Source organism: Oncorhynchus mykiss, chromosome 8 (genome assembly GCF_013265735.2).
Source record: "Oncorhynchus mykiss isolate Arlee chromosome 8, USDA_OmykA_1.1, whole genome shotgun sequence".
In the NCBI taxonomy this organism is placed as follows: domain Eukaryota; kingdom Metazoa; phylum Chordata; class Actinopteri; order Salmoniformes; family Salmonidae; genus Oncorhynchus; species Oncorhynchus mykiss.
Genome location: NC_048572.1, coordinates 56,437,228 through 56,579,611, shown reverse-complemented (window position 1 = coordinate 56,579,611; position 142,384 = coordinate 56,437,228). Strand labels below are relative to the sequence as shown.

Sequence of the window (142,384 nt, the reverse complement as noted above, 5' to 3'; positions counted from 1 at the left end):
ACGATGCATGGAGGAAGAAACCATTTGAAGAAGGAAAGAAGAGGACCAGAGGACCAGAGGAGATATATCCGATGCTTTACTAAAGAATAGTAGATCATGCTGTGTCAGTGTAGGTCTCCTTGTACTGCTTCTGACCACCACCATCACCTCTGCCGTTGACTCAAAATGCAGGTAACTCAAACTTCTTATTTTGTTTCCCTTTTTCAAGACAAATTCACCAGCATACAGTAATCATATATACTTGAAATGTATCATCTACAGTATTGATCTTAATGTCATACAATAATGTTAAAATGACCTTTTGTATTTACTGTAGCCTACTGTATAGGACTTCCTTATTTCACTTTATAACTAGAGCTTACATGGTAATGATAGATAACCAGCTGTGACTAGGAGATAACTGTCCCTGTGGATACTGCTCGGGACCTCTGAGACGATCCTACCGTTTGCTACTGATGGACACATGCTAGACTTCCTTGTCCAAACTGGAGACATCAGGGAGAGAGACACACTGCATGCCACCTGGTATCACCGTGCCAACAAGTCAGAGATGAACAAAGCACTCCAAAGTATTGTATTTTGGTAAAATATGAATTGTTCTCTGAATTCTATGCAACTTTACCAGTATAGTACAGAAAGTGTCAACATCAAGTATACATTTGACAGTATACAGAGGGGATTTGCAGTAGTAAAAGCCTGGGTAGTGTTCATTAGGACACAACTTAGCAAAACGTTTAGCAAAGGGAGGGACTACCTGAATGTGTTTCTTATTGGACACATTCAGGTAGCCCCTCCTGGATGCAGTGCTCCAGTCAAAGAAAGGTATCAAATCTATCAATACAACTTTAAATATCAGTTAGGGCCTTAGCTTCTTCTGGTCCTTTAGTACAAATCAATAATGTCGATCAATTACCTAAAAGGATCAGCTGCACAACATAATATAGCACATTTAATCAACTGTTATATGTTGCGAAACCAGCTAGCTAGACTAATGATATTGATTCACTCGCTAAGGCTAGGGGTTCTAAGCCTAGCTGCAATTGGCCCAGCGTTGTCCGGGTTAGGGGAGGGTTTGGCCGGCCGGGATGTCCTTATCCCAATCCGCTCTAGCGACTCCTTGTGGCGGGCCGGGCTCATGCATGCTGACTTCGCCTCTCCCGAGTCCGTACGGGGGTTGCTTCAACAGGACAAGACTGTAACTACCAAATGGATGTCACGAAATTGGGGAGAAAAAGGGGTACAAAAAAGATGCACAATGCAGAAATCGCTTTCCCATTTCCTGGTTGCTAAAGTTCTAATAGTTCGCCTAATTTCAGTTTGTGTCAAAACAAGCAGTCATTGTGTAGAGAATCATTGTACCATCTAAACTGTCTATCTATATATATTTTCAGCTTTTTAAAGCTGGTGTACTCAATCGAAAGTAAAAGATACAAAAATGAAACTTAAGAACGGGAAGCATAGAAATAGCGCACATAGAATAGATCTACCGCTTCTTAGACTTGCTTTCAATGAAAATGACAGATCTATAACCTAAAATCCTATGTGAATTTGGTCATTTTATTGTTGCTTTAAATTACATGTAGCTTTAACAAGACTCCCTGGCAAAGCACAGCACTTGACTGGGTGCTGCTGCCACCTGGGGATGGAGTGTGGAAGTGGTAGTGTAGTGTCTAAATATGCTCCTAAGAACTAACCTACCTAACGCATACAACAGGTATATGATACTATTGTATTTGGACTCCTTCAGGCATAAAGCTGAACTTCAAAAGCATTCAGGCGGCGACTCCCTCCCTAGACTTCCTGAGCATGACAAACCAGACTAAAGGGATGAATCGACCAGTGTGGCTGAATACTGACATCCTCCCTGGGTCCAACGTCGCGGCCTTCTGACCTGTCATTAACGGATGTGAGTGAGTAGCCAGGAAAGAGCAATCCTATTCGCCAGATGTACGCCATCATCGAAAATGCCCCACAGAAAGTCACCTTTCCCCTCCACGCTGTAATGGCCAGAAATGGACGGCCTCTCAACAGCTGGCTGCTCAGTCAATCGCCAAGGTAACTGGAACTGCTCCTAAATACAGTAATTGATCTAGTTAGGACTTTCAAATCGTTCAATCACACTGGGAGGAGGTAACGAAAATATCTCAGGTTTGACTCGTTCACACTCACTAGTTATCACATTGGACAGCAACAAAGGATCTCCACTTTTGGTTAGACTGTTCTGAACTAGGAGCTTGAAACGTTTCTCGCAAAAAAACAATAGTGTGAACGACCTGCTGTTCGTCAGGGACAAACCCAACCTTGAACGGGTCTACTACCTGTCCCAGTTCAAAGAAGCTGCCAGTAAGAAAACCTGTGGAACTCCTAAATCCGTTGTATGAGGTAATTTACAGTAACTAACGTATGTCGTCATACAAATCATCATTAGCCTATTTGTTATTATTACCATTCCCCTTTCCGGTCTTGAAAATGTAATTACTTCACAATAAGGTATTTTCAACAACTAGTAAAACCAAATGGTATTTCCAACCAGTCCATCCTGATGTTAGGACTAAGTTGTATGTGTTTGTGTGATTGCAGAGCAGAGATCGGCCGAAAAAGTTATACCCTGGAGGAGACCTGATTTGACTAATTTCAGCCAAAATATTGAGATTGCCACTACATCCAGTGGAACAGTCACAGACCGAGCCTCACTGCTGTCAGGTAGATCTGGAGGGATTATGATGGGGTGCAACCTAAATGCCACCCATTGACAATTGCAACGATGGGTTATATACAGATGGGGGGGGGGGGGGGGGGGGGGGTTCATCACAATATGAGTCCAGTGACATTCATACTTTCTCAAATTGACAATTGAATACAGAGGTCAAATCTCCTGATTGCTTCATAACCTTACACAATGCCAGTGGGATGCTCATCATTCCAGTGGGATCTGGTTCTACCCAGCGGTGGACAGCTCCCTTCCAGAGTTCCCTCTCCAGGACTGCCTGGACCTGGTTCTGGCCTCCCCGAAGCCCTGGGGTACCTACCTGAAGATCCAGTCCCAGAGCTAGCTGGAGCCCTCTCTCCACTTCCTCAGCTCAGCCTACCACTGGGACCTCCTGTATGGCCCCGTCTCGGTCAACATGGCCCTGTTCCATGGTGCCTCCCAGACCCAGGGCTACATCTCCGGGAGGGGAGTTCCTCCACAGTCAACCAGGTCTTCTATATCACTCTGGCCCCTTGAAGCCCTGGGGGAGGGGTATACCGGGGCCATGGTGGAAGACATGGAGGAGGTACTGAGGGGGCCCTGGCAAGGAGTGTCACTGCAGGTGAGGGCCGAGCCACTAGGTAGGTCTGTGAAGGGGCAGAGGAGGCTTCAGGAGGGGCAGCCACGATACTCACTGACAATGGAGCACGGCATAGAAAGTGGGATCAGGAGGATGGACTACAGGCGATCATGGCCAACCTCTGAGAGTGAAGACAGAAGCTTGTTTTGTATATCTCTGAGAACTACCCCACTGGGTAAAAACTGGTTGAATCAACATTGTTTCCACATTATTTCAACCCCCCCCAAAAAAAATCGATGTGATGACTGAAAACGGATAGGATTTGCAAAAAGTAATCAAACAAGTGCATTCTTTTTTTCACCCAACTTTTTACCTAAATCCAATGACATGATGACCTTTTTTGTTGGTTTCACATTGAATTCATGTTAGTTGACAACTCAACCAAATGTAAATCAAAACTAGACATTGAATTGACTTCTGTGCCCAGTGGGACAGGTCTAAGATGTGAAGACATGATCGCCTTAAACGTCAGTTTGCTACATTTATTTGTTTTGTTGGATTTGAAGTTATAAAAAATAAAATCATGTCTTCAATTTCATCGTAAAATATTGATTGTACAATTATTAGCAATAATTGTCTACTCTTTTGTAATTTCTATTCAATATATCCCCCCTTTTTTAAATCGCCTTAGTTTAAGATAAAAATATCTTATCTAAGATACAATATTGTGTGTGAAAGGTGAAACATTTAATAGCCTCGTCATAAAAAACTAATTAATAATACATATCCGACATATCAAATGCAATTCTGACCCTTTATTGTCAAATAAAGTGCCCTTCTCAGAAAAAAAAGACATCTGGTTAGTATTCTTTCTCTGGAAAAGTTCAAACACTTTTAAAATGATTTTAAACATCATATTTTTCACAAGTTATGATTGGGAACATTGTTCAAAAACATATAGTTTTCCACACTAATAATCCTTGCTGTCAACATGGCTCAGCTTAGTGTGTGAAGAGGCCAGAGTGCTCTGGGCAGGCTTGAGCCAGGTCACAGGGGGTTGGGTGTCAATCTAATGAACACAGGTGGGGAGAATAGGGAGACTAAGTGCTTTAAGGGACAATCGTAATTACTCACAGCCACAAAAAAACATTCCTGGTCCCAGATCTGTTTTGCTAACTCCTACATTCATGGTCATTGTCAATGACCATAGGAGTTGGCAAGACTGCACAAACAAATCTGGGAATTAGGCTCCTTTCATAAACCATTCTAATAAAATAAACAGTTGAAGATAATCGGATCCTCTAAATGGCAGTGTGTTCAATCGATCAGTACAATGGTCATCAAGGGTGAGGGGGTCAGGGTGGTGAAGGATAAAGGGTTAGAGTTGTGTACGTTTTAGTATAGAGGAGGGTGGTTGGGACTGTGGGGTGGAGGCATGGTCAACCCTGTTCTCCTGGAGGAAGGTGTTACAGGTGCAGAAGATGCCGTAGAAGCTGGAGGAGAGCCCGGCGATGTCTGTGGAGATGTAGGGCAGGACCTCGGGAGACGCCTGGTTGAAGTAGGAGATCTAGGAGAGCCAGCACAAGGATAGGAGTGAACATCATCAATAACGGTGCAATCTGTCATGTTCATTTTCCCAGTGGAAATCCAAGGTACTTCAAGGCAAAAGGCAAACAATGACTTTTGCCAAGACCCACCGCTTTGGTTTAAAAACAAGTGCAGTGGGAGAACTTATGAGCAGACCTACAAAATGACAGTTTACACACTTTCTTACCTTGGAGATATCTTTGGAGACCTCCAGGATGCTGAAGCCGGCACACAGCACCTCTCCCCTGTTGTAGCCCTCTGTAGGAGGGTGTGTGGGTAGAGTGACCGAACGCAGAGCAATAACATAAGGGTCCCTTGGAAAGGCACAGAAAAACATTGTCACTCAATCGCTCTCACTCGCATGGTCTCCTTTCTTTTTTTCTGCCTGCCTGTGTCTGTCAGTCTGCCACTCACCCGCTGTCACACGGTGGTCTCCTGGAGGCCAGGAGGATGAAGTCCTGGACCTTCCCTCCCTGATTGGCTGAAGGGCTGTTACTGGCCCCATCCTGGCCTATGGAAGGAGTCACCACGCGGTACAGAAAGTCATCATCGTTCACCCTAAGAATCAGCTCACACCTCCTGCACAGGGAACGTCATGAAATCAGGAGAAGCCAGTGTGACACATTACACTGTAAATGTGGGGGAGGCCGCTGTGTACACTCTTGAGGCCTTATACGCCACCTGAGAGAGTCCAGAGTGTGCGTGCATACAGATACCCACTCGTAGTTTGGGTCCCACTCCACTCTCTTGCTTAAGTCAGAGAGCAACATAAAGGCCCTCTCAGCTGGGATGTCTATCTCCGTCTCGACCTTAAAACTCAACACCTGCTTCTGCTCCAGGGTGTACAGGCTCACCTGGTGGACAGAGGAGGATTACATAAACCAGGATTATAGCCCTTAGTTTAACATGGGCCCCGAGTTTTTCCTAGTTCGGTCATGTGATCAGGAAAAATTCAGGGCCCCCTTGGCCATAACCTGTGGTCCACTCTGCCTTGTGGTTAACCTAAAAGAGAGTCTCAAGAAAGCTCACCTTGTTTTTCTCAGAGTTTAACAACCAGTTGTTTCTGGCGGCCAGCATCTTCAGAGCAGACACGTTGTTGTAGCTGAGGTACACCTGCAGCCGTTCACGATACAGTCAAAGTCAGTTGTTACTACTATCACAGACTACTATCATATTACTACTGTATGTGAATAGGAATTGTTCCACTTTTCATATTTTACACTAATTTAGCTTCAAACACGGTAAGTGCAATGTTTTCATTGGGACAGTTAGACATGACATAGCACTTTTGCAATCACGTTATCACCCCGGCGATATGGTTTATATCTGATTTCACGGCTAACGTGATTGGACAGTCCATAAAACCCGGCACACGTATGAACTTTGTTTTTTACTGGTGACTGAGACATGCTTATTATTCTTCATCTTTCTTGACCAGCATTTCAACTCCTGTCGGTACTGTTTACCTCTCACGTCTAAGTTGTATCAACTGTTATGTTAAGAGAGAACCCGAGTGAGAACCAAAGCTTGTAGTCAGTGAGTACATTGAGACATTTGGGGCCCCCCTTCTCCTCCTTTACCTGGTTGCTGAGGTCCCACGGTACAGATAAGGGCACCTCTGTCTGCTTGCAGGATATTATGTACTTCCTGAATAAACACATAAACATATATTGGCACCTCCGTTTTGTGCCTTAATTCTAATTATGATCTAGATTTTGCAGTAATGTTAACAAATGGGCTCATCTGTTCACCTGTCGAGTCTGATCTTGTTTCTAGCGATGGCCTCCTGGTAACGTCTCATTCCCTCCTGTCAGTGAGATTCAGATCAGACAACAGGACAATATTGTGAAAATGGTTTAAAATAGGGCCCTTAGTTACTGTTTCTAACATTTTTAGTTAAAATGTGAACATTTATCTAATCTTGATCAGTTGTGAATGAGAATCAGGTGACTGACCAGCGGTTCGGGTCGTATCCTTGGCAACGTGCATGGCTTGCCTTCCTGGTCGCGGATTTCGAAGGTCATGAAGGCGCTGTTGATGTGTCTCAGAGGCTCCTCCCCCTGATAAGCCTCCGCACACACGCCCGCCTCCATGCTGCGACATCACGGGGACACTCACGTTACCATCTCAGGTCAGCAGGTCAGATCCAATGAAAGTTAATGAGTGAAACTTGAACTTATTAGAGATTGATCAATCCATTACCGGTAACACTTTAGAATAAGGTTACATTTGTAAAGGGTTTATAAAGGGTTTGTAATTACACTTTTTTTTTTATTCCGGGAATTAAGGCCTCATCTGAAGATCTCAAGTCATATTTTTGGTGTGGTTCGGAGAAATCCCTGACTTTGTGAGATCTGCCCATCTGTGAAACGCGATTGAAATAAAGACGACCCTGGAACGTGCACAGAATTCTGTGTTGACACTGACATCATGTGACAGTGCGTCAATTTCTATTCTGACTTGTAATGTTAAAGGGGATCCCTCAGGAGAATGGCCAGAAGGTTTCCACTTTCTTTTAAGCTATAAATATTGGTAGGCCTAACTCAATGCATGATCCGTAGGTTTTCACTTTCCTTAGAAAGGTATCTTTTCAGCAGTTATAAATGTTGGTAATTAATTTGTTAATGGGCAGTGGATTGTCACTTTAAAATAAGGTATACATTTTGCAGTTCTACATGTGGGTAAAACATCTATAGATTATTTGAGAGTTCACTCAGAGCTTAGACATACACGACATGACCAAAAGTATGTGAACACCTGCTCGCCGAACATCTCATTCCAAAATCATGGGCATTAACATGGAGTTGGTCTCCCCTTTGCTGCTATAACAGCCTCCACTCTTCTGGGAAGGTGTTCCACTAGATGTTGGAATATTACGAACAGTTCTTGTGCTGACACTGCTTCCAGAGGCAGTTTGGAACTCAGTAGTGAGTGTTACAACCGAGGACAGACGATTTTTATGCGCTGTACGCTTCAGCAATCGGCAGTCCCATTCTGTGAGCTTGTGTGGCTTACGACTTTGCGGCTGAGCCGTTGTTTCTCCTAGACGTTTCCACTTCACAATAAAATGACTTAGAGTTGACCGGGGCAGATATAGCAGGGCAGAAATTTGACTGACTTCTTGGAAAGGTGGCATCCTATGACGGTACCACTGAGCTCTGCAGTAAGGCCATTCTCCTGCCATGGAGGGTGCATGGCTGTCTATGGAGATGGCATAGCTGTGTGCTCTATTTTATACACCTTCCAGCAACCGGTGTGGCTGAAATAGCCAAATCCACTCATTTGAAAGGGTGTCCACATACTTTTGTATATATAGTGTACTTATAGGCAGTATTGGGTACTCATCACTACATACATGAGAAGATTCAACACTTTGTTAAATATGTCCAGTCAATGAATGCTGGGTATGAAGACCAAAACATTCCACGTTGTGAGAGGATACCTCCACTGTTTCACCAACCGAAGGTAATACGGTTACCATTTCACACCAGAGCATTCACCATTCTGTCAAAGAAAAGTGTGTTGACATCATCTGGGGTAACATGTTAAGAATGATGATTGAATAATGTCCTGGAAGTAAATTTGGCCAGGGCATCAAGGTTTCAAAGGTGGGTCCAGACACCATGAAAACCAACCTCTTCTGTTTCTGGGACAAAGCACCAATGCATCAAACCCAAAAGTAAGAAAATAAACTCTTGTTCAACTGTGCAACTATTGAAAATAAGGTTGCATGATGATACATAAGGATCTCTTTATAAATGGTTAATAACTGGAGGTAAATACTGGCTCAGTATTTGGCAAACACTGACCTGTTATTGCACTATTTTGACCAATGCGATACAACAATTTATTAATGGTTTATAATGCATTCACAAATGATCAAATAAATTGTTAATAACTTTATTATAACCCCTTTACAAATAGAGCCTTATCGTAAAATGTTCCCCCGATGACTCACCCAATAACATGAGCACAAGTACTCCCCCATTGATTTGAAAGACTCAAATACAACAACAACAAAAATCACTGTCAAACCAATTTATGATTTTGCTTTATACAGTAAATGATCTAAAGCTCACCTGTTCTTGAATGCATTGTTGACTATGGCTTTGAGGACCAGCCGGTCGCCCACGTGTGAGGGACCCCTGAAATGGAACATGTCTATGCTCTGCAGGGTGGGGTGAGCGTTACACAGACGACTGGAGAGGAGGAGGAGGATGACACAGAGGAGTAAAAAAAACAAACATTTAAATGTCATACGTTTTGTTTTATCTGGAATCAATGTGTAATAACATTACTACACTCGGGCTAGTGTCAAAATACAACCAATCTAGCTATGCAAAAATGTGATAGGTGCCCAGTCCAAAAAAGGGTTTATGAGCGCAATCCTATCACATCTTTGCGTATTTAAGAGAATTACAGATGGTGTGCATCTGGTGTGGGTGTTATACCTTGCAGCGATGGTAGCCACGTTCTCCATCCAGGCCATGATCTGTCCTCCGAACGTGTTGACCTGGTGGTTGGCATGAGTGGGAAGAACCAACTCAACACTCTCCACCCGTGTCCTCTCTGCTGGCACCGCCTTCTCAGCCTCCTGGACCTCCACTAAAACACACACACACACACACAGGTTATTACAGAACGTGTCAGCATACACAAATTCAATATTACTCAGCATGACGAGTCATACCCCATTACAGTTCCTGTAGTGGTGTTAGTCCTCCCGCAAAGGTCAATGCCACAGTAACTGACCTTGTTGGAAGGCCCTGTTAGCGAGCAGGTCCTTCATGATATCAGCGTGGACGAGCCTCATCCTCCTCCTCTCAGCTGCTAGACTGTGCTCCACCTGCTCCGCCTGTGTACAGGGGACCAACGGACGCAGCTGCACCTGTAGAGTGGATACCCGCAAAGTCAAGTTAATTGCCGATTACAGCAGAGAGCAGACACACACTCAACATTACTCAGCAGCAACACTTAAACGTCAACCCAGCATCTTTATAAAGGCACTCTCTCATCCAGTACCACCTTCCCTCCCGTGGTGCGCTGGCTGACAAACGTGGCAACCGCCCGACACACACTCCAGTGGGTATCACTGAACAGGTCTTCACAGCTCACCACAATGCCAACCTTTAGACACACACAAAGCATCAAAATATCAAAATCACCGGAATTTAACTATTGCGCAGTTGGAAATCAATCCGTTTGGATTTGGACTGGGTATATGTCATAGGGTTTGAATGTGGCCTGACCTCCATGCTGGTGTTGAAAGCTCGATTGACTTTGGCCTTGATGTTGACCACCTGTCCAACCCTGAAGAAACATACACACACACACACACATCCTTAAGTAAGCCATACTTTATCAGCAGTAGTTGTCATTAAGAGAGAATGCACACAACAAAAGAAGGCGACCTAACAACCCAGACACCTACCCAATAGTGTGTTCAAAGTGGATGTCGTCGACCGAGACAGTGACACAGGGACACCCAGCATGCCTTTCAGCTGTAGTGAGTAAATAAATAATGAGGTTGTACTTCCTGTCTAGAGAGTGCAGATTACAGTTAAGAACGGACTACTGTTCAACATACTATACATAGTGTGCCAAGCATAGGGCTCTCGTGAGTGCAAGAGTCACTTTCGTTTTGTCACAGCAGCACATCAGTAGGAAAAGTGTGACCCTTCAGTCCCGGGATACTGTCCATTAGCCTAACCTGACTATGTTTTCTCCCCCTAAACAAAAGTGACAAATTGTTATGCCAGAGTCAAAGAGTCTACAAAGTATATTTCATCTGTTGTTATAAGCATAGCCTATTATTCCAGATGGTCAGTAACCGTGGAGTACTCAGACGTCAAGTAGCAGTGGAGTACTCAGACGTCAAGTAACAATTGAGTACTCAGACGTCAAGTAACAATTGAGTACTCAGACGTCAAGTAGCAGTGGAGTACTCAGACGTCAAGTAGCAGTGGAGTACTCAGACGTCAAGTAACAACTGAGTACTTAGACGTCAAGTAACAACTGAGTACTCAGACGTCAAGTAACAACTGAGTACTTAGACGTCAAGTAACAACTAAGTACTCAGACGTCAAGTAACAGTGCAGTACTCAGACGTCAAGTAACAGTGGAGTACTCAGACGTCAAGTAACAGTGGAGTACTCAGACGTCAAGTAACAGTGGAGTACTCAGACGTCAAGTAACAGTGGAGTACTCAGACGTCAAGTAACAGTGGAGTACTCAGACGTCAAGTAACAGTGGAGTACTGACGTCAAGTAACAGTGGAGTACTCAGACGTCAAGTAACAGTGGAGTACTCAGACGTCAAGTAACAGTGCAGTACTCAGACGTCAAGTAACAGTGGAGTACTCAGACGTCAAGTAACAGTGGAGTACTCAGACGTCAAGTAACAGTGGAGTACTCAGACGTCAAGTAACAGTGGAGTACTCAAGACGTCCTAGAAACATCACCGCTGGTTTTACCTGTGAAGATAACGCTGGTCAGTGTCACCAAATATTACAGTGTTACAATGTGTTGACATTTCATAGTGAAAAACTATGCCATCATTATATACGCAAAGGGCTTCCTGAGCATGATGTGGACGTGTACGCGATATTATGACTCAATCATGTCTTAGTAAAAGTTTCTTAGGTTTCATAGCAATGCAACCTAATCATGTCTTACTAAGGAACTTCAGTCCCATTGCCCTTTAGTGTTCTTAGTTTAAACCTGCGTTGCTGTTCTTCTCCATTTGTGTTTTGTCTGGACCCCAGGAAGAATAGCATCTGTTTCTTCAACAGCTAATGGGGATCCGAATAAAAATCCTTAAAATGATCATCCAAAATGGACCAATAAGCATATTCCCACAAGCCTACTGTGAGCAAGAGAACACACACCTGACAGACAGGCTGTAGAGTCCATCCATTTGAGCAGCTCTCCCACGCTGAGCTCCTGGCGGTGGTTGGCATGGCAGGGCATCACTATCTGGCTCTTCTTCACCTCTGTTGGGTTCCTGTACTCCTCCCCATTTTGGTGTCTGCTCATTTTAGGGGTCCCGGAGATGCTTTCTCTAGGAAAAGACATATGTTAGTTAATGCGTTTCATTTGGGTGACCTACAATGACCAACATGTTACACATAAAAATAGGCTTTAGCCAGCAAATACAGAAATACCTACCATCTAAAATGAAATATAGAATATGCTTTATAATTCCTGGGTTTTATAATCCCTGGGTCTTCAAAGGGTTAAATAGAAAGAGCAGTAGCAAAGTTAACTGGCAGTAGAGCTCGCCTGCTCCATGACTCACCTGAACTCAAATATACACAGTAGGTGTGACAGATTCTTGCGCAGTGCCAGTGATTGCAAAATCTTGTTCTGCTATAGGAGCTTCCCTTAGACAGCTAAGTAGCAGCAATGCTAGTTCATTCTATTCGACAGCTGCAAGTACCGTCGTAAAAAACGTAGCAGCACATTAACTAAATTAAATCTGAGCTACCAGCATGAATGGACACTGCACTAGTGATCGCAAAGGTAGCTAACTGCAGAGAAAAGTTCACTCCAAAGTACAAACATGAAATCAAAATGCCCACGCAGCAGTGGAATCAGGATACGACGAAGATAATTTGATTTTGTTTATTCATTTACCTCAAAAGGTATAACACGCACGGAATATTTCGAGATTGGGTTTTTCCAGATCGCGTACTCTGCCCATGTAGTGTCGACAACCTCCGACGCGCTTCAGGTGGTTATGATATTGTGATCGGACCGTTTTAGTGACTGTGGGTAGGACGTGACGCTAACACCCTCCACATTTTAAGGTGGAATGGATCATTTCACCGGCATATTTCAATGTATCTTGAGTACGACATTTAGTCCATTTTAATTGTGTGACATCTGTAACCACTCAATAAGTTATGGAAACATTTTTTTAAAAATTTTATAATGTGTTTATCATAATTACATAGAAATATAGACGCAACATGTGAAGTGTTGGTCCCATGTTTCATGAGCTGAAATAAAAGATCCAAGAAATGTTCTATTTGCACAAAAAGTTTTTCTCAAATTTTGTGCACAAATTTGTTTACATTCCTGTTAGTGAGTATTTCTCCTTTGCCAAGATTATCCATTTAAAATGACAGGTCTGGCATATCAAGAATTTGATTAAACAGCATGATCATTACACAGGTGCACCTTGTGCTGGGGACAATAAAAGGCCACTAAAATGTGCAGTTTTGTCACACAACACAATGCCACAGACGTTTCATGTTTTGTGGGAGACTAAAATTGGCATGCTGGTCTGCAGGAATGACCACCAGAGCTGTTGCCAGATCATTTAATGTTAATTTCTCTACCATAAGCCACCCCCAACGTCCTTTTAAAGAATTTGGCATTACGTCCAACCGGCCTCACAACCGCAGGCCACGTGTAACCACGCCAGCCCAGAACCTCCACATCCGACTTCTTCACCTACGGAATTGTCTGAGACCAGCCACCCGGACAGCTGATGAAAATGTGGGTTTGCACAACTGAATAATTCCTGCACAAACTATTAGAACCCATCTAATCTGCATGCTTGTTGTCTTCACCGGGGTCTTGACCTGATTGCAGTTTGTCGTCGTAACCGACTTCAGTGGGCAAATGCTCACCTTCGATGGCCACCTGCATGCTGGAGAAGTGTGCTCTTCATGGATGAAGAGCACACAACTGTACAGCGTTGTGTGGGCAAGCAGTGTGGGCAAGCAGTTGGCAAGCAGTTTGCTGATTCCAAAGTTGTGAACAGAGTGCCCCATGGTGGTGGTCTGGTTATGGTATGGGCAGGCATAAGCTACAGACAACAAACACAATTGCATTTTATCAATGGCAATTTAAATGCATAGAGATACTGTGACAAGATCACCAGACATGTCACCCATTTAGCATATTTGGGATGTTCTGGATCGACAGCGTGTTCTAGTCCCCACCAATATCCAGCAACTTCGCACGGCCATTGAAGAGGTGTGGGGCAACATTCCACAGACCACAATCAACAGCCTGATCAACTCTATGTGAAGGAGACGGGTCACACTACACGAGGCAGATGATCACACCAGATACTGTTCTCTGATCTACACCCCTACCTTCTTTTTTTTTAAGGTACAGTATCTGTGACTAACAAATGCGTATCTGTGTTCCCAGTCATGTGAAATCTGTAGATTAGGGCATAATTCATGTATTTCAATTGACTGATTTCCTTATATGAACTGTAACTTAGTAAAAATCTTTGAAATTGTTGGATGTTGCGTTTTTTGTTGAGTGTAATTCAAAACCACAACAGTCCGAGGGTAGAGAAACACAATCAAACGTTTGACTATGATGAGATAGATTATCTAGGGTTTCTGTATTTTCAGATATGACAGTATTGACAGTAGAAATGGGAAGGTTATTGTTGTTGTTCAGGCGCTGATTTTTGCAGCTCACACAGCTCCGTTCAGATAAAGGGACAGGAACCTCTGGAATGTTTTATACTTGTACCCCGACAGACCTGGAGGAATCTGAAGAGGCAACCCAGAGAGAAGAAGAAAAACCTGGTCATATGTTTTCAAATAGCTTTTGTATAAAAATCTAAGTTACTAAGTAAAAATGGATTCACTGTTACTATCCATTTCTGTTTATAACAAATGTGTGACAATTGTGGGACCGGTAAAACTGCACAGCTGTACAGTGTATTTTGTAACTGTTAGATTATGTCCAAAATGAAATCTAGAATCGGCTTCCTATTTCGCAAACAAAGCATCCTTCACTCGTGCTGCCAAACATACCGTTGTAAAACTGACTATCCTACCGATCCTTGACTTTGGCGATGTCACATTTACAAAATAGCATCCAACACTCTACTCTGCAAATTGGATGCAGTCTATCACAGTTTTGTCACCAAAGCCCCATATACTACCCACCACTGCGACCTGTATGCTCTCGTTGGCTGGCCCTCGCTTCATATTCGTCGCCAAATCCACTGGCTCCAGGTCATCTATAAGTCTTTGCTAGGTAAAGCCCTACCTTAGCTCACTGGTCACCATAGCAACACCCACCCGTAGCACGCGCTCCAGCAGGTATATCTCACTGGTCACCCCCAAAGCCAATTCCTCATTTGGCCGCCTTTCCTTCCAGTTCTCTGCTGCCAATGACTGGAACGAACTGCAAAAATCACTGAAGCTGGAGACTCATATCTCCCTCACTAACTTTAAGCACCAGCTGTCAGAGCAGCTCACAGATCACTGCACCTGTACATAGCCCATCTGTAAATATTCCATCCAACTACCTCATCCCCCATACTGTTATTTATTTGATTTATTTTGCTCCTTTGCACCCCAGTATCTCTACTTGCACTCATCTTCTGCACACCTATCACTCCAGTGTCTAATTGCTATATTGTAATTATTTCACCACTATGGCCTATTTATTGCCTTACCTCCCGTATCCTACCTCATTTGCACAACCTATATATAGACCTTTTCTATTGTATTATTGACTGCATGTTTGTTTATTCCATGTGTAACTGTTGTTGTTTGTGTTGTACTGCTTTGCTTTATCTTGGCCAGGTCTCAGTTGTAAATGAGAACTTGTTCTCAACTAGCCTACCTGGTTAAATAAAGGTGAAATAAATAAAAACACGTCAGTCAAATCCTATGTATCTGTAGGTGTATTGACTGGTTTTGCTGAGAGATAAACAGTAGTATTACCTTTATGGTTCTGCTCCTGGTAGACCTGGACACTCTGCAGGTCGATGGTGGGAGAGATGGGATAGAACGTCTCAAGGACGTGGTCTGCTGTGCTTTTGACCTCCTCCTTACCAGCAAGCATTGGGAGAGGGGCCATGCTCTTGAGCAGTAGCCCGTTCTGTTCTCACACGTGGAACAAGTCTTCACCTGGGAGGGAAAAGGGGACCAATAACAGGTGCAATATAACGGCTAAGCTATTGATCAATGTATGTAGTAATCTATGGCTGGCAGTTTACAAACTTTTATTTTTATTTTGTGTGAGCATTTACCCACTTTTAGCAGGAAAATGCATTCAAAGTAAAGGGAATGTTTCTTTACTTACCGCGAACGGCGATCAGCGTTTACCCAACTATTTGTTTTACCACTACATCGCTGATGGCTGGGATTCAATGCAAGTTGCGTTATAGTGCAGCGCAATAAACAGCAAACAACGCGCCTTTAAAAAGGCATTTTTCCCCTGACGTTCGCGGACACTGCATTAATGGTTAGCGCTACACATGTCGGCTGAAGCGTAAATTACTATTAGAAGTTTGTTATATTGTGCTATAACACCTTGTATTGAATCCGGGCCTATACTCCCCTACATATTTATCTGGACAGTGAAGCTAAACTTTAAATTTGTCTTTACACTAAATTTCGCTCTAACTTTAAATACCGGCTCTATACTTATTTGCGGGTATTTTCATACATGTCTTTTTAACGTTTAGAAAATACTTGATGTCAAAGTCAAGTGTTCACATGGGTGTATAAGCACATGTTTATGTGAGAAAAGTCATAAGCATGTAGCCACGTGTGAGTCACCAGAAATTCCGGGTACACCATATGCTGGGGGCGGCAGGTAGCCTCACGGTTAGAGCGTTGGGTCAGTAACCGACAGGTTGCTAGATCGAATTCCCGAACTGACAAGGTGAAAGGTGATATGTTGTTCTGCCCCTGAACAAGGCAGTTAACCCACTGTTCCTATGCCGTCATTGTAAATAACAATTTGTTCTTAACTGATTTGCCTAGATAAATAAAAGGTTAAATTAAACAATGGATCACAAAATGGTTGTACTGAATGATGTCAATATGTTTGTCTTTTTATTAAGTTATTAATCTACAGGTTTTTGTAGGGTAAGGGTGTTTTATGTCAAAAACTTTTTTTTATCAAGCAGCTAATACTGAAAATACTAACCATTCTATCTATATTAATTGAGGGTCAATTTGCAGATGCATTTATCGTCAGGATACAGATTACTGCTAACTCAATTGCAAATTAGCCACAGAAACCCAGTGGTTCTACTTTGGGGGGTGTTATATAAATATTCATACACATAGCTCATATAAACAAAGACATTCCGTCGTAAGAACACATACACCCAGCCATAAGACTGACCCCCTCTTCCTTACATAAACACACATCTCATCTCCCTCTAACTGGCCGGTCCCAAGAGCAAAGGACTTTTGCTGTGCACCAATGGGGCCCGCTCTGGCTAGAGCAAGGCCCGCCTCCAACCCTCCGACCAGTCAAGAAGACCGAAACGACAAGACTCCACCTACTTTATTCTATGTATAAAAATGAATGTAACCGTAGTATAAAGCCTCTTTTTCACCTGGCTCCTTGCCGAGTTATGTGAACTAGGTCCGTGCACGTAAAACTGCGGGACAAGATATCTCTGACTCATTAAAACTGTCTTTTGTTACAACTGAAATCCACTCTGTCCAGCGTCCGTGATTTGGTCTCAACTCTCCAGTATTTAATCACTAACAGGGGTGTCAATGTAACAGTATAACTTTAGTCCGTCCCCTCGCCGGGCTCGAACCAGGGACCCTCTGCTCACATCAACAACTGACACCCACGAAGGATCGTTACCCATCGCTCCACAAAAGCCACGGCCATTTCACATCGGTTACATAGACGGCAGTCTACGATCGGAGGGAAGCCAGTCCTACGCCACCATATCTGACTCGCTTAGACATGATGAGAGAGCAGTATGGGCTCACCTGGAGTCTGTCCTAAGAGATGTCAAGAACAAGAATCCACAAATCATGACACTCCACATGATGAGCTACGGTCCCATCACCCAATACAGAAACAAGAAGGACATGTATCTACTTCGCACTCTGCCACATAGTTACGGATTCAAACAAATCACCTGGAACCTTTCTGAAAAAGGCCCACGGGAAGGGGGCATCAGATGGCATGGGTTCACCACACCTTCCCCCTCGGATACTTTGTTGGATCGAACAACAGAAATGGAAGTGAATGAGGACATACAGCTCACTCAGCTTACACTTTCTACCAATCTTCTTTAACAAACCATCTCCCTTTTCCCCCAACATTTTTAAGTCATTCGAAATGAGGGGTCATCCAATGAAAAAACAAATATATTTATTATACTGTAACTTAGTATAATATAACTTATCCTTAATGTTGAATATTTGAGACCACACATTTATTCATGTTTTTTTGCTTGAAATAATGGTCCGAAAACCTTAATGATTTGTCTATTTCAGGCACACCCGTTGCTGACAGGTGTATAAAATCGAGCACACAGCCATGCAATCTCCAAAGACAAACATTGGCAGTAGAATGGCCTTACTGAAGAGCTCAGTGACTTCCCATGTGGCACCGTCATAGGATGCCACCGTTCCAAAAAGTCAGTTCGTTCAATTTTTGCCCTGCTAAAGCTACCCTGGTCAACTGAGGACTGGCCACCCCACATAGCCTGGTTCCTCTCTAGGTTTCTTCCTAGGTTTTGGCCTTTCTAGGGAGTTTTTCCTAGCCACCGTGCTTCTACACCTGCATTGCTTGCTGTTTGGGGTTTTAGGCTGGGTTTCTGTACAGCACTTTGAGATATCAGCTGATGTACGAAGGGCTATATATATAAATAAATTTGATTTGATTTTGAACTGTAAGTGCTGTTATTGTGAAGTGGAAACATACATCTAAAAGCAACAACGGCTCAGCCGCGAAGTGGTACAAGCTCACAGAACGGGACTGCCGAGTGCTGAAGCGCGTAAAAAATGGTCTGTCCTGGGTTGCAACACTCACTACCGAGTTCCAAACTGCCTCTGGAAGCAGGCAGAGAGAAGCAAACGCTGCCTTCTCCGATGGGCCCAGAGAGCAAATCAAATGCACTATAGGCCTACTGCTCAGATGACTGTCTGCAGCACTCTGGCTGGGCCTGCCGGGAAGGCAGAGTTTACACCTTCAGACACATGAAATGGTTCAAAATAGCAAAGAGATGCTGTTTTTATGAGTGAATTCATGTTTCAGTCCATACTCAGCACTGTCAACACGTTGTATTCAACACTTTTTATAAGCCATAAAATGTGAGTTCTTCCTACTTCCACTCAGCGCCTCAACTAGCACAGCAGCAGTAATGAATGAGTAGGAAAGTGTTGTATTCGCGAACGTGACAAATAAACTGATTTGATGCGCTCGTTTTGAGATCAGAGCGAGAGCTGCATGTAGCCACGTGTGCACATTTTGTTCATGGACAAACTATTTTTACTATTTTATCTGTGGATTAATTGTCGGAGTAGATGACCTTGTACATTTAAGGTAAAATAACCCAATGTTTATATCCCTGGACAAATTAGTTAGCAACAGCTAGCTAAATTGCCATAAATGTGTAATGATTTTCGACCTGTCCCCAAATCAATATAGTTTGTTTTGATATTTCAACCAACGTGACCTGATCGCGTCTGGTGTGGATGGACGAAAATCAACATGCGTCAGTGTTCACAATTAACGCGAGTTGGAAGTTGCACATGACGTTAAAGTTTGCTCAGAAAACCTGAAATTTGCACCAGAAAAAAATGGAGGGAACTTTGTGTGAGACAGACACATGGCTATTTTTTTCGATTGGCTTAAGGCATGAGTATGCGGAATTGATGAATACACAAATACTCAGACAAACAGTGATATAGCGTACTGTAGCGCCCTCGACAGGGATATTCTGTAACAATCAATCAGACGGATAGCTACCAAATATATTTGTTTCCCTCGCATCTAGCTGCCTGATACAGCTGGCCAGTTGATCGTAAAGTAGGGTGAATTATACAGCTAGTTAAAGGTAGCTGCAAGTCCAGTGGCTAGCCAGGAGTTCGTATGAAATGTATAGGCTACTCTCCGGTGAACAACACTGTGCACTTTGTCCACTGCCAGTCTTATCAACAGCTTACTGAACACGGTTGTTTGAATACATTCCATAAAGTACATTGCTTGGTGTATGTTTTTAAGCATACGAAAACATCCCCATTGCCAGTCAAACATTTTAAGCACAATTGTTTCAGTGGTTTAAACGACGGGATGAACACTAAGATTCGTAATAGCGGTGTTGAAAACATCCTCACTCACATCTATCACGTTTACTGCTCACGGGGTCTCCACCCGGATCATAAACACGGTGAAATTAGCGAAAGGGAGGGGTTTGGCCGAGAGCGACTTCGCTTCCTTTACTTCTTCTTCGATGAGGTTTAACGGCGGTTGGCATCCAAACACTTTTGCATTACCGCCACATACTAGACTGGAGTATAACTCCCTTATACTTAGCTTGAAAATTCAAATAAATCAACAAAAATACCTTACACTCAAACGCACCACCCTACTCCACTAGTCCTACCTCAGGCCAACAGCTTGAAAGGACAAGACACTCAACACACCCTGTAACTCTTCTGACAAGTCTTGTACACCCAAATACCTCTCTGCAGCTGCCACCACAACCTCATTTTTCAGCGACTTTTGTTCCATCCCTCCAGTACAGTTGATAACCATTTCTATAAACACTAAAAATCTAATCTTACTCAAGCATATATCACTTGTTGACCTATCTCTCTGTACTTGTACAGATATACTACTCACACCACTCCTTTCAGGATCCCTCCCACCCCAACCCATCTTCCTCTACTTTCTTCACTGCCTCAGCATATGACAACTTCTGCACTACTCTAATCCCGGAAACCTCAACCTGCCTCTCTCGCAACTGACATTTCTGATCCCCAGCCCTATGGGCACCCTTCCAATTAACACATACCATTACTTTCCCCAATGCTACTCATTCCTTTGTCTCATGCCCTTCTGCACACTTCTCACACTTAAGAACCTCCTTCGTACACACTGCTGCCACATGCCCATAAGCTTGACACCTGTAACAACGTAATGTATTAGTATCAGAGAACTTCACCACACCTACCCCCTCCGATACTTCGCCCTCGTTCACTTCCATTTCTCTTGTCTTCGATCCGATGTACAGCTCACTCTGCTTACACTTTCTACCAATCTTCTTTAACAAACCATCTCTATTTTCCTGCCATTTTTAAACGATTCAAGCTCACCCTCTTCCTACCCCTCTCTCTCTTCAACCTCCTCTGCCTCTCTTTTTCCCTCATTCCTCCTTCATATTCCAAGTATGTCTCCTTATGATAATACTGCACTTCTCCTGACATCTTATTATTGCCCTCTCAAGGGATGCCATTTTCCTTATCTCCAGCGCGTCCAGTCCAGACACAACAACGCGTCCCTCTGCACAATGAATGGACCAAAATTAAATTATTTGTTTCGCACTTCAGCAGCAGCAGGCATCAGTGAACCACTAATAATAATACTATTTAAAAACCATATCTGCTAGTAATCAAAAGAGGCCAGTTCTGTAAATCAATGGGCTTCACGTGAGGAAATTCTAATTTCCTTAACACAACGGAAATCACAATTTCACAACACATTCCCCCCAGAAGTGAAAGAGGAAGTGACAACTTTGAGAATTTTACTTCTGGGTAAACAAGATAAGTAGTACGCTATTTCATATTGATGAGCCTAGTTTTATACCCTTTACAAATATACAATATCAGTTAATCAGGGAAAGAATTGCTGCTTTAGAATCATATTTTCAAGACAAACGATTTAACACTGTCATCACTAAAAGGGTTTGGATTATGACAATGGTATGAATGATAGAATGGAATGACATCATAAATAAGGAGTACTCAAGAAGAGACACAGCTGTGTTGTCTTCTTCAGATCACCTCCATATATCCCTGTTTTGTGCCAACAAGACATGCAGGAGGCAGAGATGGCAAGGAGGCAACAGGAGAAGGAAACAAAGGAGAGACAGGAAGAGATAGAGAATTTCAGGGTACAAGAGGATAAGACAAAGGCAGAAAAATATGAAAGAAAAACAGGACAGAAGACATGGGGGAACACAGATATGGAGAGTGTGAAACAGGACAAAGAGAGGGTCCAGAGAAAGCTGGAGCCTGCTGTCCCTGTGCTAAAAGCAAGGGTCATTGAGTGCAAGCCCAGGCCGAAACCAGACCTGATACCTGAGTATGGACTCAAGCCCAAGGCTGACCCAGCACCCAGGCCCAGGGCTGAGAAGGCAGACATGGAGCTGCTGGACATTGAGGATGAGGAGTGTGAGGATGAAGAGTTGGCTCTCATGGGCAACAAAAAGATTATGCGTTCCTCAGATCTGGAAGAAGCCCAGCATGAGCTTCAAAGGGGGGCTAAGGAGGCCAGGCGTAGAGGCCAGGCCGAAGCCATCGAGAAATGTTACAGACACATCGGCTCTAGTAATATTAGTAAAGAAGACAGCGCACCACCTATGAATGTTGCCAATAGTAAGACTAATGGAGATATGGAGGGAGGAACCTATTCCTCAAACAGTAATGAGGCAGACGAGAGAACTACCAAAGTGGACAGCGTGACTGGGAAAGTGATTGGCTGGGTGAACAGAAAAGTCAAAGAGAGAAATGAGAGAAAGATTGCAAGAACATACTGGAGGGAGGAGACTCAAAGTGATCAGTTGTACATAAACGGTGTAGTGGTTTGCAGCCGTGCCCAGCGGGAGAGAGAAAAGAGGGCAAAACTCCTCAAAGGTGAGCAAACCAGACGGAGGCTGGAAAGACGCTGGCAGGAGTGGGAGAAGAGGTACAGAAGAAAGAACACACTGAAGAGGGTACAGAGAAATGGGCTCTGGTACAGGGAGTTGGAGGACAAGAACAGCAGCCAGGGTAGTCATGAGGACAACTCACTGCCTGATGGAGCAGATGAGGCTGACGGTGATGAAGAGGTGGAATACCTTTTAATGTATGGGCCCTGCGACTGTGAACTCTGCAGGGACGGATACACATGTCTCTGGTACAGTTATGACAAGGAGGATACAGACCCCAAGGAGGCTAGGAGCAAGCGGAGGAGGATAATCAATTGGATCAATACAAGAGTCAAAGAAGATTATCGCAAGAGAATCAACACAACCTTTAACATCCAGAGTTTAGTATGCAATGATTATGCCATTTACGGAAACGCCATCCTTCGCCAATGGGACCTACAGAAGATCATACGGCGGGAACTCGTAAAAAAGGAGGAAAGAAGACAAAGGCTGGAGAAGCGCTGGAAGGAGTGGGAGAAAGCGAGGGCTCAGAAGATAAAAACAATTCTTCAGGAGAAGAAGGCAAAGGAACAGGTCAGGCTCAATAGGCTGATAGACCTGAATCTAGAGGCAGACCAGAAGATCAAGGAGTTCATTGCTGCCAATCCAGGAATCCAGTCCCAGTACCCTGGAGGTCATACCAGGATGGAGATGATGGGACGTTGGGACATGGGCTACCAGAGGGAGGAGACTCAGGGCCAGGAGGGCAGAGTAGGGCCTGCTACTGTACAAAAGTCCACTGCACCTCTGCGGACCAAGAAAATAAGCAAATGGCAGAAGTTGCAAAAATGGTAAAGAATAGAGCTAGAGGGGAGCTGAATATGAGCTGTACTACTGGTGACAACAGTAATTTATGTGAATTCCTGAATAGCAAAAATGTAATGGTGGAATAATGTTCACATTACCAAGATGCTAATTTATCTCATCATTTTTGCAGGTTTTACACGATCCAACTGTGAAAAGTCCAGCCCCAGAATGATCATATGAAAGTTATTTCCTAATAAATATTTTGGAAGTAAAATGAAAATCCAAACGGAATCAATTATATACGGATCCTATCAGATACTATTCCCTCATAATATGGTACATTGTTATTTCAAAACCAGACACTTAAAAACAAAGACATAGTTCATTTTGTTGCATATATTTCAAAATGTAATTTAATGAAACAAAATGAAAAGAATGTTATAGATTTTTTGTGAATTAATACTGGTAACCAAAGCAGGCAAGCTGAGAAGTGTCCAAAATGTACATCCCAAGGCATATCGGTGAACAATATTTTCAGAATTATGAGAAAAAAGTACAAAAAATACTAAATACAAAGTTGCTAATTTTAAAAGAATTGCAAAATGATTCCGTCAAGGGCAATAGAGTATTCGTCCTAACAAAGATGTCTACATATGTTTCAGGATGTTGTGTATTCCTGGAAATGGTCTTCATGTAAACATTACAGTTTTGAAAACATAGCTTCTTTCTCCCCAAAAAGTAGTATCTTGGCACCAGTTACCATGGGTATTTCTGTACTGAATGAAATATTACCACTACCTTTTTAAAAACATGTATATCTTTATTTCCCAAACACAATTCAACAATCACTTTGTATTTTAATTATTTTAGGCATATTTTAAACATACAGTGCCTTGCGAAAGTATTCGGCCCCCTTGAACTTTGCGACCTTTTGCCACATTTCAGGCTTCAAACATAAAGATATAAAACTGTATTTTTTTGTGAAGAATCAACAACAAGTGGGAGACAATCATGAAGTGGAACGACATTTATTGGATATTTCAAACTTTTTTAACAAATCAAAAACTGAAAAATTGGGCGTGCAAAATTATTCAGCCCCCTTAAGTTAATACTTTGTAGCGCCACCTTTTGCTGCGATTACAGCTGTAAGTCGCTTGGGGTATGTCTCTATCAGTTTTGCATATCGAGAGACTGACATTTTTTCCCATTCCTCCTTGCAAAACAGCTTGAGCTCAGTGAGGTTGGATGGAGAGCATTTGTGAACAGCAGTTTTCAGTTCTTTCCACAGATTCTCGATTGGATTCAGGTCTGGACTTTGACTTGGCCATTCTAACACCTGGATATGTTAATTTTTGAACCATTCCATTGTAGATTTTGCTTTATGTTTTGGATCATTGTCTTGTTGGAAGACAAATCTCCGTCCCAGTCTCAGGTCTCTTGCAGACTCCATCAGGTTTTCTTCCAGAATGGTCCTGTATTTGGCTCCATCCGTCTTCCCATCAATTTTAACCATCTTCCCTGTCCCTGCTGAAGAAAAGAAGGCCCAAACCATGATGCTGCCACCACCTTGTTTGACAGTGGGGATGGTGTGTTCAGCTGTGTTGCTTTTACGCCAAACATAACGTTTTGCATTGTTGCCAAAAAGTTCAATTTTGGTTTCATCTGACCAGAGCACCTTCTTCCACACGTTTGGTGTGTCTCCCAGGTGGCTTGTGGCAAACTTTAATCAACACTTTTTATGGATATCTTTAAGAAATGGCTTTCTTCTTGCCACTCTTCCATAAAGGCCAGATTTGTGCAATATACGACTGATTGTTGTCCTATGGACAGAGTCTCCCACCTCAGCTGTAGATCTCTGCAGTTCATCCAGAGTGATCATAGGCCTCTTGGCTGCATCTCTGATCAGTCTTCTCCTTGTATGAGCTGAAAGTTTAGAGGGACGGCCAGGTCTTGGTAGATTTGCAGTGGTCTGATACTCCTTCCATTTCAATATTATCGCTTGCACAGTGCTCCTTGGGATGTTTAAAGCTTGGGAAATCTTTTTGTATCCAAATCCGGCTTTAAACTTCTTCACAACAGTATCTCGGACCTGCCTGGTGTGTTCCTTGTTCTTCATGATGCTCTCTGCGCTTTTAACGGACCTCTGAGACTATCACAGTGCAGGTGCATTTATACGGAGACTTGATTACACACAGGTGGATTGTATTTATCATCATTAGTCATTTAGGTCAACATTGGATCATTCAGAGATCCTCACTGAACTTCTGGAGAGAGTTTGCTGCACTGAAAGTAAAGGGGCTGAATAATTTTGCACGCCCAATTTTTCAGTTTTTGATTTGTTAAAAAAGTTTGAAATATCCAATAAATGTCCTTCCACTTCATGATTGTGTCCCACTTGATGTTGATTCTTCACAAAAAAATACAGTTTTATATCTTTATGTTTGAAGCCTGAAATGTGGCAAAAGGTCGCAAAGTTCAAGGGGGCCGAATACTTTCGCAAGGCACTGTAGGCTTATTACCTAACAAACACTTAGTACTTAAAAAAAAAAAAAACTTTTAACATAGGCCAGGTCCTGTTGTTACCTCATATCCCAGCGATAATGCCTTGCATTACTACGCCTGGGATGAAAACACTTACATTTGCTCAACTGGTCATCCCTACTGCCTCTGATTTGGTGGACTTACTAAACACAAATGCTTTGTTTGTAAATTCTGTCTGAGTGCTGGAGTGTGCCCCTGGCTACCCGTAAATAAATAAAAATAACAAGAAAATTGTGCCGTCTGGTTTGCTGAATATAAGGAAGTTGAAATGATTTATACTTTTACTTTTGATACTTAAATACAATTTAGAAATTCCGTTTACTTTTGATACTTAAGTATGTTTAAAACCAAATACTTTTAGACTTTTACTCAAGTAGTATTTTACTGGGTGACTTTTACTTTTACTTGAGTCAATTTCTATTAAGGTATCTTTACTTTTACTCTAGTATGACAATTTAGAACTTTTTCCACCACTGGTATAATGCAGAGTGCCACATGGCTGGACTCACACTGCCAAATCGTATTTTTCATGAACAAAAGATAGACCCTCCTGCCCTCACTAGCTTTATCCCTTGTCTCAACAGTGATGGGATCATTCGTGAGCACAGGACAGAACCCTTTTCTGCCTCCTCTTCTTCTTCACCCTGCTTTCCCACTCACTGTTTACTCTGTTGTTCATCCTGCTCCTCCCCCCTCTCCTCTTGAATATCCCCTTTCAGTGCAATGTCAGAACATGGTGACTGGTCATACGTCCATCTACTTGGAGAACAGCTCCCCGTCACAAAGCCAACGGATGGTTCCTCTCTTTGCTCTGGGAGGCATGCTGTTCTCTTGGATGCCAGAGAGGCCCACACGGTTTTCACATGCTCCCAGTTTCTTCTTGTACAGGTCACTGAAGAGAGTTGCGCCGGTGAAATAGTTATCAAAGGTAAATGTGGTACCCTGTGCCCAAGTAAGGGACATTCAACAGGATCATGAAAGCATCATAGCACTCCCCTTTTCCTGAAGCAGATGGGTTCTTGCCCACAAATACATTGAAGTCGCACATGTAACCATTTCGTGAATCAGCTAAAACACTAGACCTTGAATCCATGCCTGTAGGGCTTGGATTTCATGTATTGTTTGAGGCATTGGTGGGCCTTGGAGCGCACCATGCGCTCATCAATGGAAAGGTTCTGGAATTGGGAGACGTCCCTGCATGCATCCAATAACTGGTCTTTAAAAGGTTTGATTCTCATGAGCCGATTGTACCCCGCAGTACCCTTCTTCTTGTCGTTTTCCTCACCCTCTGCTGGGTCACTCAAGTGCAGTGAATAGGGGATTGGCCCAAAATCTTGTCATGGCCATGACTGTACGGCAAAAAGGATTACCATACAACCTGTTCGGGACCCAGTAGTCTGATACAGTGTGCACATTCAGCAGACCCATATAGATTACAATGCTGAGGTATTTGTACATTTCCTCCATGGATACAGATCTCCATGGTTCTTTAAATCCCTGTTCCTGTCTTCTCTTGGCATTCTTGTTTGTATTTGAGCAGAGAGTATCAACAACGTCATTACTGAAGAACAGCTGGAAGAGCTCAAGTGGGGTGTAGTACTTTGAAGTGTTTAGCTGGTGTCCTGGAGTCCTGGCAGGTTTGAGGGGGAACAGTTTAGGCTCTTGGTCTGGTTCATCCTCACTCCTCCTCGCTGACCCACTGTTAAGAGATGTGGCTAGATTAGCGTTTTTTTCTGGATTTGGCAGGGCTGGGTGTCCAGGGGGGAGAGGATGGAGAGAGGCATACACATACACATACACTTTAAAATCAGTTTTTCACAATTCCTGACATTTAATCCTAGTCAAAAGTCCATGTCTTAGGTCAGTTAGGATCACCACTTTATTTTAAGAATGTGAAATGTCAGAATATTAGTAGAGAATTATTTATTTCAGCTTTTATTTCTTTCATCACATTCCCAGTGGGTCAGAAGTTTACATACACTCAATTAGTATTTGGCAGCATTGCCTTTAAATTGTTTAACTTGGGTCAAACATTTTGGGTAGCCTTCCACAAGCTTCCCACAATAAGTTGGGTGAATTTTGGCCCATTCCTCCTGACAGAGCTGGTGTAACTGAGTCAGGTTTCTAGGCCTCCTTGCTCGCACATGCTTTTTCAGTTCTGCGCACACATTTTCTATAGGATTGAGGTCAGGGCTTTGTGATGGCCACTCCAATACCTTGACTTTGTTGTCCTTAAGACATTTTGCCACAACTTTGGAAGTATGCTTGGGGTCATTGTCCATTTGGAAGACCCATTTGCAACCAAGCTTTAAGTTCTTGACTGATGTCTTGAGATGTTGCTTCAATATATCCACATAATTTTCCTGCCTCGTGATGCCATCTATTTTGTGAAGTGCACCTGTCCCTCCTGCAGCAAAGCACCCCCACAACATGATGCTGCCACCCCCGTGCTTCACGGTTGGGATGGTGTTCTTTAGCTTGCAAGCCCCCCCTCAGACACACACACACACACACGAGGGAAAAACAAAGTAGAATAATTTTATTACACAGTTAATAGTTTTTCTATTTCCGAGTTCATAAATACAGATAGACTTGAAATGGAAATTAAAATAGACTACACACTCATTATATTGGAGTTTAGGAACCAGAAATGCAAGCCCATATTGTTTATCAGAGCTGGCCTGGTAAACTTTAGTATAGTGTCTACTGTCTTGCTTAGTCAGACTATGGCTATCTTGCTTAATCAGGCTAGCTAATTTACCAGTATGGAAAGAAAAGGCTAAACGATGCCCTCCATGTCTCAGTCAGTGGGAGCCATTCAATAATCCAGTTTTCTATTTGGTTAGCTACTATAGTTGGCTAGCTAGCTAAACACATTCACTGCTTACTTATCTTACATGTACAAGGTATAACTATTAAAAGTAAAACCATAATGTTTTCTTTTAGAACAAAACCAATGTTGAACGAAACTGGCGCACAAGTGAGTGTGCGGCTTCGGCAAAACGTGTTATCACGTACTGTACTGTCTTTGACGTTATGGCTATGTATGACATCATGTAATGTGATACCGAATTTTCCCACAAGGCAGCAGGGTGATAGTATAAATACCAACGTCACCCCTTCATAAAATCCTCTTCCGCGCTTAACTCAACAGTGAATGGTGTACAGGTCATACTGTACGGGCCACAAAATGGTAACTATTACATTTGTATTTGCTTTGGAAGATAATGTAACGTTAAAAGAACTGGACTCTTATGCGTACTACTCAAAATGTGTATTTTGTGTGTCTTACGTAGCTATTTGGCTTTTTGTATTGCATGATGGTGTATTTTCATGTGTGGCCTTGAACCAGTAACGTTTTCAGTGCGTTGTGGTTTCAAACTTCCATTCACCGCCAGCTCTGCTAATATTAATGTAAAAATACTTTCGTTGAACAGAGTTCCGTTGAGTAATTATTTTCATTTACATCCGGTATGTACTTCTCGCCGCGAATGTATTGAGCTGTTGATTGCCGAATACGCATTTTCGGTCGCTTCTAAATGAATTTACAATATTTGAGGGGGAAGTGCATACTGGCCGTAACGGGAGTAAATGAAGCTAGTTGCTCAACGCAACTGCATATTTGATCTACGAGCATATTTTGACATTATTTTATTGCAACAATATAATACTACAACAATAGAGGGACACAACGCGTAAATAGTAGTTTATTTTGAATTTCCTGAACATTGGAGGTCTAACACACTGGTTCAGTTTGGCCTGAACCGCCACGTGCTAATTGTTAGCACCAGCTCAAATATACTAACGAGACTAAAGTTACAAATTTTTGGATTCATTAGACATTTACATAGCCAGTGTTAATTTAGTTTATGACAAAATTCATGTTAGGGACTTTTGATGAAACGCCGACTTTACTGACCAGACAGGGATTTGCGCTTTTAACTGTTCATTCCACTTAACTTTGCCAGGTATCTTATCATACATACTCTTCTAACCTTTCAGATGAAGTACAACCTAACGTTACTTGATCCTGATGAATGACTCAGCGAAAATGGTTTACGATCAGGTATGGCACACATTCCCATCAAACAGATTTTTATATCAAGCCCACATTCGTTTGAATAAGAGTTGCTGGTGTGCAAGTGATTCTTGTCAAGTTAGCTTTGGGAATTAGCTTCATGTTTAGCTACCTGGTTATGTCTGGTAGTTTTCTGGTAGAATTTCATCTATGTCTGATATGATGAGAAACATGTTGGTAGGGACATCTGAAATAAATGAAGAAACGCCAACTTTACTGACCAGACATGGATTTGCGCTTTTAACTGTTTGTTTCATTTAAACTGTTGCCCATTATTTTATCATGCTCTTCTAACCTTTCAGATTATGAGGATCAATCTGCTCGATCCTGGATGACAATGGTGTACGATCAGGTATGGCATGGCTTCACATCCAACTCATTGTACTTAATATCAAACCTATGTGATGAATATTTGAATAAGAGTAGTGGACAGAAGTGATTTCTGACACATTTTCAAACTGATGGATATCCATTTGGCAGCGTTATATAATTGTTTTGACTGGAAAAATTGACAGAGCGACTGTTTCCTTAGGTTAAAACCACCTTTAAGCCGACCTTGTTAGGGAAACCAGGATATCCCAAACTCCTGGTAAGTGCTCTGCATTGAATCCTTAGTTTTGGACCATATGCATTGTTGACTATGCCGTTGATGATGTTTAAAGTATCATTGGGAATCTCTCTGAGACTATGTGAAAGAATTTTGATAACTGAAACGGTCTCCAGTATAATTTTTAAAGGACCCTGCCCCTCTACGTGCAGCTGAAATTAACTAGCTTTATTTGTTCCTCAGTTGTGCCTCAAGTTGTTGGATGGTTGGAACCTCTAGTCGGACTCATCAATACAGTTGCCTGTAAGTTGTTTACTGCAGCTGGAACACTTGACCATTGCCGATACAATGATGACAGCATAGTTCAGCAGATTAACCATGAAGAACACTCAGCATTGTCTTTCGCTCCTATCTGATGTATTGGCGATTACACGGAAATATAAATTCAACGTGTAACAATTTCAATGGTTTTACTTAGTTCATATTTCACGTCAATTGAAATAAACCCATTATGCCCAAATCTATGGATTTCACACAGCTGGGCAGTGGTGCCAGGCCCAGCCAACCAGAATGAGCCCCCCCCCCCCGAAAGGGCTTTAATTTATAGAAATCCCCCAGTTTAATCAGCTGTCTGGGTGGCGTGTCTCAGAATTCACAATTTTTACCTGGCAACAGCTCTTGTGGACGTTCCTATAGTCCGCATGCCAATTGTACTCATTGAATGTCTGGCTTTGTGGAAACAGCACAGTTTAGTTTCCTGTTATTGGCCCCAGCCCAATGTGTCTAATGGTCATGCTGTTTATTGATATGCCACACCTGTAAAGTGGATGGAGTATCTTAGCAAAGAAAATGCTCACTAACAGGGATGGAAATGCATTGTGCACATTTTCAGTAGCATTTTGTGTGCAGGGGAAAGTTCAGCTCATGGGACCAACAGTTTACATGTTGCATTTATATTTTTGTTCTGTGTATATATGGGATTTTGAAGATGGCTTCCCTCTGTTCTTCTTGACACCATTTTTATCTTTCAGACATGGAAATTTGGCTGATCTTGCTGTTTTGGGGTTACATTGCAAAATGAACCACAGGCCAAGGTAAGCGCTTGGGCTACATTGACTTTACATTTCAGCAGCCTGTGATGAAAAGATTCTGCCATATGAGTACACTGATTATACTCCTACCGTTCCATTTATTTCTGAGGCTAAAGTGAAGCTCATTGACTCATCAGTTCATGCTATGTGCTGCACTAACTTTTTCCTTTCCACTTTAGGTTCCTGGAGGCTGTCAGACCAGTTGCGTTTGTAATGAATGTCCTTGACGCCTCAAACTGAGCAGGTATGTTTCATGTATACAGAGGATGTGGTTTAAGTCTGTCACTGCCATTGTTTCAGTGACCTGGTCCATGTTTTTATGTGGGGGTGAGCAAATGATGATTCAGTTCTTGAACTCTCTCCCTGAGATCTTGATGACTACAAGAATACTGATCTTGCCCCATTGACATCCTAATGGTTGACTGTAACTTCATTTGGTTAACTTGTCTTCCTCTTCCCACAGGGTTTGGTCATGAAAGTGCAAATACAATTACCACTGACCTGCAATGTTCACTATTTTGGTGTGCTGTCAAAATATACTTAAACTGTAAATGTAGTGTGAACTATAGATTGGTCAATAAAGAATACTCCAAGCATTGGTTTCACTTGATGTTGTCCATAACAATAATGTTATATGTAAAGTGTTGGTCCCAGAGAATGTAATGTTAATTTGGCAGTGCCCAGAAGACCTCACTGCGTGGATTGCTTATGTCAATTTTGAACAGTCACGTGGTGGTTGACGTACGTGCAGGCTATTTAAATGTGCAGAGACCGTGGTGAGTGAGGCCCATTGTCCTGGCACTCATCTGCAGCCATAGCCTCATTTCAACATAGTGCACAGTCGTAAGGATCTACACATAATTCACGTGACATGGCCTGCATATTCACCAGACATGTTACTCCACGTGGGGTACTTGTTACCTTTTGAATAGTGATACAGAACCACATTGTACTGTGATACTCAACCCCCAGTCTTTCCCGGGAGTTTTGTCAGTCTTGAGGTTCGCGGGTAATTGTCCTTGAGGTTTTGTTCGGGTGTGTACCGTGTAAAGTTATTATACAACTTCATTACTGCGTTGGCAAGTATAGTTATAAAAGCATGCCGTAACTTGGCGTTGTTTAGACCCTGATTTTCATAGTCTCCGAGATGGCTAGTGAGGATTCGGTGTTATGCACTATAGCCCGTTACTATGTGATTGCATGTTCTCTGCTGTTGGCTTGTGGCTGTATATGTTATGCAACACAGCTGACTAGACACATTGTCAACAGTTTCAGGGCCATGGGCCTTTCTCATGATGTAAAAATACAGAACATGAACTGTGCAATGAGTTGTGGGGGCACATTCAGAACGTAGTGTTGCGAGAACAAACGGTCTTATGTTAACAGGAGCCAAGTGTGTAACTGTATTGAGCATGGGCGCATAGATATTCTACACAACGACTGACCGCTGAAGCGCCTAGGGGGCTGGGACCAGCTCGGGCGCCAACGATAGGCTGAGTGAGTTTAAACCACGCCCAGTCTCATAACTGTCAGGAACAAATCAGTTCTATTTGCTCTGCGAGGTGTGACAGCGAGCCTGTATATACGAAAATTGCATGTACCCTTTATTGCTTAGCTAATAACAAGTACATAGTATACAATCGGTGACTCATTTTCATATTTATCCTGATACCAGATTCGATTGATGCAACCCTTAACACTAGTACCACCAAAATGTTAGCTAGCTATCCTCATCACCTAGCTACCTATAATTTCTTTGTTCCCACTCAATGATGGCGTCTCCCATCAACCAAGGTTCCGTGGCCTGAACATGGCTGTTAGACCACTGTTCATAGGCCGTCATTGGAAATAACCATTTGTTCTTAACTGACTTGCCTAGTTAAAAGTAAACATAAGGTATGTTCAATTCCCTTCAATGTTTGTCTCAAGAATAAACAAGTGAAATAATTAGTCAGATTAGCTAGCTACTTGTCTTTAGGCTTTTAAAGGGGGAATCAGCAGTTGATACATCTTTGGATTTAATGATATGTACCCATTGATTCTTGAAGATATTACTTATAAATGCCCTATGAGCTTAGTTTGTCATACCCCACCAGAACCCCAAATAAAAGCTAGTTTTACTCCAATGTTTTTTAACAAAGTAAATGTAACCACTGTAGCCTCAAGCTATATCAAGGAAGGTCAGTCCTTGCATCTATAGCTCTGGCTATGAATTTGAGTGGTAACATTTCTCCAGCCCAGTCCCAAGAAGACGGAAGATGCTTTATTGTTTCTACTGCTGATTGCTGCTTTAAGTGCTTTTCATTTGCTTCATATTGTAACCTGCAGTAGGCTCTATGTGAATGCGGTATAATGAAAAGACTGGCTCCTACAATAACCAAGGGCTTTTGGTCTTGCTGGCAATGGCTAATTACCTTTCAGTTTGACCAAAAGGCCTGAAGTCTCTTGTTCATAGACAAGGAAACACTTACATACCCCCATGTTATACTTTAAAATGTAATATATTAATTTTGTAGTAAGAAACATAACGGCTAACAGGGGCACCCTTGTGTTTTATCATGAACGGGGTATGAAAGGAGGGCCTCGTCCCTGGTGACGGAGGCTGCTGCAGCTACAGGACTACCCTTGTCTGTTAAGGTATGACATTTTGGGAAAGGGTGAGAGGGAGGTGGAATTAGGGATCTGTGACTACATGGTTGGTGTATTTTGAGGGGTTAGTGGAAAGAGGGATTGGGGGGGGCAAATTGATTTCGGGGAAAGAAATAGGCTGTGTTCTGATACCCAGCATCCAGAAGTGTTCACACTTTCATTTCACCTCATGCATTTAAAAAGCATTGGAATGGTGCAACCAAAATGGGGAGACATTCCACCGCAGCACAAGACCACTGAACGACCCCAGGCCAAGTGTTATCTTTCCCTAACCCCCTGTATTATTAGAATATTGTGAATTAAAGAATAAACAACCCACCACTAAAACACTGCGGATTAGGCAGGATCAGGCAACAGAGTAAAATCATGTTTAATTACTGTACTGTAAACAGTACTTTATCAACACAGAAGTTATACAGTGTTATGCCTGAATGTTTTTAGTTGAGTTACATTTAACGACAATGCTTTCCTTTCAAATTACAGAACCGGATTGGTAACTATGGGCGTTCACTTAATACCTCCTGCAAGACCCGGTGCCACAAAGCTGCTGGTTATAAGAGCAGTGTGTCTGCCTATTACTTGTTTTGTTCAGAGGTCCTGAAGGGGAAATGTATGTATTCTCATATGAATGTTTATTCCAACATAAAAAATATTGTCCTGCATTCTGATGCCAAATGTTGAGAATCACTTTCACCTCTCCATTCAATGATGCGTCTTTCCACAGGAATCCTTTTTTAGTCAGAAAATATGATATATTTCTCAATTCAAATGACTGATCCTGTTGGATTATTTTTTAAGGCGGGCTTTAAAGTAAGATTATTATTTAAATAATGATATTAACTGGCGAATTACAGTGCCTTGCGAAAGTATTCGGCCCCCTTGAACTTTGCGACCTTTTGCCACATTTCAGGCTTCAAACATAAAGATATAAAACTGTATTTTTTTGTGAAGAATCAACAACAAGTGGGACACAATCATGAAGTGGAACGACATTTATTGGATATTTCAAACTTTTTTAACAAATCAAAAACTGAAAAATTGGGCGTGCAAAATTATTCAGCCCCTTTACTTTCAGTGCAGCAAACTCTCTCCAGAAGTTCAGTGAGGATCTCTGAATGATCCAATGTTGACCTAAATGACTAATGATGATAAATACAATCCACCTGTGTGTAATCAAGTCTCCGTATAAATGCACCTGCACTGTGATAGTCTCGGAGGTCCGTTAAAAGCGCAGAGAGCATCATGAAGAACAAGGAACACACCAGGCAGGTCCGAGATACTGTTGTGAAGAAGTTTAAAGCCGGATTTGGATACAAAAAGATTTCCCAAGCTTTAAACATCCCAAGGAGCACTGTGCAAGCGATAATATTGAAATGGAAGGAGTATCAGACCACTGCAAATCTACCAAGACCTGGCCGTCCCTCTAAACTTTCAGTTCATACAAGGAGAAGACTGATCAGAGAAGCAGCCAAGAGGCCCATGATCACTCTGGATGAACTGCAGAGATCTACAGCTGAGGTGGGAGACTCTGTCCATAGGACAACAATCAGTCGTATATTGCACAAATCTGGCCTTTATGGAAGAGTGGCAAGAAGAAAGCAATTTCTTAAAGATATCCATAAAAAGTGTTGTTTAAAGTTTGCCACAAGCCACCTGGGAGACACACCAAACGTAGAAGAAGGTGCTCTGGTCAGATGAAACCAAAATTGAACTTTTTGGCAACAATGCAAAACGTTATGTTTGGCGTAAAAGCAACACAGCTGAACACACCATCCCCACTGTCAAACATGGTGGTGGCAGCATCATGGTTTGGGCCTGCTTTTCTTCAGCAGGGACAGGGAAGATGGTTAAAATTGATGGGAAGATGGATGGAGCCAAATACAGGACCATTCTGGAAGAACCTGATGGATTCTGCAAAAGACCTGAGACCTTTGGCCAAGTCAAAGTCCAGACCTGAATCCAATCGAGAATCTGTGGAAAGAACTGAAAACTGCTGTTCACAAATGCTCTCCATCCAACCTCACTGAGCTCGAGCTGTTTTGCAAGGAGGAATGGGAAGAAATGTCAGTCTCTCGATGTGCAAAACTGATAGAGACATACCCCAAGCGACTTACAGCTGTAATCGCAGCAAAAGGTGGCGCTACAAAGTATTAACTTAAGGGGGCTGAATAATTTTGCACGCCCAATTTTTCAGTTTTTGATTTGTTAAAAAAGTTTGAAATATCCAATAAATGTCGTTCCACTTCATGATTGTGTCCCACTTGTTGTTGATTCTTCACAAAAAAATACAGTTTTATATCTTTATGTTTGAAGCCTGAAAAGTGGCAAAAGGTCGCAAAGTTCAAGGGGGCCGAATACTTTCGCAAGGCACTGTACATATTTTTTGGGGGTGTTTTTTCCCCCGATTTACTACTACTACTACTAATTTGGTGGACGCTTTCAGGACACTCAAGGACATCTTACATTAAATGTAGGCCTACATAAAATGAAGTGCAGTACATAAAGTCATAAAATCAAGTGCATCAATCAACAGCAATATAAAATCTAAGCAATATAAAATCAAAGGACCAGACAAAATGGTACAGATAAAAAGAGGAGGGAGGGGTTGGGAAGAGGATACAAACCCGGTTTAGGGTGTGGGTTTGGTTTAAGGGGGTAGGGTTGGTTTAGGGTACGGTTTTAGTTTAGTGGGGTAGAGTTGGTTTATGGTACGGGTTTGGTTTAAGGTGGTAGGGTTGGTTTAGGGTAATGGTTTGGTTTAAGGGGGTAGTGTTGGTTTAAGGTAAGGGTTTGGTTTAAGAGGGTTGGTTTAGGGTAAGGGTTTGGTTTAAGGGGGTAGGTTTGGTTTAGAGTAAGGGTTTTGTTTAAGGGGATAGGGTTGGTTTAGGGTAAGGGTTTGGTTTAATGGGGTAGGGTTGGTTTAGAGTAAGGGTTTGGTTTAAGGGGGTAGGGTTGGTTTAGGGTAAGGGTTTGGTTTAAGGGGGTAGGGTTGGGAATAGTAGCTAAAGGCCTGGGCACCCATGGTGCAAAGGTGGAATGGGGGCGAGATGAGACCAGCAGAGGAGGAGCGGGAGAGGGCATACACTGGGAGAAGATCAGAGAGGTAGGTGGGTACCAGGTTGTGGAGGACTTTGTGGGTGAGGAGGAGTATTTTAGAGTTAATACAAGATTGCACAGGGAGCCAGTATTGGTTTGATGTGTTCAGTTGATCTGGTGCTAGTGTGGATTCTGGCAGCAGAGTTCAGAACCAGCTGGAATCTATTGATGAGATTGGTGGGCATCTGGTGACGTAGAGTGTTACAGTAGTCTAGTCAGGAAGTAACTAAGGCATGGATAGGGTTTTCGGTGCTGGAGTGTGACAGCGAGGGGTGGAGCCTGGAGATTTTGCGGAGGTGGAAGAATGCTGTCCGGTTGCTGGTTTTTATGTGGGTTCGAAAGAGAGGGAACTATCCAGGGAGACACCAATGCTTTTGACTTGTGTTTACAGAGGGACAGGGAAACCATCTGTGGTGATACTTGTAGAGAGTGGATTTAGAGCTGATGAGCATGACCTCTGTCTTGTTGCGTTTGGGGATGTTCATGCTCATCCAGCTCTGGATGTCCTGAAGGCAGTTGACGAGGGAGGGGTAGAGCTGGGTGTCATCAGCATAGCAGTGGAAGTGAACTTTGTGATGTTGCCTGATCTCACCGAGGGGTAGGAGGAATATGGATTCTACTGACAATAACCATTCATGGTTGAAGAAGGATTTTGCACATTAATGATTGATTTACAGAAATGCGGTCCATGGTTTGGGGGGGGTCAAAATCAAAACAACAGTCAGTATCTGGTGTGCCCACCAGCTGCATTAAGTACTGCAGTGCATCTCCTTCCCATGAACTGCACCAGATTTGCCAGTTCTTGCTGTGAGATGTTACCCCACTCTTCCACCAAGGCACCTGCAAGTTCCCAGACATTTCTGGGGGGGAATGTCCCTAGCCCTCACCCTCCGATCCAACAGGCCCCAGATGTGCTCAATGGGATTGAGATCCGGGCTCTTCGCTGGCCATGGCGAGGGCCAGCCGGGCCCCAGTCAACCTCCAGCCCCTCCAAGAAGTGGCGAGGGCCAGCCGGGAACCAGTGGACCTCCAGTGCCCCTCAGACATGGTGAGGAACGGTTTGGCCTCAGCGGACCTCTGGGGCCCCCCAGACCCCATGTTGCATCCTCACCTGATCAGCCGGTGGGTCTACATTCTCTCCAATCATTTCATGGGCATTTTCAAAAGTCTGCCAAAATATGCTTCTCTGCAACCACATTGCAACTAGCGAAGACCCTAATGCAACAACAAAAGCAGGGTTGTTGAAACCAAAATGTTCAGTTGAGACCAATCATATTTCAGCTACATTAAAGTGGCTGAGCTACAAAGTAGTATCGCCTACCTGTTTGTGAATTCAGGGGAAAGGCTATGGGCCATATAACTGTGATGATGTATAATTAGCAATTTCACCTTATTTGTTTCAGACCTTTGTGGTTTCTTCTGGGTATCCTGCCTTGGAGACATTTCTGGTGGGTCCACTTCTCTTCACTGCAAGGATATATATTTCCTCATCATCCTTTCTGGTTTAGCTATGTTGTCCTTTACGACATCTTTCAGCAGTTTATATTTATTTTACCAAGCAAGTTGACTGGGAACACAAACTGCATTACAACAACAAACTGGGGATAATTTGCATGCATGGGAAGGTGAGGGGTAGAATGGGCCAAAATGAAGTGTACAAAAATCAAGATGTATTCTCTTGTGTTTTTTGTGGGGTAGAGTCTGCCTGTCTTGCCTGGACCCCCCGGGTCCCCAGGTCCTGCAGTTGCTGTGTCAGTGCGACCCATAACAGACACTCTTACCCACGCCATGCTGGTGTTAGATGTGAGTCGTAAGAATGTGGTTGTTTGCTTTGTTTTCAATGGTGGGAATTTAGTCACAAAAATATGTTGAAATTAAGTGTCCAGTATATTGAAATGAAATGCGTCCATCTTATCTACCTGCTGTTTTTGTGAGACAGAAAGATGAATGAAAGTCAAATGAATAGTTTTGTTTGTGTTATGCCTGTGATAGTATTTAACTGCATGGCAGTACATTTGTGTTATAGATAACCCCAGACACCCTGGTGACATTGGACATCTCCCAACTTTAGGAACATTTCAAATAGAACAAATCTTCCTATTTGTATTTTGTTATTTTGGTGGTTAATATAGGGCAGACAGACATGTTCTCTACTTTCTCCCCTTTTCACTTGCCTCCTTTTTTTTGCAGTAATGCTGCATTCACTTGGTTGCGTGTATGTATACATCCTATTCAGAATATTGTTCATATTTAAAAAAAATGTCATTACTTGAAGGGCTGTGAAAACAATGAAAATGTCATAATATATTTAGGGATGCAAAACCCAGATTCGAATCATGTGTTGATCTATTGCCATGGACGTAGCATCTTCCTTTCCCAATCCATTGGAAAATGACTTTAAACTGCATGTTTCTCATTTGATGATTTAGGACAGGGTTCCTCAACTGACTGTGGTTTTATTTTACACCTCAAGTTTTCTGAGCATCAAAATTATATACAGTGCCTTGCGAAAATATTCGGCCCCCTTGAACTTTGCGACCTTTTGCCACATTTCAGGCTTCAAACATAAAGATATAAAACTGTATTTTTTTGTGAAGAATCAACAACAAGTGGGACACAATCATGAAGTGGAACGACATTTATTGGATATTTCAAACTTTTTTAACAAATCAAAAACTGAAAAATTGGGCGTGCAAAATTATTCAGCCCCTTTACTTTCAGTGCAGCAAACTCTCTCCAGAAGTTCAGTGAGGATCTCTGACTGATCCAATGTTGACCTAAATGACTAATGATGATAAATACAATCCACCTGTGTGTAATCAAGTCCCCGTATAAATGCACCTGCACTGTGATAGTCTCAGAGGTCCGTTAAAAGCGCAGAGAGCATCATGAAGAACAAGGAACACACCAGGCAGGTCCGAGATACTGTTGTGAAGAAGTTTAAAGCCGGATTTGGATACAAAAAGATTTCCCAAGCTTTAAACATCCCAAGGAGCACTGTGCAAGCGATAATATTGAAATGGAAGGAGTATCAGACCACTGCAAATCTACCAAGACCTGGCCGTCCCTCTAAACTTTCAGTTCATACAAGGAGAAGACTGATCAGAGATGCAGCCAAGAGGCCCATGATCACTCTGGATGAACTGCAGAGATCTACAGCTGAGGTGGGAGACTCTGTCCATAGGACAACAATCAGTTGTATATTGCACAAATCTGGCCTTTATGGAAGAGTGGCAAGAAGAAAGCCATTTCTTAAAGATATTCATAAAAAGTGTTGTTTAAAGTTTGCCACAAGCCACCTGGGAGACACACCAAACATGTGGAAGAAGGTGCTCTGGTCAGATGAAACCAAAATTGAACTTTTTGGCAACAATGCAAATGTTATGTTTGGCGTAAAAGCAACACCCTGAACACACCATCCCCACTGTCAAACATGGTGGTGGCAGCATCATGGTTTGGGCCTGCTTTTCTTCAGCAGGGACAGGGAAGATGGTTCAAATTGATGGGAAGATGGATGGAGCCAAATACAGGACCATTCTGGAAGAAAACCTGATGGAGTCTGCAAAAGACCTGAGACTGGGACGGAGATTTGTCTTCCAACAAGACAATGATCCAAAACATAAAGCAAAATCTACAATGGAATGGTTCAAAAATAAACATATCCAGGTGTTAGAATGGCCAAGTCAAAGTCCAGGCCTGAATCCAATCGAGAATCTGTGGAAAGAACTGAAAACTGCTGTTCACAAATGCTCTCCATCCAACCTCACTGAGCTCGAGCTGTTTTGCAAGGAGGAATGGGAAGAAATGTCAGTCTCTCGATGTGCAAAACTGATAGAGACATACCCCAAGCAACTTACAGCTGTAATCGCAGCAAAAGGTGGCGCTACAAAGTATTCACTTAAGGGTCTGAATAATTTTGCACGCCCAATTTTTCAGTTTTTGATTTGTTAAAAAAGTTTTAAATATCCAATAAATGTCGTTCCACTTCATGATTGTGTCCCACTTGTTGTTGATTCTTCACAAAAAAATACAGTTTTATATCTTTATGTTTGAAGCCTGAAATGTGGCAAAAGGTCGCAAAGTTCAAGGGGGCCGAATACTTTCACAAGGCACTGTGTGTATATATATATATATATATATATATATATATATATATATATACATACATATATATATGTTTTTTTTAAATATGCTGTTAAGCCTCATAGTCTACTTGAGCCAGTTAAGTTATTTTATATAGGCCTAGGCGCGGGAGAAATAGACTCCAATTAAGCCCTCATGTTATTTGTAAAGTCACATTAAAATGAAGGTTATTGTTGAAAAGAATTACTCGACTGGTGTAGGTTTTCTCCATCTGTTGCTGTGCAACACTTGCGTAGCAAGTTAGCTATATGTTCAGCACCATGCACTGGTCACCTCCTATTGATTGCGCTGCTGTTGCAGCTTTACCTTTCAGCACCAAAAAATGGTCCGCTGTCTGCTTTAATAGTCTCCTGTATTCTCTCTCATGAATGAAGTAAAATGTAATTTTTGCATTATTAAGGTAGGGTAACATTGTAGGTACGCTACACCACAATTTTGAATATAGTAGGTATTCTTTCCATTTGTCCTGTTGAAACACACAAGCTACAGTATTTAGCCTAAAGCAGCATATGGTTTTACAGTAGACTATAGATGTAGGCTATGGCACGGTGTTAAAATTGTAGAGCAGCACATTGGTCTGAACAACATATAGCCTCTTAGTGAATGTCTCTTAATGAGAAACAATCATCAAAATGTATGAGAATATTGCATTTTGAAATGCAAATACGATCGAATCTGTAGGCAAATTGAAATAATGATTCCGACATCAGCGGACCTGCGTGAGGGGTGCGTTAGGTCAATTAGGGCGTTTTGGAGGGGCTAAATGTTGCACCACCTAGGCCTAGGCTAAAGCCGGGAGCCTCCCGTGGGCCTACTTTCTCCTGATGAATTTGCATGGGTATGACGGACAGACAGGAAGTCTGAGAAATATACAGTAAGTAAGCAAGCAACGTCAAAAAAGGGTGATGAAGACAAATTATCGGCCTAACATCCAAAACATGCAGCTGCATTACAGTATGAACCACTGGTAGTCCACTCCATTGTATTATCCTACTGGAGAAACTGTAGTCTACTTAAGCCTAGCTAAAAACCTACATACCTATTTATTAAAAATACAGTTAACCGCTGTTAGAGTCCTGAATTGTTGTGAGAACATTGTGTAATATGTTTAAGGGGTGTGTCATGACTGTGATTCCAAAACAAAAACGTTGCAGTGCTTATAAACTGTAATCGTTCGAAAACACCTGCGCTTTCTGTGAAGAACTACAACTTCCGGTTTCACGTTGCATCGCGTCCAGTGGCGGTGACCGGAAATGGCGCAAAATTGTAGTTCTAACCCTTGTGGTTTGTTTAGAATAATTATTTATTAAATGTGCTAGTTCGACCACACCATGGCCTCGAGTCTCCCCTCTCCAGCAAAGTCAATTCATCAGAAATTAAGAGTCTACAAGGCTTGATATCTAAATTGGTTTCTCTGTAGGCTACATGCGTAACACTTAAAGCTAGAATCCTTAGTTGCTAAACCCATTTTTGGACCGTTAAAACGTTGCGGGAGCCAGGCAGGATCAGGTGCAGAAGTTATTTTATTTAAAGATGACAATGGTGATCTAGATATTCAAATGACAATATTTACAAAGGGCAGGAATACAAGGACAAATTAAAACAGAATGGACACCGCACCCTCATTAATCTTTCCTCCATCAATATCACCATCATCATCGTCACCATAATGGTCATCATCCTCGATATCCTCCACTTCAAAGTTTCTGCCACTGCCCTCAATAAAAGCCCCTCTGAACGATTCACATTGTCCTTCTGCATGCTGGAGCTCTTCAAGCTTTCCAGCAAGGACAGCTCTTGCCCCAAGACAAAATCGATCTTGCTCTGTGTAATGTTGTAAGGCCTCCACAATCAGTTCCTGCTCATGTGAGTAGAACGTCTTGGCAGTGAAGACATCATCCTCAATGTACTGCTTCTCTTCACATGCCCTCTCTCTGAGGGAATGGAGCACAAAGAGCCTTTGCTTGAGGTGAAACTCCCCATCATCCTCTGCTCCTCCTGCTCTCCAGGACCAAACAGTGCTGTCCACCTGCACTGCATCCTCATACACCAGGGCCTGTGGGAGCTGTAAGGACAAATCTTGTCTCCTCAGGTTGTAGTCCTTCACATTTTATTTAATGCTACTACCGACCGTGGCAAGCCTTTTGGACAGGCGGTTGGCAATACCTTGACCATTTATTGGTAACAGATTTTTTTTTAAATTATTAAATGTAATCCAATCTAAACAAATAAACATAAAAAAACGATAATCTGCTATACAATTACTCATACCATCCAACAATAGATCATTAGCAACAGAAACCAAGTTCAGAAACAGCTAAAAAAATAAAAAAGAATTGTGTTTGCCCACCCAGAAATGTCATCAACAGATATGAATTGATATACACTGCTCAAAAAAACAAAGGGAACACTAAAATAACACATCCTAGATCTGAATGAATGAAATATTCTTATTAAATACTTTTTTCTTTACATAGTTGAATGTGCTGACAACAAAATCACACAAAAATGATCAATGGAAATCAAATTTATCAGCCCATGGAGGTCTGGATTTGGAGTCACACTCAAAATTAAAGTGAAAAACCACACTACAGGCTGATCCAACTTTGATGTAATGTCCTTAAAACAAGTCAAAATGAGGCTCAGTAGTGTGTGTGGCCTCCACGTGCCTGTATGACCTCCCTACAACGCCTGGGCATGCTCCTGATGAGGTGGCGGATGGTCTCCTGAGGGATCTCCTCCCAGACCTGGACTAAAGCATCCGCCAACTCCTGGACAGTCTGTGGTGCAACGTGGCGGATGGTGGATGGAGCGAGACATGATGTCCCAGATGTGCTCAATTGGATTCAGGTCTGGGGAACGGGCGGGCCAGTCCATAGCATCAATGCCTTCCTCTTGCAGGAACTGCTGACTCACTCCAGCCACATGAGGTCTAGCATTGTCTTGCATTAGGAGGAACCCAGGGCCAACCGCACCAGCATATGGTCTGAGGATCTCATCTCGGTACCTACTGGCAGTCAGGCTACCTCTGGCGAGCACATGGAGGGCTGTGCGGCCCCCCAAAGAAATGCCACCCCACACCATGACTGACCCACCGCCAAACCGGTCATGCTGGAGGATGTTGCAGGCAGCAGAACGTTCTCCACGGCTTCTCCAGACTCTGTCACGTCTGTCACGTGCTGAGTGTGAACCTGCTTTCATCTGTGAAGAGCACAGGGCGCCAGTGGCGAATTTGCCAATCTTGGTGTTCTCTGGCAAATGCCAAACGATCTGTAAGGGCTGTAAGCACAACCCCCACCTGTGGACGTCGGGCCCTCATACCACCTTCATGGTGTCTGTTTCTGACCGTTTGAGCAGACACATGCACATTTGTGGCCTGCTGGAGGTCATTTTGCAAGGCTCTGGCAGTGCTCCTCCTGCTCCTCCTTGCACAAAGGCGGAGGTAGCGGTCCTGCTGCTGGGTTGTTGCCCTCCTACGGCCTCCTCCACGTCTCCTGATGTACTGGCCTGTCTCCTGGTAGCGCCTCCATGCTCTGGACACTACGCTGACAGACACAGCAAACCTTCTTGCCACAGCTCGCATTGATGTGCCATCCTGGATGAGCTGCACTACCTGAGCCACTTGTGTGGGTTGTAGACTCCATCTCATGCTACCACTAGAGTGAAAGCACCGCCAGCATTCAAAAGTGACCAAAACATCAGACAAGAAGCATAGGAACTGAGAAGTGGTCTGTGGTCACCACCTGCAGAACCACTCCTTTATTGGGGGTGTCTTGCTAATTGCTTATAATTTCCACCTGTTGTCTATTCCATTTGCACAACAGCATGTGAAATGTATTGTCATTCAGTGTTGCTTCCTAAGTGGACAGTTTTAATTTCACAGAAGTGTGATTGACTTGGAGTTACATTGTGTTGTTTAAGTGTTCCCTTTATTTTTTTGAGCAGTGTATATATCCTGCATATTTTGTCATCAGGCCACAGAGGAACTGCTGTTCTAGCTGCAGACTGAAGGTTTCCTCCAGATTGGTTCTCAATCTGTTTCTCTGCAGTCTGGAGTGCAGTCTGGAAGCGACTGCTGGTGGGGGACCATCAATCTGTTACTCTGCAGTCTGGAGTGCAGTCTGGAAGCGACTGCTGGTGGGGGACCATCAATCTGTTTCTCTGCAGTCTGTGGAGTGTAGTCTGGAAGCGACTGCTGGTGGGGGACCATCAATCTGTTACTCTGCAGTCTGTGGAGTGCAGTCTGGAAGCGACTGCTGGTGGGGGACCATCAATCTGTTTCTCTGCAGTCTGTGGAGTGCAGTCTGGAAGCGACTGCTGGTGGGGGACCATCAATGGAGGATGCTGTTCTTCCTCTCCATCATCTTGAGTTTTCTGTAATCAAATCAGGTTCTAAATACTTTGACCAGGGAGATCAATTATATTCATTGATCTAAAAATGTCACTGTTAAAAACGGAGGAAGTAGCTCTCGATCTGCACAAGTTGAAAAAACAGCTGTTCCATCTTCACTTTCCTGCTGTGCCCTGAAAATTAAAAAAATGGATTAGAGAGGGCATCGCATGTTTAGTCATTTGAAATGAATTACATAGATTGAAATTGTATGTTGCTGGAGCATTGCAACATATTGCTCCTCCCAGCACAGAGCAGGTTTTTGCCACTCAAAGGTGACACTGACATTCCTGCCCCAATTCCTAATGGTGTCCAGTGTTGTTCCTAAAACATAACAACAGTGACAGATGTGACATTTCTAATCAATACTGAAATTCTATGCTTAGATTATTGATACAATGATTTACCTGGAAGAGACTGTGCAATTTCTGCCATTTCGCTTTCTGCCCCTGTTGCAACTTCTGTTGCTCGGGAAAACCTCTGTGGCAGAGAGTCCACTAATTAAAAAAAAACAGGAAATGTTAGGAACATCACCTAGAGTCAACTAGCATTAAATCAATTAATAAGAACAATTCCAAGTGTACCAACGTTGCCTCTGGCGTATCTTTTTCCCATGGTGAAGTGCATCAGTCAGGAGGTCAATACGATGGGACGGCGTCATCTCTTTGGTGACCTTCCCAAAGCACCTCAAATAGGACCACAGCCTCTACATCTGCTCCCTATCTGCCAGTCCAGCACCTTCGACATATCGGGTGTTGAATTTCATCTAGAAATATAAAATCATGTCATACCATGGTAAAAGGGTTATAAAATATGAATAAATACCTACTGACAATATTAATGATCTTGTTCAAGTACCTGACATGGCAAGTCATGTATAACTGGCACAACCAATTTGGTCTCATGCTTCAATTCAGAAAAGTTTCTTTAAAAAGTTATGGACAAAATGTTCATGTGAAAACACTTTTTGGAGAAAACTGCTATTCAAATGTTAAAGTAACCGAAGGTTGCAAGTTCAAACCCCCGAGCTGGCAAGGTACAAATCTGTCGTTCTGCCCCTGAACAGGCAGTTAACCCACTGTTCCTAGGCCGTCATTGAAAATAAGAATTTGTTCTTAACTGACTTGCCTAGTTAAATAAAGGTAAAAAAAAAAAAAAAAAAGTCAATTAAATATTGAATAAAAAAATGTTAATTACTCGCACATGTGGCTGCATCTTGCATGCAATGTCACACATGAAGATGAGATTGATGTTCTTGCCTCTCATCCCCACCATCTCTCGCAGCAGGTACACTGCATTTGACAAACTACAGGAGATACATCATTATTTGCAAACTAAATTAATCAAATACTACCCCAAAAAATACTGAAAAAAAAAAAAAAAAACTCATTACTGCATCCCACCTTTCACCCTCATTACTGCATCCCACAGGAAACGCCCAACACGCCTGTCTCGTCCAATTTCGTTGTTTTGGGTTTGGACCTGACGGCATTGCCTGCTTGAAATCCATGGCAAGCCAACATTTAAAAAAATAATACTAATATAAAGTACAGTACAGGTATAATGGAATGAGCTGTTGCCTGAAGCAGATCACACACAGTGGTGCCAGGTTAACATACACAATACAAACATACCGTCTCCTACCATAAGACCACTGAGTCAAACAAATGAAGTGGAGGGACAACTGCATCATTTAAATATGAATTAGTGGCGAGGTTTGATATCATGAGTTCAAATAATTCTAGATTTTGTTCACATTCCCTTCCAGTGGTGAATAAGGTAACAATGGAAGGTATCCTTAAAATGCAGCGCATATTACATTCAGGCATTACCCCAGTTGGTGATATGGGTTCACAAATGAATCGATCCACATCAGCCTGGTTTGCAAAGTACTTTTCCCCATGTTTTGGTGGCTCATAACTTGATCCAGACTACTTTTTTCTAGGCAAACCAAAAAGGGCATCCGCTGCTACCATTGTCCTGTAAAGAGATGTCAAATATAATTGGATACAACTTTATCGTTTTTGGACCCCAGGAAGAGTAGCTGCTGCTTAAAATTAAAGACTAGAAGTCTATTCGTTTTTATTTTACCAGGTAAGTTGTCTGAGAACACATTGTCATTTACAGCAATGACATGGGGAATAGTTACAGGGGAGATGAATGAGCCAATTGTAAACTGGGGATGATTAGGTGACCGTGATGGTATGAGGGCCAGATTTTGAATTTAGCCAGGACACCAGGGTTAACACCCCAACTCTTACGATAAGTGCCATGGGATCTTTAGTAAACACAGAGTCAGGACACCCGTTTAACATCCCATCCGAAAGACAGCACCCTTCGCAGGGCAATCACTGCCCTGGGGGATTTGGGATATTTTTTTTTAGACCAGATGAAAGAGTGCCTTCTACTGGTCCTCCAACACCACTTCCAGCAGCATCAGGTCTCCCATCTAGGGACCGACCAGAACCAACCCTGCTTAACTTCAGAAGCAAATCAGCAGTGGGATGCAGGGTGGTATGCTGCTGTCTGTACAATTGTTTGACAAAAAAAATTGAACAGATGTTTCTAATAGATGATTTATGTTTATAAAAGAGGGCGAGATCACAATTGGTATTTTATGCTCTGATGTGTTTTTTGGGGGTGATAAAACATTGAATAGGCCTAAAAAAATACAACAAACCTTGGGACAGAGCGGGCACTGGGTTCCATCGGCAGCTTCTGGGGCCAGACGGAACCATGTCGGAACTCCTCATAGGCCTCATTTGTCAGGGCAGTATACAAGTCTCTTCCCTGAAATGAATGAACAGAGTCACTTAGAGGCACTCTGATTCATTACTGCATTCCATCAGAGTCGGCCATCAACACAGACAGCAAAGGCATATTCACATACAAGCAGCACATGGTTTCTGTGACACATACGTTTATCAAAACAGGAATTTGGTTATGAACTTTTGCAGACAAAGTAGACATGGTAATAGAGTCAGATTATAAAAGAGATGACTTACTGTCCTATGAGGAGAACGTAATGACAGGCATATGGCCCTGAGTGTAACACCACTCTCAAGCTGCAGGCTGGTTATCTGCTTGAGTAGTGAGCAGACCACTGCAGTCTGAGGCTGGCGGGGTGTGCAAGGCCAGAGCATGCACCTGACCAATGAACCTGCTTGTGGCTCATGTACCTGACCAATGACACTGCTTCTGGCTCATGTACCTGACCAATGACACTGCTTCCGGCTCACACTGGCAGATCTCTACTCGCACATCATGCACTCTGCCTGAAAGAAAAACAAGAGTTAGTCGTGAAAAGCTCCATTAAAAAGAATGGAGCAAAAACTACACATTTCCAATGCAAATATAAAATAGTTTTCCTTGACATATCTGTGATGCGTAACGGCACGATCCACAGTCAGGAATTCAGTTTCACCATCATTCGGGGGTCAACAACGTAGTACACTTTGCATTTCACACAGTAAACACAACCAACAAGCTTAAGAAATTCAGGTTTGGTGAAAAATGTATGCAAAATAACATTACCTCTGGATGCACTATATTTAGCCTTGTCCCAGAAATGACAGCCGATAGGACAGAAGCTTATCTCCTGTTTCAGTAGTGCGAGGCTACTTGATATACAAGTATACCCCTTGGAGAGGATGCTTGTCTATCACAATGCCTTACCCCAAATCCATCTACTTAATGCGAAATGCCAAACAGAGATGCAGTCGGTGACACTTTTTAGAGTCTTATGACTGAACTGGGGTTCGAACCCAACCTTCCCATCTCAGGGCCGACACTAGCCCCAAGGCCACTGAGTTGATGGGTGCACTCTGCATTAAAATAAACATCCGCTGCAGATTGTCAGCTGCTGTAACTCAAAACTGAGGTTTTAGGTTCTCCTTCAATGATTTGAGGGCAATAACTTACCGAAACTGTCTTGTTCACTTTTATCTGCACAACCCATGTCCTCCAAGTTGTAAAGGGGTTTAATTAGTTATACGTCTCCCATGACAACAACTATCCCATTGGCTATATCCAGTAATAGTTTCTTATTGTTTTATTGATGATATCATAACACATTTACGCTACAACAATTAAGCACAAGCCATAATCAAGGGGTATTCACTGAGTAAACCAAACATTAGGAACAAGTGACATCAACAAAGGGATCATATATTTCACCGGGATTCACCCGGTCAGTCTATGTCATGGAAAGAGCAGGTATTAATGTTTCATATACTCAGTATATATAATTTGAAAATGCAAACACAATTGCCTTGACCTACTCGCCTAATAACATTTTCAAAAAAACTTTAAAAAAAGGTTATGTAGAGATGAAGTTGAAAATGTTTTGTTTACTGTATAATATATTACAACAAAAAACTGCTTTATTACTTACCAAAGTCATGAAATACCCTCAGAAGTTTACTGTGGTAGAGTGAGCACTTATGGCCATCTCTCTGCTTCCAGTGCCATTCAAAAGCAAATGGTGGGTCCTTTTAAATGGACCATCCTTAAGAGGAAGAGTATTGGTTAAGAGTTTGGGCTGGGTTTCAATGATTTGGCCATGGCAGAAAAACATGACCTGGTGAAAATAAGTAAGTTGTGGGTGGAAATATGTATCAGATAGAGACAGAGAGCAAGTACATTTAGTTGATCAGTTTAAGTGCCACTGCAAATAGTACAAATGCTTGTTTTTAATGTGATGACTGTGATCCTTCGTGGGATAAACCTCTGTGAAGGCCTCAGACACTGACCATTTCACTTAACTTATGTTTGAGAAATTTGTTTCTTTGTCAATTGGACACATAATGAAACATTATCGATGAGAATTACCTGCCAGATCTCCAGGTGGTGCACAATGTGTTTGTCTTTATGGGTGGCCACCACACAGTCAGAGCAAAATATTCTCAGCCCCACAGTCAGTGCACCGCCATATTATCTCTGGCTGAATCCCACACATGGACGGCAGGTGGCCTAGTGGTTAGAGTATTGGACTAGTAACCGAAAGGTTGCAAGATCGAATCCACGAGCTGACAAGGTAAAAATATGTTGTTCCTAGGCTGTCATTGCAAATAAGACTTTGTTCTTAACTGACCTGCCTATGTAAAAAAAAACAAAGCAGATGAATTTTACATGTTCTCCACAAGAATGTTGTGCAGCTGCATTTCTCTCCATGCAGCCACTGTTTCCCCTTTCCTCCTCTGAGCACTGGTAGTCTGGGTATTACTTGTAGCTGGACTATGGTCCTACCGCTGCTCCTCTCTTTGGGCCTGAGGAGGTTCCGAGCCGGAGGTGCAGCACTGAGGGACAATGTGCCTCTTTGGTCTCAGAGCCTTGCCTCTCAATGGAATTTCCTTGCCCAGGATAAAGATTTTTGTTTTCCCAAATTTGGGCATCGTTGCACAATTCTGAAACAAAGACAGTTATGAAGAATCAGATAAAATGCATATAATTGATCAAACTCAAGGAAGGCAAGAAACCAGTAAATCCCTGTCCACTTTCAAAAGGTATTCACCATATCTCTGATGTTTCACAAATAATTTGACAAGGATTGTGCAACATTTAGGACAAGGATCATCAACTAGATTCAGCCGTGGGCCAATTTTTTCTTGAGCAGACAGTGGGCCAGAACATAATATAAATATTTGTAGATTGCAAATTGACTTCAAGAAGCCTAAACATATATAATATTTGACAAAAAAAAAAAGAATAATTTCAAACCTTGATTACATTTGGTAACATTGTCCTGCATAGGGTGCCGTCTTTCGGATGGGATGTTAAAACAGGTGTCCTGACTCTCTGTGGTCTTTCAAAATCCATGGCGCTTATTGTAAGAGTAGGGGTGTTCACCCCTGTGTCATGGCTAAATTCCCAACCTGGTCACATTCTGTCATGGCCACCTAATCATCCACCTCATTCCTAATTGGCATATATCACTCCTCACCTCTCCACCTGATGTATGGCGAGCGTTCTGGCACAAAAATGGTCGGGTACTACACATTGATGGTGGATGAGGTGAGTTTCCCCCTACTATGTAATGCGCTTTGAGTGTCTCAGTTGATAGAAAAGTGCTACATAAATCCAGTCAATTATGATTTATTATTTGTACACGATCACGTGTCTATTATGCTTGGGAATATTTTGGAACAGTTTTCCACAATTAAAATCAATTGGGAGCTGACTTCCTGGTGTTTTTAGTCTTATGTCCAACAAGATTGTTTTATATATAAAAAAATAAAAAAAAATAAATATATATATATATATATATATATATATATATATATATATATATTTTTTTTTTTTTTTCAGAAAACTTGGGGGGCCAAATAAAACCACCTGCCGGGAAAATTGAAGAAGCCTGATTAGGGCAGCAACACACATTTTGGGTTAGAGTCCGCCGTAACACCCCACCAGTACGTGAATCTGTGCAATAGAAACTCTCGTTTTCGTTGCAAAAAATTAACCTATAATAAACACATACCAACCCCTTACCCATGTCGCCAAGAGAGCAAATGGAAGCTTAGTAATGCCAGTTGCTGGGGCAGCTAACACGCTTGCTCTACGCTGCTACTGGTGAGAAAGGACAATTTACCGAACAATTAATAGTCTTAGTTGAAAATGTCCAAAATCACCTTTGAAAGAGTCGCGTGTCACACAGTTCAATGTATGGTTCTGAATCACTATTCAAAGGTAACGCGTACCACATTGGTTGGTGGCTAATCGGGTGCACCTCCTTAACTGTGAATTGTTGCGTTTATATTTTTGTTCAGTGTATAGTTTGCTGCTGATCATGATTTGACTCAGGAGCGGTGGGTGCAGAATTTTGTTCTCGATTAGCAGTAACACTTAACCTATGTGCAATATTTGTTCAGCAATTCTTTAATCGTTGGCAGTAGTTTTCTTGGAATGTAACATCTCCAATGTGGTTCATCCTTTCTGAGGTTTACGGTAAAAGCGGCCACAGTACCAGATGTACCACAGCATCCAAGGTCGTTTATTTCCCTGTCAGCCAATGAAATAAGGACATTTGTTCCGAGTAGACGGGGATTGGTCGGACAGACTGGGGGAACCTGTGCATGTTTCGGGGAGCAGGGTGGTCAGATCTTTCATTTGATATTGTTTTGCTAAATCCAAATAATTAGCAAACTACAACATGCTAGTGTCGGTGCTATTGATGATTGCACTAGCCAGTGCTGAACCATCGGTGTATTTTCGAGAGCAGTTTGAAGACGGCAAGTTCCATTCATTTCATGCGGGCTGCAGCTATTGCCAACTAACCTAATAGCTAGCTGACCTAACATTTTACAGCTAGCATCTTAATATCAGTGAGCTATCTAACCACGAAACAATAATAGCTAGCTATGCTTTGTGAGACGCGATAATGCACGTATATTTAGCCTCACTGACTGCAAAAAAATGATAGCCGGCTAACTATCATGGTAGCCAGTTATCTAGCTAAACAAATTGATAGCTAACGGATCAAGCGAACCCTAAATCTTGTATGAACCGTTCGCTAAATTGGTTTTATTCAACCATGCCAATATACATGGTTGACTTAGCTGCTAATATTTGCTTCTAACAATGTATTTTTTTCTTCTGTCAGATGCTTGGAATACCCGTTGGGTTGAATCCACCCATAGGTCGGACTATGGGAAATTTGTCCTGACTGCTGGGAAATTTTATGGAGACGCAGAGAAAGACAAAGGTAGATGTCACGGACCTTAGACTTCATGCAGTAGAATAAAGAACCTTGAATGTATTTTCTCTTACACGCTAGAGGCTTATTTTATCCCTCTGAGGTTATGACTCTCCGTGTGATGAAATATCTGGTTTTATGACCCCAGCATTGTTTTGAGAATGTCAGTCCTACACATGTCTGCTCTCTGTGTGGAGCAGGGGACAACTTCAAGTCCAAAACATATCTTATTTCCCCCAGGTCTCCAGACCAGCCAGGATGCCCACTTCTACTCTTCTTCTGCTCGCTTTGAGCCCTTCAGCAACCAGGGCAAGACCCTGGTGATCCAGTTCACTGTCAAGCACGAGCAGAACATTGACTGCGGGGGAGGCTACATCAAGCTATTCCCCGCTGACCTCGACCAGGCAGACATGCATGGAGACTCTAACTACAACATCATGTTCGGTAAAGTTCATCAGGAACAATGAGATTTGATTGAGAATCAGTTCCTCCCTTGTCACACATTCAACATTCAGAGAAATTGTTCAGGTCTTATATTTATTTTGTATTGCTAATCATAGTGTTTTTCTCCAGGTCCAGACATCTGTGGCCCAGCCACGAAGAAAGTTCATGTCATTGTCAACTACAAGGGCAAGAATCACCTCATCAGAAAGGATATCAGATGCAAGGTACAGTAAGCCTATATCCCAAATCAGGCTTTTTCAATATTTTATATCCTCATTGGGAGGAATCCAAATCAATCGTCTTTGTTTTGCAGGATGATGAGTACACCCATTTGTACACTCTGATCCTGAACCCTGACAACATGTATGAGGTGAAGATTGACAACAAGAAGGTGGAGTCTGGAAGTCTGGAGGAGGACTGGGACATTCTGCCCCCTAAAAAGATCAAGGACCCCGAGGCTGTGAAACCAGACGACTGGGATGAGAGGGAGAGGATGGAGGACCCAGATGATAAGAAACCAGAGGTGGGTAAGATGGACACCTAGCCCACCTGGACCCATGGCTGTTTCTGCATTCAACAATGCTACGCTAGCTAGCCACATTATTGTGCGGGCAGGACAACGGCAGAAACCGACTGGCAGACCAGGCATCTAGCCAGCTATTCTGATTCAAAAGCAATCCATCTAGTCAATATTTTATGAGTAATATGTCTTTCATGAATGTAGTTTTATTAATGATTAGTTCATGATTCTGTTATTTGTCAGGACTGGGATAGGCCCGAGAACATTGCTGACCCTGACGCTAAGCAGCCGGAGGATTGGGATGATGAGATGGACGGTGAATGGGAGCCACCCATGGTCGCCAACCCTGACTATAAGGCAAGCAGTCAAACACTTCATAACTGGGGTGTTTTCCTGGCTCTACACATATGGCAGGAGCACATTTTATTACTCATAATATTAGACAAGGACACAGACAATGTGACAGTAGCTTTCCCTGTGCTTTGGATTACTGCTTCAATTATATGAGCAGCTGTTTGATTGATTTGTTTGCTTTCTCAGGGTGAATGGAAACCCCGCAGGATCGATAACCCTGACTACAAGGGCAAATGGTTGCATCCTGAGATTGACAATCCAGACTACAGTGCAGACTCTGAGATCTACAGATTTGACAGCATAGGAGTCATTGGCCTGGATCTGTGGCAGGTACTGTGGAGGCCCTTATTCAGTCTTTTTAATACTTTAGTTATTGATAATGAATAATAAAGAGTGGAATCGAATTGAAAAGGATTCCGTTTGGGAATCATTCTTTTTAAAAGCCCTCTATATTTTAATTTAATTGAAAAGAGAAAAGGAAACGCATCCCTGAGTCTTTTTGCCCTGAAATGTTTGAAGTAATTCAGACTTATTCATTGCCGTCACAGGTGAAATCTGGGACCATCTTCGATAACTTCCTGATCACAGATGATGCTACGCTGGCAGAAGAAGTCGGCAATGAGACCTGGGGTCAGACTAAGGTCAGTGGCACTCACCTCTCAGGTTCACACTTACATATTCACACTGGTGTCTCTCTCTCGAGTCGCCTCCCCCCCCCCCCCCCACAACCCGTTCCCTTGCAATTTGTTCCAGGATGCTTTGTCTGAAAAAATCTACTAGTTTGCTTTCAGATCCTTAACGAAGACATATTTGTAACGTTGCCTACCAGCACACTACAAACTGTAAAAATGCTAATTCCTGCGGTTTGTTAAAAAGGCTGCTTCTGTTTCATGTTCTGTAGGATCCAGAGAAAAAGATGAAGGAGTCCCAGGAGGAGAAGGAGAGGAAGAAACTGGAGGCAGAAGAGATGGCGAGGAAAGAGGAGACAAAAGATGAGCCTGGAGAAGAGGAGGAGGAAGAAGAGGAGACTGGAGCACAGGACGAAGAGGAGGCAACAGATTCTATAAAGGATGAACTTTAGAGGACTTTGACTTTCTCATAGGGGTGACTTCGTTCTTTGAGCCTGGGGAGAGATTATTCATCATTTCACTTTACCAGCCAGTCAGTCCTCAAAGTAATAATGTTGAGAGAAGGGGAGGTGAAGGAGTCATTTACTGCAAAATCTGTGCCATTTTTTTAATTTCATTTTTTTAATATTAATTTATTGGATTTTAACTTGCTAGTTTATCCCCTAATGAATAAAAAACGGACACTTTTTGTTATTCTATCAAATAATAATTCAGATTTGGTAATCTACTGGCAAATGTTTTTACTGTGATTTTTCTTACAGGCTCGACTTAATATAACCTATTTCTTGTAAGTATGCTTTTATAGTCTGTTGTTCCACCAAATATTACAGATGAAGTCTAATTCAATGGTGCTTGTTTGTTTTGTATACTTAATTCACATTGGGTGGTTGTGTACACAATGTGAATTCTACTTGTTATTCACATGCATAGCGATAGTTTCCCATTTGTTCCATTTCCATTTGCTTTCTAAATTCAGTCACACACTGGAATACATAATATTAGGTAGAATTTAGAAGTAGCATCTGTAACCTCACCTAGACAAATGCAGTCATCAACCTCTTAAATTCCACTGGCATTCAGCCAAGGACTACTGTAGCCAAATCATAAAATTTTTGTCTCTCAAACACTAACCTCATACTTCCAAATGTAGCATAGTGCATTTGTTCTCCCCTTAATTGTTTTTGTAGATATTTGTTACCTTATTTGGGAAATTATGATTACAGAGATTGTTGTGCAAAAATACTGTACAGTAATAAAAAAAGAGAGCTGTTTGGATTTGACATGTGTATTGTGTGCCTTTGTTAAAAATCACCATCACACTATATTATTCATATTTACGTGGCAATTAGAAGTCAAACAAATTAAATAGCACCATATGGATGCTACTAGGCATTTTTCTACAGAGCAGAATTAATCACAAACACTGACAGTCTTTCATAACATCTCTAGAAAATAGTTCTAGTTATTGTCTTGCTATTTAGAGTAGAAAGTGACAAGTACGCAGTTTAATTTCCTATTGCAGCTACGGTCTCTCCAAAGTGAATATTTTTTTATCACCAGCAGTCAGCATCCTCTGTCTCTAGGTTCAATGTAGCTTTTTGGAGCCTTTATCTGCCGTCCTGCACATTTGCGTCAGCAGAATAGCATGTTACAAATAGATAAGGGCTTTATAACTTATGTAACGTAGCACAATGACAATGTAAACAACGCTAATGATGTTTGGACGCCTCTGAACTCGGTTGGTATCAAGGGTCGAACCTCCCACGTGATGAAAGGCTCAAGAATGGAGTCGGAAGAAGCCATGAGAAATTGTAAAATTGACCAGAAGCGCCAGTTTACTCCAAACAGAGTGGAGCATGGTTATTTCTAGGTAAATAACCGAAATATCAAAACCTTCTCGGATAATCGCTTTGGGATCCCACGCTGTGCACGGGACCGCAGCCAAGCTCTAGTCGGGTACCTGGCGATGCGATGGGAGAGCGAGTACCGCAGAGATGATGCGTTTTCTACTGGATTGCTTGCGGACGCCAAGGCAACGGGCACCGTGCAGTGAGAGGTTGGTACTGGGATAACGATAATGGATAAGGAAATGCTTAGTTGACAATAATCTCCTTTTCTACATTGACCTATCATCCACAATAGAGCGAGGTCATGTTTAAGGTTAACGGTTTACCCTATGCAATTTCAACAATCCTGTTTTGAAGAGATGCTTTTTTTAATGAATGACCAGTATGAGGCACTGAAGCGGGGAATGTTTAATATCTTCTCATTGATCGTAGTAACAGCTGGTCCATGAATGCAATACATTATATTCTTGGACATGCACCAACAATAAAATATAGCCTATTTTAGACAGACAGACAGCAATTGGTTAAGTGGTTCATTTTCAACTGATTGTAATTAATACAATTCTAAAATGGAATTCTTGATCATCTCCCCAAAAATATTTAAGGAAATAATTTCACAAATCTGCCTATATAGCAGATTGGGCTATTTCCTATTCAGTATAAGAAATAGCCTTTTACATTCACCTGTACACTCATTCATTTTCCATTGCTATTTAAAATGATCATTTGTATACTATATGGTATTTATTGAAGAACAAACGGTGCAGTACAACATTTACTGGTGCAAATGTTTATTAAAGTACTGTATTCTACAAAAGTAGGTAGGTAAGAGTCTTCAGATGAGGCCTCCCTTGACATATAGTGTTGCATTGAAACTGCAGTCATATTGATATTACAGTCATTCTCAAACGAGGCTGTTTTAATTTAGGGCCCTCTGAGCCCTGAGATTTTCTCTGGGTTTAGCCCATTCCTCTGCAGGTTGGAGCAAACAGTAATTTGCATAGAGAGACAACAGGGACAATACAATGTAACACAGTACTGTGATATTAACTTAGCTTTGTTAGATACATTCGGAATCATGGAAATGGTTAATGAACAAGTAATGCCTCTCATACTGTGGTTTGACAGCATGTTCTTGAGGAATGGCACTTTTGTTAACCCTTCACAGTGCTGAATCAGGTATGGGGGGATAATGGTAGTGTTTTGAGAGGGGATGTGAAGGGAGGAGAATCATAGTATGAGAGGGGGACGATAGGGGGAGGAGAATGATAGTATGAGAGGAGGAAGATAGCCGGAGGGGGATGTAGTTAATTCCCCTGTCATGGATGGATAACCTTTTTATGGGCTACCCTGGAAATATGACTGCCCATCTCTTTTCCTGTCCTCTCCCTCTTCTCTCACCCCCCCTCCATCTCTGACTCATTCTCCATCTACATGCAACCCCTCTGCACAAGCTTAGTTGGTACATTCTCACTCCCTGTCTCCCCTTCTCCCCTCCCTCTTTTATTGCCTGGTGCCCATACATACACACAACCCACAAACAGCCTGCCTCAGTTTCCATATGCACCGTCTGTTTGATTGACAGACTAATGAGAATGGATGGAGTGGGGATGGAGGCTGGGGAAGAAGGGAAGGGAGAAGGGGGAGGAGGAGGTGGAGATGAAGGTAAGGGGGGATGGTTAGGTGCAGCATCAGTTTCATCCCTCCTTAAACATTCCTGTCTTCTCTGCTGGTCCCCCAGGGACAAGGACTTTGTGGAACAGGACGAGTGTGTTGCTTGGAAGACTGGAGAAATCAGAGTAAGGCCACACGTTTCCTATTACATTCCTACAGTGTGCGCGCGTGCGTGTGTGTGAGCGCGCGTCTGAGTGTGCACATCTGTGTGCGCATCTGTGTGCGTTCTCATGTTTCACTGCCTACAGTAAGGTGCATGTGTTATGTGCGAGCCTGATCAGAATGTGCAGGGTTTCTAATGGCACCTTACATGAGTATGCAGTACTGTATGGAGCAGGTCTCTTGGCTGACAGGATTCTGTGTTGTCATGTTGTTCTGTGTGTGAAGATTTAGGAAGGCGTGCACAGATTAAAGTACAGGTATTAGTAATCCTTTAGGGAATCGCTAGGCTTAAATAACCAGATTCCCTTTGACATATCTACAAATGCTTTTCTCTATCGCGCCTTTCTTTTAGAGCAGGCGAGCTCTGCATTTTACAGAGGACCATCTGGTCATGAGAACACAGATCGTGTCTACTGGTGTCCTTCAGCGTCATAGGAATGCCCATCCCAGCATCATAGGAAATACTGTCATTATTTCAACTACAGTACACTGTGAACATTTCCCGTGCACCGTTACCTGTCGAGATGTCACTGTGAGATTCTATTTTTGTAACCCGGCAACAACCTGGGATGGAGTTCTGTATCCCCCGGCAACAGCATCTCTTTGACTACCGAGAGGTGGCCTCGACATGATCTCACCCAAAACTGATTTCTTGTCTCTCAGCTAGTGGTATTATTAAAAGATTATTGTTGCAAATGTCTATGCTACTGGGCTTGTATTCTAAAGGGAGTGCTGATCTAGGATCAGGTCTCTGGGAATACAGGCCCTGATCCGCTGTGTTTTCATGCTGTCAAATAGCTACAATGTCACAATGAACTACTTTGTGCATAAATGGCAGTAGATGCATGATAGATGCATTGTAGCGTTATGAAGGTTAAGTGAATTATTAAGTGCCCCTCCATCCAAGGTAGCAACTTGACGTTGGGAAAACGTCCGATTTGTTTAGCAAGATTGCAAGTTGGCCTAAAATTGTCCGTGTCAGCTTGCTATCTGCGATGATTCCCCAAAATATCACAACTTGATCCCCTAGTGACATCTTTTAGGACCTTGAGCAGAAAGGCTGGAATCCTTTCCAGACAATAGCCAACTGTCAGGATGAGCTGTGCATATTGAGCTTGAGTGAAACAGCTCTCTCATGGTTTATGCAGGTCTGAGTCACTACAGCAAGATTTTATTTCTCTCTTTACTTTGCTTTACTTCGCTCACTATAATGCTCTTTAGACTTTCCAGCTAAAAACAGAATCCAGCAGTTGAAAGGGTTGAAAGTGCCATTTATCTGCGTTAGTACAGCACATTGTCTGTCATTCATAACACCTCTCGCACTAGTGTACCTCTCTCTCTCCATCTCTCTCTCTCTCTTTCTCCCTCTCTCTCTCTCTCTCTTCTCCTCTCCTTCCCTTTCTATTTCTGCCCATCCCCCTCTTTCTTGGCAGTTTTCCCTACAGTCAGTTAGATTTCTAATCATTCCTCTTTTTAGAATGGAGATCAGGTTGGATACTGCTGTGTAAAATTCATGGAAAAGCATCACTCCACGTAAAGCCTTATTTCTGCAGTGAAAGGGACTTTGAGTAGCTGTCTGTCTCTAGCCTCTATCTCCTCCGATTTTCAGTAACCACTGATCTCTCTCTCTCTCCCTTCCCTGCTCTCTCTGTCACTGCTGCCTCTACTCCATCTGCTCCTACTGTCACTCCATCTTTCCCACCCCTCTCCATCTGCCCCTTGTTTCTTTCTCTCTCTCACACTCTCTCTCCCCATTCCTTCTCTATCTGGTCCTGCTTTCTTTGAATCTGTTCACGTGTCCTTCCATTCTTTCCACCCCTCCATTCTCGCTCTGCTCCATCCGCCCCTGCTGTCCCTCCATCTTTCCCTCTCTTCATCTCTCCACTCCTCCATCCATCCCTCCCTCCACCTGCCTGTGTGTTCCAACCCACCAGGACCTGCAAGATGCCGTGCAGCAGGAGGGCATTGAGCTGGAGGAGCAGCGGGGAGACCGCCAGGAGCTGGAGGAGACCCTGGAGAAGCTGGAGCAGCACAGGATGGAGCTGGAGGACCAGCTCAAACTGACCAGGCTGGAGTGCGTCCAAGAGAGCCAGCAGGTGAGACACACACAGAGATAACAGCTGCTATGGCTGCTGTTAGGGGGGAATTCAGACTTAAGTTGCACACATGTAAATTGAATTTAATTCCCTTTTCATGCACTTTTCTCTCTACACGTATTCTGACCTTGAACTTAAACATGCCACCGAGTTAGTGTTAGTTGCCTTCAATTTGTAGCCTACATTTTACATCATCCCATTACATCATTAGTTTACCTTTCTTTCATCTGTCACGTCCGTGTGGTTGTTCCCGAGGGTCGCTAGCAATAGTGGATCATATGACGCGAACGTTCTAAGTTGTGCAATAATTTGGGACATGTAGCCTATTTGTATCCTTATGGAACGCAGACCATATGTAGCAGTTTGCACGGTTCACGACGACTGGACTGTTATCATCACAGTTCCATGATGAGCGAAGGTAGATTTGTAGATAGGTATAGATTTATATATGTTCAACCCATATTGTACCCTTTTCTCACCTTCCAATTTTTCATGGATTGAAAAACTGAGTATTGCCAAATGTCTGCTCTGCTAGAGCTGCCCTGGTCAACTGTAAGCACTGTTGTTGTGAAGTAGAAACGTCTAAGAGCAAGCTCATAGAACGGTACTTCTGAGTGCTGAAGTGTGTAGCATGTAAAAATCGCCTGTCTTCGGTTGCAACACTCACTACAGAATTCAAAACTGCCTCTGAAAGCAATGTCAGCACAAGAACTGTTCGTCAGGAGCTTCATTAAATGGGTTTCCATGGCTGAGCATCTGCACAGCATCTCCGGAGTGATGAATCATGCTTCACCATCTGGCAGTCTGACTGACGAATCTGGGTTTGACAGATGTCGGGAGAACTCTACCTTCCCCAAGTGTAAAGTTTGGTGGAGGACAAATAATGGTCTGGGGCTGTTTTTCATGGTTTGGGCTAGGCCCCTTAGTTGCAGTGCAGGGAAATATTAACGCATACAATGACATTCTAGACAATTCTGTGCTTACAACTTTGTGGCAAAAGGTTGGGGAAAGCAGGTCCATACAGAAATGGTTTGTTGAGATCGGTGTGGAAGAACTTGACTGGTCTGCACAGAGCCCTGACCTCGACCCCATCGAACACCTTTGAGATTAATTGAAACGTAGACCGCGAGCCCGACCTCACTAATGCTCTTGTGGCTGAATGAAAGAAAGTCCCCTCAGCAATGTTCCAACATCAAGTGAAAAGGCTTCCCAGAAGAGTGGAGGCTGTTGTAGCAGCAAATTGGGGACCAACTCCATATTAATGCCCATGATTTTGGAATAAGATGTTCGACAAGTCATGTAGTGTATTTTTTGTGTAAAGGCTCTCCATCCCGGTTTTTGCATGATTCATAAACACTTTCCTAACCTGAATAATCTAGAAGATCAGAGTATTTTTCAATCTACCAATTGGTGCTGAAAAGGAGATGAATATGCATATATTTAGATGGCTTTCTTTCATTGATCCCTAATATTCTGAACTCGTTCACTCGATTCTAGTGAGGCTGTCGAAAATTCCTATTAAAGGAACACAGCATTTAAAGGGATGGTTTAAGATTAATTTACTGAAAACCCTATTGAATGAAACTCAACGAGAAAATCAGTTGGCCAACAAGTGGGCGGGTTTTCAGTGGTTACATTTTTAAAAATTCAGTGCGTGCAAGGGAGCCACACCTGTCTGAATCAGCCTCTTACTGAATAAAACATAACAAGCACTGTTTTTATGAGTGAATGGTAATTTGTATCAGTGAAAGTTTATTCCATATATTCATCTGTGCTCTATTGGCAAGGACACTGAAAAACAAAGACCTCTACCAACCATAGATTTGGAGCCGAAGATGCCGAAGATTAGCTTTGTAGGGCAGTTGAAATGGAAGGTTTCAATTGTTAGTGAATGTAATCTCGGTAAAGGCGTAAACATTGCCTTTAAATTACAATCACATCACAAAGCTTGTCTTCAGCACTACAGATTGAATCCAGTCCTTAGTTGGTTTGTGGTCAGTTCAAACCTATTCTCCAATCTTCAAATGAATAAAGATGATATTCATCCATGTTATTATTGCTACCCTTTCGCGGCTCCCACGTCATCTCCCTCTGACTCTGCTGTCTCCTCCTCTCCTCCTCTGTCCCACATCTTCCCTCCTTACAGATTCTTTCCCTGCAGGCGGAGGAGGTGGCCAGGGAAACGAAGGTGGAGGAGTATGAGCGGGAGCTGGCCCGGGCAAGGAGGAAACTCAAACAGCTGAAAATGGAGGTCAGACGGGCCCAGGGGAAGGTAGAGGAGGCGGGCGAACGCACCATCCCTCTGGAGGAGTCCATCAGCCAATCATATGAGGAGATTTTACAGGTGGATGTGTCTTTAGTTGAAGACCCATCCCTTCCAAATATATCCCACTCTGGTTATGAACTCATTGTCCTTCCAAAAATACCTGCTATGGAAGGATTGGATTGATGACAGCATTACAATAGGGTAGTCTTTCATGAGTTCATTGATCCAGTCCTGCAGTCATCAAAAGGGTCAGTGGTCACAAAAGACAGAGAACAAGCCCTGGGCTTTGGTCACAAGGGAGAGTAGTCGAGCTTGTAAAGCCCATTAAGAGAATTGGACCATGGCCTCTGATTTTTCCTGCCACTGTGTCTCCTGCTATTCTCCTCATGTGGCAACTGGAACCCTTGAAGTAAGATAGCCTCTAGGGTTTCCTAGAATGCCAGGATGCAGAGCGAATATAAGAATATGGTATCAGGCTACAGTACATGTGGGTGTGACCGACTGAGGTTGAAACCCAAGTCTCCTCTGTGTTAGCCCGCTGAGCTAAAGCTTCAGGTCTCAGGCGAAGGTACTCCAAACCACCTCTGTTTCATGAGAATACTAATATAAAGCAGTTCAGTCAGACCGGCAGGGGGTGGGGATTCATTGTTATTTCAGTACCCTGCTGACAGGTGATTAATGTGTATGTAGCCTTCATCATGCCCCCCAGTGTATTGATCTGTGTTGTCACAGGACTGGAGAGTGAAGAGGCTGGTCGCATCGATCCGTTGTGCGTGTTATTGATCCTCCATGTTGATTTTTGTTCCTTTTAATCATTCTGTCTCATGAGAAAAAGCCTTCAAGCTGTAGTAGACCGATATTTAATATCAGCTGGGTTTCTTTTGTTTGCTGATGATGTACCAGACATAATCTTTAAGTAGATAACAGTCATTGATTCAGGGAGAGTTCAAAAGGTCTATTTTATTGGATAAAGACAAGCACAAGGTCTTTGAATAGCCATGTGCCTAGCACTCAAGCCAAACCACTTACTTACTTGGTCTTTACCGTGCCAAGTGGAGCATAAGGCCTGAACCCCATCTCTTACTGTTCTGGGCAAAGCTAACACATGCATGGTGTAACAAACTTCTTCTTCGTCTGATGAGGAGTAGGAAGGATCGGACCAAAATGCAGCGTTGTAAGTGTCCATGATAATTTATTATATCAGAAAACGAAAAATACAAAATAACAAAGTGAGGGAAAGAAATGAAAATGGAAACAGTTCTGTATGGTGAAAACACAGACACAGAAAACAACTGCCCACAAACACCTACGTGTGGTTCTCAATCAGAGACAACGATTGACAGCTGCCTCTGATTGGGAACCATACCAGGCCAAACACATAGAACTACAACACACAGAACAAACATAGAATGCCCACCCCAACTCACACCCTGACCAAACTAAAATAGAGACATAAAAAAGTAACTAAGGTCAGGACGTGACACATTCTCTAAGATGTACAATACCAGTCAAAGTTTGGACACACCTACTCATTCAAGGGTTTTTCTTTATTTTTAGTATTTTCTACATTGTAGAATAATAGTGAAGACATCAAAACTATGCAATAACACATGTGGAATCATGTAGAAACCAAAAAAGTGTTAAACAAATAAAATATATTTTATATTTGTGATTCTTCAAAGGAGCCACACTTTGCCTTGATGACAGATTTGCACACGCTTGGCATTCTCTCAACCAGCTTCACCTGGAATGCTTTTCCAACAGTCTTGAAGGAGTTCCCACATATGCTGGCTGCATTTCCTTCAATCTGCGGTCATCCTAAACCATCTTAATTGGGTTGAGCTTGGGTGATTGTGGAGGCCAGGTCATCTGATGCAGCACTCCATCACTCTCCTTCTTGGTCAAATAGCCCTTACACAGTCTGGAGGTGTGTTGGGTAATTGTCCGGTTGAAAAACAAATTATAGTCCCACGAAGCGCAAACCAGATGGGATGGCGTATCGCTGCAGAATGCTGTGGTAGCCATGCTGGTTAAGTATGCCTTGAATTCTAAATAAATCACTGACAGTGTCACCAGTGAAGCACCATCACACCACCTCCTACATGCTTCACGGTGGGAACCACACATGCGGAGATCATCCTTCAACCTACTCTGCGTCTCACAAAGACACGGTGGTTCGAACCAAAGTACAGATTTCCACCGGTCTAATCCATTGCTCATGTTTCTTGGCCCAAGCAAGTCTTCTTATTGGTGTCCTTTAGTAGTGGTTTCTTTGCAATAATTTGACCATGAAGGCCTGATTCACGCAGTCTCTTCTGAACACTTTATATTGATGTTACTTGAACTCTGTGAAGCATTTATTTGGGCTCCTCTTCGAGTTAGAGGTAACTCTGGGTCTTCCTTTCCTATGGCGGTGCTCATGAAAGCCAGTTTCATCATAGCGCTTGACCGTTTTTGCGACTGCACTTGAAGAAACGATTAAAGTTCTTCTTCTATTTTCCAAATAGACTGACTTTCATGTCTTAAAGTAATGATGGACTGTTGTTTCCCTTTGCTTATTTGAGCTGTTCTTGTCATAATATGGACTTGGTCTTTTACCCAATAGGGCTATCTTTTGTATTACCCCCCCCCCCCCCCTACCTTGTCACAACACAACTGATTGGCTCAAATGCATTAAGAAGGAAAGAAATTCCACAAATGAACTTTTAACAAGGCATTGAAATGCATTCCAGGTGACTACCTCACGAAGCTGGTTGAGAGAATGCCAAGAGTGTGCAAAGCTGTCATCAAGGAAAAGGGTGGCTACTTTGAAGAATCTCTAATATACTCTTTTGTTTACTACATGATTCCATATGTGTTATTTCATAGTTTTGATGTCTTCACTATTATTCTACAATGTAGGACATAGTAAAAATAAAGAAAAACCCTTGAATGAATAGGTGTGTCCAAACTTTTGACTGGTAATCTATATATATGACAAATAATTGCTTTTGTTGATGACTGCTGTGGACTAGGAGGAGCAGACGCTCAGTATACTTCGTGGGGAGCGGACGGGAGACGCAACACTGCCAGACCACCAGCAGGTGGAGCCAATCGACACATCCCCCATCAGCCTCAGGACAGAGGACGGAAATCTTGACGTCCCCGCTGTACCAGCCAGGTCATGGGGCAGGAGCCAATCACTGCCTGTCTATGCTGAAATCCTGGTATGTTTCATACAAAAGTGTTTAAATCTTACATGATGTCCATCAAACCCATAAAACTTGGGATAGCTTGAATTATGGGTCCTACGTGCTTTGAAATGACTTGCCTATTCTCTCTTTTCACAGGCAAACCTTGGGTGTGCGGCTCGCGCTAAAAACGGATTGGCTGATACACAAGAAGAGGAGGAGGAGACAACTACACCAAGCACACCAAAGGTATGGCTACCGTATTACCTCAGTGTAATGTACTGTAACCCAAAAATCATTTGAAGAGACTGGATGTATGAGGAAAACTCCCTTAAACTGTGAGAAATGTTTAACCTATACCTCTCTAGCAGATGGATAAGGGAGAAAAGGAAGAGAAAGTGGAAGACGAAGAAAAGATTTCCCAAACACGATCCACCAGTAGCATAGCAGTCGAAGAGCTCGACTTCTACCACCCCGACCCCTTCATTCACTGTGAATCTGAAGGTGAGTATCTATCTGTTCCATATGATTTGATGATGATGATTATGATGATAATGGTGGTGATGATGATGATTATTTTCTTTTTGCAGATTACCTTTTCAAAGATGACGACCTCTTTGCCAAAACGGATCAATCTGGTGAGTGAAGTTCATATCTAAAACTTTGACAATCTGATTGATTATAATTATACGCTATAGCATTATCCAGGGCTCTAATTCTGTTTTCGACTGATCCTTTATCGTAGATGATGACCCGTTCAAAGGCACAGACCCCTTCGCTGCAGACATCCTCTTTCCAGAGGGGACAGAGGATCCCTATCCCACCACTGATCCGGATACCCGCCTGGAACTTGGATCTAACGACGAGACAGACAACAGCCTCTCCTGCGCTGAGAACAAAGCCTCCACCGGCACCCAGTGCTTCGAGTCCGAGTTCCCCGACGAGGACGAATCCAGCGACATAGAAATCAGTTACAGCAGGGAGGATCTGGACACTGTTCACACGGACGCTGTTGAACTCTCCTTCGTTGAGCCCCAAACCTTGATCATGACCGAACGCTTAGGTTTCAAGCCCATCTACGCAGCTCAAACTTGTTCCTTGGAAACTGAATTAGATGACGCAGAAGAACCCGGCGTAGCTTCTGGGCGCGAACCCTTCAGTCAAGCATCCAGGGCCAACACCTGGGCTGCTGGACCCAACTTCTCCACCGAATCCGACCCCAATGGATACGAGTTTGACATCAACGCAGTATCCCCTCCTTCCGACATAGAAGAGATTGACATCACTCTTGGATCTATTCCAGTTGACTTTGACCTGGTGCCACCTGGGTATGACTCCGTGGAACCCAGCTACCCTGTTGGGATTCAGGCGTGTGACTCAGAACCTGCCGGAACAGGTGGATGCGACCTTCCTGAACCCAGCCCTCCTGTACCCACCCGCCCGGTCCGTCCACCTAGACGCCTCAAAGGGGGAGCGTCAGCGGACCTTGTGGAAGAGCCAGACACTCCCAAAGCTGAAGGCTGTGATCCAGGTTCTTCCAACCGCTCTGCTGATTCAGAGTTGTACAGTGCTATCGGGATGGACCCTCTTACCAGCTCAGCTGAACACAACAGTAAATTCAGCTTCGGCAACAACAGTTTTGAGCTGAACTACGAGCCCAACTATGAGCCCAGTAGTCAAACTTCGTACAACTATGGATTTAAACTCAGCCCCGAACACCACAGCGAAGAGATCTTAGATCCTTTTGCCGCTGAACTCAGCGATGAAGAAGCTGACAACCAAGCCTCATTTGATCCTTACGAATTTGAGCCTATTGCTCAATCTGAGAACCAAGACATGTTCGACCCTTACGGATTTGGACATACATCTCATGCCACTGACCGAGACACATTTGACCCCTATGGTTTCAAACTCTTAAGTTTTGAGACTGACAACCAAGCTATCGTCGACTTACACAGCGGCGATGATACGAACCTTGAAGACAACAATAACACAAACAAAAGGGACTCCTTTAGCTTCGATTTCAGTAACACAGCTTCAATGGACCCCTATAGTTCAGAACCCAGTAATACTGCAACAATGGATCTCCTTGGTCTGGATCTCAGCAGAGCCAACAGTGTTGCTGAGTCAGACTGTAACAATCCTACAGCGTCTGACCCATTAGGAACAGTACAAACTATGGCAGCAGGAAGCAATCTACTGGACCTGGACCTTGTGTTTGGAAGAAGTAGTTATAGTGATAACCCTGAAGTCGCCACTGACCTCTACCACTGTGAGCCTAGACAGGGAAACCCTGCTGGTCCAGACAACTTAGAATTCAGAGTGAGAGACACCGCCCACTCCGAGTCTGTAGACACCGTTTCTGACTGGACGACTGTTAAGGTCAGTGGCTCTTCTGTTTGATACTCTGTGGGCACGTGTTCTGGATGTGTGTGTGTGTGTTTAATGTATAGTTGTGTATGTGGTGTACTGTAAAATAGCGTGTGTAGCTGTGGGTTTGTGGGCAAGCATGGATGTGTGTGTGTGTGTTAGTGTGTGCATGTGTGAATATTTTACTGTTTACGATCCAGTGACAGTAACTTTATCATTTGTATTCTTGCCTCGCAGACCAACTCCAGGGAATCCTTGTCCTTTGGCCCAGTCAAACACAGCACACACAGCCTGGACAAATGAACCATTCCCTGGAAAGAAGACACCAGTGTGGCCATGACTCTGCAGTACAGTACAACAATGGGGAAGTAGATGGAAGGATATGAAGCAAAGGCGGGAATGAGTCTCTTTTCTCCAAGCTGGCATGATTCACCTTGACCCCTAGTCAAGGGTTGCAACATTGCATTGATTTGAATGTGATTGATATGTTAATTGAAAATCATAATTTGATGAATCTAATTTGAGTTATTAATTGCCGATGGTTGCTTTGCAGTTATACGGCCTTGGTTTGTTCTACACCCTTTTAAAGTTGCAATACAGTATTGAATCTGGGTCCAGATGCAGTAGGTTCTCGGAGGTGAGAACACACAATTCCACATCCCTAAGACCTTGAGTTTGAATTGCATGAAAACCAAAGGATTTATTATCCTTGTTTATCTTGAAACTCTTCAACCCTCCATCCTTTATCCGATATACAGTATATGAGGTGCCAAGGGATAGGGAAACGGATGGAGTGAATAGTTTGGAGTTGAGCCGTCTGCAAATACAACAGATTACTTTTGAGGGAGGTGAGAAAACCAGGTTGGTAGAATGCAGGGTCTGAGCAGTTTTGTGTTACATTTGATTAGTCAACTGATAATAAGAAAAGCCAACTGTGGCCAATACAAATTGTTACATAACAGTTTAACACCCCTTGGACCTTCCACAACCGGATTTGCCCACTCCTGGTTGACTATATAATATTTTAACTACCAATGTGACATGGCGCGAGCCAAACGTTGAACAACTACACGTATATACATCGGTATGTACTTTCTCAGACCCACCTGGGCCAGTAATACATAGATCAATTTAGGGGATTACAAAGTGAGTGAGTGGCTAATCTTTCACACATACTACTGTAAATGAACCGTTCATCCAGTGTGCAAATATCCATAGCGTTACAAAATTAACTCCCATTTTTGCGTGCTGGTACTGCCAATATAACACGCCAAATGCTTAGTACAAAGTGTCTTTATTGCAGTGATGGGGAATGGCAAAACCAACAGACAGAATGTAATAATCTAGACCCAACTGCATGTAATACACATTCACCATAAGCTACAACGCATAGTAAAATAAATGAAAAATACACTAGCAAACCTGCTTGGTCAAAAAAAACAAAACAACAAAAAAAAGTCCATTTAATCAACAAAATCTACTTATTTTTACACATACAACATTAAAGAATGTATAGATACTGTACATTGTGTGCATATGCACAATATAAGCCTATGGACGCACAATTTCACCTGGTTTCATACAGTTCTTACTCCATATTTTATCAAAACATAGTTGATACTATACAGAATCAACAAGATATGGCATACAAAAAAAAGCACAAAATAACCTTCCTGCCACTGAAGGTTGTTCAGAAGCTACAGATGACCTTGTATTGATGTAATCAACTACCATACACCAAAAGGCGTCAAATATTAGCGTCACTTTTGATGAGTGGGTATACTTGTATATTCACAGTTCATATTGGTTAAAAAAAACAAACCCATGTCCATTTACATTTAAAAGAACAGCAAATAACTCTATAACGAGACACTCCTCATTGACTGTCTAGCAATATTTTGCATGCTTACTTAGAATTAGAACATTAATAGACAATAGACATGTAGCGACTGAGGACAACAGATCTATCCTTATTCAACTTTTAGGTACTGTAGACTCATGGAGTAACCACTCTCATGGAAATACATGTTCTCAAAAGATGGAAGGCAGGCAGAACGAGGCGCGATCAGGTGGGACCATTCTAGCCAATGAGGGCAGATGCGGATTTGAACAGCAGGCCATAGAGATGGAGGACTCATCTTTGTATCTGTGCCATTATAGCATCAGGGTTACATCTCCATTTTAAAGTAGTACATTTTCTTCATTAGTTGATTGCTCCCAACTCAGAAATCCCCACCCAGTTGACTACTTTAAAATGGTGGAAGCCCTCAATTGCAATGTCCATGCTAAAACAGGTGATACCCATGATAAGTACTACATCTCTCTCTATAACAGCAGGCACAACTCCGATATAAGCTATTTATTTATATTTTCCGAAGTTGCCGTAATGTCACGAGAATCCACTTACGTCAGTGCATTCGTAAGAACCTTATCATTGCAAAACTTATATTCAATCAAATAAGCCTCACGTAGCTAATTAGTTACATTTTTTGTTGATCAAATTCGACACTCATTGACCTCCATACAAAAATTCCTCACTTTGTGGGCTTATTTTCGTGGAAAGTTATTGGGCGGAGTAAAACCTCTCGCTTCGTCTCTTCCGGTCTGATCCTGTATGATTGATTAGGGGATGCATCAAAAAGGTAGTCATGTCTTCATTTGAAATGTCAGACTGACATGAATAACACTGTTGCAGTTTTAGTGTCTTTCCCTTTGCCCACAAACCAAGAAGAATACTTGTACAACATTCCAAACTGAAGCCCCCTAAAGTACATTGTCCCTATATTTGTACAGACATTGTACACTCAGCTACTGATAGCAGTAGAAAAGGCATCCCTTAAATATTTTGTCCCAAATAGAGTAACACGTACTCAGTGAAAGGTATAGAAGAGATGACAGTTGCACTTTCTTTTACAATCTTTACTTAGAGATTACTACGTTGAACCTGGGGTCAAATACGTAAGCTGTACTTGATTCAGTTTGCCAGACAGCTAACTCAAAGCTAAAACAAGCACATGACAAAGTATTTGACATATATATATTTGTGGAATACTGTGATATACAAAACTCTTCATTTGGACCGTAGAGTGACATTTCCAATGACTGCACTTGGTAGCACACTTCTGATTTGATCCCATTACCAGAGTGAAGTAAGGATAAATACATTGTACAGATTTACACATTTATTACGTAATAAGTACTTGATGATAGTTCAACAACCCATATCAATGCTTTACACCACACAATGTTCAAGGGTATTAATTCAACATAATGCATCCCCTCTAGACCATCATTCAACCAATCAAATCATAATAATTCTACCCGCCATCCAATCAACAACTGAGGACATACCAGCTTCCTGAAGCAGTCTTAATACTTGTACATTCCGGTCCGTTGACAAGCTCCCCACTTGGGACATAGTGGAACTGTATCTGTTCCTTCTGCCGACCACTTGTGTCTCAGTTCTAGGTCACAGTTCTAGGTCAAGAGTGGTTGGACGGTCACGCACAGCTAACAAGTTACCCCAGACACCATACTGCCACAATCTGCCAGTTGTCCATGGTCAAACCATGGTCAGATCAGTGAGGGGTGTAGACTAGTGCGGCCTTCAAAAAGAGAAGGGTACAGGGGGTCAGCCTAGGCTTGGTTTTCCCACCTCTGTTCTAGGCTTTGTCCTTGCGCTTCAGCTTGTTGACTTTCTTGGCTCCACCGTTCTTGTTGATTAGCTTCATGACTTTCTCCTTGTGGTCCAGCACCTTCATCATGGTGTCTCTAGCCTCAGTGATCTGGTCCATCACCAGCTTACAGCGCTGCATGTTACCCTGGGGAAAGGGGAGGGAGAGACAATTCAAAATGGCTGACTGACATTCATAACAAAGACTAGGCCCAGGTAGAATTTCCCTTGAGTCCTCAGAAATGGTATAAAGCTGCCTGTGGAATTGATCAAAACCAGACCAAATACTGATACATGGCGGCTTTCCTGGTTATAATAGTGTGTAGTAGTAGTAGTGTTTATGGGAATAGAGAGTTCTTCGATATTGTAAACAGTCAGATAGTGATGAGAAAACATATGGGGTTTGTAGGCTATAACTAGGGCCTAGAGTCTTTCCTGGTTAGGTCACGTGGTCTGAGAAAACTCTGTTCCTACCCATGAGCAGCAGCATGGATTTTTTGTGGAAAAAGCCGTGTTGTTGCGTGTTTGACCTCTAACCTGTATGAGCTCATTGATACGGTGCAGGTCATCATCCGACCCGGCCTTCTTCTTTGGGATCAGACCCTCTTGGAGGGTCGTGAGGCGGCTGTACACGTCATGCTCCAGATTAGTCTAGTGATACAGAGAGGAGAGACGTATAAAGACCAACACTACAACAGACTTATTCAGGAGGACAAGTATCTTGTTCAAAGAAGATCTAGTTTCAGACCCACTTCATTGTCTTCCGACAGCTACGTCATAACGTGATGCGTTACCATGAAGCACTATCAGTGCAGACGGTCGTCGCGCTCTCTGACGCGAGACAATGAGATTCACTTGGGTACAATTTAAGTGTCATCTCTTTTCGCTCCACCTCCAACTTCATAACTCTTAAGTTGTTTTTCCATAGTGCTTAAAAAGTTGACCGCACTGAGTAACTGTACTCTCTATACAAAGATCATTGTAAAAGGGAAGTAGTGTTTCTCTCACCAGCTGCATGAGCTGTGCAGCACACAGGTGCATCTTCCAGCCCTGCGCTCTGCACACCACCCCTTTCTGATTGGCTACGTCCTGCAGGGTGCCCTTCTTCTCCTCTGAAACCATGACAATGCACCATTAAAGCCATATTATAATACAGTAATACCTTCAACAACACACACCATTAAGCTATTTAACTATAACTAGGGTCGGGAATTTTTCCTGGTCAAATTACATGGATTACAGGGATAAACTCTAGGCCCTAGTCATGTAATATGTGTGCTATGAAAGTGACTGGTCATTTGCAGGCAAAGTAAATAGCATTTCCCTGATTAGCATTTTGTGACGTCTCCAAAAACGTAAAGCCAACAAATGGCACTCGCTTTCATAGCATACTACACCTTCCAGTTAGGCTTCACAGTGCACATAGCACAAGAAAAAGTTGTCCTCTTGATGTGTGTGTGTGTGTGTGTGTGTGTGTGTGTGTGATTTCTAAATGTTTTCCTATGTATGCATCTTAACATCTGGTGAGAATAATAACCTTGTGTGATGTTGTTGTAATAATTGTTGTGTAATTTAGTTGTCCAAACAAAACAATGAATAAACAAGTCGACCTCAAAAGCCTCCAGAGCATCACTGCCATTTCAGTCCTCAATAAGTGAATTTCAGTCTCTCGAAAATCCCATGTTATAATATAAATGTAGTTTTTAGTTCATTTATTTGCAAACTAGAAAGAGTATTTTTTTACTGTGTAAAAACTATGTGCAGGAGGGGGAAAAAAAGCCCAAAAGGGTTTGTCGAGGGGCCCCCGGCCCCCCAGTGGTCATAAATCACAAAGACTAAGCAGTGTAGACAAATAAACTAAAGAAACGCAAAAGAGGTCAAATAAAATAAAATCTAAGCAGAAAGTCCAACTACTAGGGTGTAGAGCTGTGATGGACAGTAAGTGCCTCAAAACATGTTTTCAGTACAATGACAGGCATCGCTTGGCATATTCAGGCGGGAGTGAGTTCCAGATCATAGGGCCTCTGTAGGTCATTCAGAATTTGTTGTTTGTGAATGTGGGTGACGTAGCGGTTGTCTGTTTCTTGTTAGTAGTTATGGAATTAACGTGGCAGTGAAATCGTTTTTGAAGAAAGCGGATAATAAGTGATTTAAAAAAGAGCCATAAACAAATTGAGCAACTTGAAGAGAATTCCTTCCATAAACATTCTGTCCTCGTAGTTTGAAAAGTGGTGATGAAAGGTCTCGAAAACCAGCAGATATGATTTATAACCAGCGTTTCCGCAGGCGATAGATTGATAGTAGTTAGGTATGGTGTGTGCTGGTCCATGTAATGTTACAGTCACCGCTGAATGGGAAGATCATTGTGTAGACAGAGCAGTGCTTCGGTTTATGACATATCGCATTTTGCCAAGTATCCTCGTATTTTTTCTGATCTTAGGAGGTTATTGCCTTTGTGTGTGATTTTTATTTTATTTAAATTGATCCTTTATTTAACTAGGCAAGTCGGTTAAGAACAAATTCTTATTTACAATGACGGCCTACTGGTGAACAGTGGTAAACTGCCTTGTTCAGGGGCAGAACGACAGATTTTTACATTGTCAACCTCGGGGATTCGATCCAGCAACCTTTAGGTTACTGGCCCAATGCTCTAACCACTAGGCTACTTGTGGTTTCCATGACAATTCATCATCAATCAAAACACCAAGAAAGAGGGTTGTACAGGCTTGATCAACAGGTATATTATTAATATGGACCCCTATAGAGCCCCCCTACATAAAACACAGCCCTTATTTTAAGTGTTTCTAAAATCTCCTATGGGAAAAAGTTATGGTGGAAAAATGATTGGAACAAATTCTGTTTTATTGGCATTATGACTCATACCGTGGTCCTCTATATAGTATGTATGTATTTTCTGTTCTTTGGACTAAATCATATTTGTTTTAGTTTTTTGTTAGAGTCAGTGACAATTGATTGATTTTAAGCCACTGAGATATTACACAGTTCATCATTAACAACATTAATAAGGTAATTGAGATTTCTGTGAGGGTAAAACACACATATGACCAGCAAACAATATCTGGGAAAGCACTCTGGATGCTTTGGGCTGATCATTTATATAGATAAAATAATAGGGGTCCAAGTGTCGATCTCTGCAGCACACCACAATTAATCTCTATTTCTTTGAAAATCATATGGGGCGGCAGGGTAGCCTAGTGGTTAGAGTGTTGGACTAGTAACCGAAAGGTTGCAAGTTCAAATCCCCGAGCTGACAAGGTACAAATCTGTCGTTCTGTCCCTAAACAGTCCCACTGTTCCTCATTGAAAATAAGAATTTGTTCTTAACTGACTTGCCTAGTAAAATAAATAAAATATATTGTTTTCTATCCTTTAGATATACCTGGAGAACCAAAGCAGAGATTGTTCATTCACGCCCTAGTTTAATAAAAAAAAATATATATATATATATATGTTTAGGGATGGGTGCAGTTATTCAAACGAGGGTTAGTATTCCATTACTTGGGAAAATATTAATATTAATCGTATTTCATTTTTATTTTTTAAATACAATGATCTGTGTGACATTGCTACATAGCCTACAAGGATAGACCACTACATTCAAAATATGAATAAAAACAGTGACAGTTATGAGTGTGCCCCATACAAAATAGACACCGGTAGCCTACACACCCGTTTCACATAGGTAGTTTGTTGTTATAGTCAGACAATCTCAGCGGCGCTACAGCGTAGCAAGTGAAGTGGTCGATTTCTTAATCAATGCACTTTGGAATTAAAAAATGACAGAATTTAGTTGGCTAAATGAGTAGGAGTAGGCTATACTGATCAACCAACAGGTAGGGAGTTGTTTAATATGAATGGAGTTGTTGACAAGTACTGGGAGCGCAGCAAAATAGCCTCAATTAGCCTTGCTACTTTAGTTAGCTAGTTGGCTAATTTAGCTGGCTACTTTAGCTAGCTAGCTTCTTTCTAACGATTTGATTCAGTCAAGTTAGGCACAACCAGATGGTATTATAGATAACCTATGGCAGCAACAAATGTTGTCTAACTAGCGCGAGTTGGTGTAGTCTCTCCCTCCCCCTCTGAACGCACCAGGGCTGCGTTCAGTACATTTGAACATTCTGGAACATTAAATTGAAATGGTGCTGTACTGAACAACAAGTTGAAAAACAAGGAGGGGTTGGGGAACCCTGTCAACAATGGCCACTGCCCTTTAAGTCCCTCTGTGCTTCAAGACATACCTCACCACATCCACCAAAAAGGAGCAAACGTACCATAAAGTCTATTCAAGAACATACAAGAATGTTTGGGGGAAACTTGCCATTCAGCACAAACCTTTCCACAATTTAGCAAATGTTCAAGCGAACTGAACGCGCCTCAGCTCTCTCCCGAGTCACACAAGCAAGTCTCCAAAAAATGTTTTTTCTTTAAAGCACATTTTTGGATATCCATGGGAAAAAAATCATATTTGAATCAAGAACTCATTTCAAATGCCCATTCCAAGTTTTCAGCGAGATACCTAATGTATGATCTTTGCGATCATTTGCTTTATGTATTTTGTCAATTAGAGTGAGATTTTCTGAAGCCATACTGATGTTTGTATAACAGACTTTCCTTGTTAAGATATTTTATTTATCCATTATATGTAAGCTTCAACAACTTAAAAATTGATAGCTGACAAATTCAGATTGTTTGTAATTTGTCAAGTTTACTGGATCAGCTTTATGAATCAGAAACAATTTTGACCATTTTCAGTTCATCGGGCACAATGCCCTTTGCAAATTATACATAAAAAATGTGGGAAAGAGGTGTGATAATAAAATCAGCCACTTCTTTAGCCAGTTTAACATACAGTGCCTTGCGAAAGTATTCGGCCCCCTTGAACTTTGCGACCTTTTGCCACATTTCAGGCTTCAAACATAAAGATATAAAACTGTATTTTTTTGTGAAGAATCAACAACAAGTGGGACACAATCATGAAGTGGAACGACATTTATTGGATATTTCAAACTTTTTTTAACAAATCAAAAACTGAAAAATTGGGCGTGCAAAATTATTCAGCCCCTTTACTTTCAGTGCAGCAAACTCTCTCCAGAAGTTCAGTGAGGATCTCTGAATGATCCAATGTTGACCTAAATGACTAATGATGATAAATACAATCCACCTGTGTGTAATCAAGTCTCCGTATAAATGCACCTGCACTGTGATAGTCTCAGAGGTCCGTTAAAAGCGCAGAGAGCATCATGAAGAACAAGGAACACACCAGGCAGGTCCGAGATACTGTTGTGAAGAAGTTTAAAGCCGGATTTGGATACAAAAATATTTCCCAAGCTTTAAACCTCCCAAGGAGCACTGTGCAAGCGATAATATTGAAATGGAAGGAGTATCAGACCACTGCAAATCTACCAAGACCTGGCCCTCCCTCTAAACTTTCAGCTCATACAAGGAGAAGACTGATCAGAGATGCAGCCAAGAGGCACATGATCACTCTGGATGAACTGCAGAGATCTACAGCTGAGGTGGGAGACTCTGTCCATAGGACAACAATCAGTCGTATATTGCACAAATCTGGCCTTTATGGAAGAGTTGCAAGAAGAAAGCCATTTCTTAAAGATATCCATAAAAAGTGTTGTTTAAAGTTTGCCACAAGCCACCTGGGAGACACACCAAACATGTGGAAGAAGGTGCTCTGGTCAGATGAAACCAAAATTGAACTTTTTGGCAACAATGCAAAACGTTATGTTTGGCGTAAGAGCAACACAGCTGAACACACCATCCCCACTGTCAAACATGGTGGTGGCAGCATCATGGTTTGGGCCTGCTTTTCTTCAGCAGGGACAGGGAAGATGGTTAAAATTGATGGGAAGATGGATGGAGCCAAATACAGGACCATTCTGGAAGAAAACCTGATGGAGTCTGCAAAAGACCTGAGACTGGGACGGAGATTTGTCTTCCAACAAGACAATGATCCAAAACATAAAGCAAAATCTACAATGGAATGGTTCAAAAATAAACATATCCAGGTGTTAGAATGGCCAAGTCAAAGTCCAGACCTGCATTCAATCGAGAATCTGTGGAAAGAACTGAAAACTGCTGTTCACAAATGCTCTCCATCCAACCTCACTGAGCTCGAGCTGTTTTGCAAGGAGGAATGGGAAAAAATGTCAGTCTCTCGATGTGCAAAACTGATAGACATACCCCAAGCGACTTACAGCTGTAATCGCAGCAAAATGTGGTGCTACAAAGTATCAACTTAAGGGGGCTGAATAATTTTGCACGCCCAATCTTTCAGTTTTTGATTTGTTAAAAAAGTTTGAAATATCCAATAAATGTCGTTCCACTTCATGATTGTGTCCCACTTGTTGTTGATTCTTCACAAAAAAATACAGTTTTATATCTTTATGTTTGAAGCCTGAAATGTGGCAAAAGGTCGCAAAGTTCAAGGGGGCCGAATACTTTCGCAAGGCACTGTATAATCTGTTGTGGGTAATTTGGTTGGTGCTTATATTTGTCTTATTTCACACATGTACAAGTGTGTATTAATACACATGTTTGAATTAGAAATGTTCACACACCCTCAGAGAGTGGGGTCACAGCCAGGATCTGCCATTATCAACAGCGACCCTAGAGCAATTAGGGTTAAGTGCACAGGAATTTGGTGGCATCTTAATTGGGGAGAACGGGCTCGTGGAAATGACTGGAGTGGAATGGTATCAAGCACATGGTTTCCATTCCGGACATTATTATGAGCCGTTCTCCCCTCAGCAGCCTCCTTTGGTTAAGTGCCATGCTCTAGGGCACATCGACATTGACTTTTCACCTCGTTGGCTTGGGGATTTGAACTAGCGACCTTTCGGTTATGGGCCCAATACTCTAACCGCTAGGCTACCTGTCGCATTTTAGTCCCATTAAGTGCATTTTAGTCCCACAACAAGCTCTTAGAACCCAGAATGTATGACAATTCATTATAAATACAGTTATGATTGAATGCTATCAATAATAAAGACATTGGTCTGACCTTTGACCCGGATGTCACTGTATCTCTGGAAGTGGTGATAGGCAGCCTTCCAGGGGTTCCTGTAGTGGCGGAGGAGCGTGACCGGGGGGCGAGCACGGGTGGGGACATAACGCACCCCTTCCTCATCTGCAGGGAAGAGAAACGTACAGTGGTCACTTATACAAGGTCAAATATAGGGAAATTAGCCTACCGTAACTGCAGCAAACTTACCCTTAACCTGGACAAGTGAATCATGAATAAAGAGGTTGAGTATCTACTTTCTCCTACCTATGTACTCCTTGAGGGGCGACTTGCGTTTCTCGGCCCTCATGCTGAGGGGTCTGGCTAGGACCTTCTCCTCGTCCGTGCTGTTGGTCTCCATCATCTCGCTCTCTTCCGTGGAGATGACATGCTGCTGCTTCCGGGGCTTCTTCCTGGGTGAGGCCCCGGGGGTCACATCCCCACTGGGCATCATAGACAACAAGGGGGTACCACAATGGGGCATGGGGGGACCTGGAGGGCGAGGAGAGAGAGGAAGAACTAGGAGATCAATAGCCCAGGGCCCGTATTCACGAAGTGTGTCAGAGTAGGAATGCTGATCAGCCCCCACTCCCTCCCCACTCCCTTGATTTAAAAGGAAAACTGATCATAGATCAGCTGCAATAGGACACCAATAAAATAAAAAGTTTACAACATTATTGGTTTTGGTGGTGGCAAATACATTTTTTCAATTCAAATGTACCTGGTTTGGAGGTATCCATGGCCTCCACCTCCTGCTTTATCTTGATCTCAGGGAGGGTGGAGCTTATTCCACATGCCGCCGTGCTACTGGCCGCTGACTGGGTAGGCGGAACAACCACGTTGGCCATAGACAAGATTGGTGGAGTGATGGCGGACAGGGCGGGGCCAGGCTGTGAGTGTGGGGGTGCTGACACTGAGAGGAGCGTCTGGATTGGCTGAGAGGGTTGCTGGTGGGGCGGGGCTCCGGGATGCTGCTGGTGTTCATTGGTCTGATGGCTGGGCAGAGCCTCCATGGATGATGACATCACCGCGGGAGCCAGGGACACGTGGAGATCAGGCTTGTGTTTCACACTGGGAGGTCAGAGAAAAGATCATCAACCACCTAATCATTTGAAAGTACATTTTCAACTACAAGAGGATTCCATCGTGTGTACACAGCATAGTCTTTGATCAGGGCCTACTAACAATGTGCAGTGCTACGTCTTACCCTGCTGGGCGTGGAAACCCTGATGCATGCCTGATTCCTCCGTCTATCCTGGGGCTGTTGGCCTCTGGGATCAGGTTCTTCCTCACTGCAGAGCTTTATAGGGAAAACAGACACCGGTTAGTGTTGGGATAGAAGAAAAGCCTACTCAAAACGGTAGCTGCTCATGACTAGGGCTGTGGTGGTCACGAAATCGTCAGCCGGTGATTGTCAAGCAAATAACGGTCAGTCTCACAGTAATTGACTGGTAATTAACATAAACACATTTAGCATCTTGTGGCTTCCACATATAGCCTACAAGCCACTGATGCAGACCTTTGGAACATCTACATTTTCACAATAAATCTTTAGACAGATCTAAAGAAACATGATATGAAGAAAATGTAGTCTATTTCAGAAGAACAGAATCGCACTCAGATGTCCTTATGTTAGGTCCTGATCTGGTTATGCCATTTGGCAGTGGGCTACACTAGTTCACTTAGCAGACAAGATTTGCTTCGAATTCCGTGGTATTATTTTATAGTATGAAGAATATATTGAACAAATCTCCAAACGATGAGGGAGAGCCCACATGTGGCTATTCTGTGTTGATTGGTTAACAAAGAAATAGGTATTCCAAATGCTTATTGAGTTATTCATGCAACTTTAGTTGTTCTTCAAACTCTGGGCTACATGTTTTGGATTTAATACATTGTAAGGCAGCAAGATGCGACTAACGATGATTTGAAAAAAGCTGCTTGAAAAAGGCATGAGCTCTGCTTTGTTATTTGTCCAGGGTGTACACACTTCGTCTGTCTCTCATTCACAATTTGACAAGCCCTTGACAATGCCTGGACTTTCCCGGTGGCATCCCCTTTGTGTGGCCATAATGCATCGTAAAAGAAATCCATGCCCTTTGCAGCCCTTCTCTCTGAGTGCTGTCTGCTCCGAAGCACTACTCACTCACACGGCTTGTCATCACCGGATCTGGTCTTTCTCACAGGCTACAAGTGGAGACAGACACATCGGGGATGCAGTTGCACCCATCCTTATCCAATTCTGAGGTGCATATGGAAGATATTGGAAGTACTGTCCGCATTTACTTTTTGTCAGCCAACAAGATGATTAGGCTTAACGAACAGCAAAATCATTAGCCTATGTCAATCTACTATCCCCCATAGCATACAAGTTGACCTATTATATTCTGTGAGAGAAATAAACATTCTGGGACAGTTGTGGGATGCGATAGATCCCAAATTAATACAACCACTAGCATCAAAAAAACTTTTAACTTAACATTTTTATAAACTATTAGACTATTTCTTCACATTATAAGCGCAACAATGTGCACACTGCAATAGGCTATAAGTGCAAATGTTCCATTAGGGAAAACACCATTATCAAAACTGACCACAAAGGCGATTATGCATGTAATGCTTATATTATTAAAAAAAAGGTGCATTTTTATGGTGAAAACGTTCTTCCCCAAACTTGAAACTCATACACTGCTTTATGTATGCCAGTTAAGCTCTACACCCCTTGTTAAACGGATTAATGTGCTTCATTTGAAATGTGCTTAGTTATATGGCCACTTTAGTTGTGATACAAACCTTACTAAAACATATGGGCTAAGCTACATGAGGTGTGTGACAATGATTCGAAAAACAAAAAAACACTTATTAAGCTGGGCATCATTCACAAGTGATAAGCTAATATTGTCACTAGAGGTCAACCGATTATGATTTTTCAACGCTGATACCGATTATTGGAGGACCAAAAAAAAGCCGATGCCGATTAATCTGCCGATTTTTAAAACTTATTTGTAATAATGACAATTACAACAATACTCAATGAACACTTATTTTAAATTAATATAATACATCAATAAAATCAATTTAGCCTCAAGTAAATCATGAAACATGTTCAATTTGGTTTAAATAATGTAAAAACAAAGTGTTGGAGAAGAAAGTGAAAGTGCAATATGTGCCATGTAAGAAAGCTAACGTTTAAGTTCCTTGCTCAGAACATGAGAACATATGAAAGCTGGTGGTTCCTTTTAACATGAGTCTTCAATATTCCCAGGTAAGAAGTTTTAGGTTGTAGTTATTATAGGACTATTTCTCTCTATACTATTTGTATTTCATTAACGTTTGACTATTGGATGTTCTTATAGGCACTATAGTATTGCCAGTGTAACAGTATAGCTTCCGTCCCTCTCCTCGCTCCTACCTGGGCTCGAACCAGGAACACATCGACAATTGAAAATAAGAATGTGTTCTTAACTGACTTGCCTAGTTAAATAAAGTGTAAAAAAACACAAAAAAAACAAACAAATTCAGCCAAATCGGTGTCCACAAATACCGATTTCCGATTGTTATGAAAACTTCAAATTCTAAATATAAAATAGGTGTGAAATTTGTTTTGACTTAGAATGGAGCATTATCATGCACCTGTAACGGAACCGGGGCAGCGGGAAAAAAATACATGTCAATCTTGCACTTAAATAGCGAATTACGCTTTTCCTGTGTTTCTTTTTCATGCCTGCCAGGTAGGCTATACTCCTATTGTAAAGACAAGCAATGTGCTTAATATTAGGAAAGTTGAGAAACAAATATAGTAGGCCTAGCCTATAGAAAGCTGATGGAATCCTCCTTGTTTTAATAGAGGCCATCACTCGGTTTTCTCACACAATTGCATAGCCTACAGAAATGTGCAACATAAGCCCATGGGTTCTCATGAAGTGTTTGATTAGATTTTTGAATACATTTGCATTGATGTCAGAGTGATTAGAGAGACAATATAGTGCCGAGTACCAGGCAGTTAGCAAGTTTGGTAGGCTAATAATGACCATCAGCAGCATCAGAGCTTGGAGAAGCATAATTGCCGTGACTAAACGGTCACGTGGAATATGACTGCCTTCATGTCTCGTGACCGCCGGTGTGGAGGTAATACGGTCACCGTAACAGCCCTACTCATGCCAAGAGTTGGTGACCACGACTGCTCTAGTAAGGAAAGGAAAACCGTGAGGGGTTTTCTAAACTCACCCCTCGTTGGCAGGCTTCTTACGTAGGATGCTAGGTCGGGGAGAGGACACCAGGGTGGGGGCACCAGGCCCAGTGTTTTGAGGGTGTGTCTGACCCACAGAGGTGGGAGGCTGGCTGCCGCCGAACGTCTGGCCGATGGGGTTGGTTACCAGAGTGGTGCCGTCTGCTAACACAACTGAGAAGACAGAGCAACGCTGTTAGAATAGTTGTTTTGAATAGTTGTCTGAAAAGAATAGCTGCTAGGAAAACAAGTTTTACTGTGATTCATATCGCCAATAAATAACATTAAAATTAAAAGTACCGAAACAGATGAATAAAGGGGTGAAAATACTTGACTGGAGAAAATGCATAGAATGATTCTTATTCATAATATGTTTCAGACCTGACACAAACTCATTTAAAAACTTACAACGAAACTTAAACTGCTTCGTTCACCAACTCACTAGAGGTCTTGTTCTCATTGGCTGGCTGTTGTGGGTTGATGGGTGCCGGTTGGATGTTTTGTGCGGTGATCTGACCGGTGGCGGCGTGCAAGCCCTGGGCGCTGATGGTGGTTGGCTGGATGCCCTGCGTGGCCATGCCGGCAGGCTGGATGTTCTGCGTGTTGATCTGAGCGATGCGGTCCACCGTCATCAGCTGCATGGGGTTGAGGTGCACCGCCGACGCCACGCCCACACTCGTCTGGGTCTGCATGGCCGTGCCGCTGGGGGCCTGAGGGGTTACTGTGGGGTCGACGGGTTGGGTTTGGATTTGACACACAGGATGAGAGATATATATCTGGTATTATAGATGTAGATTAGACTAGTGTATTATTATGTTGAACATGGTTTAGAAAGTCAGAACTAATTAAAAATGTAATTGATTAACAAAATGATCAATAATCCTTATTAAAGTGAGTGTTCAGAAGTTAACAATCTGAGTATTATCTGACTGGTTGAGAGTCACAAAAGAGCCAGATGTAGCATGTTGTTAAGAAGGAGAGGTGAATTGTACCTGGGTACTGTCGGATGGTGGACACAGAGCTGGTGATGGGGGTGTAGGTGTGTGTCAGGGGGAACGGTGAAGAAGGGTAGGTAGGCAGGAAGTACTGGAACTGCACTGGCACCGATTGCCTGTGGGGGAACGTGCATATCAAATGAATGAAATAAAACAACCATATCAAAAGCTTTCAACTAACCGTGTTTTAATGCTCTATCCTCTGGATCAAATAATCATCTTGTTGATGACTGTATTATCATCAACCCAAAATAAAAATGAATCAATCAGCCCTCGTCTCTAACCTGTTGTCATTGCGGGCCTCCATGGTGATGGGGTTGGGGGAGGAGCGGTGACCAGAGATGGGGATCAGGTTTCCCCTCTCTCCGGGGTACTCCGGCTGGATCCTGGGCGAGGTGTGGGCTATCGGCTGGGGAACCACTTTAGCTGAACAGGGTGGAGGTGGAATGGTGTACAATCAGCTGGGTGAAATGTTCATTTTACAACATACAATCACCCTGTAGAGACTACTTCTATTACTTCAAAGCAAGCTACAACATTACAGAATCTGGCGCAATGCATTCAACCGTTGACAACCGGAAGTGTCACTGTTTTTAATAGCCACTCTACTCCTATGAATGAACATTCCATGAACTGTGGAGTAGGTTACTCCAGAGAGTGGCTTGGTGCCTTTGCACTCCAACATTAATGATTTAGAAACTTACCCACGGGGATGTTGGACGTGGTGACTGCTGTAGCGTGGGAGGAATGAGAAGTCATCGTCATGGTGACGATGTTACTGTTGGTCATTTGGGGGTGGGGTCCGGAGCCTGGGTGAGGTATGATAATGTGGTTATTACAACATTAAAGCAGAATAAAAGGAAACAGTCAGTCTTGACAGTGTCATTATGATGCGGGAATGGAAATAGATTAGTTAGACCTACACTACAGGTCAAAGGTTTTAGAACACCTACTCATTCAAGGGTTTTTCTTTATTTTTTACTATTTTCTACATTGTAGAATAATAGTGAAGACATCAAAACTATGAAATAACATATGGAATCATGTAGTAACCAAAAATGTGTTAAACAAATCCAAATATATTTGAGATTCTACAAATAGTCACCATTTATTTGCCTTGATGAAAGCTTTGCACACTCCTCTGCAGCAGAGGCAACTCTGGGTCTTCCATTCTCGTGGCAGTCCTCTGAGAGCCAGTTTCATCATAGCGCCTGATGGTTTTTGCAACTGCACTTGAAGAAACCTTAAAAGTCCCTTTCATGTTCCCTATTGACTGACCTTCGTGTTTTAAAGTAATGATGGACTGTCGTTTCTCTTTGCTTATTTGAGTTGTTCTTGCGATAATATGGACTTGGTCTTTTACCAAATAGGGCTATCTTCTGTATACCCCCTACCTTGTCACAATACAACTGATTGCCTCAAACGCCTTAAGAAAAGAAATTCCACAAATGTACTTTTGATAAGGCTTGATGAAGCTGGTTGAGAGAATGCCAAGAGTGTGCAAAGCTGTCATCAAGGTTATTTGTGTGGCTACTTTGAAGAATCTCAAATATAAAATACAATTTGATTTGTTTAACACTTTTTTGATTACTAGATTATTCCATGTGTGATATTTCATAGTTTTGATATCGTCACGATTATTCTACAATGTAGAAAATAGTAAAAATAAAAACCCTTGAATGAGTAGATGTTCTAAAACTTTGGACAAGTAGTGTATCTCTATCACAACAACAGCATCACCTGTAGTGCTAGGCGATGGAGCAGTATTGGTGGCTAATATGGGGGCAACAGTTGCAGCAGCAACAGGAGTCACATTGCTGAATATGGGCTTCTGTGCCATGGTGTGGGGCAGCTGGGGTTTCTGACCCCCAATGGCAGGGTGGGAGGGCAGGGTGATGCGTGTGGGGTTGTCCCGAGATGGGGGTTGACGCTGAATGCTCAGAGTGGCTGAAGGCGGGTGGATATTTAGTCCTGGACGCCTGAGTGAAGAGAACAAAGGGATAGTCAACACTGGTTTTACGTACACTTGTAATAGCTGGAATAGTAAAATTAACTATATAGATACATTTACAAAATACGGTAAAGAATGATTAACGCTTTCAGCATGTCATACTGTGTTTATTTTCCTTACCCATGAACCATCTCTGCGGAGTGCGTGGCTGAGCTAACCACTGGGGACTGAGGCCTGGTGGCCGTTAATGGGGCAACCACCGTGGGCATCACAGCTGTGGACGTTGTGACTACAGGGCGGGACTGGATGGGCTGGTGGATGATGTGCTGGACAGTAGGTGGGCCAGTGCCACCACCGGGGCCAGTAGCAGGTCTCAGTACTGTGGGTCCTTTGGAACTGGACATCACAGCAGCTGCAGCAGCTCCTGGAAACACACATGAACAACAGATATCCATGTCTGTTCTTAGGATGGTTCTGCTGAGGACCTACAGTGGGTTCAAATATGAACAAACCACTATGGTGAATTATTTTGGGGTCAAGGTAAGTACCGTGACTATTTTCAGAATGATAAAAGTTTATGTTAGCTATGCTATTATCCTGTCTCGGGGACTGACTGACCTCTGGGTAGATGGGAGGTGAAGGTGTGCTGGGGGGCTCCAGGGGAGCCGAGCTGCAGGGGCGGTGCATGGCTGCGAATGATCTGCACATTGGTCGTCATCAGGTGATGGTGCAGGTTACTGGGTTTGCCCTGGAAACGCCACGCCCATGGACACAAAGCATTATAGATTTGGAACCACATTTTTCATCATGTCATCACATTGGGTAGACCTCAATAGGGTATATTATTGCTGGGGTATATTACAACTACAAACAACAATCTTTACCTGTTGGCCACTGATAGTTGCTACAGGGATGCCAGCGGTCTGAGGCACGGTGCTCTCCATGGTTGCAGTGACGTGGCTTGGCACCTTAGGTGGCAGGGTGATGTGACCCTGGGTGTTGGCTGGTGCTGGGGCGATCACTCGACCGGCCATGGGCGACTTCAGAGCTGGCTGGAGAGATGAGAGAGGACGAGATAAAGTAGACGAGTCAGCTCAAGACAGCGGGAGAGAGGTCTAATGCAGCAGACAAAGCTCCCTCATCCATACCTTCATGGGTCCTTCAGTGAATGCCAGAGGCAGGCCCTGGGGGATGTGTGGAGGAGGGGCTGACACTGTGACAGGCATGCCCTGCTGGAGTGACAGGTGACCTGCTGGAGTGGGGTGACCCTGGGGGGGTCCATGGACCTGAGCTTGGGGGTAAGGCCGGACCACCACTGTCTCCTGCTTGTCGTCCCTGAAGGTTGATGCTCCACCACCACTGTTGGGGTGGTCACGAGGACCGTGGTCTGGGTGAGGGTCACGGTTCCTATCGTCTGCCCCTCCTGTGGTACAAAGAGTTGGAGTACTTATTTTTATGAAGAAGACTTGCGTGGTGGGAAAAGTACCCAATTATAATTTTTGAGTAAAGAGTAAAAATAACTTACTAGAAAATGACTCAAGTAAAAGTGAAAGACACCTTGTGAAATACTATTTCAGTAAAAGTCAAAAAGTATTTGGTTTTTAAATATACTTAAGTATCAAACGTAAAAAATAATTTACATTTCCTTACATTAAGCAAACTAGAAGGCACCATTTTCTTGTTTTTGTTTATTTACGGATAGCCAGGACCACACCCCCAACACTCAGACATAATTTACAAACAGAGTATGTGTTTAGTGAGTCCACCAGATCAGAGGCAGTAGGGATGTTCTCTTGATTAGTCTGTAACTTAGACCATTTTCCTGTCCTGCTAACCATTCAATAAGTAACTAGTACTTTTGGGTGTCAGGGAAAATGCATGGAGTAAAAAGTACATTATTTTATTTAGGAATGTAGTGAAGTAAAAGTTATCTAAAAAGATAAATACTAAAGTAAAGTACATATACCCGCCAAAACAACTTTAGTAATATATACACTACTGTTCAAAAGTTTGGGGTCATTTAGAAATGTTCTTGTTTTTGAAAGAAAAGCACATTTGTTGTCCATTAAAATAGCATCAAATTAGTGTGTAGACATTGTTAACGATGTAAATGACTATTGTAGCTGGAAACGGCTGATTTAATGGAATATCTACATAGGCCCATTATCAGCAACTATCACTAGTGTGTTCCAATGGCATGTTGTGTTAGCTAATACAAGTTTATACTTTTAAAAGGCCAATTGATCGTTAGAAAACCCTTTTGCAATTATGTTAGCACAGCTGAAAACTGTTCTGATTCTTCTATTCTGGTTAGAGACAGTTTGCGCTGTCCTGTGAAGGGAGTAGTACACAGCATTGTAGAAGATCTTCAGTTTCTTGGCAATTTCTCACATGGAATAGCCTTCATTTCTCAGAACAAGAATAGACTGACGAGTTTCAGAAGAAAGTCCTTTGTTTCTGGCCATTTTGAGCCTGTAATCGAACCCACAAATGCTGATGCTCCAGATACTGAACTAATTTAAAGGCGGCCAGTTTTATTGCTTCTTTAAAATCAGAACAGTTTTCAGCTGTGCTAACATAATTGCAAAAGGGTTTTCTAATGATCAATTAGCCTTTTAAAACAATAAACTGACCAATGATTTCATACACTGACTGACTAGTGCAAATAGACGTGAAAGCTGTGATGCAAAGTGAGTTCTGCTGTGGGTTAGCAGGCTCCATGTTACCTGCCGTGTTTGGTTGACTACCAGACAGCAATGCAGTGTTTCCTCCAGGAGTCTGGTTTGGTCCCATACCAGGAGGTATTCCCGGCCGTGGATATTGTTGAGAACTCATCTTCTGACACACTTGATAGCTTATGCAAGGAAGAGAGCAACATTAAACCTGACAGGTATGTAGATACAAGTTTACACAGATGAATGTTGCCAACATCTAAGCAGGTATTTTCTCTAAACCGTATAACCGGGCGATCATCAACTTGATTCTGACACGTGACGATTTTTACTTGAGTGGATGGTCATGGAGCCGGAACATAATGACAAATAATATGTCAACTGTAAATTGGCTGCAAGACATCCAAACAAATATTTGAATTTATGTGAAACATCACAGCACAGTTGAAAGAAAAATGCCACATTGAAATCACAAGAGGGCGGTTTGCAGAGAAGGGTGGGATGAACTAAGAGTAGCTGAGGAGTGGATTTAAAAGATCATTTTCTATAATAGTTATGACCAATGTTCCCTCATTTTTGGGGGGCACCGCGGAGCACAAACTTGGACATTGCTAAAATTTGGTAAAACTTCTGGCGCACGTTTACTGTGAACACAGAGGCTGTACCTGCTTTAAGTTACAGTTTTAACAGTGGTCAAGTAGGCTATTTTATCATAACTTAGGCCTACCAGAGTGGCCTATCATCAAAAACAATGGAGAAGATGCCTTGCTGACGAGAACGGTGGTAGGCTTGATCACCGATAACGATGAGACAGCCCATAGGGAGGTGGTCAGAGACCTGGCGGTGTGTGCCAGGACAACAACGTAAGCAAGACAAAAGGAGATTACCGTGGACTACAGGAAAAGGAGGGTCGAACACTTCCCCCATTCACATCGAGTCGAACACTTCCCCCATTCACATCGATAGGGCTATAATGGAGCGTGTCTAGTTTCAAGTTCCTTGGTGTCCACATCACCAACAAACTATCATGGTCCAAACACACCAAGAAAGTTGTGCAGAGGGCACGACAACACCTATTCCCCCTCAAGAGACTGAAAAGATTTGGCATGGGTCCCCAGATCCTCAAAAAGTTCTACAGCTGCACCATTGAGAGCATCCTGACCGGTTGCACTAGAGGGTATAGCGTACGGCCAAGTACATCACCAGGGCCAAGCTTCCTGCCATCCAGGACCTATTTACTAGGCAGTGTCAGAGGAAGGCCCAAAAAATCCTCAAAGACTTCAGTCACCCAAGTCATAGACTGTTCTCTCTGCTACCGCACGGCAAGCGGTACTAGAGCGCCAAGTCTAGGTCCAAAAGGCTCCTTAATAGCTTCTACCCACAAGCCACAAGACTGCTGAACCATTAATTAAATGGCCACCCGGACTATTTGCATTGACACCCGCGCTTTGTTTTTACACTGCTGCTACTCGCTGTTTATTATCTTCACCCCTACCAACATGTAGAAATTACCTTGACTAACCTGTTTTAAAAATAAATAAATAAAAAAAAAGATATATATATAACCTTTATTTAACCAGGTAGGCTAGTTGAGAACAAGTATTGTGAATACTTTCTTAACACTTATTTTTCTCAAAACAGCATTGTTGGTTAATTGCTTGTAAGTAAGCATTTCACTGTAAGGTCTGCATCTGTTGTATTCAGCGCATTTGACAAATAACATTTGATTTGACTTTTGATAAGTACTATTCAGATGTAATGTATATCAAATTACTTTATTCTTGCTATGTAACTACTAGAATAATAAAAAAAATGCCATGTATGTAAAACTTGTGTAAAAATATAGGTAAGCTGTAAAAAATAAAGTCGATTTTTGTCCTCCGAATAGGGGGGGGGGGGGGTACAAATATTATTTTTTAAATATATAAAACATATTTGACTAAAACATAACATCAAAACTTATTTTTGCATACTCTCACGAACCTCTCTCCATTATGCGTGGAAATACAGATTTCCAAAATGTTAATCACTTGGAGCCGATTTGCTGGTGTGTATACAGTCTTATGTCCAACAATATAGAAATAAAAACGACATTTGTTTTATTCAGAAAACTTGGTGGGGTCAAATAAAATGTATTCGCTGGCCAAATTTGGAACCCTGTCGTACATGACATTGTCAATGATTTTTCTGCAAGTTGTAACCATTGCTAGCCACAAACAGCTGCTAACTTGAGTCGGGCCAAGGCTTGGCCATGAACACTCTGCAGTGGACTGGATCCGAGCCAAGGATAACATTGTCTACTCCCGAGTCCTTGACATGAGCTTGCTACAACTTCAATGCAGTAGCAATAACTAGCAAGCGACTGTAGCTGACATTACATCTAGCTAGCTAACTAACTAAGTTAGTCGGCTGGTCAGAGACTTGCTTGTTACTAGTTAACTGGTTGGTTAACGTTACTTCGATGTAACCTGTTTCTACCTAACCAAGTTGAAGACAGATGAACTAACATCTCCGGTTTAGCTGCTTTATATCAAGGAAACAACACAGGTGTGCGGGTACTTGACCGAAGTCGTAGTTAGCTATAGTTACCCTGCTAGTTTATTTTACTCCTGCTACGTTAGGTTAGTCCACAGCTGCTCGTTAGTAATATAGCTAGCTAGCTATTAATTGAAATCGCGCCCACACTAACTAAGGTTAGTTAGCTAACTGCTGCATTATTTATGTCAATGAACCGACGATAATCAAACATTTATATTAGTTAGATTCATCTGGAATGATTATCGGTAGTTACTAACAAACAGTACGATTATATTGAAATTGCAACAAGAACATACCTTGCTTGTGTGATCAGGAATCCCCATCCGTCTTTCTACTACGCGCGTGTCACACAAGCGGCACTATTTCAAAACTTCCGGTTTTCAGAGTTTGTTTAGCCACATTGCAAAAATAAAAGCCATATGAAAAATAATAATGAGGTTGCTGTAGCATTTTTGTTGTTGTTATTGTTCACAATTAATAATACTTTACAATATCTTCTTCATTAGTATGTAGTATTTTCGCCAGAGTGCTTACTAAATTAAAAACAAATAAATCAGGGGCTTTTAATTTGAAGGGTTGCCTTGGCTTCCGATTTTTTCCTGCTGTTAAATGTCGCTAACGTACTGAGTTAGAAATGAAAACAAGTGAAAAATGCAATCTTGACACATATAGCATGATTTAGTGCAGATAAAGGACATGCGTTTTGTTCAATGTGTAGTCCTTAAACAGTTTATGCATAGAATACTTGCAATGCATATGTCTGATTAAATGAAATTGTGCACCATAGATCATGTTGCTAGCACGCTAGCCAGCTACCTACCCTACCCCAGCATGCATCTCGTTACTCCTTTGGTCGGCAGATGGAAACATGGCGTCGATAAGTAAATACTTGACAGCCAAGAACTCCTCTATAGCAGGTGCCACAATCGTTGCCTTGTATCTTCTCAAGAGGAGAAGACATGCAGCCCAATTAAGTTGGTAAGTTAAGCCTTGACAACTATTTTGTAGCTAAAGTGACGACCATCATAATGCTTAACTAATGTAGCCAACATTGACTAGCTACTAGCAAGTCAGACAATAATAAGATTTGCCACCGAGACAAGTTGCAGTTTGACGATGACATAGAATCAGAGTTTTCTGTTATTTTAACATACTGTTTTAGATATGTAGTAGTTTATGGAGTTGATGTTCTCTACTGACACCCGGTGGTGGGTGCTGTCATTGAATTGAATTGCCTGCCTGCTCGCTGGTTGGTCAGATTTCCAAGGACTAACAATAATCAGAGTTTCCTTCCATGGCTTCATCTATAGACCCATGACAGGCTTCATCCCTGTTTTCTGTTTAGGGGGAAAAGATCATCAGAGCTACAGTTGAGCAAAGATGTAAGTGCATGTAAACAATCAATGTAACCAATACTCTTACCGCACTCAATGTTTAAATTGCTCTTACATAGGGTTGCAAAGGGTCGGAAACTTTCCAGGAAATTTCCGAAAGTTTTCAATGGGAAGTTAAGCCCGGGAATTTGGGGAATTTTGCTTACATTCATCAAAAAAGTTAGCATATAACAGTGAACTTTTTTTGTGGGATACATATAAGGCAATTATAGGTATTGTGGCATATTTTGGTTAAGCTATCCCCAATTCAATGGAATTGCAACCTTCTGCATGCACAGTGCATTTCCATGACATGTGCAGTGCACTCTTCCATCACATGTACAGCTGATTCTCAAGATCTTGCACACTAATGAGATGCTATTGAGCCCACACTACAACACTGTCTGAGCCAAGGATTACATGCTCTCTGTTAAGTTTTGATTACAATACTGGTTGGGGTGAATATATTTTATGACATAGATGAATCATTTCTAACTTTTAATTTCTGCTAGTTAGATTTTGCTACCATGTGGGTTTTAGCTTGCTTGAGCCTGCTAACTGAGGAGTGTTAATTCACCTATTTCCATACATGTTTCATTTCAAAACATTTATCTTACAAAGGAGTTGTTTAATCTAACTGCTTAACTATTTATATGCACATGGAATTGTATTTGTTTTATTTTTTACTGTTTTTTTTATTAATCTTTACAGGAAAATGCCACTGGCACTATCTGATGTGTGGAGACATTTCACTGCATCTAATGTAGAAGGAAAAGCTGTGTACATTTGCAAATAATGTGTCAAATCATATGTGAAGAATACAACAAAGATGCAGAATCATCTGGCCAAGTGCCTAAATTTTCCTCAGTGCTCTCAACAAACAATCTCTGAGTAAAGTCCCTCTACTTCTATTCGAGGTGAAAAGGATGAATCGGACACCTTATCGATAGCAACAGCTCATGGTCCTTCTGGAAGCAGGAGTTTTTTTTGACTCATTGGAGGAACGTAGTCAGAGATGCTGATGAATGTCATGCTCAAGCTGTGTATGCAACTGGTTCACCTCTGATGCTCACAGGCAATGTGTATTGGAAGAGATTTCTGAATGTTATTCGCCCAGTATACACCACTCCAACCAGACATGCTTTATCTACTCATTTGCTGGATGCAGAGTTCAACAGATTTCAAGTGAAGGTCAAGCAAATCATAGAGAAAGCAGACTGTATTGCAATCATCTCTGATGGGTGGTCGAATGTAATTGTGGGCAAGGCATAATTAACTACATCATCTCCACCACCTCAACCTGTATTCTACAAGACGCAGACACAAGGGACAACAGACACACTGGTCTCTACATTGCAGATGAGCTGAAGGCAGTCATCAATGACCTTGGACCACAGAAGCTATTTGCACTGGTGACAGACAATGCTGTGAACATGAAGGCTGCTTGGTCTAATGTGGAGGAGTCCTACCCTCACACCACACCCATTGGCTGTGCTGCTCATACATTGAATCTGCTCATCAAGGACATCATGGCACTGAAAACAATGGATACACTCTACAAGAGAGCCAAGGAAATTGTTAGGTATCAAGTTATAGCAGCAATCTACCTCACCAAGCAAAGTGAGAGGAATAAGAGCACCACATTGAAGCTGTCCAGTAACACCCGTTGGGGTGGTGTTGTCATCATGTTTGACAGTCTCCTGGAGGGGAAGGAGTCTCTCCAAGAAATGGCCATATTACAGTCTGACGATATGGACAGCCCCATCAAGAGGATCCTCCTGGATGATGTATTTTGGGAGAGAGTGGTAAGCAGCCTGAACTCCTGAAACCTATAGCAGTAACCATTGCACGGATTGAGGGAGACAATGCCATCCTGTCTGATGTTCAGACTCTGCTTGCAGATGTAAGAGAAGAAATCCGTACTGCCCTGCCCACTTCACTGTTGCTCCAAACAGAGGAAACTGCTGTTCTGAAATACATCAAAAAGCGTGAAGACTTCTTCCTGAAGCCCATATATGTTGCAGCGTACATGTTGGACCCCAAGTATGCTGGCAAGAGCATCCTGTCTGGTGCAGAGATCAACAAGGCCTATGGTGTCATCACTACTGTGTCTCGCCACCTTGACCTGGATGAGGGCAAGGTTCTTGGCAGTCTGACGAAGTACACTTCCAAGTAAGGATTTTGGGATGGAGATGAAATATGGCAGTTGTGCCAACATATCTCATCAGCCACCTGGTGGAAGGGACTTTGTGGATCTGAGGCTCTTTCCCCTGTTGCCTCCATCATCTTCCAAATCCCACCAACATCAGCCGGCTCAGAGCGCAACTGGTCCCTGTTTGGGAACACACACACCAAAGCACGCAACAGGCTGACCGATACAAGGGTTGAAAAATTGGTGGCCATCCGGGCAAATTTGAGGCTTTTTGAGCCTGACAACGAGCCATTCTCAACATGGTTGGAAAGTGACAGTGTCTGATGTTCAAGAGGTGGACATTGAGGAGGTCCAGGGAGAAGACATGGAAGCCTGAGAGGAAGACAACAAAAGCTTGCTAGACTATCATTTTACAGATGTATGTTGAAAACGTTTTTGGGAGATGCGATGGATCTTTGAGATCATTCAATATTCTTATTCTTTTGTTGTTCATTGAAATCATCCCATGTGAATAGTCTACTCATTTAATTAAAGTTATATTTGTAACTAAATCGTTTTAAAAAATTAAAAAATTAAATAATTTGCAATTATGTGTACTTATGATAAGGTAAAAGTTTTCTGTCTCCTTATGATATGGTAAATATATCCAATGCAAAAAAACATCTACATTTTAAATTATACTAATTTGCATATATTCCCGTTAATTCCCATATATTCCTGTTAATTCCCATGGAAAGTTTCCACCTCTGAATATTCCCCAAAATGTGCAACCCTACTCTCACTACACCAATGGACAAAATCTTAGCAATCATGTCAATATCCACAGACTTTTAGCCCCTGATTTAACAAGCAGGACTGAGTTGGTGAGATTTTAAATTTGGATTTATTTATCTGATTTCCTCAGTAAATGTTTTGGTGTGATGTGTGGCAGGAGGCCAAGCAGGAAAAGACGGTGGTGGACAAGGTGTTCTTTGCACGTGTCCTGAAGATAGTGAAGATCATGGTTCCTGGAGTGTTCTGCAAAGAGGTAGGAGCTTTTTGACAAACGTGTTACTTCGAATGCGCTTTAACACTTTCATCTTGATTCAAATCATTTCTCAATTGCTGTATGGACATGTATTGTGTAACATCTCAACACATCTCCCACTCCCTTGTGTTTGCCTATTTCCGGTCATCTATCTGCCTGTAGTCAGGATACTGTCTCCTCATCGCTGCTATGCTGGTGGCCAGAACCTACTGTGATGTGTGGATGATCCAGAATGGAACCATGATCGAGAGGTAGGACTGCATAGAAAACCCTATTGCACACCAACACTTAAGTTCACACCAGCGACACTTTCTGAAGCAACTTCAACATGAAGTACTTGTTCAGCATTATTTGTCTTATTCGACAGCTCGTAATCATCCTCTCTATTCCTCCACAGTGGAATCATTAGCAGAGATGTCAATCTCTTTAAGAAGCACTTTTATTACTATATTGCTGCCATACCAGGGGTAAACTAGTGTCCATGCTACATTTGCATGAACAACTTTGTCCGATCACTAAACCCCTACATAACACTGTGCTGCTTGTGGTGCCTGGTAGCAGAATATGATGAAGTGCTTATGAATTCACTTGTGTATTGTTGTTGCACTTTAATTGCATTTGTGGACATCACTGGTCTTGAAGGGTTGCGTGCCTGCACATATTAGAAATATTTTTCATACCTTCTAGTCTTTTACCGTAATCCTGGTACAGTAGGTTATTTTCTAGAGCGGGTTTCATTTTGTGGTTGGGGTGGTCAAGATGAATAAAGACATTATATTCTCGCAGCCCTACAGGACCAAACTGGCCCAAGTTATGAATTAGATTATTCTTAGTTTCTTTTGTGTCCATTTCATTTTGCAAACCCCATCCTGCTGTGTTGACCTCTCACCAGTGGCTTTTTCCACTGTTCGGTAATTTATCAGGATACTGGTGATAGCCTTTCACAAGATCCAGTATCTCACTCTCGTCCCAACTAGTTGGGTCAGTTTAAGGGGCTGACCATCCACAGAACAAACACCTCTGGTTTTAAATGTAGAAAGTATGACTCTACTTTTGCCCCGTGTGTGACATTGTGTGTGTGTGTTCACTTTGCATGTTGGTTTGCAGTGCAATCATTGGTCGATCAACAAAAGATTTCAAGAGGTTCTTGTTCAACTTTATAAAAGTCATGCCATTTGTAAGTGCAACTTTCATAACATTTTTCTAGCTTATTATGTTTTCTTAATTGTCTTTTACCAACCGTGGATATTTAAATTAAATATATAACTTTATATAACATTATAATTTGTAATTCCACATATGACACTCTCTATACAGTATATTTGATCATGTACAGTTGAAGTTGGAAGTTTACATAGGTTGGAGTCATTAAAACTCATTTTTCAACCACTACAAATTTCTTGTTAACAAACTATAGTTTTGGCAAGTCGGTTAGGACTTCTACTTTGTGCATGGCACAAGTAATTTTTCCAACAATTTTTTCACTTATAATTCACTGTATCACAATTCCAGTGGGTCAGAAGTATACATACACTAAGTTGACTGCCTTTAAACAACATGGACAATTACAGAAAATTATTTAATGGCTTTAGAAGCTTCTGATAGGCTAATTTACATTATTTGAGTCAATTGGAGGTGTACCCGTGGATATATTTCAAGGCCTACCTTCAAATTCAGTGCCTCTTTGCCTGACATCATGGGAAAATCAAAAGAAACCAGGCAAGAATTGTAGACCCCCACAAGTCTGGTTCATTCTTGGGAGCAATTTCCAAATGCCTGAAAGTACCACGTTCATCTGTACAAACAATAGTACGCAAGTATAAACACCATGGGACCACGCAGCCGTCATACCGCTCAGGAAGGAGACGCGTTCTGTCTCCTAGAGATGAACGTACTTTGGTGGGAAAAATGCAAATCAATCTCAGAACAACAGCTAAGGACCTTGTGAAGATGCTGGAGGAAACGGGTACGAAAATATCTATATCCACAGTAAAACTGTATCGACATAACCTGAAAGGCCGCTCAGCAAGGAAGAAGTCATTGCTCCAAAACTGCCATAAAAAAGCCAGACTACTGTTTGCCACTGCACATGGGAACAAAGATCGTACGTTTTGGAGAAATGTCCTCTGGTCTGATGAAACAAAAATGGAACTGTTTGGTCATAATGACCATCGTTATGTTTAGAGGAAAAAGGGGGAGGCTTGCAAGCCAAAGAACACCATCCCAACCATGAAGCATGGGGGTGGCAGCATCATGTCGTGGGGGTGCTTTGCTGCAGGAGGGACTGGTGCACTTCACAAAATAGATGGTATCATGAGGCAGGAAAATTATGTGGATATATTGAAGCAACATCTCAAGACATCAGTCAGGAACTTAAAGCTTGGTCGCAAATGGGTCTTCCAAATGGACAATGACCCCAAGCATACTTCCAAAGTTGTGGAAAAAAATGCTTAAGGACAACAAAGTCAAGGTATTGGCCATCAGTGGCCATCACAAGGCCCTGACCTCAATCCTATAGAAAATCTGTGGGCAGAACTGAAAAAGTGTGTGCGAGCAAGGAGGCCTACAAACCTGACTCAGTTACACCAGCTCTGTCAGGAGGAATGGGCCAAAATTCACCCAACTTATGTTTGTGGGAAGCTTGTGGAAGGCTAGCTGACACGGTTGACCCAAGTTAAACAATTTAAAGGCAGTGCTTACCAAATACTAATTGAGTGTATGTATACTTTTGACCCACTGGGAGGCAACGTGATGAAAGAAATGAAAGCTGAAATAAATCACTCTACTAGTATTCTGACATTTCACATTCTTAAAATAAAGTGGTGGTCCTAACTGACGTAAACAGGGAATTTTTACTGGGATTAAATGTCAGGATTTGGGAAAAAATGAGTTTAAATGTATTTGGCTAAGGTGTATGTAAACTTCCGACTTCAACTGTACTTATGATCCTACTGTAAAACAGGGAACCTCATGATTTGGGAATAGTGGTTTAGGTAGGGGTTAATATTGTGCCTATTAGGGAGAGAGTTTGTGTGTGTAAGTTTGGGGGAGTCTGTACTAAAACAAAGATCCTGCCTGATTACTAACAGACTGGTGATCCCTGGCCTATAAGCCTTTGAGTTTTTATGAGGTTATCAGGATTCTTCTGATTTATTTACTCCGTGCATAAATGCCATTGGTTTGGTATACTCACACTATAAAATGTCATGCACTTCTTTTTAAATGAGACCACTATCATGGCCCGTTTCCCTGTTTTCAGATCTCACTAGTCAACAACTTCCTGAAGCTGGGCCTGAATGAACTGAAGCTCTGCTGCCGGGTTCGACTCACCAAGCACCTCTATGACGAGTACCTGCAGTAAGTCCTTCTGATACCTGCTTCTTGGAGAGACAATTTGTGTCTTTAAACAGACGGAACATATGTCTGTCTGCCATTAGCTGGTGTCTTGTGACAGACGCTAAGATTTTAAACGTCACCCAAATCGAGTAGCAGGAGATCCAATAGCTACTTACTGATGTGAGGAACAATGACTTCAGAAGCTCAAAGTAATAGAAAATACATAACACACTTGCCAAATTCGGGTTTCATGTTTTCACCACACCATCCTCCCATCCCCAATCTCCTCTCCAGAGGTTACACATACTATAAGATTGGTAACCTGGACAACCGCATCGGTAACCCTGACCAGCTGCTGACCCAGGACGTGGAGAGGTTCTGTAACAGTGTGGTGGACCTCTACTCCAACGTCAGCAAGGTAACCTGCACTTTAATAGCCTGGTTATACCAGACTGAATGCTTCAGACTTATGAAACTCTGGTGAGTGCACCATTCAGTCGGCTCAACCGCTGAGGCAACAAATGCTGCTCAAAGCCTGATACAATCTACTGCTATTGACCATACACTGCGCCTGTGATGAGTAGACTTGTTTTTTTCCCCCACCTTCAGCCTTTATTGGACATTGGTCTGTACATCTTCAAGTTGACCTCAGCCATTGGTGCACAGGTGAGCCTTGATCTGTCTAATGTAGTGTTAGGTTCTAAACAACTCAGATGATTATTAAAGCTGAAACCAAGTTTATTCGCCCAAAGAGTCAGACAGCTGAACAGACAAAGACATCTTCACACAAGCACTAGTACAGTATTTAAACCTTCCTCCGATGCTGAGTCTCCTCCTTACACCTCTGAACAGCCAATACACCTCTGTTGCTAAACAGAACTTTAGTGATATCTGTTCTTCCTCTCTTCATCTGACCTCGGACCCAAATTCCTCTCTCCTCCCCATAGGATCCCTGATGTCTAACAATAACATATTCTGACAGAATGTAAACGTTCTACATTCCCCTCACTCCCACAGTGACATTAGGATTTTTCATATATTCAAGTTTAGAAGTCATAACCCATCAGTAGCCTTCTATGCCTACATCTAGTTTCAATTGAAACCATGAAAATGATCATCCCCAATGCATCCGCACAGTAGAATAGAGTTTCTAACGCTTCTACTCTACATACATCTATCCCCCACAGGGTCCTGCCTGTATGATAGGATACCTGATGTTCTCTGGGCTCATCCTGACACGTCTGCGGAGGCCCATCGGGAAGATGACGGTCATGGAGCAGAGGTACGAGGGAGAGTACCGATTCGTCAACTCTCGCCTTATCACCAACAGGTCAGTCAGACGCACGCCTCTCCTTTCCACTGTTCCTCCTCTCTTCTGCTTTTTTTGGACAAAATCATCGTTCATGTTCTTTTTCCACTGTGAAAATAAAAGGTTGAATGTTCTGTTTCCCACAGTGAAGAGATTGCCTTCTACAATGGAAACCTGAGGGAGAAGCAGACCATTCACTCTACCTTCCAGAAACTAGTGAGAGGGTTTAGGACATTCAATGTATCAGTGGCGGTAGTTGACTTACTATGGTGTCAGACAAGACCTATACTGCGGTGGATATACAATGTCTTTACGTTATGTTCTGCCCCTTTTACCCCTAGGTGGACCATTTACACAATTTCATTGTCTTCCGCTTTTCAACGGGTTTTGTGGACAGCATCATTGCTAAGTGTGAGAATATTTGTCTTGTCATTGATTGGAAGTTTGTAGTATTATCATTTGCGGTATTTCTATACTCTCCACTGATGTGGTTTAGTAGTAGCAGAGATAAATACTTGTTTTCCCCACCTCTGTAGATATTGCCACTGTTGTCGGGTACCTGGTGGTGAGCAGGCCGTTCCTGAACCACACCCACCCACGCCACCTACACAGCACCCATGCTGAGCTGCTCGAGGTGAGGAGAGACAAAGGGAGTGTGTGTGTGTGTTCTGTATGGTTCAGAGCCTAACTTCCCTCTCTGTTTCTCATTCAGGACTATTACCAGAGTGGGCGTATGTTGCTGAGCATGTCTCAGGCCCTGGGCAGGATCGTCCTGGCTGGCAGGGAGATGAGCAGGCTCTCGGGGTCAGTCATACACAATGCTCTTATCAAACGACTGGTTTGGCGGCTCACTGGTAGCCTGAATGCCCATCTGTTTGCACTACCATGCTGACTCCCTGTCAGTTATTGCGATAGAGTTTCAATATTTACATAACCCTTGAGATTGGAGGGTCGTTGTGGGGGTTATCGAATCAGGATCCTATCCTCTGTTCTCCTCGACCTCATTAATGATAGAAGGCTCGTTCATATTTGAAGATTGGTGTGAGGCCAGACTGTTTGGCTTGACAATGACAGCATTTGAGTAAGCAAGAGCACAAACGGATCTGGAAACTATTGAGACGTTGACCCAGTAAACCATTGAACCAATTGGTGTGTATTCAATTGGTTCGTTGGATCAATGGTTAGCTGGTTCATTGGTTCTAGGGTTCAGTAAGTACATGGTTTACTTGTTCAGAGTTTATGGTTCACCATTCTCGGGTCTCTCCACTTGTTCTTCTCTCCCTCCGTCTGCTGTCCCCTCCTCACTGACTCCTGCTGTCCCCTCCTCACTGACTCCTGCTGTCCCCTCCTCACTGACTCCTGCTGTCCCCCTACAGGTTCACCGCTCGTATCACCGAGATCATGAAGGTCCTGAAAGAGCTGAACTCTGGGAAATACGAGAGGACCATGGTCTCTCAGCAGGGAGGCAGAGGTGACCACTACATGTTCCCTGATAATGTATTGAGGATTGATATTGTTGTTGGATAGTAGTGTCATGCAGGAAAATTAAAACATATTACTAGTTGAAGAAAATCCCAAAAGCAACTTTTGTCATACATTTTCAGATAGTGAATCGCTAGATAGAATCACCCTGGTCCCAGGAAGTGGTGAAATCATCAACAAAGACAAGATCATCAAGTAGGTGTCTAACAGATACATGTATTATAGCAGTACAATAAACAAGATGAAATGGTTCATAAAGTAGGCATCACCTGGTTAGACACTTATTTTCCTTGTGTCTCAGGTTTGAGCATACACCTCTTGCAACGCCTAATGGGGACATTCTTATCAAAGACCTCAGCTTTGAGGTGAGTATCTCAAAGGATCAACTCCGTACTGAACCATTTGATACAATTCATGAAATCTAAAGACCTATGATGATGGTTGTGGGACTGTTTCATCTGTAAGTGCAGACAGATGAACTGTGCCTTCCCTTCATCTGCTAACCTAAGGTGACGTCGGGGACAAATGTCTTGGTATGTGGCCCCAACGGCTGTGGGAAGAGCTCACTCTTCAGAGTCCTGGGAGAGGTATGAGAGATCAACAATTTGACGAAAAGGCCTGTTATGCTGCTTTTGGGTTAAAGTTTTCCACTCATGGGTATTAATGGATGTCTGTCTCTTAGCTCTGGCCTCTGTTTGGTGGCCGTCTCACCAAACCTGAGAGAGGGAAGCTCTTCTACGTTCCCCAGAGGCCATACATGACCCTAGGCTCTCTGAGAGATCAGGTGATCTACCCAGATACAGTGGAGGACCAGAGGAGGAAGGGGACCTCTGATAAGGTAGTCTACCTAGCCAATCACATCTCTTTACCAGGCCATATCCAATCACAGCAGCCCTTTACTGTACCAAGATATTGTAAGGCCCCTCAAATAGAACAGTCATACATGGCCTCTGTCAGTAGGGTGTGGTATGTCAGAGCACGTGCACACACACACAGAGACACTCGTTGAGCAAACAGCACGCATAGCTTTGTGCGTGAGTGTGTATGTGTTTGCATGTCTCTGTGACATGGTGTTTGTGTGTTGTGCTGGGGAACAGGTGCTGAAGGATTACCTGGACAACGTCCAGCTAGGTCACATCCTGGAGCGGGAGGGAGGCTGGAACACGGTCCAGGACTGGATGGACGTCCTCAGTGGAGGAGAGAAACAGAGGATGGCTGTAAGTCCAAAGAAAATAATAGTGAAGATGTCGGTCATTTATTTTTTGTCTCTTCAAAGCGTTTGTCTTGTGACGACTTTTTACAAGCACATTGGGTTATAGAATGTGTGAAGGGAGCTTTTCATTGATCTGTCTCGCTGTCTCTCTCTCTCTCTCTGTGGTATCTAGATGGCCCGTCTGTTCTACCATAAGCCCCAGTTTGCCATCCTGGATGAGTGCACCAGTGCTGTGAGTGTCGATGTGGAGGACTTCATCTACAGCCACTGTAGGACGGTAAGATGCAACACAGTAGACTATTATTCAGATGATAAATGATTAGGTCATTTGTCAATATATTGATGATGATTATTAAAAAAATATATTATTTAAGTAGATATTGTGAGCGGACCGAGTACTTTGAGGTTGCTCTAAAGCGGAAAGGTGGAATAAACGAGTCGGGGAGCAGGTTTTCTTACATTGAACAATGTTCTCTATTGAGGTATTTCTTTCTTCTCAAACAATCAAGGATGATCTCACAAGGAAAACACACATCTTCTTTACAGGAACAAGGAACACAAGGTGAGTAACTTTTAACTATGACATAAATTACGGGTGTGTCACCGCCTTAACTATCCGTTCGTGGAGAACTCCCTTCAGGTGGTGGTGCGGATCCGTGGTTGCCATTCCCAAGAGGTTGTTTGTCCTCTTCTCCCATCCGTCCAGTAAGTCTTCTCCTTTGGAGAAGCAATCACTCTTTTTTTTCCTCCAGTCTCCCCCACTGCTGGTTCACTCCCTGTCTTGTAGGGGGAAGAGAATAGGTCATTAGTACAGTCAACTGTGCTTAATTGCCTCTGATCACCTTAACTCACATGCCAGGCTGGGCTACTATCCGTGGGACCAGCCTGCCCCCTGGTGGTCCTTCCACATACCTCCCCCCTCAGGAACGGACCGGAGGGTCGGGCGCCAGAAGCGCCGTCTTGGTCGCTTCGGGACAGGGCGTCTGCATTCCCGTTCCTCGATCCGGCACTGTGGATGACATGGAAAGAGATGGTTTCTTGCATTACAAACAATCTGGCTATTCTGTTGTTTCTCTTACCGGTCATCCACATGAGGGGAACATGGTCAGTAACGAGGGCGAATCTACTCCCGAGTAGGTAGTACCGGAGATATGAGGGCCCACTTAATGCTAGGGCCTCTTTCTCTACGGTAGCATATTTCCATTGCTGATCACTGAGCCTTCTACTTATGAAGAGAATAGGCCTCCCTGCTTCGCCTTTACCCTGAGCTAGGACAGCCCTGAGCCCCGTATCTGAGGTGTCTACCTGCACAATAAACTCTTGGGAGAAGTCAGGAGCCTGCAGGACGGGATCAGAGCACAAGCTATCTTTTAGTAACTGGAAGGCGTCTGCCGTCTCTTCCTTCCATGCTACGCAGTTTGCCAGGTTTTTCTTGATGAGGTCTGTGAGGGGGGTGGCAATGGTTGCATATCCAGGGATGAAACAGCGATAATATCCCGTTATCCCCAAGAAGGCTCGGACTTTCTTGTCTTTTCGCCCTTGTCTTTTCTGCCCGTGGGTGTATTTTTCCGTTCCCCATGGTGTATACCAGGTATTCCACTTCGGACAGACCCAGGCAGCATTTTTGGGATTGGCTGTCAGCCCTGTAGCCTCCAGGCTCACGAGCACCCTCCCCAAATCGCAGGAGGTGGCTATCCCAGTCCTCGTTGTGTACGACCACATTGTCTATGTACGCCGCTGTGTACTCTTTATGGGGCCGTAGAATGGCATCCATGAGGCATTAGAAAGTTGCCGCAGCACCATGCAGTCCGAAGGGCATCCTCACATACTGAAAAATCCCCTCCGGTGTGGCGAAGGCAGTCTTTGGGCGGTCCTCCGGCGCCACGGAGCGAAGCACCCGATACGCGTCGAATGTAGAGATGGCGTTCAAGCCCCTAAAGTCGTTGCAGAGCCTCATACTACCGTCAGGTTGGGGACCAGGACTATGGGACTGGACCACTCACTCGTTATGGCTCGATCATCCTCAGCATCACCCTTACCTCGTTCTTAGCGTTTACTCTGCGTGTCTCAGGAATCTGATATGCACCTTCTTGGCATATCTTCGGTGTGGATATGGTGAAACAGGACATCTGCTTGCCCTGGGAAGGGAGAGAATACCCGGCAGGAGAGTTTGGCCACGGCACACCTGTATCGGGGCCTCTTTTTCCTTGTCCTCCACTGCCATCAAAGCCACACTCTCTCTGCCATGGTACTTCTTCAGCAGGTTGATATGAAAGTTGGACCTTCTTCCTCCTGTCAGGTTTCTTGATGCGGTAATTGACCGGTGAGACCCTTTCCGTTACCTCGTAGGGCTCCCCCCACTGTGCCAGCAAGCTGTGTTCGGCAGTGGGCACGAGTACCATCACTTTCTCTCCCATGGTGAACTCCCTGGGTGTCGCTGACTTATCTTAGGCCCGGCCTTGAGTCTGTTGCACCTTCTCCATATGCTCCTTTACTATGGGCCAGACTGCCAACAGGCTGTCCCGCATCAGGGTAACATGTTGTATCGTCGACCGGAATGGGCAGGGTTGGGCATACCAGGTCTCCTTGGCTAAGTCGAGGATCCCTCGACATGGTCTGCTGTACAGCAATTCGAACAGGGAAAACCCTGTGGACACCTGGGGTACTTCTCGCAGGGCAAACATTAAGTGGGGCAGAAGCATCTCCCAGTTTTTCCCGTCTCTGGACACCACTCTTCTCAACATGCTTTTAATTCGTTTTGTTCAGGCGTTCACACAAACCGTCTGTCTGTGGGTGGAAAATGCTTGTGCGTATCTGTTGAACCTGGTATAACCGACACAGGTCCTTCATCAACCTGGACATGAACGGGGTTCCTTGGTCGGTTAGGATCATCTTGGGAAGGCCCACCTGGGAGAACAGCACAAACAATTTCTTGGCGTTTCCCTTTGACGACATGTTGTGAAGGGGTATGGCCTCAGGGGAACTTGGTAGCATAATCTACGACAAACAGGATGTACTCGTGTCCTCTGATGGATTTTTGGAGGGGTCCCACGAGGTCCATAACTATGCGTTCGAAAGGGGTTTCTATAATGGGAAGAGGAATCAAAGGATTACGCAGGTGGGGCCGTACGCTGACATTGATCACATGTCCTACAATACCTGGCCACATCTCGGGTGACACTGGGCCAATAGAACCTCTGCATGATTCTGTCGATCGTTTAGTCTCGTGCCAGGTGTCCTCCTAGGAAGTGGGAATGGGCTAGCTGTAGGACAGTATCCCTGTATGGTCTAGGCACCATTAGTAATTCCTGTTTTTCCCCCCTTCGCTGTACAACCCAATACTAGAGGCCCCGCCTGATTAAATAGTAGGGAAGAGAGGGCTCACCTGATATGTCAACATTTCTCCCATCCTTCACCGTAGGTCTGGGTCTCTATGCTGAGCGGTGCCGAACTGTCCCTTTCATTCTTTGGGCAGGTTGACCTCGATAGAGGGGTGTGGAGGTTGTTCCCCATCCCCGTCGGGGGTGCCCGAGGAGAATCCCTTCCAGGTTCCCTCCTCTGACGGGGCTTCAAATATATCCGGTAGCCTCTGGTCGCTCCTTCCTTCCTCCGTCGTGTATAACCCTTCGCAGGTGTCTCAATCGGATATTTCCCTATTTTCGGAGGCGTTGGGTCTGTATTTCTTCCTCTGCTCCAGAGGACGAGGCTATGTTTCCTTGTAGGGCTACTACCTCAGGCTTGGACTTGGTTTTTGTCTTTCTCTGCTTTCCTGCCCCCCTGCAGTGGCCCGGACCTTGGTGTGTGATAGAGAGACGTGAGTAAAGGTGAGTCACTTTTAACTATAACATAAATTACGGGTGTGTCACTGCCTTTACTTTCCGTTCGTGGAGAGCTCCCTTCTGCAGATCCGTGGTTGCTAATCCACAAGAGGTAGTTTGTCCTCTTCTTCTCTCTTTCGTCCGGTAAGTCTGGAGAAGCAATCACACTTTTTTTTTTTTACAAATGTATTTATTTACCCCCTCCTTACAGTCTCCCCCACTGCCGGTTCCCTCCTCTGTCTTGTAGGGGCAAGAAAATAAGTAATTAGCACCATCAACTGTGCTTAATTACCTCTGATCACCTTGACTCACATGCCGGGCTGAGCTACTATCCATGGGATCCTTCCACATATTGTGAAAGAGGAATGAAAAAGAACCAGGAAACTGATGCATATTTACAGGATGCTGAGAAAGTGGTTTCTGAGCTTATGGGATGTCATATTTACCTTTCCTTAGGTGGGCATCACGCTGTTCACGGTTTCTCACAGGAAGTCTTTGTGGAAGCACCATGAGGTAAGTCCTTTCACACTGAATGAAAAAACATGAAATTACTGCACATAATACCAATAAAATGGAGGTGAGTACCAGAACCCTGTTATTTTTCCTTTTTTAAAATGCAAATGTATCACCTATTTGCTTAGAGGATACTGTTCAAATTCTAACCAGTGATTTCTGTCTCTTCTCCAGTACTACCTGCACATGGATGGAAGGGGGAGCTATGAGTTCAAACCCATCACCCAGGAAACGGTGGAGTTTGGGTCATAACGATCTTACCATAGCCAAGTATTGCACACAGAGATGGTCCTAAGTAATTCTGCACTTCATGAAGCATAGAGCACAGAGGTCAAGTCCTAACATCTTAATGTTACGCTGGAGTATGAAGACTGAGCGCTCTCTCAATGTCAAGAGAGAAATACCTAAACCTGTACATTTAAAGGTAGGGTCTACAATATGGCATCATCATACACAACACGGTACACTTCCTGCTTACAGAAATAATAAACAACTCAATTTAAGTCTGCTGAGACCGACAGTATTGGTTCTTCCTTAGGGCAGATTTTGAATTCTGTTGTTTATGCCTGGAAACAGGAAGTTGCCCCGCTGTGTATGAGGATGTCATATTGCAGTCAACCATTTACGGACGTGTGTGTCTGTACGGGTGAGTTTTAATTGTATATGAAGCAAATAATGTACTAAAAAGCTAGCCTTACTGATTTTGTTTCTCCCCTGATTTTATTTACGTTAATGTTGCATTGTTTTTAATTATTTATAATGTTCAGTTTTGATGTTAATGAATTGAAATGTCAGAGTTCCATCTAGTGATGTTTTTTTTAAATGTTTGTCTAGTGCAGTTAGTTTAAACACTGAAGTGCATTCTTCTTTCATGAAGCCAGTTACTGTAACTGTATTTTAAGCATAGCTAGTCTGACTCAGTCAACTACAATACCTGAAAATGTATTGTTTTTTTTTGTCTCCTATAGTAAAATCCCTCAGCTTAGGTTAAGGTACAGTAACTGAACTGTAAGTTGAGCTTTGATTATTTTGTTAAAAGGGGATTGAGGACGTGGACTTTGTTTTCATAGGATAGTTCAAATGCAATTGCTATGAGCTGAACTACACATGAATATATATTTCTCGAAACAATTAAGGTCCTCGGTCTTCTGTTCTACAGACTGCTCGTTGTCGTTCTGTTATATATCAGAGCATAGTTTGTGCATCCCAATAGTCTAAAATGGCTTCCTCTTCTTATATCCTTTCATTTATCCACACTGATCTTGAAACAGTTGGGAAATTGAAAGCTAATCCCCCTGAAGGCTTCTGGCAAGGACTAAGTTAGGGGGGCATTTAAGTCCATTTGGATGAAGGAGAGGAGGTCACTTTTTAGATTGAGCTACACAGGGCATGTCTCGGAGGTCTCTGGCACTGTTGCCAATGTGATTGTGGTGTCACCCCTTTGCCGAGGTATTCCACATGGCTTACTGGGTCATAAGCTGACAAGCAGACATTGAGCTACAATCAATCACTCTATGAAAAGCCTTTCCTCTTGTCTCAAATCATGTTTGAAACTGATATAAGTATGATAGATCATTTTAAAGGCAAACCAGATGGCACTGTTGTCAAAGTTCCCTCACATGGATATTGTTACATGAAAGACAAATGAGAATTGAATACATCTGAATTTAATTGTAAAAAGTACTAGAATGCACAAAAGTCATCACAAGTAATACTTTTCCTACTAACCTTCCTCTCATCCAAAAGTACCAAAGCCATGTTTCAACAGCACATGGACGAATCCTAGTCAACATGAACTACACATCATCAACGTATAAGACAATAATTCTTAGAGACATGCACCAATACACATTTAACATAAAACATTGATTTAAATAAATATGATTACATTTTTCTTATATACATAGTGGCAAATATAACATGTATTTTTCAACAATTAATCAAATGTACTTGTTCAACATATAAATAAGTAATGTATAAAAAAAATATCTAGCCATTTAAAAGAACCAGCTCATAATGACATTTAAAAAGACAACACTAACATTTCACATTTTCCAGTGTTTTGACGTATTTGTGCTAGATTATTGGGAGCACAGCTTCCAAAGGGTTGGTCAAGTAGCACCATCACACACACACACACACACCTTTACACTGGACTCATCTGCAGGTTATCCTTGTCCACAGTTTTGGTCTTTTTGCAGCAGCAGCGTTTGCAACACACCACAGTGAGAGTGATGAGGATGATGAATATAGCCAGCATGATGCCAATGGCACCTGAGATCACACCAAAGCTGAATTCTGAGGAAAGAAATAATTTAACATGATAATTTAATTGAAGTTCTTGAAGTTACTAAACATTGTTGCCGACAGTAAAAATGACTATTCTAACTTGCCCACATTGCAATTTCTTTATCAACCATATGTGTTGTAGTTACTCAATCCACTACACATTTAATTGAATCCAATGAATTTCACCCTTCTTCAATTCCCTTCACCTCACCCCTAACACATGTGTTTTGCATTGTGGGGTCACTTACCCTCAAAGATGGTCTTGTTCTCTCTGGGTGAGCATTGCGCCTTGCTCCAATCTCCCAGTCTCTTCTGTGCAGAACGAGAGGGGATATAGGCTGCCACTATGACGCAGTAGCTCTGTCCTTTATCCAGATTGGTCAGCTCGACATCTCTCAGGTCTGACATCTTCTCTTTCTGTGGACAGGAGTTTACAGTTTAGTATTATTTCAAGTCACACACTGTTTGGGTTGTCATTGGAGGGAATCGACAGGTATCCGGGACGGACTGGGGACCAAAAATTGGCTTTGGCATTTCTAACATACTGGCCAATTCCTTCCGTCCAGGCCCCCACAACGGCAATTATTTTTTCTACAGGCCCCCCATTATTAGCCATATAATTGTAATTTTGGGCAAACCCCTCAATTTAAACCTGCCCACTGGGGTAGAAATGGACCAGCCAATCTGGTATTTGCCAGAACTGGTCTATGGCCAGTCCTCCCTTGACCGGTATAGTCTCAAAAGCATTTACAATAAATGTATGTCCATGACTGTTCAATTCACCTTTCCTGTGCTTCCAGCTTTGTTGTATATGACTCTGTATTTCAGGTCGCTCTTGAAGATGTCTCTGATTGTTAACAGCTGGTCATCTTTGTAGAGGGGAGTGAGAGGGTCCTGGATGTGGAGCGTCATCTTGGTCTTGTCTTCGCTCTGCACAATCTTGAAAGCGGGTCCTCCTATTTTAGCTGAGAAGAGGAATCAAGTTAGGCACCATAGCCTTAATTTGAATACCGTTACTAACACAGCAATGAAGTATTTGATCCAAAAAAATATATATAACCAGCGAAATTAACCTTTCTACTATAATAATGCTATAATGCCATTATTGTATAACACAATAACAATGTAAATAATGAAGGACCTAGAAGAAATGTTACTATATGACAATGCAATGTAGGGCAGATTAATAATGTGATGACACTCACTGTGTTTGTAAGGGCTGAACCTCTCGGCTCGGGTGTAGGGGAACTCCACAAGGTCAGAGGTAACGCCGGGTAGGGGTTCTGATAGGATGTCGGCAGAGTAGGTCTCCTGCAGGTTCCGCAGCTCGTTGGTGAGGTCACACTCTGTCCTCGAGCTCCGGATGCAGTGAGGGTTCCTTTGTCTGTCCTTACCAACCCTGAACAAAACACAGTCCATCAGTCAGAGTCCTTGAACTGTGCTTTTCTGTCATTCACTTCAAATGAACGAAGTGGTAGTGTGTAGTTGGGTGTTATAGGTATACAGTTCCCTCTAATTATTGGGACGTTGAAGCATTTTTTTTCCTTCTTTTGGCTCTATACTCAAAAGGTTTAGATTTTAAATCAAACAATTACTATGAGGTTAAACTATAGATTATCAGATTTTATTTTAGGGTATTTTTGTAGATATTGGTTTCACCATTTAGAAATTACAACACTTTTTATACATAGAACCCTCCCTGCCCCATTTTAGGGGACCAAAGTATTGGGACAAATTCACTTAAAGTGGTAAAAAGTTAAGTATTTGGTCCCATATTCATAGCATGCAATAACTACATCAAGCTTGTGACTTGTGTACATATTTGTTGGCTGCATTTGCTGTTTGTTTTAGTTGTTTCAGATTATTTTGTGCCCAATAGAAATGAATGTATTGTCATTTTGGGGTCACTTTTATTGTGAATAAGAATAGAATACGTTTTCTAAACACTTCTACATTAAGTGGATGCTACCATTATTATGGATAATCCTGAATGAACCCGTGAATAATGATGATTGAGAACGCTAACCTCCCCTGTTATTGTAATGAGAGGTTTGCATGTCTTGGGTGTATGATATGTGTGTCTAACCTTCTCACTCACTATTCACGATTCATTCAGGATTATCTGTAGAACTGTTTAGAAACATTCAATTCTTATTTACAATGAGTGACTCCAAAACGACACGATACATTATTTACCATTCATTTCTACAAACAGCAAATGGATTCAACAAATGTGTAGTCCCAAGCTTGATGTAGTCATTGTGTGCTATCAATATGGGACCAAATACTAAACGTTATATTACACACAAGTGAATTTGTCCCAATACTTTTGGTCCCATAAATTGGTGGTGACTATGTGTAAAGAGTGTTGTCATTTCTAATTGGTGGAACCAATATGTACACACACACCCTCAAAAAAAAGCTGAGAATCTATACTTTAACGACATAGTAATTGTTTGATTTCAAATCCAAACTTGGGAGTATAGATCCAAAAGAAGAAGAAACATGCTTCATGCCCCAATAACTACGGAGGACACCGTAGGTTGTACACTCAGTTTTTAGTTGGCATTCTGTTGACAAATAGTAAAGTATTCACCTAGAACGTGGTCCATTTGATTGTGCTGACGGGATGTTTTTGTTGTTGTTGTTGTAGTAGCAATAATGATGTGATGATGAACAGTGCAGAGTGAGAAGGCAGCGATATGATGTTGGCTACTTACCTAGAAAATTCAACAGTGTATGTGTAGTTGGTAGGCTCAGGGCCCCATGTTAGAATAGTCTTGAAGTTATTGGACACCCACTGAACATCCATTGCCTCAGGGAAATAATCTTCACCTGTAACCCAGGAGAAAAAAAGCAAGGATTAGTTAGTTATCTGTTCTGCACAATGTAGATGTACTACAGTACATCGATAAAGCAGAAAACAAATCAAGATATCATCCACGAGGTAGGCTTTAGCCTAAAGATAAAATAGGATCTATAGCCTACAGCTATGGATTTAAATGCACATATTTTACATGTTTTTCCTCTGAGTCGCAGGGCTGAGTAATTATCAAATTCTGATTATCAAAACGGTCAAACTTACCAGCTGCTCCAATTGTGAATAGTACCGATGAGAGTAAAACTCCGAAGTGAAGGAAAGTCCTTACATCCTCCATTATGATAATCCAAATTGTTACGGTAGCCTCTTTACTATCGAATGCGAATTGTGAACATAGATTTTTTTCCCACCCCCAGGTGAAACGCGTGTAGCTGCTGTTCGTCTAAGAAGTCATCAAAGTTTGTCAGATAACTGCACAGTGCTGCTGGTGCCCACTTTTATATTGCACTGAATTCGCGAGTGGTCTGTAATGTTGAATGACTCATTCAACAATAGCTCCACCTCCCTTACAATTTCTGCAAGAGCATTGCGATTTGTCACTGTTTGAGCATGCTGCCCGAATAATCTGTCGAGGCGCTTATTGTCCATATATGGCTAACCGGATGATGGACAAGCAACTATACCTGTGGCTTGCCATGGCAACGTCGTAGCGGCGGCGGGAATGGAGACATTGAAGCTCATGGAAATTTGAGTCAATGTCTGGATTTGTTGGGAGTCATCTTTTGAAGCTGTATTTTGTGTTCTTTAAATAACTAGAATGATTAGTTTCAATGTTATATAAAATGTGAACTATAAATGACCATTATGCATTATATATATATATATATATATATTCTAAATTATTATATAAAGAAATATTTGTTTTCATGGAAAGCACTTGCAAAATGTGTTGTGAACAAATGTGTTGAATGGAATGTTATTATTTCTGAGCATACACTCAATCAGAAGCAATTTGGCAGCATAAAAAAAGTCGTGTTCACACTAAATTAATTAATTATTTCTAAATGTTTAACATAAATTAAGGCTACAAGCTTAAATTAAGTGTACAAGTACCCAACCTGTGACATATTTCTTTGTATGTTGCCATAGGGGGTGATTTAGTGCCTGAGAGAGTGAGTGGATAAGCTCGAAATTCAGCATGGTGAATTAGCTTTAAGTGAAAAGATGGGCTGAGACACTGGTGTACCTGCATTGACACACACCCTACAGACTATGTATAGCTTCTAGCATTGATTTGATTGATAGGGCTATTATTTACCAATCTATGACAAACCACAGCAATTATAAATTTAGATATCTTTTTAATTTATGTTTGATTTTTGGACTTGGAGAATATCCAATCGGATCAATCTCTCAAATCATATTGAGAGAATGAATGGTGGGTATATTTACACATACCATAATATTTATAATGGATAATTTATTGTTGATTACTCCCAATTCAGCCATGCCATCATTGTTATTTCACTAATATGCTGAATACGACATTACATCATATATTATCATTTGTGGTACATTTGAAAATACAATATCATTCTCAAGCTTTCCCTGGATGGCTTTATGTGACCCTTTAAGGATGAAAAGTAGCTCCTCAAAGTTTCCATGTCTTTTTTCCATCCATAATTACTTTCCCAGGCAGCCCCTCTCCCCCGACTGAAATATGACATCATGATCTCTTGTGTAAAAACAGTAGGAGTTGAAAAATGATTTTCTGGAAGACTGAGGAAGACATTTCGCTTTACTCCAATTAGACCAGTCTTGATGAGGACCCTTTTCGAACAATTCTATTTGGAAAAGTCTAAATGGGATCATTGGGACGTCCCAACTCTGACGACACCCAATTGAAGTTCAAATTTTAAATGGTTAAGGTTAGGTAAGGTTTATGATTGGGGTAAGTGCAGGGGTTAAAGTTAGGGTTTAGGGTAGGGACGTCCCAAGCATACCAGATAGCGCTAACAGATTATACTTACTCCACTTCAATCAGCCATTTCATTGAATGGTTTATATGGTCTGAGCTACTATTGACCTTCAACCTTTGACTAATGACCTTTGAAATATGAATTGTAATGGTTACATTCAGTGCTTGACTTCCATCAGCATTACTGATCTAACTGTGCAATGTGTCAAATAAATAATTATTTTGTAGCTTTGCAACCCCACCTTGCTTTCTGCGCAGAGGTAATCCAAAATGAATCTCAACAAAACATTGACAGACAGTTTATTTACAATCCTTTTAAATGAAAACACTTGTGTTAGTCAAGGTGTTATAATGCATTAATAACACTTTAACAATGATAATTAGCTACACATCACCTTTAGTATTAGCTTTCCTCGGTACAACTTTTTCGCAACCCTCCCCTGTTCGTTAAGGGTGGTTTCCTGTCGAATATAATTATGGACACAAAAGAGCACTGTTTTTAATTTTACTGGATGTCTCCAGTGTGGGTCCATTTCATATTTCCCTCAGGGATTCCTGCATTTGGTTCAATAAAGGATTTGATTTAGGCATAGCAGTTTTAAGACAGTTGACAAGCATGGGACCCAGTATCACGCTTGTTTGAGAGAACAGTTTGATCACTCAGCAATGGACTTTATGCCAAATGATTAGTACTCCACCACACCCTCCTCTCCTTCTGGCTGGCCTGGACTGCTGAGTAATACATCTTCTTGTGGAAATGAATTAGTGGTCATGGTGAGCTAAAACAAGGATCACTCCCAAATGTTGAAGATTCAGAGTATGGAGTATGTGAAAATAATCAAATATTTACATTGACCATAAGCTAAGACAGTTAATGGTTATGATCAGAATCTGCAGAACAGTCGTCACTGAATGAACCCTCATAACAAATAACTGCAATGAAATGCAATGCAACCAGAGGTGTAGTCTCAGTGGTTCCCAAACTTTTTCATTGGGGATGGGAAGGGGTGCCCGAGTGCGGCGTCTATTTCTGTGGGCACAAGTACTGTCGATGACAAAAAACTGACATGGACTAGTTGATCTGGACATTTCTGACAAGTTATAAATAGCTCTCTGAGGTCTGCAATGACAAGAGGAAAACTGATGATGCACTACCCAATTTCAAAATTGCATTCTTCCACTACAACTTTTAAGAGTAGGTTGAAGCCCGACTGAGTTCCTAAAAAAAAAATATGCATACAGTTTGGGAAGTTTGCGATCGTGGTCAAATAGACTATGATTAAATAAACAGTTTCTATTTTGGATCTATGTGTGGCTCTGCCAATCTCTCTCAGCTTGATAAGGTTTGGGTCTGGTGGCCTACGACTTCTTAAAAAAGCAAAGTGTGTGGATGAAACATTTTAGCTCCCGGGGTGTAGGCAACGTGAATAGTTCAACAGTGCTGTAACATGTCATGTAAGCAGTACCTCCTATTAATCCGTCGAACAAACCATTCAGTGATGACTTCCATAAGCAGGGGGAGAGATGACATCAGTACAGATGTGTTATAGTGAAGAGAAGACTTGGGGGACGTGACGGCTAATGTTTAGTCAATGTTGATTATTGGTCCGGCTAAAACTTTGGGTAATTTAATCGTTTGTGTATCTAGGGCTAAGATGTTGTCATTAAATGAAACTTTAATTTCCCCAATATCCGTTGTGCTGACTAGAATCCACTCAGGAAGTCATTTACCCTAGGTTTGTCACTGGCGCAAAACTCATGGCATGACTGAGTCCTTTCATAAAGTAATCAGGTAGATTTCCATTGCACTATTACATGAAAAGTAATATACCCACCACCCGATGTGAGCAACTGAGCTTTATGCTTTAAAAAAATTCCCAGCAACCCAACTAGACTGTGATGCAATCATGCCATATGCCAGCCATAGAATGGGCATCCCCTTATGAGTCTGGTTCTTTTCACGGTTGTTCAATCTCTCTAATCCCTTCAACAAGTCTTGCCAACATTGCCCAAGGTTCCTATCTGTCTTCATTTGAAATGTCTATCTCTACAGACAGACAGGAAGGAAGGTTGGTTCAGTTGGTTGAGCATGGCACTTGCAACACCAGGGTTGTGGGTTTGATTCCCCGCGGGGGACCAGTCAGAAAATGCATGCACTCGCTACTACTGTAAGTTGCTCTGGACAAGAGCTTCTGCAAAATGACCAAACATTTCAAGTGTAAAATAAGGAAGGAGGTGATCAGAGAAGGGGGAAAAGCCTGCCAAAACCACAACAACCTCTAAACTTGCCATAGAGAAACTATGCTAACACCACATGAAATATAAACACTGCACAGTACATACATTACACTCATGTTTATTCAATGGGATTAATGTTTCTTTAATAATAAATGTGTACGTTTATTCTAATGTAACAGATGATCATTTTATATGGACCAGTGATAATTCGATTACAGCATATTGTGAATGTCACAGAATTTGTTAAATCCTTCCACAAGCCACAATCTTCCCTAATTTCCACCCCAGTTACCTAACTTGTCTCTGTGGTCGAATAGAAAAATATCTGATATATATTCTCCCCCAAATTCCACTTCATGTGAAGATTTATTTTCACAGCTGTCCCATGAGCTTTTGGGGGTTTCAAATTCCACATGTGGCATGAGTCCAATTGCCTGTCGCTTGCTTTTTTAATCTCTCTGTTTCTCTATCATTTCGAAATCCTTTCATAACTTCAGTCTCTGTTTCGATAGGCCCAATCATTCTCACTCCGTCCCACTCCTTCTCATCACTGCATTTTCAATGTACTTAAGTTGTTACGGACTGTTGAGTCTACAGACTAACCACACGGGTTGACCTCTTGAACATTAACTGACTCATTCTCTTCAGAGCATAAATGGTTATTAATAGACTGCCTGTGAAACTATTCCTGAGGGCTGAGTAACATGTCTAACGCTTCAGGTCGTCTGTCTCCTACTACCATGACAAACCTAACTTTAATCTGCTCTGTATGCTACAGTAGTTTAATGGCGCCTAGACTTGGCACACAGCCATTCCTCAGACGACTCACAGACAGATGTGAAGGGCCATGGCACCTCCACCCATGGGCTCAGTGCCCAGATGGTGTTAAAGAGGCAAGCTGGATGACAGATGAACAATATGAATATCAAAGTGAGATGACAGATGAACATCAGTTTTTACATTCTTATTTATTGGGCATAAAGCATAAAGAAACGTATGGTGTCCTTTCACAATAGCCCATTATCATATAGGAAGCACACTACAGTCCTCAAAGCGACATACATTTTTAAAAAATCATGATGACATGAGCACAAAAAGAGGAAGCGAGTGCTTAGAAAAAGAAAGAGACTGGTAACGGAGACCCCCTTTCTCCTTCTGACGTATATGGTACATTTTGTGGCAGAAATGTAATAAAAGCTGTAAACTAGTAAAACATACTGAATGTGAAGAAAACAACTCCTGAGTTTACAGGTTTTAGGGGGTGATTATTCTATATATTGATACGTTAGATTAATGTCTCCATCTCAACTAAAAATCTAAGTTAAAGAATAAGACTAAATCAATTCCAATCAAACTTTAAATGCACTTTAAATAAAGTGGGCACATTCACTTTTGAAATACAATAAAAAATAAAAAGTCGGCAAGTTAAAAAAAGATATGTTGGATTCATGTCTCCAACTCAACCGAAAATGTAAATTAAAGAATGGGATTAAACCAGTTGCTCACATGGAATTATCCAAGCAGTAGATACAGTTGAAGTCAGAAGTTTACATACACCTTAGCCAAATACATTTAAACTCAGTTTTTCACTATTCCTGACATTTAATCCTAAATTCTGTTTTAGGTCAGTTAGGATCACCACTTTATTTTAAGAATGTGAAACGTCAGAATAATAGTAGAGTATTTCTTTCATCACATTCCCAGTGGGTCAGAATTTTACATAAACTCAATTAGTATTTGGCAGCATTGCCTTTAAATGGTTTAACTTGGGTCAAATGTTTCGGGTAGCCTTCCACAAGCTTCCCACAATAAGTTGGGTGAATTTTGGGCCATTCCTCCTGACAGAGCTGGTGTAACTGAGTCAGGTTTGTAGGCCTCCATGTTCGCACACTCTTTTTCAGTTCTGCCCACACATTTTCTATGGGCTTTGGGATGGTCACTCCAATACCTTGACTTTGTTGTTCTTAAGCCATTTTGCCACAACTTTAGAAGTATGCTTGGGGTCGTTGTCCATTTGTAAGAACAAGCTTTAACTTCCTGACTGATGTCTTGAAATGTTGCTTCAATATATTTTCCTGCCTCATGATGCCATCTATTTTGTGAAGCACCCCCACAACAGGTACTTTTGTACCTGTTTCCTCCAGCATCTTCACAAGGCCCTTTGCTGTTGTTCTGGGATTGATTTGCACTTTTCATCTCTAGGAGACAGAACGCGTCTCCTTCCTGAGCGGTATGACAGCTGCGTGGTCCCATGGTGTTTATACTTGCGTACTATTGTTTGTACAGAGGAACGTGTTACCTTCAGGCGTTTGGCAATTGCTCCCAAGGATGAACCAGACTTGTGGTCTACAATTTTTTGCTGAGGTCTTGGCTGATTTCTTTTGATTTGCCCATGATGTCAAGCAAAGAGGCACTGAGTTTGAAGGTAGGCCTTGAAATACATCCACAGCTACACCTCCAATTGACTCAAATAATGTCAATTAGCCTATCAGAAGCTTCTAAAGCCATGACATCATTTTCTGGAATTTTCCAAGCTGTTTAAAGGCACAGTCAACTTAGTGTATGTAAACTTCTGACCCAGTGGAATTGTGATACAGCGAATTATAAGTGAAATAATCTGTCTGTAAACAATTGTTGGAAAAATTACTTGTGTCATGCACAAAGTAGATGTCCTAACTGACTTGCCAAAACTATAGTTTGTTAACAAGAAATTTGTGGAGTGGTTGAAAAACGAGTTTTAATGACTCCAACCTAAGTGTATGTAAACTTCCGACTGAGGTCGCCAGCCTACTAATCACCAGTCCTGGCAACCCACATTATGCACACCTATCAACCATCATTGCATACACCTGCTCCCCATTGTTACGCACACCTGGACTTCATCATCACCCTGATTATTCTCCCTTTGTTTAGCCCTCAGTAGTTTGTCATTAGCTAGTATTGTTTTCTCTCATGTTTAGTATGCGGCTCATATTTGTTCAGCTGTATCAGTTTATTATTACGCTTCCTGATGTATACATTACAATACATATCCTTGTCAACCAAACACATTTCAAATGTATTTTGTAATACAGTAAAAAAAAGTTATCTTACAAACTAATGTAACATTAAAATGAGAAACGCATTCATGGTCACGTTGAGGTTACTGTAACTACATTATACATTTCTTCTTATGTAATCGTATCGCCTGCATGTTCAAGGTAGCATGCATTGGTCATCGCAGGTCTGTGGAGATCTTCACAATTGCTCTAATAATCTGTCAAGAATCTTGAATGGCATTGATCACTTGTACCATGTACTTTTAATGTCATCTCAACTGCAATCCAGGTCATTTGGTTCTGCTTTCAGATTAAGCACAGTGATAACATATTCATATTTTCTACAATAAACAAAATATCTGACATTGTATTCACATTTGAACTTTGCTGTGCTTTTAAAGGATTGAAAGAGCAGGGATAGACATTTGGGTGACAGCTAAACCAAAAATCAGACATGGTTTGGTTGTGCTTTAAGAAAGCAAAGTGGTGACACATTGAAAATTCAACAAACTTTAGGCTGTGTTGTTGAGTGGGTTGAGTGGGTTGAGTGGTTGTAATAATATTAACCAACGTCCTAACCAAATAATACCCAATTATTCATGTTGAAATGATGTGGTGTGCCCAGTGGGTTGCCTCATCGTCCTAGCGAGCACATTCTGTGTAGGGCACATTCTGTGTATTTTATGGTCATAGACTGAATTCACAGTAAGCAGGGAGGGAAACAAGCAGAGAGGGAAATGTATTACATTGTGAGTCATTTTGCAGACGCTCTGATCCAGAGCGACTTGCAGTGCCTTCGGAAAGTATTCAGACCCCTTCACTTTTCCCACATTCTGTTACCTTACCGCCTTATTCTAAAAATAGATGAATTAAAAACAATTCCTCAGCAACCTACACACAATACCCCATAACTACAAAGCAAAAACAGATTAAGAATTTTTGCAAATGTATAAAATAAAAAATAAAAAACAGAAATACCTAATTTACATAAGTATTCAGACCCTTTGCTATGAGACTCGGAATTGAGTTCAGGTGCATCCTGTTTCCATTGATCATCCTTGAGACATTTCTACAACTTGATTGGAGTCCACCTGTGGTAAATTCAATTGATTGGACATGATTTGGAAAGGCACACATCTGTCTATATAAGGTCCCACAGTTGACAGTGCATGTCAGAGAAAACACAAAGCCATGAGGTCTAAGGAATTGTCCGTAGAGCTCCGAAAAAGGACTGTGTCGAGCCATAGATCTGGGGAAGGGTACCAAAACATTTCTGCAACATTGAAGGTCCCCAAGAACACGGTGGCCTCCATCATTCTTAAATGGGAGAAGTTTGGAAGCACCAAGACTCTTCCTAGAGCTGGTCGCCCGGCCAAACTGAACAGTCTGGGGAGAAGGGCCTGGTCAGGGAGGTGAATAAGAACCCAATGGTCACTCTGACAGAGCTCTAGAGTTCCTCCGTGGAGATGGGAGAACCTTCCAGAAGGACAACCATCTCTGCAGCACTCCACCAATCAGGCCTTCATGGTAGAGTGACCAGACGGAAGCCACTCCTCAGTAAAAGGCACATGACAGCCCACTTGGAGTTTGCCCAAAGGCACCTAAAGACTCTCAGACCATGAGAAACAAGATTCTCTGGTCTGATGAAACCAAGATTGAACTATTTGGCCTGAATGCCAAGCATCACATCTGGAGGAAACCTGGCACCCTCCCTACAGTGACTCGTGGTGGTGGGGATGTTTTGCAGTGGCAGGGACTGAGCGACCACTCAGAATTGCGGCAAATATGAACGGAGCAAAGTACAAAGATCCTTGATGAAAACCTGCTCCAGAGCGCTCAGGACCTCAGACTGGGGCAAAGGTTCACCTTCCAACAGCACAGCAACCCTAAGCACACAGCCAAGACAACGCAGGAGTGACTTCGGGAAAAGACTCAATGTCCTAGAGTGGCCCAGATGGAGCCCGGACTTGAACCAGATCGAACATCTCTGAAGAGACCTGAAAATAGCTAAGCAGCAATGCTTCCCATCCAACCTGACAGAGCTTGAGAGGATCTGCAGAGAAGAATGGGAGAAACTCCCCAAATACAAGCATGGCAAGCTGCTAGGGTCATACCCAAGAAGACGCAAGAGATCACAGCCAAAGGTGTTCAACAAAGCACTAAGTAAAGGGTCTGCATACTTATGTAAATGTGCTATTTCAGTTTTGTATTTTTTTTATAAATTAGCAAGCATTTCTTAATCTGTTTTTGCTTTGTCATTATGGGGCATTGTGTTTAGATTGAGGGGGGGGGGGGAGGCAATTTAATCAATTATAGAATAAGGCCGTAACCTACCAAAATGTGGAAAAAGGCAAGGGGTCAGAATACTTTCCGAAGGCACTGTACAGGCGCAATTAAGGTTAAGTTTCTTGCTCAAGGGCACAGACAGATTTTTCACCTAGTCGGCTGGGTGATTTGCTCCTAAACGCTATGCTATCTGCTACCTGTATACTGGTTTATTTTAATTCAGGCCAATGACCAACCAGGTTGATCATGAAGTTCTGACAAATTATGATTTCTTCAACACGTTTCTAGTCAGAGTGGTTCTTGAAAAATGAGTTGACAAACATTTCACAATTATTTACTTCCCTGTTTCTATAAACAGCAATGGACAACACATTTATTTTAAATGACCAAACTCAACAAGAAATGATACAGAAATGTCAGGATGAAATTGTTATTTTCAGTCGGACAAAGGTAATACTCTTTGTAAGAGGATGCTCACTCTAAAAACCCAGTGTCCCAAGATGACTACAATCCCGCTGAATGCATGTAAACCTGCCAGTTAGTGACCCAATAGCCACCTATACACAACATTTTTGAACATGACTTTAGGCCTCTAGGGACAGTTTCCCAGACAGATTAAAGACATTCTTATCCTGGACTAATTTTGTCGTGGAAACCATCCTTTTCTGCATAAACCGGAATACAATAGTGTCTTCAATGAAACCATTCAATTGAGGCCAACCATTCTCACAGCACTGTGAGCATTGAAATGAGTTGAATCAAGCAATGCTGTACAGCTGGATAAACTGTTCACATGAACACATTTCTCAAGGCGTTCTTAGACTCAGAACTCATACTGTCCCATCCCCATTCACCCCACGAGACCTGTCCCCCCAATGCACCCTGTAGTTTTGGTGTACGTTGTGTAACCATAACATCCTATGAGAGGGAAATTACCATCCATGAAAATCCCGGACTCCCTACAGGCGTGTTCGATTTCCATATCCTGATCCAGAGTCAACATTTAGTACTTTATAAGTCCCCCAACTAAACGTCCCCAGAATCCAACAGTTGCATAACTCAGCTCTTTAAATACTGATGAAGACATACAGCTAATTAATAACTATTACGACATCTGTAGACTGAGATTGGGATCAGGATAGTTTTGCCAACATTTGTATAAAACATTTAAAATGAATAAAAGAAAAAGATGCTCAGGCCGTCATTGTAAATAAGAATTTGTTCTTATCTTAATTGACCTGCCTGGTAAAGTAAAACACAAATACATTTAAGATCATTTCTAATGTATTAGGGACATGTGGCGGCTGTATGTCTTCCACTGTTGGTGTTCCCCTTGAGCCATATGCAAAGCGTCAGTGAAACCTAGGAATTTCACTCTCACATACCTTGTAAAAGTCTATTGAAGTGAAACAACAGGAAGTGGCTAGTGTAATTTGGGTTTAAGTCTGTGAGCCTGAGCAGTGTCTCTCTGCTATCTGCCCTGGAGGACACTCGGAATTGGACCTGTCAACAGGGCTGGCTAACCTAACCCTCTGGTATGTAGGAATGTTTCTGCTGAATGGGATATGGCATATAGCCCCGGGATGTTTTAGACTATCTTCAACAGATTGGTTCATTTAGCTCCCTGCCAGACATATGACATGCAGAGACAAAGTTAGCTTTTCCCTGAAATCCTCCACTCTTCCAAATAGTGCAGCCATGCAGCAAAGGTTCTGGCCCCCACTAGCAGAGTTCAAGTGACCACAAATTTCTAGTGAGACCATGACTCTTGTATTTCTCACTTATCTAATCAAATATGTATTTCTTTTTTTTAAATCTCCGGTATATAAAAAAAAAATGCACAGCACATTCCTGTTCACTCCCTCTGTCCTAACACGGACAGAGTTCATTTTCAACAGTGCTAACCTCTTGCCAAGATGAATAGACACCTTACTCACACAGGCGGAGAACATTTTTGGTCAAGTGTAAGTTCTTGAGAAATTATTAGATCATTTTTTATAGACTTTTTGTAATGTATTGTAGTGTAGGTTCATGCTTAGAGATCCCATGCCAAAGTGTTTTCACCTCTACTTTAATAAGTAGGCTTCATGTGTTTGATCATAGACATGGTATTTTAAGGTTGAAGTTGAACATACAATAGACACTAAACCATTCCCTTGGCATAGGAACAAACAACATGATGTCCCTTGCTGTGTACCCCAGATGTCCCTTACGTAATAACAACTGCTCCCCATTATGCCATTCCATAACAAAATGGTAACAGCTGTGAGAGCTGAAACCTCCAGAGTCTACTTGGCATCAGGCTTTGGGTTGGTCCGATTCAAAATGGCCCCTGTAATGAAAACAACAAGACACTTTTTTAAAATAAAAATCCATGACAAGACATATTTACAAAATTAGACCCCAGTTTGAAAACCCCTGCTCTAGAGAGCATCAGAGGTTCAAGTAATGTTGTATCCTGTGCATTCCTCGCCATGTCGACAGGGTTTGTTCCAAACTTTCATATGGGCTTCCTTCAGGCACATTCTCAAAATCTCTTATTGGCATATACCATAGCCAAATGCTTATTCAGCAATGTTTCTCAAATGGTAAATTATTCTCACAACTACCTGTGTGTGTGAGTGTATGTGTGTGTGCGCGTGTGTGTGACAGAGAATATCCTTGTATGGCTATTGAAGCGTGGGCATCAGTGCAGTCTGCTTATCTAAGGCACATTTCAGGGCCTTACTCTGTTCTGGTCTGTCAATTCTGTACAGTCTCACTGGGTTGTCTTCATGTTCCCTTGGCAGTGATTTCATCCACAGCTCCCGGCCCAGCTCCGCTTGGTACAACTCCCGCCTTAATCCACAGAATGAGATAAAACAAACTCACTGCCACTAGCACTTTACTCCACTCCAGTTCGCGTGTTGAAAGATCCTTCAGATAATACCGAGACCGGTGTTAAGTCAGGTTATCTGAACGATATGCAATTTCTGAAGTACCATTGACGCTACACACTCAAATTATTGCTGCAGTTTCTTTTAAAAAGGAAACGAGAGAAAGACGTTGCTGTGGGTATAATAGTTTCAGACAGTTATAACGTTATTCCCCTTTTCGGAGAGCTTTCGTTCACGTTGAAAATGTGTAGTAGGTTGTGTAGATCTGCAGGCAAAACCAATTCAATTGAATCTGTTTTTAGATTTAATTTCATGGCAGTAAAATGTGAAGAATGCACAAGGGGTGTGTAGACTTTCACAAGGCACTGTAATTGTTATCCCCCTTTTTGGAGAATGATTTGTTATAAAATGTTTAGCATTCAGCTGTAATAGTGGCCCTCTGGAGATCTGTGGGTTTGGATAGAACATTTTGTCAAAAATCATTGACTCCCTAAATCACCATCACAATGGACCATCGTAATTAAATCACCATGCATTTTGGGAAAAGTTAACACTAATGTCTGTTGGATTGTATCGATAAAACTGGAATCTCTCTCCCTCCCTCTATCTATTCTCTCTTTAGCTCTCTCTCCCATTATCTCTGTCTCTCTTTAGCTCTCTCTCCCATTATTTCTGTCTCTCTTTAGCTCTCTCTCCCATTCTCTCTCTCTCTAGCTTTCTCTCCCATTCTCTCTCTCTAGCTTTCTCTCCCTCTCTCTAGCTTTCTCTCCCATTCTCTCTCTAGCTCTCTCTCCCATTATCTCTAGCTCTCTCTCCCATTCTCTCTATCCCTCTCTCCCATTCTCTCTATCCCTCTCTCCCATTCTCTCTCTCCCTCTCTCCCATTCTCTCTCTTTAGCTCTCTCCCATTCTCTCTATCCCTCTCTCCCATTCTCTCTCTTTAGCTCTCTCCCATTCTCTCTATCCCTCTCTCCCATTCTCTCTATCCCTCTCTCCCATTCTCTCTATCCCTCTCTCCCATTCTCTCTCTTTAGCTCTCTCCCATTCTCTCTATCCCTCTCTCCCATTCTCTCTCTTTAGCTCTCTCCCATTCTCTCTATCCCTCTCTCCCATTCTCTCTCTTTAGCTCTCTCCCATTCTCTCTATCCCTCTCTCCCATTCTCTCTCTTTAGCCCTCTCCCATTCTTTCTATCCCTCTCTCCCATTCTCTCTCTATCCCTCTCTCCCATTCTCTCTCTTTAGCTCTCTCCCATTCTCTCTATCCCTCTCTCCCATTCTCTCTCTTTAGCTCTCTCCCATTCTCTCTCCCTAGCTCTCTTTCCCATTCTCTCTCTACTTCATCTTTCCCACCTCTCTCTCTCTGTAATGCCTGTCATCTGGGGGAGGAGAGGAGGACCAAGGTGCAGAGTGGTAAGTGTTCATATTTTAAATATTTTAATGAACACTGAAAACAAAACAATAAACAACCAACGAACAGTCCTGTAAGGTACAACACTAAACAGAAAATAACCACCCACCAAAACACAATGGAAAACAGGCTACCTAAATATGGTTCTCAATCAGGGACAACGATTGACAGCTGCCTCTGATTGAGAACCATACCATGCCAAACACAGAAATAGAAAATCCTAGACAAACTAACATAGACAACCCACCCAACTCACACCCTGACCATACTAAAACAAAAGACAAAACAAAGGAACTAAGGTCAGAACGTGACACTCTCTCTCTCTCTCTCTCTCTCTCTCTCAATATATGTGGGATATTGTTTTGTGGGTCTGTGTAATCTGAAGGAAATATGGTCGTAGAATTTAACTGCTCTAGGCCGAGGTATGTATAGTTATTTGTGTGCTCTAGGGCAACATTGTCTAGATGGAATTTGTATTCATGGTCCTGACAATTGGACCTTTTTTGGAACATCATTTTTTTTGTATTTCTGAGATTTACTGTCAGGGCCCAGGTCTGATAGAATCTGTGCATAAGATCTAGGTGCTGCTGTAGGCCCTCCTTGGTTGGTGACAGAAGCACCAGATCATCAACAAACAGTAGACATTTGACTTCAGATTCTAGTAGGGTGAGGCTGGGAGCTGCAGACTGTTCTAGTGCTCTCGCCAATTCGTTAATATATATGTTGAAGAGGGTGGGGCTTAAACTGCATCCCTGTCTCAACCCCGGCCCCGTGGAAAGAAATGTGTGTTTTTTTGTCAATTTTAACCACACACTTGTTGTTTGTGTACATGGATTTTATAATGTCATATGTTTTTCCCCCAACACCACTTTCCATCAATTTGTATAGCAGGCTGTCAAGCCAAAAACTTTTTTTTAAATCAACAAAGCATGAGAATACTTTTTATTTTATTAGGCAAGTCAGTTAACAACAAATTCTTATTTACAATGACGGCCTACCAGGGAACAATGGGTTAAAAGGGGCAGAACATCATATTTTTACCTTGTCAGCTCGGGGATTCAATCCAGCAACCTTTCGGTTACTGGCCTAATGCTCTAACCACGAGGCTACCTGCCTGGTTGGTTTGTGTGTTTGTAAATTAGGGTGTGCAGGGTGAATACGTGGTCTGTCGTACCGTAATTTTGTAAAAAGCCAATTTGACATTTGCTCAGTACATTGTTTTCGCTGAGGAAATGTACGAGTCTGCTGTTATTGATAATGCAGAGGACTTTCCCAAGGTTGCCGTTGACTCATATCCCATTTTAGTTATTGGGGTCAAATTTGTCTCCACTTTTGTGGATTGGGGTGTTCAGTTTTTGGTAACAAATATTGGGGAATATGCCAGAGCTGAGGATGATATTAAAGAGTTTAAGTATAGCCAATTGGAATTCGTGGTCTGTATATTTTCATTTAGGATACCATCATTTAATTTAGGATACCATCATTTCATTTAGGATGCCATCATTTCATTTAGGATACCATCAACCCCACAGGCCTTTTTGGGTTGGAGGCTTTGTATTTTGTCCTGTAGTTCAATGTAATTGGAGAATCCAGTGGGTTCTGGTAGTCTTTAATAGTTGATTCCAAGATTTGTATTTGATCATGTATATGTGTATATGTTTTTGCTGCTTGTTCTTTGTTATAGAGCCAAAAAGATTGGAGAAGTGGTTTATCCATGCACCTTCTTTTTGGATAGATAACTCTAAACAAACAACAGCACAAAGAGTTTTCCTATTTTCCCAGAAGTAGTTAGATTCTATGGATTCTTCAATTACATTGAGCTGATTCCTTTTTTTCCCCCATAGTGTATTTCTGTATTGTTTTAGTGATTCAACATAGTGAAGGCGTAGGCTCAGGTTTTCTGGGTCTCAATGTTATTGGATACGTTTCTCAATTTCTTTCTTAGGTTTTAGCATTCTTCATCAAACCATTTGTCGTTGTTGTTAATTTTCTTAGGTTTGTTTGCTTTAATTTTTTTGATTTGATACGGAAGCTGAGAGGTCAAATATATCGTTTAGGTTTATTACAGTGAAACATTTTGTCCAGGAAATTGTCTAGAAGGGATTGAATTTGTTGTTGCCTAATAGTTTTTTGGTCGATTTCCACACTACTTTCCTTCTATCTATAGCATTTCTTAATATTATTCAGTTCCTTTGGCTTTGATCCCTGGGCCTGGAAATTTGTTGATCACCCCTTCTAGGATGGAAAAGCTGTCATCGTTACAGTATGAATATTCTATTGCAGGGTTATAATTAGCACACATGAGACATTTCTCTGTTGAGATCATTTCCTTGTTAATTTCTAACCAGATGTAAAATGTTCCTGTTTTGACTCATTTAATAGAGTGGGTTAGGTCTGCTCTATAGCAAGTTAGCATACCCCCTGAGTCTCTTCCCTGTTTCACATTTGGTAGTTTGGTGGATGGGACTACCAGCTCTTTGTAACCTAGAGGGCAACCAGTGGGTCTGTCTCCATTACACCATGTATCTTGTAGGATTACAATGTCTGTATTTCCATTTTTTTTTAATGAAGTCTGGGTTCCTGCTCTTTAGGCCAAAGGCAGATAACCTCAGACCTTGTATATTCCAGGATGAGATAGTAAAAGCTTTGTGTTCCATAGTGTCTAGTGTTGTTTTTGTGTGGTTTGGGCCCGGACCATCACCTTAGGTGTGAGCAGAGAATGTTGAGCATCTGATGTTGCAGGATGGGGCTTAGGAGGGTGGGTTGGGCCTGCTGCTCTGCTCACATCCCTCTTCATCTCTCTCCAACAGTAAAACAAATCCATCTGTAGTCTTCTACACCCTAACACCCCCTTGTGGCTGACATGGGAATCATCTCTCAAGCTCTGTGAATTCCTTGAAAAACACGAGACAGAAATTCCTGACCGTTTGACTTGACGATTAAAAGATTAACCCCATTGTACCCTGTACTTGCAGTGACCTATAACTAAGGCCAACATGTTTTCCACATTACACATTCTGAGCCTTACTAAGGTCTGTGTACCTTCTGGACAATTGATGTCCTATGGTTCCCAACTCCGGTCCTTGAGTACCAACATCAGCACACATTTTTGTTGTAGCCTGGACAAACGTACCTAATTCAATTAATTGAGGGCCTAATGATTATTGGACAGGTGTGCTGGTCTAAGACCACAATAAAAATGTGTACTGTTGGGGGGGGGTACTCGAGGACAAGACTTGGGAACCACTGTGACCTACATTAAACAGGTCATTATGTTACTGCTCGTTATCCGTTTTTTCAAGTTAGGACAATGTTTCCCAAACTCGGCCCTCAAGGGGTATACGTTTAGTTGTTTGCCCTAACACTACACAGCTGATTTACATTATTAAAGCTTGATGATTACATGATTGTTACATGATAATCTGCTGTGTAGTGCTTGGGCAAAAACCAAAACGTGCACTAAGTTTGGGAAACCATGAGTTAGAACAAATTGACAGAAATCGACCTTTTTTTCGTTATTTCAGAAAATGGGCACTTTCAAGGTTGACTGGGAAAGGGCTGCCGAACTGCGTTTGATTTGGTTTACATCGAGTGCAGTTAGCTAGCTAACGTCAACGTAGCCTCTTAGGTGAGTGTATTTAGTGTTTGTGGTCAAATGTTCACATCTGTTTGTGGCTTGACAAGTTGACTGGGAAAGTTGAGGGACTTGATCATGGTAATCTGACCAGCTAAATGAACGTTAATTTAGTGGCTGTGTACATAACTAGATTTATGTAACTAGTAATTAAAGCCAAATTGCTCGCTAACTAACTAGCTACTGTACTGGTAGGCTTGCAACTTGCTATCTAGCCAATGTTAGCAGGACCGAAGTTTGTGTCTGTGAAAAACATAGCTAATAATTTATACATAGCCTATTTACGTCTAGGCTACTAGTGATGACGTGTGTATTGTTCCATGGCAGGCTGGCAATAGAGGAGAGCTGCAGGTCCCTGGAAAGAGAGGAGAGAGGGCCTCCAACACACCCAGTGCTGGAGATCACCCTAAGTATGGCCTGCCCATGTGTGGCACTCCTATTGTACATTCTAATCTAGCGCTGTAGTACACTGTAGCCTATTGTACACTGACATCCCTACAATCATAATACTGCACCTTCAACAAACTCTCCTAACAAACCCTGTCCACCTCCAGCTCCACATGGCTCTGTGCTATGCGGTGGAGTTACCCAAACTGAGTGTAGCACAGGAGGCTGCTGAGGGGAGGACGGCTCATAATAATGGCTGGACTGGACCATGTGTTCGATACATTCCATTAATTCTGTTCCAACCATTACCATGAGTCTGTCCTCTCCAATTAAGGTGCCATCGGCCGCCTGTGGAGCACAGTTGTCCGTCAAGTGTGCAGGACCTGTCCCTTCCCCCACGCCCTCCTGCACCGCCAGGACCCACCGTGAATGCCTCCCTACCATCGTATCCATGACCTGCTGCTCAACACAAGAGGCCGGTCAGTGGTCAAAAACATACTGCTACTTCCTACCTGACGGGTAAGAGGACATCACTACTTATATAATCAATGAATCTTGCAAATTGAAATACTGATCAAAAATATAAACGCAACATGCAAGAATTTCAAAGATTTTACGGCATTACAGTTCATTTAAGGAAATCAGTCAGTTGTGAAAAAAATCATTAGGCCCTAATCTATGGATTTCACGTCGGTTGGTCACAAGATGCCTTTAAAAGATGTCAATGGGACTCAGGATCTCGTCACAGTATCTCTGTGCATTCAAATTGACATCGATAAAATGCAATTGTTTGTTGTCCATAGCTAATGCCTGCCCATACCATAATCCCACCGCCACCATCAGCACTCTGTTCACGACATTGACGTCAGCAAATCGCTCGCCCACACGACGCCATACACGTGGTCTGCGGTTGTGAGCTCGATTAGACATGCTGCCAAATTCTTTCAAATTATGTTGAACATTCAATTCTCTGGGAACAGATCTTTACATTCCTGCAGTCAGCATGCCAATTACACGCTCCCTCAAAACTTGAGACCTTTGTGGCCTTGTGCTGTGACAAAACGGAACATTTTAGTGGATGTAAACATTTGTGCACAACAACATTTGAGAGAAATAAGCTTTGTGTGTTTTCTTAGCTCATGAAACATGGTACCAACACTTTATATGTTGCATTTATATTTTTGTTCAGTGTATATGGCCTTTTTTTCCTTACATGAGCAGTTGTCAAATAGTGATTTTACAGAAACTCTGCCTACACTAGAGAAACCCGGGACATACAGGGCACCATTGCTCCTGCCATCTCTTTCTCCCTGTGTGATGTCATATCCTGTTTAGGCACCTGGCCAGCCGACTGCAGGTGGGCTCTCCTTGTGAACTTGAGGCTCGTGCTGCTCACACACACACACACACACACACACACACACACACTATTCAGAGTGTTACCCTACTTACATGTTTGTGTGTAAGAGGTGATGGATGATAAGGCACTGTTTGAGAAGAGGCCTCTGGTCTGGGAGGAGGACATGCAGATGCACTCGAAGTTCCTGGACAGAAAAGTGACATATTAGTCTTAACCCCTGAAATGAACCAACATCAGTCTAGTTCATCCATAGGCTTGGCAACCTTTTCTTTAATATAATTCAGTCACCATCAGAGGGCAAATATTTCCTGCCAACAAAAATATACTAGTCGATACCCATAAACTTCCTGTCATTGTGCTAACGCTAGTTGGTATTGGCTCACAAAAATTCCTTCATACTAGACACAGACATAGAAATGGTATCCATAAATTAATCTGACTCTGGGGAAGTAGAGAAAGGGCCTCATTGACAAAAATCAGAAGTTTACTTTCCAACATGCTTTATACATTTTTATTTGTCTATTCATATGACAACTCTTACAAAATCTTACAAAAATGACAAACTCAATCTGATTATGATGAGCAAGATGTACAGCAAAAGGTATTACTTTTTCCATAAGTGTGAGCTTGAGGGGGATTATTTAAGTGGGTATGACCAACATATTGGCTCACCTGAAAGACCACAGGTGAATGTGAGTGAAATGTGGTCTAATTCCCATAAAACAAGTGAACATCTCAATAGTGAATTTGATCTATGTTCATTAGAAGACAAGTGACCCAATACCGTACATTCAAATGAAAATATGTATGACACAGTAACTTAACCCTAACTTTACATCCGGTATAAAGTATGCAGTGATATGCTTGTGTGCAACCATGCTACTGTCTCAACCTACACCTGGATTGCTACCTACAGTTGAAGTCGGAAGTTTACATACACCTTAGCCAAATACATTTAAACTCCGTTTTTCACAATTCCTGACATTTAATCCTAGTAAAAAGTCCATGTCTTAGGTCAGTTAGGATCACCACTTTATTTTAAGAATGTGAAATGTCAGAATAATAGTAGAGAGAATGATTTATTTCAGCTTTTGTATGTAAACTTCTGACCCACTGGGAATGTGATGAAAGAAATATCACATTCCCAGTGGTAGCATTGCCTTTTAAATTGTTTAACTTGGGTCAAATGTTTTGTGTAGCCTTCCACAAGCTTCCCACAATAAGTTGGGTGAATTTTGGCCCATTCCTCCTGACAGAGCTGGTGTAACTGAGTCAGGTTTGTAGGCCTCCTTGCTCGCACACGCTTTTTCAGTTCTGCCCACAAATTTTCTATGGGATTGAGGTCAGGGCTTTGTGATGGCCATTCCAATACCTTGACTTTGTTGTCCTTAAGCCATTTTGCGACAACTTTAGAAGTATGCTTGGGGTCATTGTCCATTTGGAAGACCCATTTGCGACTAAGCTTTAGAGACTGATGTCTTGATGTTGCTTCAATATATCAACATAATTTTCCTTCCTCATGATACCATCTATTTTGTGAAGTGCACCAGTCCCTCCTGCAGCAAAGCACCCCCACAACATGATGCTGCCACCCCTGTGCTTCACGGTTGGGATGGTGTTCTTCGGCTTGCAAGCCTCCCCCTTTTTCCTCCAAACATAACAATGGTCATTATGGCCAAACAGTTCTATTTTTGTTTCATCAGGCCAGAGGACATTTCTCAAAAGTATATTTTGTCCCCATGTGCAGTGGCAAACCGTAGTCTGGCTTTTTTATGGCGGTTTTGGAGCGGTGACTTCTTCCTTGCCGAGTGGCTTTTCAGGTTATGCTGATTTAGGACTCGTTTTACTATGGATCTAGATACTTTTGTACCTGTTTCCTCCAGCATCTTCACAAGGTCCTTTGCTGTTGTTCTGGGACTGATTTGCACTTTTCGCAGTAAAGTACCTTAATCTCTAGGAGACAGAACGCTTCAACTTCCTGAGCATGACAGCTGCGTTGTCCCATGGTGTTTATACTTGTGTAACGGATGTGAAACGGCTAGCTTAGTTAGCGTGGGCGCTAAATAGCGTTTCAATCAGTGACGTCACTTGCTCTGAGACCTTGAAGTAGTAGTTCCCCTTGCTCTGCAAGGGCCGCGGCTTTTGTGGAGCGATGGGTAACGATGCTTCGAGGGTGACTGTTGATGTGTGCAGAAGGTCCCTAGTTCGCGCCCGGGTATGGGCGAGGGGACGGTTTAAATTTGTACTGTTACACTTGCGTACTGTTGTTTGTACAGATGAACGTGGTACCTTCAGGCGTTTGGAAATTGCTCCCAAGGATGATCCAGACTTGTGGAGGTCTTGGCTGATTTCTTTGTATTTTTCCCATGATGTCAAGCAAAGAAGCACTGAGTTTGAAGGTAGGCCTTGAAATGCATCCACAGGTACACCTCCAATTGACTCAAATGATGTCAATTATCATCATTTTCTGGAATTTTCCAAGCTGTTTAAAGGCACAGTCAACTTAGTGTATGCAAACTTCTGACCCAGTGGAATTGTGATATAATTAATTGTAAGTGAAATAATCTGTCTGTAAACAATTGTTGGAAAAATTACTTGTGTCATGCACAAAGTATATGTCCTAACCGACTTGCCAAAACTATAGTTTGTTAACAAGAAATTTGTGGAGTGGTTGAAACACCTAGGTTGGAGTCATTAAAACTAGTTTATGTAAACTTCCGACTTCAACTGTATGAAATGATTGTATAGTGAACTTGAATATGTTTTCATTGACAAATAAATACAGCAACCAAACCATTTTAGATGATAGGAAACTATGGAGATACCCAAAACATCCTCACCAGTCACGTTTGTCTGCTTTTGTGAGTTGTGTTCTGATGTCTGACCTAGAGCTGATTGATTAAATCTGCTCCCTAATCACATCAACACTCAGTCGGTTTAGGACCTGGCGGGCTCTGATCTTGAATAGGTTGCGCTGCACTTTCCCCCTTCACACTTGTGAGCGAAGAGGAGGAGAAAAGAACGGTGGGGATCAGATTGTTGTTGTAAACATTTGCATAAGGATTCACACCCCTGACTCGATATTTTGTAGAAACACCTTTGGCGGGTTGCCATCAAAGATTTGGGGCCCATTCATTATTCGTTCTGTCTTCACCAGTCCCTTCTGCTGAAAAGCATCCCCATAACATAATGCTGCCGCCACTAGGCTTTGAGGTAGGGATGGCGTTAGACATTTGCTGATCTGTGCCTGTTCTTCTCCAGACATAGCGCTTTGCATTCAGGCCAAAGAGTTACATTTTTGTCTCCTCAGACCACAGAATATTTTGCCTTATGAGCTCAGTCGTTCGCATGACTTTTTGAAAACTCCAGGCATGCGGTCATGTGCCTTTTTATCAGAAGTGGCTTCCGTCTGGCCACTCTCCCATAAAGCCCAGATTGGTGAAGTGCTGTAGAAACTATTCTGTCAGGTTCTCCCATCTCAGCCAAGGAACCCTGTAGTTCTGTCAGGAGTCATTGGTCTCTTGGTCACCTCCCTGACCAAGGTCCTTCTTGCCTGGTTGCTCAGTCAAGGTCGGACGGCCAGCTCTAGGCAGAGTCTGGGTAGTTCCGTATTCTTTTTACATTTCCCAATGATGGAGACCACTGTGCTCTTAGAAACTTTTAACACTCTAGAGATTGTTTTATATCCTTCCCCATAAACAGTACCAGTCAAAAGTTGACACACCTACTCATTCAAGAGTTTTTCTTTATTTGTACTATTTTCTACATTGCAGAATTATAGTGAAGACAACATAACTATGAAATAACACATATGGAATCATGTAGTAACCAAAAAAGTGTTAAACAAGTCAAACTATATTTTATATTTGAGATTCTTCAAAGTAGCCACCCGTTGCCTTGATGACAGCTTTCCACACTCCTGGCATTCTCTCAACCAGCTTCATGAGGTAGTCACCTGGAATGCATTTCAATTAACAGGTGTGCCTTAAGTTGATTTATGGAATTTATTCCCTTAATGCATTTGAGCCAATCAGTTTTGTTGTGATATGGTAGGGGTGGGGTATACAGAAGATACCTATATTTGGTAAAAGACAAGAACAGCTTAAATAAGCAAAGAGAAACAACAGTCCATCATTACTTTAAGACATGAAGGTCAGTCAATCTGGAAAATTCAAGTGCATTTGCAAAAACTATCAAGCTCCGTTATGAAACTGGCTGTCATGGCAACCACCACAGGAAAAGATGACCCAGAGGTATCGCTGCTGCAGAGGATAAGTTCCTTTAAAGTTACCAGCCTCAGAAATCGGCAATTAACTGCACCTCAGATTGCAGCCCAAATAAATTCTTCACAGAGTTCAAGTAACAGACCCATCTCAACAACTGTTCAGAGGAGACTGAGTGAATCAGGCTTTCATGGTTAAATTGCTGCAAAGAAACCACTACTAAAGGACACCAATAAGAAAAGACTTGCTTGGGCCAATTAACACAAGCAATGGACATTAGACCGGTGGAAATCTGTCCTTTGGTCTGATGAGTCCAAATTTGAGATTTTTGGTTCCAACCGCCGTGTCTTTGTGAGACGCAGAGTAGATCCAAACTTTTGACTGGTACTGTACATGTCTCATCACAAATCTACGGACAGTTACTTGGACTTCATGGTATAGTTCCTGCTCTGACATGCGCTGACAGCTGTGGGACCTTATATATATATATAATATATATATATATATATTTTATTAATCGTGTCTAAACATTTGATTTGGCCACATGTGAACTCCATTGAAGTTGTAGTGATGATCAAAGGAAATTGGATGCAGCTGAGCTCAATTTGGAGTGTTGTAGAAAAGGGGTGTGTATACTTGCATTATTAAATTAAATCTTGTTCTTTCATTTTCAATAAATGTTCAAATATTTCTAAAAGCACGTTTTCACGTTGTCATTATGGTGTGTTTGTGTTTTAGATGGTTGAGAAAAAATATATATTTAATCCGTTTTAAATTCAGGCTGTAACATGTGTAAGTCAAGGCGTATGACTACTTTCTGAAGGCACTGTAATTGTGTTAGACTTGAATAAACAAGCCGTTTATGATACACTGTAATTACATGGCGACGAGAGCTGACAGTGACATCTCTGCCTCCTGTCACACCCTGAACTGTTTCACCTGTCCTTGTGCTTGTCTCCACCCCCTCCAGGTGTCACCCATCTTCCCCATTATCCCCTGTGTATTTAAACCGGTGTTTTGTCTGTCTGTGCCAGTTCGTCTTGTATTCTCCAAGTCAACCAGCATTTTTTCCCTGTGAGCCTGCCTTTTCTATTCTCTTTCACTAGTCTTCCCGGTTTTGACCCTTGTCTGTTTTCTGGACTCTGTATCGGCCTGCCTGACCATTCTGCCTGCCCTGACCTCAAGCCTGCCTGTCACTCTGTACCTCCTGGACTCTGAACTGGCTTTGACCTTTTGCTTGTCCACAACCATTCTCTTGTCTATCCCTTTTGGATTATTAATAAATATCAAAGACTCAAAACTATCTGCCTCCTGTGTCTGGGTCTCGCCTTGCGCCCTTACACCTCCACAGACTCCCTCTTCTTGAAGCTCACTGACTGTTCAGGCAAATTAACAGGTTAGAGGACTGAAAGCACATGCAAATCCCTCAAGCATACAGTATACTTGAGTTAGATGGTAAATGTACATGATCTCCATGGAAACAAAGAGCAAATGCTCACCAAGCTGGAGAGAGCGGTGCAGTTACACACGGAAAATGCTCAACGAGCTGCAGATTGTGTGGAGCCCCACTGGGAGTACAAAACCCTCAAGTACTGCGGAGGCCAGGATCACAGCCTCAAGACTGGAGAGAGACGGCTCCATAAACACCGGCCAGTTCTCCAGCGCTGAGCCTGCAGAAACTGTCAAAAATTCCTGGGTTATTATATAGGAGTCTATATCTGTAAGCTCAGTAGCATTTTGGGTGCAAGAGATGTCGCAAGGCTTTGCTACATGTTGAGTAGAAATAGTCCTTGCTGTGTTGGTACATAAGGCTATCTGTCTATTTCTCAGTAGACATGGCTTAGCTATCACTATAGCAACCTGAAAGAGAACATTAATTAAACCTTGGATATAGTAGGTTTACAGGCCCATGACAGAGATTACACCATCTCTGTATAAACTGTGTGTGGTGGGGGGGTTGATCTCAGAGAGCGTTCCCCTCCCCCTACACACAAATCAGATAACTTGTTAAATTCGCTGTAGCAGTAACTGTTTCCTCTCAGATGCCACAACACATCTGGATAGTCCTCAGAGGTACTTTTAATATGAGTTGCTGGACACTGTCACCAGAGTCTTCAAACCAATGATGTATATAAACCCTGGATTGTTGATGCCATTTAATGGCCAATGAGAGGCTTTGATGCCACCTGTCTGCCATATCGGCACTACCCAGAAGCAGTCGTCCATAGGAATGAATGGAATTCTACAGTATTTTAATTAAATGTTCCAATGACAAAATTACATGTATTTAAGTATTTTCTGGGGACGGTAACATGAATGAATACAAGGAAAATAAAAATCATTTCTTTATGTTTAGCTCACAAAATATAATTGAAAAGTATAATAGAATAAACATGGCAAAACAAATGTAGACATCAATAAATACATTTCAACAGCTTCCAAAATATTTTTTACAATGGAGGGGGAGTGCCAAGATGGTGGCGAAGTGGCTTCAAAACGGCGCCCCCTGTCAGTCATCTAATGCATTGATTCCCAACCCATTCTGTTACTGTACCACCAACTGAATTGAGAACCTCTGAAGTACGCCTGATGTGCATTTTACCAGTATGGTCTCATGAGTCTTCTCACGTACCACCTATGGATAGGCCAAGTACCTCCAGGGGTCCTAGTACCCCTGGTTGGGAACCACTTATCTAGTGTATATATAAATCAGTGCTTCAAACACACTGCAGTGTTGAACCTCCACAGCCCCTACAGAAAGAGCAGATTCTGCAGTTTATTTGTATATATTTTATTGAATATTAAAAACATACAATCTACCTGCAGTGAAGCTGCTCAACATCTACATTACATTCAGTCATCTAACTGGCTTCCGTCCAGAGCGACCCACAGGAGCAACCAGGGTCAAGGGCCCCGCCCAAGGGCACGTCGACAGATCTCCCACCAAGTCAAATGGGGACTATGCCGATAGGTCGATGGTTCAGGTCCCCGTTTGACTTGGTGGGAGATCTGTCGACGTGCCCTTGGGCGGGGCGCTTGACCCTGGTTGCTCCTGTGGGTCGCTCTGGATGGGAGCCAGTTAGATGACTGGTCCAAGCTCCAAACCGCCCTGCCACCAACCATCCAAGACCCCCCCCACAAATAAAAATACAAATATAATAATAAATAAATAACCTCTCACCCCCCCAAGCCACCGTCCCCCAATGCACCAACAACAAAATTAACAAAAAAGAAAAAAAGGAAAACAACAATGCAAAAACAGTCATCAAGGACAACAAAAATCAAAACAACAAGGCCACCGTATACATTCAGTGCATGTGTGGCACAGATTCTGCAGTTTCCCAATCACCTATCCTTGCCAAACAACAAAATGACCCCTTGAGGTGTACTTCAAAATATAACTTTTTGGAGAATTATCATGATTCCATGGGCTCCCTGCACCTGCGCTCACAACACTCCAAGCTCAGTAATACAGTGCATTCTGAACGTATTCAGACCTCTTCACTTTTCTACATTTTGGTACGTTACAGCCGTATTCTAGAATTGATTAAATAGTTTTTTCTCCCTCATCAACATGCACACAACACCCCCCAGGATCAGCTGTCTATCCTGTTTCCCTGTAGCGCTGTCTTAGTTTATAAGTGAATTTGTTCGAGGGAAAGAGTAATACAGTGCCTTCAAAAAGTAGATAAGTACTCACCAAGGGCGCAACTTTGGTTTTAGAAGTGGGGTGGACGTAACTTTTTTTTTTGTATATATATATATATATATATGTGTGTGACTTGTTTCAGGAAACTAGGCATATGTCGCGGGTAACTACTTCAGAGGAGAGCCATTTGAATCTTAACATTTTGGGCAGAAATGCCTTCTGGAACATTTGAACTTTAATGTGCATTTATAACAAACTTGTGTGCCATCTGTAAATACGAATGCAATTGTTAAATTACGATCCTAGTTGGTGTAGCCACAGAAAAAGCCAACAACCTTCCCGCTAGCCATGATTGGCTGAGACAATGAGTGGGCTGGATATGCCGAGAGTTGAGTTTGGATTGGTCTGCCATATAGCACGCTTCTGTCTATTTGAGCTGGTCAGTATGTGTAGGGAATTCTGTCTAACGCGGATATTTAAAAAAATATATATTGCATAGTAGAACTGCTTAAGTGTTGCTCTCCACTTTCTGGAGGACTGAGTTTTGAAATCAGTGGTATTAGAGTATTATACCTAAGGAGATGGAGAAAGCACCTGTCTCCGGATTACATCTTCATCCATGATGTATACGAGTAAAATAGTCTAGCTGTTATACGTTTCTAATTTTGGCAGAAAATCGTTTTTATTTCAAGTTAAAGTGCACTGTTAGCTAGCTAGCTAACGTAAGCTGGCTGACTCACTAGCTAACGTTACGTGTATGATCTTATTATTCATATCTCAGAGCCTTTTGCTTTGCTAGTTATAGCCTTGAACCTGGTTGCTAGCAACCTGCAGATTCATGCAGGGTAGTAATGTCATTAGTTGGGATTATGGTTCATTGTTTACCTAGTTAGCTAGCTACATGTCTTAACAAAAGACTCCACTATGCAAGTAACCCTTTCAATAGAATGTCACAACTATTGATAGATGTAGCTGGTAAATTCTCTCTGGCTATCTTCTCCAATTTCAGAGCACTCTCGTCTGAGTGTGCCAGAGTAGAATAACTGACGAATTTACAAACACTCAATACCCATTGAATATGGTCGGTGTCACTAAAAGTTGGCAAAAAGTGTAAATTGTTGCCAGCAGCACAGTTGCAGTCACCAATGCTCTGGATAACATAAAAACAACCTAACCAGCTCTGCTAGTGTGAGTAAAATGGTCAGTGAGCTGTTCCCTTATTTGTGTCTGGAAGTAGCTAGCAAGTTAGCTTGGGTGCTTGAGATCAACCCTTAAAGAGATGGGTGGTGCTAAAGCTTAAGAGGGTGTGAACGATTCTGAATGGTTGTAGACAAAGAAGAGCTCTCCAGTAGGTACGAAAATATTCAAAGGCCATTTTATCAAAAGTGAGGTTACAAGTTTATCAACGTTCAAAGCAGAATTTATTTCCCATTGTTCTTCAAATGCAGTGTATGATATACACTTTTGTAGCTCTGTGTCTCTGATTTTATCCAATGTAAAAAAACACAATTTCAAATTTTGCTACATAAGACTGAATCAAGGCGGTCGGTCACATATTTTTAAACACTCCAAATAGCCTACCCGACCTCTTCGGAGGCGTCGCATGGTCTTAAAGCACACCAGTCCCTTGTTTGGTATCACATTCCAATGATAAAACTGGGGGGGGGGATTTCAGAATGTCCCCTCCGTCCCCCATGAAAGTTACGTCCCTGGTATTCACACCCCTGAGTCAATACATGTTAGAATCCCCGTTGGCAGCGATTACAGCTGTGAATCGTTCTGGGTACGTCTCTAAGAACTTTCCACACCTGGACTGTGCACCATTTGCCTATTATTCTTTTCAAAATTCTTCAAGCT

The 142,384-nt window shown here is 42.3% G+C and overlaps 7 protein-coding genes, 1 long non-coding RNA gene, 5 other non-coding genes and 1 pseudogene across 26 annotated transcripts; 11 read left to right on the top strand and 3 right to left on the bottom strand.

Annotated features, from left to right (window-relative positions):
- The first annotated feature begins 165 nt into the window (after positions 1-165).
- Positions 166-2,650, top strand: LOC118965627 (annotated as a pseudogene).
- Positions 2,651-4,064: 1,414 nt separating this feature from the next.
- Positions 4,065-21,266, bottom strand: LOC110530195 (acyl-coenzyme A thioesterase 11). Of its 7 annotated transcripts, none has more exons than XM_021613066.2 (18): positions 20,292-21,266; positions 15,565-15,750; positions 14,367-14,376; positions 11,743-11,915; positions 10,288-10,357; positions 10,106-10,166; positions 9,879-9,983; positions 9,609-9,744; positions 9,308-9,461; positions 8,936-9,055; positions 6,812-6,950; positions 6,608-6,663; positions 6,437-6,503; positions 5,886-5,969; positions 5,577-5,710; positions 5,271-5,435; positions 5,044-5,170; positions 4,065-4,836 (listed from the first exon to the last, which is right to left on the bottom strand). In XM_021613066.2, exons 2-18 carry the CDS (start codon positions 15,698-15,700, stop codon positions 4,648-4,650), a joined length of 1,926 nt encoding a protein of 641 aa, XP_021468741.2. In that variant the 5' UTR covers positions 15,701-15,750; positions 20,292-21,266; the 3' UTR covers positions 4,065-4,647. The 7 variants fall into 7 exon arrangements, with proteins under 7 accessions (XP_021468741.2, XP_021468740.2, XP_021468742.2 ...); XM_021613065.2 differs by lacking the exon at positions 20,292-21,266 and adding an exon at positions 19,949-20,270; XM_021613067.2 differs by lacking the exon at positions 20,292-21,266 and adding an exon at positions 19,949-20,270 and having other exon boundaries at positions 9,882-9,983.
- A 7,657-nt stretch (positions 21,267-28,923) lies between these two features.
- LOC110530193 lies at positions 28,924-34,668 on the top strand. Its single transcript, XR_005052919.1, has 9 exons — positions 28,924-28,998; positions 29,808-29,871; positions 30,186-30,235; positions 30,416-30,472; positions 30,674-30,733; positions 31,462-31,524; positions 31,701-31,765; positions 31,985-34,158; positions 34,654-34,668. It is a non-coding gene; the product is annotated as an uncharacterized LOC110530193 (long non-coding RNA).
- Positions 30,033-30,112, top strand: LOC118965678. Its single transcript, XR_005053056.1, has one exon. It is a non-coding gene; the product is annotated as a small nucleolar RNA SNORD74 (small nucleolar RNA).
- Positions 30,280-30,349, top strand: LOC118965684. Its single transcript, XR_005053062.1, has one exon. It is a non-coding gene; the product is annotated as a small nucleolar RNA SNORD75 (small nucleolar RNA).
- On the top strand, positions 30,525-30,601 carry LOC118965658. The gene has a single exon (XR_005053037.1). It is a non-coding gene; the product is annotated as a small nucleolar RNA SNORD79 (small nucleolar RNA).
- On the top strand, positions 30,771-30,854 carry LOC118965679. Its single transcript, XR_005053057.1, has one exon. It is a non-coding gene; the product is annotated as a small nucleolar RNA snR60/Z15/Z230/Z193/J17 (small nucleolar RNA).
- LOC118965677 lies at positions 31,561-31,633 on the top strand. Its single transcript, XR_005053055.1, has one exon. It is a non-coding gene; the product is annotated as a small nucleolar RNA SNORD47 (small nucleolar RNA).
- Positions 34,669-38,126: 3,458 nt separating the features above from the next.
- LOC118965616 (collagen alpha-2(VIII) chain-like) lies at positions 38,127-39,816 on the top strand. 2 transcript variants are annotated; one of them, XM_036986848.1, is made up of 4 exons: positions 38,127-38,388; positions 38,670-38,714; positions 38,965-39,069; positions 39,293-39,816. In XM_036986848.1, exons 1-4 carry the CDS (start codon positions 38,137-38,139, stop codon positions 39,335-39,337), a joined length of 447 nt encoding a protein of 148 aa, XP_036842743.1. In that variant the 5' UTR covers positions 38,127-38,136; the 3' UTR covers positions 39,338-39,816. The 2 variants fall into 2 exon arrangements, with proteins under 2 accessions (XP_036842743.1, XP_036842742.1); XM_036986847.1 differs by having other exon boundaries at positions 38,965-39,816.
- Positions 39,817-52,809: 12,993 nt separating this feature from the next.
- Positions 52,810-56,719, top strand: LOC110530192 (calreticulin). Its single transcript, XM_036985746.1, has 9 exons — positions 52,810-53,028; positions 53,400-53,501; positions 53,733-53,936; positions 54,066-54,160; positions 54,250-54,459; positions 54,700-54,813; positions 54,997-55,140; positions 55,359-55,451; positions 55,712-56,719. The coding sequence occupies exons 1-9, from the start codon at positions 52,950-52,952 to the stop codon at positions 55,889-55,891; spliced, it is 1,221 nt and encodes a 406-aa protein (XP_036841641.1). The 5' UTR covers positions 52,810-52,949; the 3' UTR covers positions 55,892-56,719.
- Positions 56,720-57,014: 295 nt separating this feature from the next.
- On the top strand, positions 57,015-74,317 carry LOC110530189. 4 transcript variants are annotated; one of them, XM_021613059.2, is made up of 10 exons: positions 57,015-57,495; positions 59,028-59,085; positions 61,057-61,218; positions 63,365-63,562; positions 66,499-66,690; positions 66,814-66,903; positions 67,023-67,158; positions 67,245-67,292; positions 67,400-69,036; positions 69,262-69,619. In XM_021613059.2, the coding sequence occupies exons 1-10, from the start codon at positions 57,434-57,436 to the stop codon at positions 69,325-69,327; spliced, it is 2,649 nt and encodes an 882-aa protein (XP_021468734.2). In that variant the 5' UTR covers positions 57,015-57,433; the 3' UTR covers positions 69,328-69,619. The 4 variants fall into 4 exon arrangements, with proteins under 4 accessions (XP_021468734.2, XP_021468735.2, XP_021468732.2 ...); XM_021613060.2 differs by lacking the exon at positions 59,028-59,085; XM_021613057.2 differs by lacking the exon at positions 57,015-57,495 and having other exon boundaries at positions 58,845-59,085; positions 69,262-74,317.
- Positions 70,304-92,558, bottom strand: LOC110530188 (histone deacetylase complex subunit SAP130). Its single transcript, XM_021613056.2, has 19 exons — positions 92,414-92,558; positions 89,634-89,761; positions 88,056-88,330; positions 87,792-87,959; positions 87,526-87,655; positions 87,088-87,331; positions 86,697-86,935; positions 85,661-85,765; positions 85,241-85,382; positions 84,954-85,072; positions 84,404-84,682; positions 83,961-84,135; positions 80,941-81,033; positions 80,455-80,804; positions 80,001-80,225; positions 79,734-79,859; positions 73,706-73,809; positions 73,235-73,348; positions 70,304-72,845 (listed from the first exon to the last, which is right to left on the bottom strand). The coding sequence occupies exons 2-19, from the start codon at positions 89,740-89,742 to the stop codon at positions 72,687-72,689; spliced, it is 3,156 nt and encodes a 1,051-aa protein (XP_021468731.2). The 5' UTR covers positions 89,743-89,761; positions 92,414-92,558; the 3' UTR covers positions 70,304-72,686.
- Positions 92,559-92,707: 149 nt separating this feature from the next.
- LOC110530191 (ATP-binding cassette sub-family D member 3) lies at positions 92,708-109,471 on the top strand. Of its 4 annotated transcripts, none has more exons than XM_036985745.1 (23): positions 92,708-93,095; positions 93,463-93,499; positions 96,574-96,669; positions 96,832-96,920; positions 97,067-97,136; positions 99,929-100,026; positions 100,300-100,423; positions 100,615-100,671; positions 101,193-101,335; positions 101,461-101,530; positions 101,656-101,725; positions 101,851-101,948; positions 102,027-102,118; positions 102,691-102,785; positions 102,919-102,991; positions 103,098-103,161; positions 103,306-103,383; positions 103,479-103,634; positions 103,894-104,013; positions 104,182-104,286; positions 104,519-104,571; positions 108,284-108,340; positions 108,515-109,471. In XM_036985745.1, the coding sequence occupies exons 1-23, from the start codon at positions 92,986-92,988 to the stop codon at positions 108,633-108,635; spliced, it is 2,076 nt and encodes a 691-aa protein (XP_036841640.1). In that variant the 5' UTR covers positions 92,708-92,985; the 3' UTR covers positions 108,636-109,471. The 4 variants fall into 4 exon arrangements, with proteins under 4 accessions (XP_036841640.1, XP_036841639.1, XP_021468737.2 ...); XM_036985744.1 differs by lacking the exon at positions 97,067-97,136 and adding an exon at positions 97,777-97,846 and having other exon boundaries at positions 92,709-93,095; XM_021613062.2 differs by lacking the exon at positions 104,519-104,571 and having other exon boundaries at positions 92,709-93,095.
- A 520-nt stretch (positions 109,472-109,991) lies between these two features.
- On the bottom strand, positions 109,992-113,877 carry tf (tissue factor). The gene is made up of 6 exons (NM_001124358.2): positions 113,715-113,877; positions 113,350-113,464; positions 111,835-112,028; positions 111,413-111,594; positions 110,878-111,046; positions 109,992-110,638 (listed from the first exon to the last, which is right to left on the bottom strand). The coding sequence occupies exons 1-6, from the start codon at positions 113,785-113,787 to the stop codon at positions 110,487-110,489; spliced, it is 885 nt and encodes a 294-aa protein (NP_001117830.1). The 5' UTR covers positions 113,788-113,877; the 3' UTR covers positions 109,992-110,486.
- Positions 113,878-142,384: the final 28,507 nt, after the last annotated feature.

What these genes read in the sequence shown, in the direction of transcription:
- LOC118965616 (XM_036986847.1), top strand. Translation starts at nt 38,137, where the DNA reads ATGTCCCTAGCCCTCACCCTCCGATCCAACAGGCCCCAGATGTGCTCA. An exon ending in CATCCTCACCTGATCAGCCG is followed by an intron (nt 38,389 to 38,669) that starts GTGGGTCTACAT and finishes TATTTGTTTCAG; the next exon opens with ACCTTTGTGGTTTCTTCTGG. An exon ending in CTGCCTTGGAGACATTTCTG is followed by an intron (nt 38,715 to 38,964) that starts GTGGGTCCACTT and finishes TTTGTGGGGTAG; the next exon opens with AGTCTGCCTGTCTTGCCTGG.
- LOC110530189 (XM_021613057.2), top strand. Translation starts at nt 58,876, where the DNA reads ATGAGAATGGATGGAGTGGGGATGGAGGCTGGGGAAGAAGGGAAGGGA. An exon ending in CATTCACTGTGAATCTGAAG is followed by an intron (nt 67,159 to 67,244) that starts GTGAGTATCTAT and finishes TTCTTTTTGCAG; the next exon opens with ATTACCTTTTCAAAGATGAC. An exon ending in TGCCAAAACGGATCAATCTG is followed by an intron (nt 67,293 to 67,399) that starts GTGAGTGAAGTT and finishes CCTTTATCGTAG; the next exon opens with ATGATGACCCGTTCAAAGGC.
- LOC110530188 (XM_021613056.2), bottom strand. Translation starts at nt 89,742, where the DNA reads ATGAGTTCTCAACAATATCCACGGCCGGGAATACCTCCTGGTATGGGA. An exon ending in CACGTCCAACATCCCCGTGG is followed by an intron (nt 85,383 to 85,660) that starts GTAAGTTTCTAA and finishes CACCCTGTTCAG; the next exon opens with CTAAAGTGGTTCCCCAGCCG. An exon ending in GTATCAATGAGCTCATACAG is followed by an intron (nt 72,846 to 73,234) that starts GTTAGAGGTCAA and finishes CCCTTTCCCCAG; the next exon opens with GGTAACATGCAGCGCTGTAA.
- LOC110530191 (XM_036985745.1), top strand. Translation starts at nt 92,986, where the DNA reads ATGGCGTCGATAAGTAAATACTTGACAGCCAAGAACTCCTCTATAGCA. An exon ending in CATGCAGCCCAATTAAGTTG is followed by an intron (nt 93,096 to 93,462) that starts GTAAGTTAAGCC and finishes TTTTCTGTTTAG; the next exon opens with GGGGAAAAGATCATCAGAGC. An exon ending in TCTACTCCAACGTCAGCAAG is followed by an intron (nt 100,424 to 100,614) that starts GTAACCTGCACT and finishes CCCCACCTTCAG; the next exon opens with CCTTTATTGGACATTGGTCT.
- LOC110530195 (XM_021613066.2), bottom strand. Translation starts at nt 15,700, where the DNA reads ATGGCCCCTCTCCCAATGCTTGCTGGTAAGGAGGAGGTCAAAAGCACA. An exon ending in GCACCACGGGAGGGAAGGTG is followed by an intron (nt 9,745 to 9,878) that starts GTACTGGATGAG and finishes TCCACTCTACAG; the next exon opens with GTGCAGCTGCGTCCGTTGGT. An exon ending in TAAACTCTGAGAAAAACAAG is followed by an intron (nt 5,711 to 5,885) that starts GTGAGCTTTCTT and finishes TCTGTCCACCAG; the next exon opens with GTGAGCCTGTACACCCTGGA.
- LOC110530192 (XM_036985746.1), top strand. Translation starts at nt 52,950, where the DNA reads ATGCTAGTGTCGGTGCTATTGATGATTGCACTAGCCAGTGCTGAACCA. An exon ending in GAAAGGATATCAGATGCAAG is followed by an intron (nt 54,161 to 54,249) that starts GTACAGTAAGCC and finishes TTTGTTTTGCAG; the next exon opens with GATGATGAGTACACCCATTT. An exon ending in CAGATGATAAGAAACCAGAG is followed by an intron (nt 54,460 to 54,699) that starts GTGGGTAAGATG and finishes GTTATTTGTCAG; the next exon opens with GACTGGGATAGGCCCGAGAA.
- tf (NM_001124358.2), bottom strand. Translation starts at nt 113,787, where the DNA reads ATGGAGGATGTAAGGACTTTCCTTCACTTCGGAGTTTTACTCTCATCG. An exon ending in GTTCAGCCCTTACAAACACA is followed by an intron (nt 111,595 to 111,834) that starts GTGAGTGTCATC and finishes TCCTCTTCTCAG; the next exon opens with CTAAAATAGGAGGACCCGCT. An exon ending in GAACAAGACCATCTTTGAGG is followed by an intron (nt 110,639 to 110,877) that starts GTAAGTGACCCC and finishes TTCTTTCCTCAG; the next exon opens with AATTCAGCTTTGGTGTGATC.